At 29.6% G+C, this 137,688-nt stretch overlaps 1 protein-coding gene and 1 pseudogene across 1 annotated transcript; both read right to left on the bottom strand.

The window, feature by feature from the left end:
* Nucleotides 1-33,241: 33,241 nt before the first annotated feature.
* LOC142320812 (uncharacterized) lies at nucleotides 33,242-112,772 on the bottom strand (annotated as a pseudogene).
* LOC142321428 (putative RNA 3'-terminal phosphate cyclase-like protein) lies at nucleotides 112,681-135,246 on the bottom strand. The gene is made up of 5 exons (XM_075359499.1): nucleotides 134,950-135,246; nucleotides 133,766-134,001; nucleotides 125,495-125,665; nucleotides 119,615-119,789; nucleotides 112,681-112,790 (listed from the first exon to the last, which is right to left on the bottom strand). The coding sequence occupies exons 1-5, from the start codon at nucleotides 135,065-135,067 to the stop codon at nucleotides 112,780-112,782; spliced, it is 711 nt and encodes a 236-aa protein (XP_075215614.1). The 5' UTR covers nucleotides 135,068-135,246; the 3' UTR covers nucleotides 112,681-112,779.
* Nucleotides 135,247-137,688: the final 2,442 nt, after the last annotated feature.

Raw genomic sequence — 137,688 nt, 5'->3', positions numbered from 1 at the left:
AGAAGATGTGAAGGTGTGGTGTTTTTCATGAAAAGAGTCTACAAAAGATTCCTTTCAGGAAAACAACCACCAGTATTCTGCTAGTGACAAATATCCCTGCAGTTTCAGTGAAGATATTGGCGCTATTCAAGATAAATATCTACAACTTATATCTTTTTACAAATTCTGATATCAGTGAAGATGATATATCCAGTCTGTTTTCCAGATTTGTATACCCTCCCTAACAATTCGCGATTCCAATGCCAATCGTTATTCTTGGGGTATACCATTGTGTTCTTCCCAAGGCAGTATAGTTGATAGACTGAAGCAGAACTTAGATCTCTGCTTATTGAACGATGGAGTGTACACGTTTGTATCATCTTCATGCATCGATCTATTGTGTTCAACATCCCTACTTCCACATACTATCTGACGCGTTTCACTGTTCATATCGGTAATAGTGATTACCGATCACTATATTGTGTTATCTTGGTCGGTAATAGTGATTTACCTCAGAGTCAACAACAAAAACAACGGTGGTTGGGAAAACACTGGATTGGATATAAGGATTCCTTTGGCCAGTATGACAAGAGCAGTAGCGCGATTCACACTTTCCAAATTTACGCACCAAATTCTCAGTAGCACAAATTAATTCATCCCTTTAACATTTGTAAAGCCAAAGCAGCCTGCTGCTCTTCCTTGGTGGGATGAAGACTGCAGGCATCCATTAAGAGATTGGCGCAGGGCTTTACGTAATTTCAATTGAAGACCTACAACTGAATTGCTCTGCGCCTTCCACAATGCGAGGACCATTTGCTGTTGAGTGTTTTGGTGTTCTAAACAAAAATCTTGGCTGAATTATATAGATTCCATATTTCAGACAACACAATCGTCTATTATATGGAGAATGGTTCAGCCCATGTATGTATCAGTACAGTCACCACAGCCAATTGGACTGGAAAGCAGTGGTTCCTTGTTATCGCGACGATTGATTTAGTAAATATATCTGAAAGGTCGTTTAGGGCAGTTTTTCTCTTACATTATCTTACTGTCCTGAGTTTGTGAAATATAAGTTGCAGGTAGAAAATACTCCATTTGTGATTGGAGACACATTAAATGGATTAAACATGCCCTTTTCTTATAATGAGCTAAGGTATGCCTTGAATAATTCTCGTGACGTTTCACCCAGAAATGGTAATATCAGGCTCAGAATGTTATCACACCTTCCAGATACCGCACTATGACATGTTTTGTATAACTATAATAGAATATTCTCTGACCAGGTGTTTCCAGAATCTAGTCAGAAGTACTGGTGATTCCCGTACTGAAACCTGGTAAAGATAAATCATGCCCAACAAGTTACCATCCTACCTCCTTGACTAGTACCCTGTGCACGGTAATGAAAGGAATGGTAAACTGTCATCTAGTGTGGTACCTTGAGACAAACGCTTTAATTGCCCTAGAACAATGCTGTTTCCGCCAAGGTAAATGGTCTATTGATCACATAATTACCCTGGAAGCAAAACTTTTTTACTTCGCCAATGCCTGGTTGCTGTATTTTTCGATTTTCAAAAGGCATACGACACGGCGTGTATGAAAGGAATCCTTAATACACTTCATGAATGTTGTATACAAGGAGATTTCCTTGCATTTATCAGCAATTAACTCAGTAGTCGGTCCTTTCAAGTCGGAACGACAATATCCGAAACTTTCACACTAGAAAACTGATTATCACAGGGAGTGTACTAAGTGTTACTACTTCCTTACCGTAGCCATAAATAGTATAATAGTAGCGAGAGTAAATTATGGTTGGTTAGGTTTTGACCAACATTTCTTTTTCTGTTTCACATCCGGGAATCACCTTCAGGTATTACTTCAGAGGATGATATGTATGAGTCTAAGTGAATTGTATTCTTGTACAGTCTAGGTTGACAATTACTGATATGTGTGGTTTAATTGAAACCCAATCACCAAAGAACATGGTATCCACCTGAAATCTAGTATTCAAATCCGTATAAAAGTAACCTTTACTAAAATTTGAAGGTTGGAACACTTGACTTTGAAATAAACTGATTTGCAAAGATGCTTTCACTATTAGACCAACTCAGTGGGTCAGGTTATGATCCAACATAATCTAAACAAATATAATGAATCATATGTATATCAAATACATACAATTTGTCAGTACACAGAGTCATCATAAGCTAAACAAACAATCTATGCTCACCAACAGAGATACTTTTTGTTTAATACACTGTAATAATACATTGTTTTTTTGACAAAGAAGTTGCATAAAAAAAAGTGTGCAATAACAAACAAGTACCAAAAAAGAAACACAAATTAATTAACTACTACAGTTAATCATATTCAATACCAGTAATAATTGCACAGATTGTTTAAAAAAAAGTTGATTAATTCAAAAGAGATAATTTATTGTATAACAAAACATGGCAAATGCCACAGAAAAAAGGTATAACAGTGCCACATAAAACAACGCAAATAAACAGTTGTAACTGATGCTTGGAACTCATGTTACAAACTGACATGTATCGTTTCAGATTATACTAAAACATAATTTATATTATTATTATTTGTTTTATAGATATAAACACAATGATATAATTAATATTAAACATACCCTCCTGTTTATACATACTGTTGTTTTAAACTTTCTCATTATAATATAAATAAATAAACATTTGTAATAACTTTAAAAAAAAAAAACAATTATTTTCTTCAATGTCACTTTAAACATCTATTTTTTCACTTATCATTTGACAATGTTTTTCAAATACTGGTCATGGTAAGGGCTTGGTCAATACGTCAGCAATACTGTTGCTGACAGTATATATTGGTCAGTATCTCAATATGTGATATTGAGATATTAAAATACAGGTCTATTAGTAATTGATGTATCCAAACAATTTCTTTGACAGTTTCACTTGCTGCAGTATATTCAGCATCTGATATAGGGAAACTGTAGAGTGACGCTGATAACGCCATGTAAGCACATTTGATACTAGTTTTAACAAATATCCAGATGTTGATTTTCTAGTTTCAGCTTCAACAGGAAAATCAGCATTGTTAAATGCTCTTAAGCTTGAATTGTTAACTCTTTTTGAATTTTAAACTGTAATTCACAGTACCTTCAATGTACTTGAGTATTTTTTTTTACAGTGTTCCAATGTATTTTGGTGGGATTTTCCGTATAACGACTTGCTTTGTTGATGGCAAAAGTTATGTCTGGATGTGTACCAATTGATAGGTAAAGCCAAAAACCCCAAGTGCTTCTCTATGTGGCATGTTCTTTACTTTTTCTTGATTTAAATATACCTTAGCATTCATTTCATGATGTGATTTCGCAGGTATATACTGAATTGATATTATGCACATTAAATTTATCCAGAACTTTACTACCATACATTGCTTGATGGAGCGAGATAGTACCATCCTTTTCTTTTTGAATTTGTAATCACAGATATGTGCATGAATAGTCTTCAGTTACTTCAAATTCTTGGCATAATCTGTGTAAAAGTCTATCAGCATCCCTTTGGTTTTTGGCCTGTCTGTTCGACAATACAGGCTGTTAGTAAGGTAACTGGGCCTCATCTTAGAGGAGTGAGAGATGGAGAACATGTCTGACAGTATTCTTTTAGTTGTGAGGAATGGCTTCAGGACATTGCTATGGAACATGATAATGGCTTTGCTCAGTAACAATGGTATTAGCCCATATTTAAGAAGGCAGGTGAGAGAATATTTTAGTGAAAAGTGGGCGACTGCAGACATGGAGAGAGGTCTACTCTGCTTTCAAATATATGGTGGTGTGCCGCAGGACTAGGTCCTGGGCCTTTATTGTGGCTCATCGTTTACGATGATGTGCTGAGATTAAGGGTACTGAAACAATAGCTTTACAAACGATCTTGCAGTATGGTAGGAGGCTGAAATGAAGTGGAAGTTTCAGACCGAGAAACGAGGCGCTTGCACTGACTGGAGCGTGGATGGCTGAACATGGTTTACAACTATTGCCACATAAATGCCAATACATTGCCCTCACAGGAAAGAGAAGGTTCAGCCCCATCTCTGCTGCTTCAAGTAAGAGACATTGTGAAATTCTTGGATGTAAAACTTAACAAAGGGGGTAGATTCAGCGAACATGTGCTGGAACGTTGGGAGAGGGCGGAAAAAGCAAGTCATTAAACACTATACTGATGTCACGTACTGCATGCCGATTATCTAAGAAGAAATTAATAGCATCTGCGATAACATGAGCTTTACTTTATGCAGCCCCAGTTTGGTGCACAGGAAAAAGAAACGTCTTAAGACTGCAATGCCGCCTACAGACTTATTGGTGCAAGAACGGGCCAGTAGGTCAACGGCCTGAGTAAGCAAGAGCCTATACAAGTTACTCGAGCAGCCTGGAATATTAGATGGAGGTCAGGTGAAGTGTCAGAGTGGACCAGGAAACTGATCCCAGACTTAGAACCTTGATGTGAACTTTTGGCTTTGCAAATTTTTACTGACCATGGAAATTTTGTTTTCGGAATTGGAAGACAGGAGACTCAGACATGTATGTTCTGCACGTTGGAGGATACAGTCGAACGTATGCTTTTACACTGTCCAGAATGGGCATCTGAGACAGTCAAGTTGGTATTGAGGGCCCCAGGCCTAAGGACATAATTGCATATATGTTCTTTCTTTTTCCTGTTTAGCCTCCGGTAACTACCGTTTAGATAATTCTTCAGAGGATGAATGAGGATGATATGTATGAGTGTAAATGAAGTGTAGTCTTGTACATTCTCAGTTCGACAATTCCTGAGATGTGTGGTTAATTGAAACCCAACCACCAAAGAACACCGGTATCCACGATCTAGTATTCAAATCCGTGTAAAAATAACTGCCTTTACTAGGACTTGAACGCTGTAACTCTCGACTTCCAAATCAGCTGATTTGGGAAGACGCGTTATAATTGCATATATGTTGGAATCGAAGTTCAACTGGATAAGTTTGTATTCACAGTTATTGATGGGAAGGACATTAAGGGTAGAATAAGAGGTTATTAGATTAGGGTTTGGTGGACAGTCTCACCCGTGAAAGCCGGCATACTCAGGTGTGCCGATTTCAATGATCGGGTGGGAACTCTGAGGAAAAGTAGGAGAGGGAAATGAAAAGACCGAGATCCGGCCGTCTGGTGGAAGTTTGGGCACAACGTGGTCGGGCCTAGACCACTTCCCTGGCGGTTAGAGACTGGCAATGCAAAAGATCGAGACCCAATTCCTGGAGGGAGTCCCAGGAATGATGTAATCGGGCCCGGTTATCCTTTCTGGAGATTTGAGGCAGGCACAAAAGATGCAAGCGGGGTGGCCAGACTTACAGCTGGTGGGTGGAGAGCCTCCCTTTGAGTTTAAGGACACTCTCCTGCACCGAGTTTTACGTAGTTGTACATGCAGCCCAAGGGAGTAGGAGGAAAAAAATTTCAAAAGCTCACCTTCTTTATCCATAACTGCTGTTATTGGCAGAGAGATCAACTTTTAATATTTATTTGCACTAAGGCCTGGTTAATATGTAACCTCTTCACACTTAACAATTTTTACAAACTTTTGAGTAAACAACTTTTTATTTTTCATAATAACAAAAAATATTGTTATCAACACAATAATGGGTCCATAACCTATTAATAATTGCACAGATTGTTTAAAAAGAGTTGATTAATTCAAAAGGAAAATTTATTGTATAAGAAGATGTGCCAAAAGCCATAGGAAAATTCTGTTGTGGATACCACATGACTTCGTTATACGCCTATTAAATTACATATACATGTTTTTTTTTAATGAAAAGTACATAATAGTTTTATTTCATTAATAACTTTTGATATTTTTTCATAATCTTTTTTACAATCGGAGGTTAATAATTATTAATAAATCAATATATTTAAAATAAAAAAAAGAGATGAAGTCTGATTTGAACCGATATGCCTTCCCCTTATACGATCCAAGTATTTCATTAATTAAAATTTTATTTGGCTATAACTCTGGAACCAATGAAAATAAGTACCACTTATGATATGTTGTTGAAAAGCTCTCAATGAGGGCTTTTTAGTGCAGTTAAGATTAATATTAAAATCCAAATTGTTTTGGATTTTGGGCTTATTTGGACACTTTTGATTCTGTTGATTGCAATCAAAAGGGGAGGTGCAGAACTAGATGTTAGAACAGTCCAAAATCCAAAATTTCAACATTCTATGGCTTATCATTTTTGAGTTATGCAAGATACATTTGTACGTACAGATGTCACGCAGAAACTTGTCAAAATGGATATTTCCATGAAATTTGAAAACCGAAATTTTTAGTGATCACAATACTTCCTTTACTTCGGGCTAGGAGTAAAAAGATATATAACTATGCCACATAAAAAAAACAACTATAACAGATGGTTACAACACATACTTATAGTTAACTGACATCTATAGTTTCAGATTGTACTAAAACATAATTTTTAATATTTGTTTTTCGTATATAATATTATTATAAACACTGATATAATTAATATTCAGCAGTAATAATATCAAGATTGAAACAAATGATGGTTCAAACAATAAATATCTGCAATTCAAACAGTTAAATTTTAATGTTGACATTACCATTACCCGAATATATAACTTCAATATTTTTTTAATTTAAACTTACCTTCTGTTGTTCAAATTAAGTTATCTCATTTTTACATTTTAAAATCAAATTACCAATTTATATGAGTCATGTAAAATTTTAGCAGTTTGTCACAGAATTTTTTTCGGAATGATGATCATTTATTTTACTTTTCTCTTGTTTAAGATAAACTTACAAAATACTACTGATTATCCTTTTACAGCCGTAACCAAAATTAGTTGCATTTAATTCACTTCGCCTATTTTTCAGATAACAGAATACTTAATCATGAACTCTTGAGGGTAAAATATAACCATATCTTTAAAAATGAATTTTTAAATTTGTTGAATGCTAAAATTTGCCTGATTCAATGAGAAAACAAACTGATAGATTCCCAATATTTTTAAAACAGTACAATCTAAATGTATGCAGTATTTCATTAATGTAAACAAACGCAACCAAAAAAACATATTTCATTAATACTTTTGTTTAAATTTAGATTAAAATTTATGATTCTATAATGTACAATGTATACAATCATTCTGTGTATCTCTAAATCTTTAACTCTGTTCATTAAAGTGGAACAAATTTGCAACATAATTTATCATATAGTACATATAATGACAATTCAAAACATAGACTATAATAAAATTCAAATTAATGGAAAAGATATCAAACATTACACTTTACAACATGATGAACAGATTCCAGTCTATCAGTGAAGTAAAATAAATATACAATTTACGATATATTGTAAATTAAATATATATTTTATATATATATATAGAGAAAGAGATTAGCTTTTCCTTATTTATTCCTTAAAGTATAACATATTTTGAGCAAAATATTTTTGGTACAAAAATTTTTTTATTAGTACAATACATAAGAAACTTTTTTTATTTTCCATAAACATATACAAAAACACTGTACATTGTAGCAAATTTAAGATTTTTATCACCAACCCCATCAGAGTTATTTGAAGCTAAAATCTGAATTTTTAAAAAAAATTATTTTTCAAAAATTCACAAATTTAGGGATAAGTATATCACCATTAATATTAATTATGGTAAAACTACTAACATATACCTTCATACAAAAACATGATTAAACTGTGTATGCTATCCCTGCCTCTTGAAAAAAATTAACAAAGTGAAATTTCAACTTTTTCATGTTGAACTTTATTGGTAATTTTCTCATAGAAAGAAGAGAGATAGGTAAATAAACCACTGAACCAATCTTTTACTTTGAGAAAATATGATTAGATTGTTTTTGTTTTAAACTTCCAGGATCAATACTTTTTAGTTATGATTTTTTCTGTACACCATTAGAATCACAAAAATAGGTGTGCACACAGTAACAAAAATGGCCGCCACAGGTAAACTGCTTAAATAAAAAATTTAAACAAAATACTTTTAAGGTCCTGAAACATGTAGGAAACAAGTGGGTAAGTTTCAGTTTTTTTTGAATTGGTAAAGCATCCAGCTTATGTTTTTTAAGACACTTCAAATGGATTGACCGAAATTTAACATTACTGTCCATTGAAAATTAAATATGTGAAAGATTAGGCACTGATTTAATAAAAGATTTTGCCAAAATATAAGCCCAAAAAATACAATTTCATTAAATATTGTTTTTGATTTTGGTGAAAATTGTTGTTTGATACATTCATACTGATACAAAACCAGAATACTTACTTTCTCATGTTTTAACAACACAAGTGATACATCACAGAAAATGTGTACAGAACTACTTTTATACAATATTTTTATCAAATACCCTCATTTTACACCCACATCTTTATTCCGAATTGCTCATGAATATAGACAATTTTAACAAAAACTGATTTCTGCCACCATGTTTATTTTTTTTGGAAGCTATCATTTTAACTCGCAACCTAATTTTTTGTAAAATACATAATAAAAGTGAAAGTCCCTATATTTCACATAAATTTAAACTATATAATAGATTATAAATATTCACATATAAGAAACTTACACACTTAGATTTAAGACAATCTTCAGACATAACAAACATTTTGCTTCTTCTACTTCCTTCTGCTTGATTTCTATTTTAGTTTTAGTGCACAATGGATCTTCATCTACATGTGATTCACAAACTGGTACTTCCATTCTCTATAATGAAAACAAAAATTTAAATTCATTAAAAAATAAGACTAATAAAAAATTTAACATACCAAACAGTACTTGTGTATTTTTAACGGCGTCAAATTATAATCTAACTTTATACCAATGTACCAATAAAATTATAAATATAATTAACCAAATTTAACCTACGCTCTCTAACCTTGACTAGTGAGCAAAGGTTAAGTTTGGTAAATTATATTTATACTCTTATGACAACCTCCCAACAATGACGGTGCCGTTATAATACACACAAGTACCCATCAGACAATAATCCAATAACAATTGATAATATAGGGCTTGACCACACTATTTTACTTCATGTTAATAAATTTTGTATTTAAATTTTAATTAAAAAACTACAAAAAAATGAAATCACTATTTACCTTAACTGTAAATAAAAACTGAAAATGCATGGATTAACCATAATCCTGATATTTTCTGATACAGACTGTGTTCAGTTCATCTAATCTCAGGTATTTAGTTTATTTATGACAGCTTGTATTAACAGATAGATATTTTATTCAGACTGGTAAATAATTATGATTATACAGACAAAATTAAGAATATGTGCAAAACTCTATGAACAAAAAAGAAATAAAAAACCACAAAAATAAATAAATATATTTTAAATAAAAAGTCAAAAAGTAAAGGGAAATTTTTATTTGCCTCAACCACATGTTTTGCAACTCTGAAAGCTCAGCTTTCCACTTTAAAGTATAATGGCAATATCAAAGTGGTTAAACACATAGATGATTCACAATAATCCATGAAGTGAAGTTGATGCAATTGCAAAAAGTTAAACAAAAGGCATGCCACAACTTTTAAACAATTATGGATGATGTAAAATTCTGAGAATTTTTTTGTAAGTTTTAAACATCCATCATCATTGTTTAAGCAACTTCTTACAATTTTCAATCATTCATGATTCTATAAAATTTTGAAGAACATGTTTGCTGAGTATTACGTCACCTAACAGATCTCAAAGAGAATTGCTCGAAGAGAGGCTTTTGAAACATTATTTAGTTGAAAGATTCATTTCTGAAATGGATAATAACCAATGAGACATGGATCCATTACTTTGAACTCAAGAGTACGGCTGAGGTTACAACTTTATATTTTACATGACATCTTTCATCTTGTACGATGAAAAAATTCAAAACTCACATGACTAGAAAATCTGATAATATTCTGGGATATGAAGGTCCAGTTTCTTTCTATTCACTTCACTATCTAAAGGTTAAGTGTAAACAGAGGATAAATAGGGATGGTTGCAACCCCTGAATGCAAAAATCTAGCCCTAAAAGCCATAACTTTCACTCACTAAACAGTCCTAATCTGGCTCCACGTGATTTTTAACTTTCTGGCACAATGAAAGAAGGGTTGCAAGTTAAGGGATTATGAAAACGATTGAAAATTGACTAAGCACAGGAATGAAAGTTTCTTTCGAAGGAATTAAACAATTTGTTAAAAATGGAACAAGTACATAGAACGAGAAGATTACAATGCAAAATAAGTAATATTATTTATGTAAGTACAGATAAAACCACTATTGCTTTATTAAATTTTATTTTACTTTTTTATTCACCTGCGTATATAAAATATTTATTTAAATTTTCTTTTCAGTCAAAATACACTTAAAGAAGTATTTTGCATTAATCATGTTTTAACAATTAGTTCACACTTAACTTCAAAGGTTGAAAATAATACTTGACGAAACAAGAAGTCTAAAACAATCCCATAATTTCGTAAAATTATTAAAATACTGTGAACAGAACAAAAGTAAATAACCTTCTCAATGTTACCCAATGTCGATAAGAACAAAAAAATAGTAAGTCAAAATAAATAACTCCAAAGACATTTATAATAAAATAATTTAACATCTACAATGATAACATATAATCATTACCAAAACAAAACACAACATAAAATACGGACAATAACTTGTTAGAAAAGCCACTGATTTTCCAGTATCAATCGATCAATGATGCCAACATTATTGCCACCATAATTAGATCAATAAAAATTATAAATCTTTGTTACTACTGAAACTAGCACTTTTACTCTGCAGCAGCATCAGCACCTTCATTTCCATCAATGGTAATGTGTCTAGAAATTCATCCAATTACAAAATTTAATCCTTTATACTAAGATATAAGCATTGTGTAAGTAAAAGATACAGAAAATAAACAATTTAAAAATTGAGTTAAGTTATCTGCCCCATTGCTTTTTTAACTTGTACATAGAAGAAGCAATTCAGAAATTGAAAGACAGATTTGATTCGCCACTGATAATGTTGTGATAAAAACAAAAAAAATGAAATGGCATATATTTAGGAGGAAAGAAATTCTGCCTGAAAATAAATAACTTTTAAATAAAGGTTAACAAAACCTGACTGAAAGGAAGATAATGAAGTTAATTGATTCCACATAACTTCAAAAGTAGGGTTGTTAGATTTTAAAAAAATGCATATTGCTTTTACAACAATTTTTTAAAAAATATTATTAAAAAAAATAAATTAATATATACATTTTTAATATTAAATAAATTTGTTGTAAAGTGAATATGTTTTCTTTTATAATATGACAACCCTACTAATGAACAGTTATGAGGAATTAATTAAATTCTTTATAACTTCCCATAACATGTCTTATTATATGATAAAGAAAAAAAACATAAAAGTTTTTAATATTTTTCATTTACTGCTGCATTTTTCAAAATGTTTTATGCTTGTTCATTTTCAGTTTTTTAAAAAATTGCGAAACTGCTTGCATGGGAACCCTGTTCATAAGCTATGATGGGTTAATATAAATACCATTAGTTTTGCTATTTGGGTAGCAAAATTGCAAAGATTGTTTGAAATAAGGTAGAGATCAAAAGTATACTAATATAAAGCAAGGAAATTTTTTGTAGAAAGAAATCTGTTAGTATTTGATAAAGATTAATAATTAAAAAGATTGATTCTCAATAGAGTGGATTTCATTGCAAAAGATGGATGATAAAGAAAGGAGGAAATGATTAACATCTTTATAATTATAATTAGACTAATTTTTTTTTTCTTGATGCCCATTACTTATATCATTAAAAAAAAATAATAAAAAAATATGATTAACTTGCTGCTCTGATTGCTGGCATTCATTGATACTATTTTTTGTGAACAATCATTAATCAGATAAAAAAGTACAGTCACAAAACAAAATTTTCAGATATTACATATAAGTATATTTATTTCAGTATCCTACAAAGATATTATAAAATATACTGAAAAGTCAGTAGCCAGATTTGAACCGGAAACTTCAGGGTAATGACAATCTTTTATTTCAAAATGTGTATGTTGCAATCTGTTCAACTAGGGAACAATAAGCAAACCCCCCCCCCCCCCCTCAATGGCACATTGCGATGAGGATGAGGTCTAAATATGTAAAAAATCAGTTATGTTTATGAAATTAAATTGTTTCTAATAATAGTTGCTGACATCTGAATAATCTGTTTTTAAAGAAATCAGTATTTGTTTTTTTTACTTATGAAAAATGAATCTCTCAAATATAGCCAAAAAGATCTTATTTTTATTTTGCTCAATGAAAAGATTAATTTTTACTCTTCACTAAAATAAAGACCAGTAATAAAATAATTTTATCCCCGTTTGATTTTATTTACCCCATAGAGTTGTTTTTATGTAATCATACCTATTTCTTAATTTTTTTTCAAAAATAAAAATACCTGTGGTAACAATCTGCAGTGATAACAACTCCTGGATTATTGTTGTAGAGAGGAATTGTAAATTTAAGTATACTTGGAACTAATAGGGCAAGCCTGTCCTGAAATAATGAAAAAACTGTTAGAATTTTACAATAAAATTTAATTGTGTACTGAAACACACTTGAAATGTCATACTGAGAACATTTAGAAACATTAGTATGAAATGGCTGACTGGAAATGGAATATCTTTGAATTCAGTTATTAACTCGGATACTTCCTTTGAAATTATTTGCCCTGTCATTTAGCAACAAACCCCCACAATATACTATATTATTATTATTATACTATACTCTATAATATAGTATATTAGAGAATATAAGATAAAAAACTTGGTCTGTTAGATCTCATAAGCATAATTGTAGTAGGTTGGTGACCTGACAGGACTACAAAAACAGCATAGACAGTTATTTGCTACAATTTTTTTCTCAAGAATAAGAAACTTCCCATGTCTGGCTTACTAGGGAAAATTAATAGTTAAATGGTGTTTTCAACTGTCTTTTTTATTAGGATATCAGTAAATATATTGTTCCATACCAGCATGCCAAGCCAACATAATTTTTTTTGGAGTTATTAATCAATTGTTTGATGGTATTTTCTCTTTTGTTTTGTTCTTTGCTGATTTTAAAACTGTAACTTAACTATGTTGCTTCTTTAGAAAACTTAGCAAATTTCATCCTCAATTATCTGTTTTATACATTGCCGTCTGACTTCCTCTATGACCTTTATCTTCTACATTTCCCTGTATTGCTAAATTAACTAATAGGCCAACCAACCATCCTTGGTTGACTCTGCAAGACTTTCCTGTAAACTTCTCTCTTCTTTGATTCACTCTTCATAAATTCACCAAAATAAAGTGAATATTCAGCTCTTAACAGTCTGTTCACCAGTGGGAATGGTTGCACAATGGGTATCATTAATTCTCAAAGTAAGCAAATTATTATATCACTTTGTAACATTTTTTCTGTGAAACAATGCCTTGTACATACTATCACAACTCAGTGTGAGAAATAAAATAAATAAAAATCTCATGAAACAGAGTTCATTTGTAACTAAAATACAAATGTGAGCCAGAAGAATGAATATGTCATCACTTATAAAAAATTGATGGATTCAAATTATCACAACAAAACATGTACCAAAGTTCAAATACATTTCACTGTGTTAAATGATTGCAGAAACGAAGATATGCTTGAGATAAATCAGGTTCTCATTCCACTTATGACAGGTGTTCAAAAAATTGCCATTTGTACCGGATCTGTAGTCTCGAGGTAAAGGACACATTGCCACTTTTGTTGAAAATGGGTTTGAATGATTCGTATAGTACTTTTGGAACTCATTCCAGAGGTACACAACGCTATTCCCAGTTGATAATAATATATCAGATAGCTACTTTTAAAATGACTAAAAGTACAAATTTGACTGAGGTAAACACCAAGTGCAGATATCACTGTATACCTCTTACAACAATTAGTCTTAAGTACATCATGTATGTGCACATGGTGTTTTATAAACTTGAATCTATAATTTTTATGTGGCTGTTGTGAGATGAGTCACAAGATGACATATGATAGAAGAATGAACTACATAACACACAATATTACTTTTAAATATTTTGAAATCATATTAAAAAAGTAATTAATTTTAAGTCAAAATTAATTACTCATAGTGGTATTCATTTCATATTAGTGCCTATCTAAACTTTCTAACATTCACAATTCTAATAATTTTATAGAAGTTTTTTCTAAATAAACATTTCATCATTATTATTAATATTATAATTATTATTATTGTTATTTTTCTCCTCTTAGGTTTAGTCTTTAGTTAACATAAATGTTTCAATAGCTGTTCAAAGAAACTCTTAAATGTGCTAATTTTTCCTGATGTTCTTATTTAATCACTAGAATAATGTAAGTAATTTTCATGATATGTCAGAGTTCCAGTGGACTGCTCAACATTATGTTTTACATGCTAATTGCAATTGTATTTCGGCTTATACTCAAAGATTATGAAAATCTTAGTGCTACTTCCTTTAGGTCCCCTATTCCACCTTTGACTTGTTACAAGGCCAAAGTAATATGACTAATTGTTAGGCCAGTAATATGCAGCTTATCATGAAATTGATTGTTGAGTAATTGAAATTGAAAAATCAGCTTTTAAATATAAGATTAAATATATGGTCAGAATCATTAGTAAGTAAATAAAGTAATCAGGGAAATTTTTTTATAGAAATTACATTACCTATAAAATTCACATTATCCATGTTGTGGTCACAGCTGGTTATAATAATATATATTCGTGCTTTAATGTGGGTAATTTTATCCTGGCATTTGGGAAAATCTTACTGTAAATGCTTTGTATCGACCTTATGCTAATTATTCTTGTTTTTTGAAGGCTTTCAATATTTTGTATATTTCAAAATACAAAAAACGTGTTTGTTAATTTTAATTAACAAACACGTTAAAATATTCAATTTTTCGGCTAGCTGCACAATTATAAAGGTTTCGGTTTATTCAAACTGTAATTGTGTAAAAATAGGTAAAAAAATGTTGTTATAGAAAATTAATGTAAATGAACCATTACCTTCATTTTAAAATGAACAAGTTCATGAGGGAACCTCAGCTTTTCCCAATTGCTCTCAAAATGATCAAGTTACAGTCACATTTGTTAGAAAAGACATGTATTTGTGACTGAAAATACTTAAGAGGATGAAGATTATGTACCATCTTCAAATGTAAGATCTGATTCAGAGAATGAAATGCATAAACCTAAGAGAAGGTATTAATTAAAACAGTCATTGAACAGCAAGGTTGAAAATGACAGAGAAACATTGAACAGTAGACTTGTAATATTAGCAAACAGAAGTACTTAGCTGGTGAAAGCAATCAAATAAAAAGGGCAAAGAAGTGGCTGCAAAAGAAATTAAGCCTCTGTATATGTGTAAAATGAACTGTTATCAAAAAATTACTGAGTTACAATGCAATTAAATTTTTAAGGCTTACTGGGATTCAAGAAAGGGTCACGACTTAAAAACACAGATCATTGTATCCTATATTGAAGTAAGTTTATAAGAAAGATGTATAGGTATGGATGGTACAAAACCAAAAGAAAATTCTTGTTATTATAGTTTAACAAAGAGGATGGCATACACTTGCTATGAAAACACCAGAGGAAATAATTCAAAATGTTATTCAACACATAAATGTTATCCTGAAATATGAGAGTCATTGTTCATGCTTGAAAACTAAGAAACTGTTTCTAAGTCCTGATTTAAATTTAGAGAAGTTGTATTTAATTTAAAAATTATGTGCTGAAAATAAGGTAGGTAGAGAAAAAGTATCAAAAAACTGGCTTTACATAGTCATATACTGCGATACCTGTGATTTATACCTAGCAAAATTAAAGGGTGAATTAACTTCAGATGGTAAAAAATTGATTTAAAGTAATTATGAATTGCACCTTAAGGAATCATGGAAGTGTTATGACCAAACAGTAAAGATACTCAAGATGCAAAGAACAGTAAATGTGTTAACAGCTGATTTACAAAAATGTTTATCAAAACCACTGTTAACAAACATTAAAAGTTTCTACTGCAGGAAGTTGCAGACATTATTTTCACAATTTATGACATGGTGGCAATGAAATATCTTCTTGGATGCTAAGATAGCCTGAACAAAACATTGCCAAATAAAAAACTGAAGAAATAGTATTATGGTCATAAAATTGCTATGCCCAGTACAAAAATTTGGATATGTTTTATCTATACTTTACACTGAGGCTATATGTATATGGAAGCAGTAAATGTCCAAGCGCTGATAGAATGAAACAAGAAGAAATAATGAATTTTTACAGATGCTGACACATAGGGATTGACAGCAGCTGGTTCACCAATGTTCAAAAACGTATCTTTTCAAAATGGAATTACATGATTTCAAGAATTTTAAATCACTGTACAGTAATACATTTCCATTTATTTACACAAGTTTTTAAGAAGCAGCCAATAATCCTGACATAATTTGTTCACATTAAAGTTCAGCAAGAAAATATTGATGAATTATTTTATAAATATGAAGATATTGGCAAAGAATTTCTTTCAGTCAATTTATGAAAAAATTTGAGAAAGAATGACGCAAGTTTCTAGATGTACTTGTCATTAGGCGATCCAAAACTGATATCACAATTAAAATACAGAGACCTGTTAATCTACTTCAATATTTACCATCAGAGTGTCATCTGTTTTATCAAAACATAAGTAACTGCAGTGGAGCAAATGATTTCCCTGAAGAAGAAAGTGATGAAAACAACAAGGAGTAATTATTGTTAATGAAAAATTTAGTTTAGAATACTTTTCTACTATTTTATCATTTTTTATTATTAATTTTCAATGTTTTGTGAATTTTTATTGTACAGTAGATAATATTACTTCTGAGGAAATTATATTTTTTCATTCTTTGTAATTTTTGTTGAATGTCCTTAACAATAATGTTGTATTACACTTTTTTTGTATGAGCAATATAATTTTATAATAATAATAATTAGTCTTTTAAAATTACCTTTTTCTTTTCATTGCAACAGTGTTACAATATTTTACAATCTTTTTAGAATCAGACTTCATCTCCTTTTTTTTAACTTTTTTGTAATTTATTTTAACATTTTTTTAAAATTTAAATATATTGATTTAATAATTATTATTAACCTGTGATTGTAAAAAAAAAATTTACAATAAATTATAATAAAAAAGCAATGTAATTTAATACGCATTATTACTTATATCTTTATAATAATAGATTTGATGAAACATCTGATTATTTAATATTAATTGAAAATTATAATTTAGAATACTTTTTCTAATTTTCTTGTTTAATTTCTGTTTAATTATATCTACTTTAAAGTCAACTATAGAGAGACTGAAAAATACAAGAAAAACATATATACTGAAACATACATGCCCGAATTTTAATAAATTGCAAAAAATTCTTACCTTTTAGTTCATTACGCCTCTCATGTTATCGGACAATATTTTTCCTAAATTTGAGTTGATCATTTCATTTATTTGTCTTTGTTCCCAATCATTTAATCACTCTTTGGTTTGATATAATTCTTCTGATCTTAATATGTGGACAAGTTCTCTAGTTTTCAAACTTTCTCTCTTAAAATTTACTTCTATCATCCTCCCTTATTCTTTTTATTCTATCCTTGGTTTTAATGATTTCTTCCTCTTCATATTTATAATCTTCTCTTAATTTTTATTTTTTCCTTGTTTGCAACATTTTCTTCCTGTTTATTTTTTATTTTGGCTTTTAACAGTTTCATCCATTTTATTTTTTCTTTGGTTTTAACATTTTCTTCCTCTTTATATTTATCATCTTCTCTTAATTTTTTATTCTTCCCTTGTTTTTAACATTTTTTCCCCTTCATTTTCATCTTCTTGCAATTTTTTGAGATATTACTTCGTGCTGTCTTTCTTTCTCCTGTCTGATTGTTTCTTTTGCATTTTTAATTATTCACCAAATAAGCCAATATTAAAAAATGAATGTTTTACACTGTAAGGTTGAAATTAATATTTTTAACCAGTATACAGGAGTTCACTAAACGGAATAGTTTAATTATTATTAATGTTTATTAATACGACACACTAAATCTAAAACTTTTGTTAATTAGCAACTCATGAAGACACGAATAATACTGATCTAGTAATAAGAGTAATAAAGGAATTTTTACTCTATCCTAATACTTTATGTCCTAATACTTTATGTAAGATTGTTGAATTAATATTCAAAGTTAATAAACACTAATATTTCAGCAATTGTGTAACTGTCCACATTATAAAAAAATTGGAGGATCGTATCCCACTTTCAAATGAAATAAGTTTAAATGAAGTGCAGTACAGTAATTTAATAGGCATAACAGATTTTTTTTTTGTTTTTTATTTTATTTTTATAATTTTTGTTATTTTTAAAAGATTAGTGAAATAACTGATAAGTAAAATTTCTGTTGATGCGTGAAAATTAATAAAACAAAAATTTAAACGTATAAAAATCAGTATTAACTGTTGAAGGAAAAATTTAAATTATGACTAGAGATTCGAACTTTCCGTATGATAAAAACATTAATTTTTTTAAAATTCTTATCTGTTCATAAAACTGGAATATCTATCAACTTTTAATAAAATAATTTTTAAATTTCTAACTAGGTAGAAGGTTTATTCCTCTTTTAGTGATCAGTATTTTTTTATAACCTTCTGAGATACGTTGAAGTTTTAGGAAAGAATTTAAAACAAAATATGTTAAAACTATCCTTCTATGTGCAAAGTCCTTCTATGAGCAAAGAAACTCCACGCTCTTTGCATTATAAAAATGTATTGGCTAAACAGTTTTTTTTTATTTAGGCTTTATTTACTTTTAAAATTCAAGAGATAAGAATGATAAATATTTAATGATTACATAATTAAGAAAAATTTTTAAATGTTACTCCTCAATAATTAATTGAAGTAGGTAGTTAAAATAATTGTAACTTATTCAAAAACCACAGATGAAGAACATTTTAATTCATTAACAAAAATGAGTTTTTTATTATAATTTGGGATATAAATCGAAAATGAATTAAGTTTGATTATAAACACTTATGACAAAATAAATTTTTAACGGCACAATAAAGTGTGTAAATGATTTAAAAAAAATAAAATACCAACAGAAAGCATATAAAACAATTTAAAAGATTACATACATTACATATCTCTTTTTAAAAGAATGTGGGTCTATTTTTTCTACCTTGAAAAATTTTGGCATCTTTCTAGCACGGTCTCCAATTCCTCCTATACTAAAATCAAAAATTTCAAGGCTGATCAAGGTTGTTTAATGTTTCTGAGCTTCAAATGCTATTTTTCAGTGTAATCCAAGCTATTTTCTGTATTCTGCAATCTGATATATGTTGGCTAATCCAATTTTTCAATGTTTTTAACTACCTTGACCCATTCTGGTTGCTATATTGTATGACCATTATCATCCACTATATTGAACAGTGTGATTAGGACATAGGATTACAAGATGATTTTTTAGAACTGCTCAGATTGATACTCTATCCCATTCTGTAACAGAGGACCTACCAAAAGTTTCCATACTACACTCAGCTTATTTTTCATTAGGGTAACTCTACATTTGAATTCTGCTATCTGTATGGTGGAGTGTAAATTTACTCCCCCATAAAAAGGTGTTGAGTATGGTTAATCTGTTGTAAAGCTGCTTTGCCTATACTTTCCTGGCTAAATGATGTCCTCTGGCTGGAAATAATGCAAGCTTCCTTTTCCTCATGTCTGTGATGAAACCTTCTACTGATGGTTTGTGAAAAAACAATCATTTTCTTAGCGCTTTTTTAGTACAAGATTATTGTATTTGTATTTGTTTTTCTTAAAGCCAAACCAGAAGTAAATCAATCCTATTCTTGAACTGTTGCATCCAGATGGTTCCTGCTAAGCATAAAATTACCTGCATTAAAACTATTCTCATTGTTGTTTTTAAGCAATATATAAATGACTGATATTCTTATTGTTATTTTTAAGCAATATTTAAATGACTGTAAAAATATTACTCATGAGCCCTTAGTTGAACCCAAAAATTTTTTATCCCCTCTCCACATCAAGCTAGGACTAATACAAATTTTGTAAAAACAATGAAGGATAGTTCTGGGTTTTTGTACATCAGGCAGAAATTTCTGAATGTAAGTGAAGGAAAAATTAAAGAAGGAATATTTGTTGGTCCTCAAATATGAGAGTTGACCAAAGATGATGTGTTTAACTCAAAGTTAAATAATGTAGAAAGTGCAGCTTGGGCTTCATTTAAAGATGATTGTCAAAAATCTGACAATTACCATGATATTACTAATCAACTTCTTACTTCATACAGACCTATGGGATGTAATATGTCTTTGAAAATACATTTCCTCCACTCACATCTGGATTTTTCCCCGGATAACCTTGGAGATGTAAGTGACGAACATGGTGAACGTTTCCATCAAGCCATTTCAGTGATGGAAAGCCGCTATAAAGGGAAATGGAATACTAACATGCTAGCCCCGATTACTGTTTTACATTAATTTGGGATGTGTCTGAGGCTATTTATAAAAGAAAAGCATCAGCGAAATCATTCTAAACAGGTATGGCCATGCAAAATTATAAATTAAAATAATTTTAACTATATTTTTCCTTAATTGTTTTTGAAGTGTAATTAATTTAAAACTAAGGGTTATAGAAAAATTGTATTTACAGATCTGTAATGTACGCAAAAAAGCAATTCAAGAAATGGTATCATACTTAGAGAAACATTAAAAAAACTTTTTTTTGTCTATCAGTGTTATTAATCATCTGTAGTAAGTGTCAAATACAAAATAAATTAATTTACAAATTAAAACTTCTATAAATAAGATCAGACAAACAAATACAATACAGAAAATAAATTTGTACTCTTTAAAGTAGTACAGTATTTTAACATGCTGAAAGGTCTGTTACAAATTGATAGTTGGTCTTTGCTTTTTCTGAGATAGTCCCATTACTGGAACCTATTGTTTCAACTCTAATTTAGGATGATTACATAAATCTCAAAACCAGCTAGCTAAGATTTATTTGGATTTGTATCAAGGTACTTGCAACATGGCAAAACAGATGAAAACATTTATGAAACTAGAAGGCTGAATAAATATTAGTAAATACTAGATATCTGCATTGAAATTAGTTTGTTCTGAATCAGTCTAACCACATTTGACATGAATGGATTTTGATCCTGATTGTTTCAAAAAATCTTGATGGTTGTAGATTAAAAACGTTTTTAACGTACTTGCCATGATATCAAAATGATGTTTTACTCTATTGCAGTGTATAGTAAAGTATCACCTGAAAAAAGGGTCTGTTCAACTGTGCTGAGACCGGTAGTAATGTCAGTGGTTAAAACCACTGTAAATTGAAAATTGATAACAACAGATGAGAATATTAAGGTGTCCCTGTAGTAGTGATAACCAAAAAAATGGTGTTATTAGAAGTAATATAGTAGACTAGATAGTGGAATATTCTCAGAAAGAAAAGTGTAAGGTATGTTGATAAAGGTAAAATCGTAACAATGAAGCTGCTAGACTGTAAAAAAGATATGTTAATAATAGTGTAATAATATAAGAATAGTGTTAATAATATAAGAATTCATCTATATAAGACTAATGTAAGGTTATGGGTGTAGACCATGACAAATAGAAGAAGGAGAACATCTTCTCCTAGGATCTCACATAAGTGATAATTAATGTTGAATACACTTAGATAATTAAATAAAAAGTAATGACTAATTTAGAGAGTTATAATATGGAAAGAAGGCAAAATTTTTAGTTATCAGCAAATATGGCAACTGAATTAGAATGAGCATATCACAAGCAGTATAGCAAAATATTTTGAAAAACAATTTTCGTGTTAATTTTTTTGCGAGGAAAGAACAAGTGGTTTAACAAAGTATTGAAAAATCCAATATGAAGTGGGAAACTGAAATGTTATCTATGCAGAAAAGGACTAAATATTGTCGGTGGTAAAGGCAAAGTCAAAGAAGAGTATAATACAAGGAAAAAATTTCAGAATCAAATTATGGGCTGTAAAACGTAACCTGAAGTGGTCATGGAGTACACCAAAATTTACTTATTATGAAATATCTGTGTGATAGATTCAAATGTAATGAGCAAATTAGCTGGATATTTTGGGATTTTTCTTTCTCTGAGACAAAGTGAGTGCATTACGTCTTACTGACCATATGTTTTATAAGAACGAAATTATTAATTTAGAAATGACTTTTCAAATAAAAGTTATTAGGAAATCATTCTTAAAAACTAAAGTAGTACACTATAGATCTTAATTTACTTAAAACATGAAGTAACGTGGTAGCAAAATAAAAGTTAATTAAAAACCATGGATATAAAAGTATATGGGAATTGCTGGATGAATGAAATAATTATCTATCTGAAAGCAGAAGATCTCAAAGATAAACTATACACACTTACAAAATACAATAATTGCAGAGCAGCAAAGAAAAGACTAATTGCATGAAATAGTAATGAAATGTATTAAAAAATTACTACTTTTGTAGATGTAGTCTGTAAAAAAATAAAAATTATTTTTAATTTATCTAAATATATATATATATATATATACATCACCAGTACAGGCAAAAGAATATTGTGGAAAGACAAAAGATATGTTTGTCTTATCAAATTTTCACAATCCTGATGATGTTGAAACAGTCCCTAGATGGGACCGACATGGTATTGTTTCGGCAGTATCATGTCCAAAAATCATTAAAGATTATAATTTAAACATGAATTCGGTTGACAAGTTTGATCAGCTGAATTCAGTATATGAGCCGGTGAAAGGAAAAGTGGTTTAAGTCATACTTACATGGTTTTCAGATTTATAGTGCTTTATTAGAAACGATGCTGTAAATCAGACAATTATTTTGGAATATTGTTATTTATTTTAAATATTTCCAAAATAATGGTTTTCTTGTTAGTTTTTACATTTAAAAATTTTAATTTTCTTTAACATAAAACTGACTACACCACTTCTACACTTACAACACTGCACGAAAAAATAACTTATAAAATTTCAAGTTTCAGAATAATGTACTATAATCAAATTAAGATAACATAAACAAATATAAAATACTACAAATATATAATATAATATACAAATATAAACTTGGTATGAATGGTAAAAGGTCAATCATATCTCTTTTTTTTTGGGTTGCTGATGGGGCGATGTTCTAGGTACAGCTGTAAGGTTAAAATTACACCCTGAGTTGAGTGGTTTCTTTCTCTCCTTACTGGTGTAATATCTAGAACATTAAATCCAGTTCATTACTCAGTGATTCTTGTAAAGTATTTTAAATGGGTCATCTTTTACATACCTTAACCAATGGAATTTTGTCTAAGATACAGAATTTCCCATCTCATTAATTTCTTCTTGTAACTGATTTTTCAAGATCTCTAGTAGAAAAGAAGTCTTCCTGAGTCATGACTTCTACATGAAATGGTCTCTTTCGCTTTGACTGGGCAATAGATGAATACCAGACATTAGGAACATGCATGAGTTTTCCTGTAGAAAACTGCTCAACTCTACCAAAATCACAATCGTTAGGCAAGAAAGAATGGCCACTACCATAAACTTATGGTCAAGTATCTAATATTGTTCTCTTGCTGCATGTAATGCGTGCAAGTTAGCATAATCTTAATGTTCTGGTTTTGACCTCCGCAACAATTACTGAACATGACAACTTATTCTACACTGTTGGAGGGTCTTTGATGTAAATGTTTAAAAATTCAGGAACTTATTAACAGAGACCCTCTTAACTACTTGTTCATCTCAGACATATATGAAACCATTGCCTGTTGGAAGTCCATGGCATCCAAGATTATAAACATACATATTACGCTTGTAATATGCCACTGAGCACTGAAGCATGGGAAAAGGTAATGCCTTCTGCAAATCAAATGTAAAGGCGTATAAATTTGCTGAGCACGATCTGCTCTGTGAAGATGCAAATTGATTTCTGATTGATTGATGCTGATTTCAAGAGCCTCTTTTTTCTTCAATATTTTAGATTAATCAATTTTTATTTTAAAAATATTACATTTGACACATCTTGTGAAAATGTAAATTAAAATCTAGATTAAAATTTCAGCAATAGATAGCTTCAGACACAAATTTTACATTAATATTAGCATAGTGTTCTTTGTATAATTATGCATTAACTGAATGTTCAGATTTTCTGGCAAGTATTGTCTATGTGGATTATAGCTGTTGTATAGCGTGACTAATAACAAGGAAAAGAAACAATGTGATCACTTAAAATTCTCATCTCTTCATCATTTACTTTTATTTACAGGGGTTAGCTTCCCTCTCATATCATATCCTGGTACTATACCATCACAAACTTTTTTAAGTGCTCTAAAGGCTTGGTCATCAGATATTTGAAATGTATCTAAAAAAAATATTTTTTACCAACATTTATATTGTCATCTGCTAACTGGAAATAGCACTTGACACTAATCCCTTTAGTACCTCTTCTATCATCTCTTGGATGATGCATTTTTGGTATAGTTTGACGACAAAATCCAGTAATGTAACCATTTTGAGTTTGAATATTTCCCATTTTGTAAAATGCATTAAACAAAGAATTTCTCTGCTCTTCAGTAATTTTCTCACCACACTTTAATTTACATAGGCGTGGTGAATTACAAAATTTTTTCTCGCAAACTATTTTTCTTTTGTAAGTAAAATACTTTTTACCAGAATAACATGGTAAATAAATTACATTTATTTTATACATATATTTTAAATATGGAATAATAAATATATATATATATATATATATATATATATAATGCAAGGGTAACATCTTGAGGATGGTTGTTGAATCGATAAATTGTAGCTATCGATCAGTTAGCTGTTGAAGCGGATTTTAATATAACTAGTTTCGATTTACTTATAAAATTAATGTACGGTAATCATCTGATTTAGTTATAAATAATTGGTATCATTTTTAAAAATGAAAATTAGAATGAGAATTATCCAGGTCATAAAATTCGACATAAATATTTTTTTGTTTGCTAAAGAATTAAAACAAATAAAAACAGAAAATTTGCTCGTCAGTTTAAATATATTACAATTTTAAAAACTGCGTTAAAATTAACACTTTACAAACAGATTTTATAACTTAAGAAAATTAAATTTGGTTGCGGGGTTCTTTGGCACGAGTGGTAGCGTCTCTGTCTTTCATTTGCAGTTCCTGGGTTCGAATTCCGGTCAGGCATGATATTTTTTACACGTTGCAAAAATCACATTTCTTATTCATAACAGCTCAGTTTTGTAGATGAAACAAAAAGTGGAATACATTTCCCCGGTGTACTAGCAATCTCGTAAACCATATTTTTTTCATTTTACTTATATATGCTTTCGGCTTAAAATTTCTGGTTATCATAGTTACTATTATTCTATCTTTCATAAATTGGTTTCTTTTTCAAAGTTTCTATAAAGCCTGAAAAAAATATTTATTTTTTCTTGTGTTGAATTTTTTTCTGCTGTGTTATTTGCATGTGTTGTTTTATGCTTTTATTCTTAGGTAGATTGCTTCATTGCATTTGTTCAATCCAAAATCTGTGCTAATGATTTACATAATATACAATAAAATAATAGATTTTTTATTGATAGATTTTCTAAAAACTGATAAGAGTTTGTATTGTGTTATATCTGTTTGTACGACTTCATTAATAAGTTAGTGTAATTTCTATTGTTGAGAAAACATTATATGATGTACTTCACTTAGGCAACCGCACTACAGTTATCTTATAGTGTGAATGAAGAACTCTGCTAACTCAAACATGAGTCAAACTGTTTTACAGTACTGTGAAAAAATAATACAAATATTTTCATTGAAAAATAAATGAATATATTTCACTTTAAATATATTTTACAAAATAGAGGTTACATTGATGGGTATTATTCCATATAAATAAATATATATGCAGGGTCAGCAGTATTTTTGTCATTACTTTCATATTCTGTTTTACAAAATCTAGCTCCCACTTTAGATGACGCTACTGAAACAGAGTAGTTTACAGAGAATATGAATAACAACAATAAATTTTTTCACATTTTTATCATTTGTCTTTATTTTCTTAGGTGTTGTAATCACAAAAAAAAAACAAAAGTAATACATTATAACAGTATTTTACAAGATCGTGCAACACCTTCCATATAAGGAATATAATATTTATTAAAATTAATTTCTATTTTATTTGTTTATTAAAGGATTGCTTTTAATCATCAATATTCATGAAAATTATTTATTTTGTACACTAATAATGAATACTGCTGGTTAAAAATAATGGTTTGACAACATACCTTTGGCTTATGAAGTGATGAATCGTACGCTAAGTGTGCAACATGTTATTCTTACATTAGCCTACAAATAGTAACTTGGCAATTCTACTTTGTACTGTTTTTATGTTTTGATAAGGGTTTTCTTTGGCAATTACATTTTGATTTTACAATTTAAAAAAAAAATCATAATTTTATCAAATGTTCAGTTTCTATGACTATGTGTTCAGTCAATTTCATGTTTTAGTGAAGTAATGTTTACTTTTTGATACCCATGTAATATATTTAAATATGTTAATTTTGTTTAATGGAAGTGTAAGAATTTTTTAAAATGTGGAATTTTGAAAAACCATTGACACTTTAGTATGGAATTGAATTTTAGAACAAACAGCCAAACAGCAAAATTTTAACAAACAGCCATTGATGCAACTTATAATCCATTCATCAGTAAGTTTATGAATTTACTGATGAAGATATTGTTGAAAATTTGCTAACAGAGAAAAACTTGCATATTGAAAAAGGCTTGATGTTCAAAAACCCAGTTCCAGGGAGAAACCAATAAGAAACTGGCTTGTGACAGTCATTGTCAGAGAAGAGAGAATAGGCTTCTTAAGTGCCCATTGTGCAGAAATTGAATAGAGGTAGATTTAACATTTCATGAAAAAATAAATTTTGCAGTTGTTATAGTTAAGACAGTTGCACCAGTAACCACAATGGCATTTATCCATTCTCAAATATGAAAAGATACAGCCAAAAAGAAAAATGCACCATTATATTAGTCAGCCATTAATGATAACAGAATATGGTAAAACCAGTCAAACTGTATAATCACTGATACAGTGAAGAAATAAGAATACCATGCAGCATTGCTGAGATTGAAAAAAGTTAATTTTTCTGCACCACCAATGTGCAACCATAAAGAAACAATTTGCCAGAAGATGTTTCTTATGATCAAATAGGACATAAAACAAATTGGCGCACAAAAAAATTAACTTTAATTGTAATATAACAGAAACACAATGTAATATAATTATTTGATAATGTTGTTAACATAAATATTGGCGATGTTTAATTTATTGAATACATTGTATTCTCTGCACATCAGCAATAATAATATCCCGCAATGCATGAAGTGCAGTAGCAGAAGATAGCAAAACAGTGCCGCACTAAAGAGGGCAGCTTTGGTGATACTTTGTTTTATGACTTAGCTATGCGCAAGTTTAATTTACAAATTACATTCTTTACTTTACACAGTCAACTGTCACATGTCCAAAATGTTGTGATAGAACAGAAACCATTGGAATACTTGAATGACAAAAACAAGAATTTATCTCCAAAAGAAAAAATTTAAAGAAACTTTTATTCATGAAAAATTAGAAACTAAAAAATATCTATTTTTTATTCAAATAAAAGATTTGGAATGTTTAAATTTAATTAAATCAATGTTAACTGATGTTTGAACAATCAGATCTGATAAATTCCTCTTTCAAATGATATGATTAATCGTCAAATTGAAACTTTACCTGAAAATACCAGTTAATAATAAAACATATTAAAGAATCACCAATTTGCCATCCAGATTGATGAATTGTGATATTTCTAAAAAAGCTGTTTTGCTCTATATTTCTGGCTGCTAAGAGCTGGCAAAGTATTACTAATATGTCAGGAAGAGTGATTTCTTGAATAATCGCACAGACAGATATAATTTTTTCAGTTTAATATTGAATATACGAATTCAATGAATCAAAATTTTGGAACTGTTCGTGTGGGAATCCAAAACTTTGCAAAATAATTATTCTTTGATTTCTTCAGAAGAATAGTCAGTGTACTGTACATAGTAATGTACATTTTGCTCTGCTATGAAAACATTGTGGAGTAACAAAAATTATTCAAGAAATCGCTCCCCCTGACATATTAGTAACACATTGCATAATACGTTGCCAGCTCTTAGCAGCCAGAAATATATCTAAATTAAACAATGTTCTTCTAAAATCAACAAAAATAGTTTATTTTGTAAAGAAAAGCGACTGATTATAAAGAATATTTCATACAGTGCACTGTATGTAAATACCTTCTTGAGGAACAAAATTTTTCTGCATAACAATTTCTGAATCCTCTTCAATTTTGTCCAAAACCATCTAATTCAGGTGTGATAGAAGAACCACGCCTGAATTGGTTGGTTGGCTTACCATAATCAATGGGTCAATAGCTAGTCAATCATACAACTGCTAGTTTCAGCCACTTCACATCTATATATAAAAAATGTTAAATTCTGAGAAATTACTTTTTTTTTACTCAAGTAAAAAAAAAAGAACTAAATGCCAGAACGCAAGTTTTGACAGCGAGTGATTCCTTGTAAGGTCAAAGTCTGCACTGTGTTATCAGGGCTCCAATCAATCAGCAATAAAGTTTTGTGAGTTATGAACTGTTCAGATGCTAATTTGTTCTGTGGGAAGAGGTTAGAGTTAAAGAAAAATTAAGGTTAGAGATTTTTGAGCAAGCTCACACTAAAAGTTTCCAATATACCACAGCTGTAAGGAAGATTTAAAAAAGCTGTTATTTTGTTCTGTGTAAAATTTTAACTAATAATTAACATGCATATAAATTCAATGTACAAACGTAAAATAAAAATAAAATTATCAAAAATACTATTATAGATGTGGAGAATAATATAATTAAAATTGATAACAGATAATAAAAATAAATTAAGAAATCAGTTTGTTAATGTAATTTATAATATTAAAAATAATAAATATCTAAATCACAACAATTAAAAGATAATAAGGCATTTATTGTTAAATCCGATAAAACCAACATACCTGTTATTATCAATAACAATTTATATATTGAATAAGAATAAGAAACAAACTTAGGATAATAAAATTAAAAAAGAAATCATTTCTAACAAAAACTATGTTTTCAAAGATGAATACATGAAACAAAATTTTAAATTAACTGATACCAATGCCTCAGTATTGCGGGCACTAGCTAAGATTCGTAAAGCAGACATGCCATAAATTATATTAACTCACCCATTTATCAGTTAAGTAAATTCTATCAAATACGTTAAAAGAATACACTAAAATTGAAAACAAATATTATTTAAAAAATAGCTATGAATTATTAAATATAATTTATTATATAAACATAAGACAACTTGTAATACTTGACATAAAAGATATATATACAAATATTGACATTAATAAAACTATAAACATAATTAATAACTCTTTGAAAGTAAGTAATTAAAAGTAGATAACAGTATATTTTTATGAATGAATTAGAAAACACTATTCTACCCGATACAAATAACAAACACAAATTATAAAAAAGATATGTAGATGATATATTAATTATTTATAATCAGCAACTTAATAATTAAAAGGACACAATAATTAAAGAAATGAACTCTAGATAATATTAAATTTACTTTAAACCAGGAAAGTAACAATAGTATTAATTATTTGGATATAAAAATTTTAATAATATTAAATTTGTCAGATATATACAGAAAACAAGATATTATAATACATTTTAATTCCTTTATTTCATTGCTCTATAAATTAAAAACAAAATAGTACAGAACTAAATAACATTAAACATATTGCTATAACAAAAGGTTGTAATGTAAATTTAGTAAACAAATTAGCAAGGTGTATATATATATATATATATATATATATATATATACATAAAAGATAATATTAAACCAACAAATAATGTTAGTGGAAAAGATTATGTTAAAACTGAATATAATATAAATTGTAGAATATTTAATAAAATACTTAAATCATTTGAATTAAAAACAGCATGTACAACTAATAAGAAAATAAATTATATAAATAATAAAGACCCTTCTAAAGCAACAAAATGTAACCAATATAATTTAGATAAACAAGAAGTATATAGCTTAAAATGAGAAAATTGTGATTTAAAATATATTGGTATGATGAATAAATCATTTTCAGTTAGAATCAAACGACATATTAACTGTATAAATAAAGAAAATAAACACTGTTCTAACTTGTTGAATGGTCTTTATTTTGTTAAACAATAACAAACTGATGAACGAACAAATTAAATTTGATAATGACTTTTATTTAAACAAATTATAAACAATAATTAATGATTACTAGGTATGCCAAACAAACTGCTTTTATTTCTTATTACCATAACAATTAAGATTCTTTTTCTGACAGGACATGTTTTAACTTTTACTTATGACTGTTACTATACTTTTAGTACTAAAATTAATATACTTTTAATAATATGAAAATCAAGTGATATGCATATAAAATTTTATTTTAGCTCATTTTGGATGAATAGTTATATGTTATATTAAGTTTTTATAATAAATCAAGGGGATATTCCTGAGGATGGACGAAGGTCTGTCCAAAAGCACTTGATAGATTTAAACATTTTATAATTGTTGGTAAGCTGAACTATCACTTAATATTTTGTAATAATTACTTTTTGAGATTAGTATAGTGTGAGCAACTTAAAGAACAATTACACATAGTTGAACCATAAAATGTAATATTTTATGAATGAACTGAAGAAATAAAAACTTAAATTCAGTATTTAAATTAGCAAAAGTTTATATATTTTTACAAAAGATGTTTAGCGAGTGCCCTGCACAGCAATGCAGTCAGTCAACTTCTTGTTGAATGTTCACCTTCAGTTCATCATTAGTGGGAATTTGATTCGTAAACTCTATCCTATAAATAGCCCAAAGGAAAAAAATAGCAACTAGACTAATCTGAGGAATGTGGAGGCTATTGCCCTTGGCTGACAATTTGTTCTTCTGTAAAAGCTATATGAACACATGGTAGGGAATTGTTTGATGTGTAACATGTTCCTTCATCTTGTTTTTTCACTACCTGTTAACTGAAGAAAGAATTCTTAGGAAATTGTAAGGTACACTTCTGTATTACATTCAGTCAAAAAATACTGGTCCTGCTATACAATTACCTGAAACAGCACACCACACACTGATTTTTTTCACTATGAGGTGGACATTCAAACATCTAATCAGGTTTTTTAGTCGTCGATACCTGGGAATTTGCATACCAAGGTAAATGAAACCATGCCATTTCTGAGATAAAACACATCAACAGTGTTTTTGAGAACCAGTCACAATAATAAAGATGTTCTGGTTTATCTGTTTTCTTAAATCTTTGCACAGTTGTTACATAATAAGGTTCCAAATGTAAATCATGAAGAATTTAGCTCCAATATTTTTATTTTATACTACACTGTTGTGAAAGGGCTTGTATATAAATATTTTTGGAAGAAATTCTTCTCTTAATATCAGCTGTGGTCTCTGGTGTCTTAATGGAAGGTCACCTTTTTTGTTTTAAGTTTGAAACTGATCCTGTTGTATGGCATTTTTTAACCAAAATTACATTTTTCTGTATTCTTGAAAGATCTAAAATGCACATAATCTTCCACATCACACTTTCCTCCTAGAACAAGGCATTTTGGAAAAACAAAAATGCAAAGACAAACTATATTGCATTGAAACATGAACAGTTTACAAACAACAACAGGTGAGGATAGTAATATACAACATTTGTTCAGAAAATACCAAACTTTACTAATTTTACACATTGGTTCTTGTCTCCTTCAAAGTATTCTGCTCCTCTATTCACATACTTTTCCCAGTGATGTTTCCACTTCGTGAAGCAGTCCTGGATAGCTTCTTAAGGTCCATGACGAATTTGCTTTAATGTCATCAATAGTCCCAAAACGTTGTCATTTCATCACAGATTTATTTTTGTTGAAAAAAAGAAAAAATTTCAAGGAGCCAGGTCTCATGAGTAGAGAGGACCAATCATCTGATTTTTGGCACAAAACTGACGAATTGACAAAGCTGTGAGTGGGGACACATTGTTGTGGTGAAGGAACCATGAGTTGTCTTGTCACAAATCTGGTTTCTTTGACAAAACATTTTGTCAGCTTGGTCAAGAAGTTACCGACAAACGTCCACTCAATGTTCTTTCAGTTGTTCAGTGATCAAACAAGGAACGAACTTTGTTACAACTCTATGCATGTTCAATTTTTCAGTCAAAATGTCATGGCATGATCCAATTGAGATAGTCACCTCTTCTGCAAGTTTTTTGACAGTCAATGGGCAATTTGCATGCACAAGATTGTTGATTTTCTGAACGTGGGTGTCATCAGTTGATGTCGAAGGGCTTCCTGGTCGGGGGTCATCTTCAATTGACTTACGACCACTTTTTAATCATGAAAACCATTCGTAACATTTGGTATGATCCAGAGCATCATCTCCGTAAGCTTGTTTCAACAGTTAAAATGTTAAAGTTTTCCCCAGTCTCGTGCAAAATTTTATGTTGTATTTTTGCTCCTGAAAATCGCACATTACAAAAATTGCTACAAACACTTAAACATGTTGCAATGAGATATCAACAATCGAAGAAAATATGGCTACAGAAGAGTTATGTGGAACACAATTCTACCAACAACACGTCACTAAATATCACCATTGGCGTGTAATTATGTTCCATTATTTTCTGAACGGACCTTGAACACAACCAATAATTGGTGATACTAGTTGCATCGTAAAGATGGCTCAAATAACTAGGATTCAAGATTGAGGATATCTGTGATCTATCTAGAGATCATTTTCAATCTTGATTTTTAATTGTACATTATTATTAAAGCCTAATAATAATACTTATAAAGATTAAAACCTTCGCATCTGTTCAATGAGTGAAGTATCTATAACAAATTTATGAGAATATAAATTCAGTATAGCCAAAATAATTATTTAAATTTTCTCTTAATACTGAATAAACTAAAACAAATTTTCCTGTTCACAAACTATTTGAAGGTTTATCATTTTATTTAATTGTTCTGATCTAATATAACTTATTACAATTATTTTTTGCTGTCTTACATATTTTAAAATTATTTTACACAATTTTAACAATGGCAATATCCAGTGAAATATTACTGCTTGTATAAAGAGCAGTAACATTTCATTGGTTGCTGACAATGTTTAGTGTTTGCTGATCTACAAAATTTTATTTTATTTTCTTCTATTGATGATGCAATTTTAACACAGGCAATATCCAATGAAATGTTACCGCTTCATTGGAGCGGTAACATTTCATTGGATGCTGACAGTGTTTCATGTTGGCTGATCTATTACGTGCATTGGTAACTTGTTTTTCTGGTGATGTTGAAAATATTACCAGACATCCTGCAAACACAAAAAAAAAATTTTTAGAATTGACTTACTTCATCATGTTTTGGGAGATGATTGTAGAACTAAAACTTTAAAAAAAAGCATATGAACATAATAAGTCTGGACTAGAGTTATGGCTGCTAAAAGGTTTCATTCTGATTTTTGTTCTGCAGAATTAATACAATGCAATGCAGTACTAAAATTATTTAAAACTAATTATGGTAAAAGATTAGTATATTTATATTGTAACAAGCTCAGTAAAAAAAAGACCTGAGTAACGGATTCCTGCCAATTAAAGAGGAAAGTAGTAGAAAATATAATAATGGGAAGAATCCAGAAAGGGGCTAAAAGGAACCCTTTTAGTAAAGCTAACAGGTTTGTTTAACAATCAATCTTTGTAATACTGCCCGCTGACACACCTAAATGGAGTGGTTCTGTGAGAAGAGTAAAAATGCATGGGAAGATGAAAGGGCTTGGCCGATCATTCTCACGCTAAACTGGGGTCTGGTCCTGCAGGTCAACTCATCTTCTCCGAGTATTTATACTCCAGGGAGTTGAAACATTGTTCCGCAAGAGAGTGCTAAGCGAGGAGTTATTAAGCAAGTTTGAAGGGAGAGTATTATGCGAGTTTGAAGGGAGAGTATTATGCGAGTTTGAAGGGAGAGTATTATATGAGTTTGAAGGAAAAGTATTGTGCGAGGTCAGTGAAGGTGTGAATTTCTAGTGTGTACTAGTTCGTCACGATTAAGGTGATATCACATGTAATTGCAGTACATGAAAACAAGAAGTGGTTCGGTGAGTTACTGTTAAAATTAAGTTAAAGAGATAATGTAATCAATTCCATTCATAAATTGTTAGGTTAGTTTTATTTGAGAACAGTGAGGGTATTTGCAATAAAAGAACGTTATAATGTCTTATTTATTGTACTATTGTTGTTAATATAAGCCTTACATTGTTAAGGTTGTTAATATAGCCTTATATTAACAACAAGCTAGTTGATAGAAGTGTTAAGATTAGCAGTCATGCTAAAATGTCTTTTGTCAATGGGACTGAATTCTGGTTTTCAACCTGTAAATAAATCCTGGTGATTACTTTAAATTCCGTTTTGAATGTAATCACTATTTTTATTATTTGTTTATTATTTTTTTGTTTTGTTTTACTTATGTTTTAGAACTAGTAAATTATAATTATATAAACATTTTCAATTGTCAATCTGTCAGTATCCTGATCGAGTTGCGAAAATATTTTATCTAAATTGATTCTCAGAACTATATTTCCAAAACATTTTGAGAAAAGTCATGTAAAATTAAAAAATTTTAGAAAAATATGAGATTTTTAAATTAACAAAGTTAAATTGTCAATTTAAAACTTAAATAAAACTTTGCAGAAAATTTTTAATTAAATCAATAAAAGCCAAATGTTAGTTTGACAAACATGATTTAAATTTTTTAAAAATGTGACAAAAATTTGTATGTAAAATAATAAAACAAAAATTAAAGTTATCAATATTGAAGATAGTAAAAATTTAATTGATCTGCCTTGAAGATGCTGATGAAAAGAAAATAACTAAATTTCATTAGCTTTTAATGAATGTTTCAAAATTTCACCATTAAGATCCACTTCCCTAACTCAAACCTGAAGATCTTCTCTTGATTGTTAAAAAAACCTTCAAAGCTCTTTATGAGTAAGCAGTATTTAATATTTAATATTCAAGCAATTAGTTCATCTTCCTTATTTTTCTATGAGCACATAACCTTACTTATTATGTAATCCCCTATTAACCAGTAATCTAGTGTGAAGTAAAAAAAACTAACAATAGTTATGAAAGTATGCATCAATTCACAAAATTGCAGTAGCACAGCACAAATTTTATATGAAAGTCAGCAAAACTATTACTGAAACACTGAAGCTATGTGGAAGTGGCAGGTATTACTTTACGGATGCTCTGAAAAAAATGTCAAGAGCCTAATGAATACAATTAAGTTTTAAAGATGAGTAATACGTAAATAATGATCCAAGTTGTAAAAAAAATAAGAGCAGATTGCACGATCTGGTATGATGTGATAGATGATTTAAGCGTGCGATAATGGTTGATGAAAAGTTTCTGTTTAAAAAAAAAGATCTAATAATTACGAGCTCTCATCACAAAAATGCATCAAGTCATGAGAGTTTCAGGTAAAAATTACCAAATTGTCATAACTGAACTTTATTCACACTATGATGTTCTCTATGATTTCTGGCTGTAACTCAAACATTAAAACAAATATTTTCTGATAAACTCATAAAGGAGATCAAGATTATTTTAGAAAAAAAATTCCCAAGACTTTTTAAAGCCTTAATTATGATATAGATGATTCAAGAATCTATACAGATGACTTAAGACAATCAGGATACATATGACCTCAAGGGGAGTACTTTGAATACAACAGTAACCACAAATTCCAAATGTGTATTTATGCAAAAACTTAATGACCTGCAAGTTTGAAGCTTCTGGTTGAGGAAGCATGATATTCATGCAATTTAAATAAGCTTAGAGCTAAAATGAAAATGTAATATAATAAAGTAAGCGCAAAAATATAGCTTCAGCTCCAGAAAGAAACAACACAAAAAATTACTTATTTTTTATACATGGAAATAAACCGTGGAAACAAATTTCAAATGGGAATCAGGCGGCAGAAAGTACATCAAGCATTTTTAATTATCTTAAGCAAATTCTTAATGAATCTAAAAACATAACTTGAAAATATCATTATTAATTTTTTAAAGGTCAAGTAGCTGGTAAATTTTAACTGTATTTATGAACTTAGAATACAGTAGGACAAGAAAATCAGTAGTAATGAAAATGAGTTTTTAATTTCAATTCTTACTGGTTATAACATCATTCCAAGAAAACTAATGAAAAAAATCATCTTTTTGTTCAGTATTTTGGTCATTAGAAACAATTAGGCTTGTACATGAGTAATATAAAATAAGAATACAGTTTTATAATAAAACATTTTAGCATTTACATAAATTATATGTTAAATTAGGTCCTTTCCACTAAGGTTTAGAACCAATGTAAATGCTCTACAAGTTTATTGATTGGGAGTATCTTGACTGATGTGTTTCTATAAAATGCTTAGTGCAACACATCCCAATAGTATAAGAAGCAAATTTAACTCAGACATCATTTATAATACAATTAAGTAATTTTAATACATAAATATTCCTATTAAATTAACAATAATTTGTTTATCTTTACTAATTATTTCCTTGTATGAAGTAAAGAAAGTATTGCGATAGAATATAATGGACAGAAATATCCATTTTTACTAGTTTCGGCGTGATGCCTGTACGTACATATGTATCTCCGCATTAACTAAAAATCTATAAGCTGTAGGATGTTGAAATTTTGGATTTAGGGCTGTTGTAACATCTTTGTGCACCTCTCCTTTTGATTGCAATAAACTAGACCAAAAGTGTCTAAAAAAAATCCCAAAATCCCCCCAAAATTTGATTTTGGACTCTTTCTTAACTGCAGTAATAAGCACTCATTGAGAGTTTTTTAACGATTATAAGTGGTACTTATTTTCTTTGGTTCCAGAGTTAATAGCCAAATAAAATTTTAATTAATGAAATATTTGGATCTTACATGGGGAAGGCACATCGGTTCAAAATCATACAATCTCCTTTTTTTTTTAATTTAAATATATTGATTTATAAATAATTATTAACCTCTGATTGTAACATTTTTTTATGATAAATAATAATTCAATAATAACAATAAAAAAATATGAAAAAATTTCAAAGTTATTACTGAAATAAAAATTTTGTATTTTCATTTTTAAAAAGAATGTGGTAAATGTAATAGGCATACAAGGAAGTCATTGTGGTGTCCACATCTCATGATTTTTGCTTCTCATGTCTTATTACATCAGGTGATGGACTGCAGACAGTCTGTTACCTCAATAGAATTGTTTTGCAAACTCAAGCTTGCACTGGAACAGTTTGGTTTCATTACAGTGTTTATAAAAACAAATTTAAAAAAATTGAGTATGGTTCCCCCACATTGAAATGAAGAAAAACTTTATATCAACTATGTGAACGCTAGTCATGCATCAAAAATCTTAACTAGAATTCTATACAGGAGAATTGGGAGGAGAGTGGAAGTAGGAGAAGACCAATTTGGTTTCAGGAAAAGTATAGGGACTTTTTTTTTTTTTTGTCTTCAGTCATTTGACTGGTTTGATGCAGCTCTCCAATATTCCCTATCTAGTGCTAGTCGTTTCATTTCAGTATACCCTCTACATCCTACATCCCTAACAATTTGTTTTACATATTCCAAACGTGGCCTGCCTACACAGTTTTTCCCTTCTACCTGTCCTTCCAAAATTAAAGCGACTATTCCAGGATGCCTTAGTATGTGGCCGATAAGTCTGTCTCTTCTTTTAACTATATTTTTCCAAATGCTTCTTTCTTCATCTATTTGCCGCAATACCTCCTCATTTGTCACTTTATCCACCCATCTGATTTTTAACATTCTCCTATAGCACCACATTTCAAAAGCTTCTAACCTTTTCTTCTCAGATACTCCGATTGTCCAAGTTTCACTTCCATATAAAGCGACACTCCAAACATACACTTTCAAAAATCTTTTCCTGACATTTAAATTAATTTTTGATGTAAACAACTTATATTTCTTACTGAAGGCTCGTTTAGCTTGTGCTATTCGGCATTTTATATCGCTCCTGCTTCGTCCATCTTTAGTAATTCTACTTCCCAAATAACAAAATTCTTCTACCTCCATAATCTTTTCTCCTCCTATTTTCACATTCAGTGGTCCATCTTTGTTATTTCTACTACATTTCATTACTTTTGTTTTGTTCTTGTTTATTTTCATGCGATAGTTCTTGCGTAGGACTTCATCTATGCCGTTCATTGTTTCTTCTAAATCCTTTTTATTCTCGGCTAGAATTACTATATCATCAGCAAATCGTAGCATCTTTATCTTTTCACCTTGTACTGTTACTCCGAATCTAAATTGTTCTTTAACATCATTAACTGCTAGTTCCATGTAAAGATTAAAAAGTAACGGAGATAGAGAACATCCTTGTCGGACTCCCTTTCTTATTATGGCTTCTTTCTTATGTTCTTCAATTGCTACTGTTGCTGTTTGGTTCCTGTACATGTTAGCAATTGTTCTTCTATCTCTGTATTTGAACCCTAATTTTTTTAAAATGCTGAACATTTTATTCCAGTCTACGTTATCGAATGCCTTTTCTAGGTCTATAAACGCCAAGTATGTTGGTTTGTTTTTCTTTAATCTTCCTTCTACTATTAATCTGAGGCCTAAAATTGCTTCCCTTGTCCCTATACTTTTCCTGAAACCAAATTGGTCTTCTCCTAACACTTCCTCTACTCTCCTCTCAATTCTTCTGTATAGAATTCTAGTTAAGATTTTTGATGCATGACTAGTTAAACTAATTGTTCTGTATTCTTCACATTTATCTGCCCCTGATTTCTTTGGTATCATTACTATAACACTTTTTTTGAAGTCTGACGGAAATTCCCCTTTTTCATAAATATTACACACCAGTTTGTATAATCTATCAATCGCCTCCTCCCCTGCACTGCGCAGTAATTCTACTGGTATTCCGTCTATTCCAGGAGCCTTTCTGCCATTTAAATCTTTTAATGCTCTCTTAAATTCAGATCTCAGTATTGTTTCTCCCATTTCATCCTCCTCAACTTCCTCTTCTTCCTCTATAAAACCATTTTCTAGTTCATTTCCTCCATATAACTCTTCAATATATTCCACCCATCTATCGACTTTACCTTTCGTATTATATATTGGTGTACCATCTTTGTTTAACACATTATTAGATTTTAATTTATGTACCCCAAAATTTTCCTTAACTTTCCTGTATGCTCCGTCTATTTTACCAATGTTCATTTCTCTTTCCACTTCTGAACACTTTTCTTTAATCCACTCTTCTTTCGCCAGTTTGCACTTCCTGTTTATAGCATTTCTTAATTGCCGATAGTTCCTTTTACTTTCTTCATCACTAGCATTCTTATATTTTCTACGTTCATCCATCAGCTGCAATATATCGTCTGAAACCCAAGGTTTTCTACCAGTTCTCTTTATTCCGCCTAAGTTCGCTTCTGCTGATTTAAGAATTTCCTTTTTAACATTCTCCCATTCTTCTTCTACATTTTCTATCTTATCTTTTTTACTCAGACCTCTAGCGATGTCCTCCTCAAAAATCTTCTTTACCTCCTCTTCCTCAAGCTTCTCTAAATTCCACCGATTCATCTGACACCTTTTCTTCAGGTTTTTAAACCCCAATCTACATTTCATTATCACCAAATTATGGTCGCTATCAATGTCTGCTCCAGGGTAAGTTTTGCAGTCCACGAGTTGATTTCTAAATCTTTGCTTAACCATGATATAATCTATCTGATACCTTGCAGTATCGCCTGGCTTTTTCCAAGTGTATATTCTTCTATTATGATTTTTAAATTGGGTGTTGGCAATTACTAAATTATACTTCGTGCAAAACTCTATAAGTCGGTCCCCTCTTTCATTCCTTTTGCCCAGCCCGTATTCACCCACTATATTTCCTTCCTTGCCTTTTCCAATGCTTGCATTCCAATCTCCAACTATTATTAAATTTTCATCTCCTTTTACGTGTTTAATTGCTTCATCAATCTCTTCGTATACACATTCTACCTCATCATCATCATGGGCGCTTGTAGGCATATAGACATTAACAATCGTTGTCGGTTTAGGTTTTGAATTTATCCTTATTACAATGACTCTATCGCTATGCGTCTTGAAATACTCCACTCTCCTCCCTATTTTCTTGTTCATCACGAAACCTACTCCTGCCTGCCCATTATTTGACGCTGAGTTAATTACTCTAAAGTCACCCGACCAAAAGTCGCCTTCCTCTTCCCACCGAACCTCACTAATTCCTACTATATCCACGTTTACCCTATCCATTTCCCTTTTTAAATTCTCTAGCCTACCAACCTTTTTTAAGCTTCTAACATTCCACGCTCCGACTCGTAGAATGTTATTTTTTACTTTTCTGGTGACCCCTTCCTTAGTAGAGCTGCTGCCCTCTTTCAGGAATCATTCCTTAGTCTGGCTCTCAACAGATACCTCTCCGATATGGTTGCACCTTCGGTCCAGCTACTCTGTATCCCTGAGCACTCAAGCCCCCTCACCAACGGCAAGGTCTCATGATTCATAGAGGAGGGTATAGGGACAAGGGAAGCAATTTTAGCGCTCAGATTAATATTAGAAGGAAGATTAAAGAAAAACAAACCAACATACTTGGCATTTATAGACCTAGAAAAGGCATTCGATATCGTAGACTGGAATAAAATGTTCAGCATTTAAAAAAATTAGGGTTCAAATAAAGAGATAGAAGAACAATTTCTAACATTTACAGGAACCATACAGCAACAGTAATAATTGAAGAACATAAGAAAGAAGCCGTAATAAGAAAGGGAGTCTGACAAGGATGTTCCCTATCCCCGTTACTTTTTAATCTTTACATGGAACTAGCAGTTAATGATGTTAAAGAACAATTTAGATTCGGAATAACAGTACAAGGTGAAAAGATAAAGATGCTACGATTTGCTGATGATATAGTAATTCTAGCCGAGAGTAAAAAGGATTTAGAAGAAACAATGAATGGCATAGATGAAGTCCTACGCAAGAACTATCGCATGAAAATAAACAAGTGCAAAACAAAAGTAATGAAATGTATTAGAAATAACAAAGATGGACCACTGAATGTGAAAATAGAAGAAAAGATTATGGAGGTAGAACAATTTTATTTGGGAAGTAGAATTACTAAAGATGGACGAAGCAGGAGCGATATAAAATGCCGAATAGCACAAGCAAAACGAGCCTTCCGTCAGAAATATAATTTGTTTACATGAAAAATTAATTTAAATGTCAGGAAAAGACTTTTGAAAGTATATGTTTGGAGTGTCGCTTTATATGGTAGTGAAACTTGGACATTCAGAGTATCTGAGAAGAAAAGATTAGAAGCTTTTGAAATGTGGTGGTATAGGAGAATGTTAAAAATCAGATGGGTGGATGAAGTGACAAATGAAGAGGAATTGCGGCAAACAGATGAAGAAAGAAGCATTTGAAAAAATATAGTTAAAAGAAGAGACAGACTTACAGGCCACATACTAAGACATCCTGGAATAGTCGCTTTAATATTGGAAGGTCAGGTAGAAGGAAAAAATTGTGTAGGCAGCAAATGAAAATTACTAATCAATAAGTCATTTAACACATTTAGTGCGGCCTACTAGTATTTGAATAGTTGTCTGCCGCTAGGAGCATATTACTCCTTTACAAGTACCATTATTGTTATAGTTTAGTTTGAGCTTAGCTCTTAGCAGAAGTGGATCGATGTTGTGCACATTGTAAGTTGATATTGTTCATGTAGTTTATGTATCTGATTTTTTGCCAATTTTACTTTTACATAGAATTTGAAGCGTCAGTTATTTTTATCATCTAATTTATTATTTACAATGGCTACCTGTTGTACAGTTGTGCAACACCTCAGTGATGACACTTATAGATTCGTAAGGTAGTATCTTGATAAAAACTTCACATCAGAGGAGTCATCCGAAAGTAAGTTGGATGATAATGAAATAAATCCCATTTGGGCAAATAATACTCTAGGATTAAGGAAAATTCCTTTCAGGCCTGTAAGAGGTAGTGGATTATTGAGACAGATTCCAGGGGAGATCAGATCAATAGGCTGGTTTCTTTTACTTAATTACTTGCTTTATTATTATTTACTTTAATTTTCTTGCAGAAATACAAATGAATACACTTTTAAACTGTTCTGTAGTCCTTCTACTTCTGAAAAATCTAATATGACTTTGTGGAAAGACCTCACAGTACCAGAATTAAAAGTTTTCCCTGGTTTGTTGCTACACACAGGAAACATTACTCAATAGACTTCAGGATTACTGGAAAACCCAGACTATAAACTTACCCGCTTTTAGACAGTACATGAGCTGTGATCGCTTTATTAATTCTTAGATGTCTGTACTTTTCAAACGCCAATGCTCCTTAACTGCTTGTCCACAGAACTGACCAGCCATTGCCTAATATTGATCACCTGTTCAAACTAAGACCCCTAATAGATCATTTTAATACAACAATGATGTTGGTATATTATCCTTCAAGAGAATTATGTATCGAGAAGCAATGATATACTTTGGAGATGCTGAATTATACTCAAGTCAGTATGTAAAAAGCAAGCACCATAAGTATGGTCTAAAATTATACTGTCTAAACAGTATAATGAACCTGAACCTGAAGGGCTCAATTTTTAAGTTAGCTGTTTATGGCGGAGGCAATGACTTTTTTCAGTGAAAGGTCACTGTGAAGAAGTCGTACTGTATATCATGAATGAGTTATTAAATCATGGGCACTAATTACTCATGGATAACTATTGTAAGTTTTATCCTCACTTCCAAACATCTAGCAAAATATACATATTGTACTGGTATTCTACAAATTGATCAGAAGCATTCCCCAGATTTAGTTAAAAGTACAATTTTGAAAAAAAAGTGAACTATTGCCCAATATGCAGATGGGATTATGATTGGAATGGAAGGATAAAAGACCTACCATTTCTTCTCAGTTTGACAACAAAATGTGCACAATAAAGAAAACAGGAATGAGAGAAATTAATACCGATTTAACACATATGAAAGGTGTAAACAGAATGGGCCAGATGATTGCTTATTATCCTCGTGAGAGGAAAACAATTTGGTGGTGCAAGAAAATATTCACCCATATTTTACAAATGCTTATTATGGTCAATGCACACCACTTATACAACATGCACAAAGAAAACTTTCATCCTACGACTTCCATCTAAAGGTCATAGAGTAACTTTAGCTGCCTAAAGAGGAGAAGCCGCAACGAGGACGCCATATCCTGCACAAAATGTAGATGAAGAAGGTGGAAAACTTTGCAGTTTGAAACAAGAATGGAAAGAGAAAGCAAACATTAGTTTGTGAAGTTTGCCCAAAGAAGCCGGGTTTGTGCATAGTTGAGTGCTTTGTAACATTCCATATAAACAAATAGGTGGATTGTAGAACAATTCACCTATTTGTATATGTGAGTTTGGTTGTAAATAGATTCATAAAACATATAAATTAGTATTATTGTAATTAGGGGTAGTAATGTATAATATATTACATTTGTCTCATATAATATTAATATATGAGACAAAAAACAGAAAGGGAACACAGCATGGCTGTCTCGGAATCTATTCATTTGCGGTTCGCACTACTCGAATACGAGTACCAATCCATGACGTGACAAATTACAAACAAAACCCCTAAAAAAATGTTGGCTACATTCCACACTTTAATACAATATTTGCTAAGTATTTATTGCAAAATATTTTAAAGCATACTAGGTATCTTATTCATTATATACTATAGCATTGAACATGTTCCCTGGATCGATTACCATTACTTTTCGCTAATTCTAGGTTATGTTCTCATATTTTTGTAAGATAATGATTAAAAGTGGATAAGCTTAATCATCAATTAAAACTTAGAACTACTCAAGGGCCTACGAAAAATATTCAAACTTACCTGAGAATCAAATAAATAAAAAATACAACTCGAGATATAACCAATTTTAAGATATTAAAGCGACTTAAAACTTAAAGATATTAAAAGCACTTAAAACCTTATATCCTGAAAATAAAACAATCATCTTAATGAAAATTAAATTTTAAACAATGTAATAAGTTCTCATTCTAGAATTTCAATAAAAATGACTACACAAATATCGCTAACTCAAACACTATTCCTCGCGATAATATCACCAGTTCTTCTTCGTTGGTCTAGTTTTAAATCACCCGGCCAACTACATTTCTTCGTTTCTCAGTCAAGCTGAAGAACAATTTAACTGATTTGCTGTACAAGCATAAAGTAATCAAACACAAGATATTATATCTTCTGCAATTTACGTTTGTTGCTGTATCAACATAAATTACATAATATATCATGTGGAATTTCTGCTTGTGCACGCTGCACAAACAGAAATTCCAGCGACAAAAACGCTTTTTGTCGCTGCACAAACAAATCTTGTGTGCATTTGATATGTAGACGAATACGAATAGACGACACTAATGAAAATTAATTATATCTATTAATAGTAGTGGTTATAGTTAGTACTAGTAACAATTAATTTTATTATGTGTGTATACAGTATACGTATTAAAAATGTCATACCTTTATAATGAAAAAATAGGATTCACTATTAGCAGTACTGATCGTGCTGGGCTGTTTGTGATAGCGGTTTTATTAACAAAAAAAAAATTATACTTTTTTTCGGGATAATGAGTACTTTTCAAGATGACCGCAGCCGATTTGTAGTTAGTTATTATTGTAGTTAATTTTATTAGATGGCGCCACTGACCCACCGGGCTGATCTAGTGGTTAATTCGTTATGGCAAATCAATTGATTTCAAAGTCGAGTGTTCCAAGGTTCAAATTCTAGTAAAGGCGGTTATTTTAATACGGATTTGAATACTTGTATTATTTGGTGGTAGGGTTTCAATTAACCACACATCTCATAAATGGTTGACCTGAGAATGTACAAGATTACACTACATACATATCACCCTTTGAAGTAATACCTTACGGTGATTTCGGAAGATTAACAGAAAAAGAAAGAGAGAGGGAAGTCCACTAAAATAAGTTATGCCTTATTACTCAAAATAGAGGACTGCAAATATAATTTTTTTCTTATTAAAAAAAGTCTATATCCAATGCAATTTCTTTTTAAACCATCGTATTTAGATCAACTGACAAAAAATAGCACTCTAGTTTAAGAACATGCGGACAAGTAGAGAATAAAATAAGAAAAAAAAATTATATAATTTATATATATATTTTACATAGCCTATATTTTGCCAATAGATTGAAGGTAGACCGTTTTCTGCATAAAAGATCAGAAATTAATTCTGTAATAAGATTAGGTATTGAATCAGGTAAGAGAATCGATTTTTTTCATTGGCTCTTGTAACTATTTAAAAGAAAATTACAGTTCTGCACAACTGTGGAAAGCTTAAGGGTAGTAAAATTTGTATCTCTACATTTTATAACAAAAAGTGAATCAATCTAAAAACTTTATTTGAAAGAGGAAGTATTTACAGAAAGCATACTATACCCTGAATCCCAGAATAAACGAATCTTTATAGATGAAAAATTCTATCATTACAATGAACTCTGCAATGATTTCTTCAATAAAAATGTTATTTAGGAAATTGGAATATGGAAAAAAAATTTAGGAAAAGTAAAAGAATTTCTGCTAAAACAGGTGGCCGGTCATGAAAATTATCAACTTTTTTTCATTCTGAAGTAGATCAGTATCTTCTAGTAAATCAGTCTAGAATTAATGATAAACCTAACACTGAAAGTATCAATGAATAGAAGTACATTTATATTAATTATCTTTTTTAATTTACCCGGTATTTTAGTTAAACTACAGAAATTCTTTTAGTTAACCACAAATCTGTTTATAATTTGAAAATTTTATTTATGACGAAAGACATTTCAAAGTTAAAAAATAAATTTTCAACCTATGAAGTAATTCAGTATTCTGCTGTTAAACTTCTTCATTCAGGCAGGCAAGTGGAGGCACTAATTACAGAATCATAAAAGGAAATAAATATGATAAAGTATTTAGATTTTGCTGATAATGATATCATAGAATTGAATTTGGATTCTCAAGCAATATATTTAATTAAGTGTGAAAAGTAGAACTTCTTGATAATGGGGAATTTTAATAAAAACTCTGTGATACAACACGTTATCCTAGAGAATATTATTTTTAATATTCATCACTTGGAAAGAGTTAATAGAAACTCTTTACAGATAGAGTTAAATAATGAGGAAACTTTGTTGTTCTTTTTTTATGACTTTAATCTAGTTTTATTGAATGGTCAAATAGCAGGTGATGATGAAAATGTGTACAGCTTTATGCAGTAAGTTTTTTGATCCTATTGTAAGAATGACAATGTTTGTACTTTTTGTAACAGTGTATTTGTTTTGGAAAAGGAAATAAAGATTGATTTTAAACCACTGAGAAACAAGAAAGTTGTAAACAACTAGTTGTCATGTTTTCAAAGAAAGACCAAGTAAGAAACAAAATGAAAACTGGTACAGATTTTAAGTCGCCAAAAGAAATTTCTATTGCTCATTGAAAAAAAATTAAGAAAAGAAGGTTAAAAGAGCCATATATTTAATTTTTTGTAATTTGTTCTAATGAAATTCATGATCCTAAATCTAAGCATGGACCTTTTGATTTTATAGTGTATAAAAAACTGATTCTCTCATTAATACTTACTAAAAATTATTTTCATATTTAACTAAACTTCCATATTTAGCAAACTATTCATGATTTTATCCATTCGAAAGTGAATAACCTTAGCTTATATTGTCATTTTTACTGTGCTAATTGTAAATTTATTATTATACAAAGGGTTTCGTTTAATTTAGTTTTCTTGTAATTTAATCATGTTAATGTTTCATTACAATCTATCAATAACTGAAATTGTCGCAATTTTATTGAAATTAAGAAATCAAGAAATTCATGGTTAGAATTAGGTAACTAATGATTCTGTACAATATCAACATAACCTAACGCTCATTAAGGTCTAATTTAACCTCATTAAATATTAAATTTGGCAATTTAAAATGTAAAAACAAGAGAATACTGATACAAATTCAAACATTACTCTCGCCGAATATGTATTTTTTGATAATCATTTTAAAGTCTTTATACATTAAAAACTACAATAAGGCAATAATTTCTTTTGTATATTTGCAATCAATGTGGAGCAAAACAACAATTTATGTCACGATTATTGACTTTTGAATACGTGTCATCTTTCTTAATAATTACAAAAATATTCTTGCGAATTTTATACTTAATATTCTCTGGTAATTTCTTACTGCTTGTAAAACAAACAAAATATTACTATCGCAGATATGATAATATTAATTCCAATAAAGTGTGAATTTTATATACACTTTAAGAAGGTGAGAGACCCAAAAATTTACATAGGTCTTTATTAGAAAATTCTGTGAGAATAATTTACTCTCTCCAAAAGGAAAAAATATTCCAAATGCAAAAGTATATTATTAATAATATAAGCAGAATTATATTTTATGCCTAATAAAAAAAAAAAAGCTAAAGAAATAATAGATTTATTTAATTCAAATTGAGTAATTATAACAAAAATCAACTTGTTAATGCTATGATTAATAGGATATTTTTGTGAAAATTATTTTGTTCAATGAAGTTAAAAAAAGAACAGTGTACTTGTAATGCCCCAAGTAGTTTTTTTAAAGATTTTTGAACCTTAGTGGAAGATAATTTAACATTCCCTGATTTACAGGTAATGTCACTTTAAAACGTAATAGATATAACAACAGCAATAATAAAAAAAGAAATAACAAATAATAACACATGGATTTAGATTTGATAACTTGTGTTACTGAAGACATTGAGAGAGTTAAGTACGATAGTGATAATCAAAATAACAAATCTACATACATCATACATTTTTTCTTTATAAAATAATAATAATAATTTTACTAGCCATTATTTTACATAAATATTTTAAACACAAAGACATTTTTTAAACTTTATTATGCAAGCTAGTTTATTTATTCAGTAAATGTTAAAAAAATTTAAACTGTATTTTCTATTTATTTGAAATATTATGGAAGTTTGTCAACAAATTATTTTAGTAATGTTTATAGTTACTATATTTTTTAATTACACTTATTAGTACATTACATCAATTTTGAGAAGCTGAGATTTTTAATATTTCCAAATACGTGATCAAAATTCTTCTTCCCTTATTATTAGAGAAATTTTTTTGTACTCTTATGTGGTATTTTATTATTTTAGTAGTCAAATCTTTTTTTTAAGATAATAAACAACATTAACAATTTTTTTATGTCTATTTAAATTAATTAACTAAAAGACAAGTGTTTTGAATAAATATTTTTTAACTTTTTTTTTATTTAGTGATCTATAAACTTTTAAAAGTCTAAACTAATTAAATTAAAATTCAAACTAACTAAATATTATTCTTTTTGTTAGAAGTTTTATTTAGTTCAATATATATAATTTTTACTTTTTTCACATAAAATCTCATTAAATTATGTTTTAATATTTAAATTAATCTGTTCAACCAAATAAACAAAAAAATGTATAATGTATTTTATCAAAAACGTTTTATGGTTTATTACAGTGACATAAAACTATTCTCAGAAAACAAAATACAGAATAACAGTTACTTATTACTATATTACATAAAATCACCTTGAATAGCTTTTTCCATCTGTCTTTGCTGGTATTTTAGTGCTGATTGAAGGTGACGACATCTTAATTCCTGATGATGTAATCTTGCAGCCAAGTTCTGCATAATTTCTCTTTCACACTAAAACAAAAATTATTTTTATTAAATAGTACATCTATTTAATAATGAGATAAATAAATTCTGATGCCTATAATAATCTCAGTGTAGTAAACATCATACATCTGCGAAAGTATACGCATTCTTTGAATAGCATTAGGTGGATAAGAAATGACACGATAACTAATATATGTATTATGATATATTAAAAACACAGAAACCATATATTTTATCTGTAACTTGTTATTGTTGTATTAATAAATACATCAAACTATTCATGAGGAAACTTTAATCTCAACAACTTAACCTCGTATTTTAATGATATTACACCCAGGTGCATGCACACATGCGTGTACAAACACAAACACACACACAAGTGTGTGATAATATAACTAAAGGTATTTACAAAGAAAACAGTTTAAGTTTATTATAAAATAGAAAAAACCCTCTTTTCTTAATTTCATTAGAAGGCCAATGGATGACTCATGTATGAAACAAATAAAAATCATTTTGGCAAACGATCAGCTTATGTTCAGAATCAATTATATATATATATATATATATATATATATATTAGGTAAACATTATCAATGTGCTTTCAAAAATAAAATCTGACAAAAAGGTTACGTAACTTTCTGGACAGATTTTATTTCAAATATGTCAAAGTTCTTAAATATAAATTACTTAATTACGCAGTATTTAAAGTACAATTACAAAAAAGTCAAAATATTTAATAATAAAAAAAAAAAATTGGGTCTGATTTGACCACCTTGATCAAATGATGCTCGAACATTAAAAATTATGCCGTATTAAGTCTAATTGTGGAGAAACAATAAAAATTAAGTAAAAAATGTTGGGTCCTAGTTGATTCCCTTGACCAACTGAGTATTTTTATCATAAAAATTGATGTATTTAAAGCATTGATAAAAAAAAACTTTAGTAAAAAAATTTGGGTCTCATTTGATCCCCTTGTTTTATTGCTACTTCCATAAAACAGTTTGTAATTTACAAATATCAGTCATAACTTTAAACAGATAAAGCACTGAATCAGATATAAAAAAATGTTCAAGTTGGGTCTTATGGGACCTGCTTTTTCAAAACGTTTTCATGTCAACTTTTCTTGTAAACAAGTTATCAAAATGAGAAAAAATTATTTAGAAACAACAACATTGAATATTTCTCCATCCCTAAATCCCAATGATTTAAAATTCTGGAATTGTAAATTACTTAAGTACTTTTATCATATTAAAACTCAAATTTCTAAAACTACACCAAAAAATAAAAAATAGTGAAAAATAACCTTTTTTTCTATTTTTGTCCAGAATTTAATGCCATCAGTACCCCATAAACAGTAATCTTTTGAGCTGTTCCTGAAGAATTTAAGTTGAGCCATTCTTGAGATATTAATTAAATACAGGCCTACTACACCTCAGAGATATATTAATTAACTACAGGCATAGGTATATGTAATATGTAAATGCATACATCTTTTATAAATTTCTATAGCTTTTTGTTCTTTTTTGAATTACAGGGGTCTTAAAACATCCAATTGACAAAAACCCCAAAACCAACAAAATTTGGCCAATCATACTTATTTATAATAAAATAAAGTAAGGATCTAGTATTTTAATAAAATGTAATATTTCAGTTTAAATAAAACTAGATGAAAAACTAAAAAAGTAATTTTTACATAAATAACTTATTTGAATATTATTTTTAAAAAAATACTTTATTTAAAGACCAGTGGTTACTGTATAAGTTGCCAATTTAAAAAGTATTAAAGTATTTAAAAGTATAACTCTTTTAACTCAAAATATTTGATACTAATATTTACATACCGCTGCAGGATACCTAGGTTGTAAATTTGATATATTTTTCAGTAATAAATCACGTTTACGTGTCAGTAATTTACACTCAGACTGCATCCGCGATCTTAATTGTTGAACTCTGTTTAATTCATCAGACAATCCTTGATGACAACTGCAACAACAATGTGGTCCTTCCTCAATATTATCATTCTCAAGTTCTATTTGCTGGCTATCATCTTGCCATTCCTGTAAGTAAAAAAAAATTATCTAAAATAACAATCTACAGTAAGATCTTAAGTTATAATATACAAAATGGACATAATTTATTTTTATAATTTTTACAGTTAAAATGCTTTAACAATGTACAGTAAAAATTTGGAAGAAAATAATGCAGTTATTTATTTTTTTTAATAAAAAAATGTACAAATAAGTCATACATGATGAGTGCAACATGCTGGCTGATTCAGTTTCTAGCCTTTATTTATACTCACATTTACAAGACATTACATACAAAATAGGTGTGGTATTGACTTTAACAATTTAATATTTGCTTGTGGGAGAGAGAGAAATCGTACTTGTCAGGATCTTTTCTGCAGTATGTTTTGTGGGAGAGAGAATCTTTTCTTTATTTTCTCTTTGTCATCTAGTTTTTGATAACACATATTGCTCTAAAATAAAACTGACACAAATAACTGTTTTATATATATATATATATGAAGATGGAAAAACATCTTGCTGAACTTTAGTGACAATTGCAATGTCTCATTTTGGTTGTCCTTCCATCAATATTAATTTTTGAAAGTTGTTTTCTAATCTGATTTTATTTCAATAATATTTTAACCAAAAAAAATATATATTTTTTTTCAAAATAATACTTAGTTCACATAGCTCAACCACAGCTCAGCAATAACACCAGCCAACATACCTTATCCAGTTCAATCTACAAAATTTGTAATGGCAGGATAAATTTTTTTTTTAATGTACAGAGTGGTGCTGAGAAATGGAAAAATTTTAAATAATTAGAAAAAATGAAGTAAAGTTATTAACTTTTATTTGATGTGGAAAATATGTTCTACAAGAAGGGAAATTACAATTTACATCATATTTTAAAAATGACTTCACTTAAGTGCTGTCCATTTTTGCGTACTCATTCAGTAAGTCGATTCTGAAAATTTTGCATACCACGGCGCATTGTGTTCTCCGGGATGTTGATGATTTCCACTTCAATCTGTTTTTGAGCTGGGCAAAGTTTCCTGGTCTAGTGTGGTACATAATTCTCTTCTGATGTTCACATAAAAAGAAGTTGCAGATTGAAAGTTTTGGAGACTAGGGTGGCCAAGCGATGTTAGCAGTCCTTGAAATAATGTGATCCCAAAAAAAAAGTCTCATTGCTGCCATAGACTGTCGGGCTGTCGGGCAGTGTGTGAGGTGGCTCCGTTCTTTTGAAACTAGGTTTGTGTTGTTTAAGATTTGGAAGAGATGGAGCCTAGGAGCAAAAAATGTCTAGCATGTTGACGTTAACATTGAGACGTCAGAATGACAGCAGAGCCCCCTTCATCTTCAAAGAAATAAGGGCCAAAAACAAGACACAAAATTGCACACCATACAGTAGAGTAATAAGTCTGCCACTGTGTAATGGATGCTGGTGAAGCTGAGCAGGGTTTGTTTGTAATGTAATTAATTAAAGTTTAATTAAAGTAATTATCATTAATTAAAGTAATGGAAGTTCTGTTTATTCATGTATCCACTTAAGTGAAAATGGGCTTCATCTGACGTCCAAACGTTTTCGATTAAGTTACCATTCTCATTTAATTTGGGCAACAGTTTTTCACAAAACTGCAGATGCAATACACAATCGTTAGGTTTTAGTTCTTGGGCAATTTGAATCTTGTAACGAAGAAATTTCAGGTTATGGAGTATTCTTTGCATGCTCTGACATCTGAGCTCCAATGAAAAGGCAATTTTCTGTATCAAATGACAAGGATTCCATACCACTACAGCTTTCATGGCATCAATGTTTTCTGGTGTACGTACAGACAATACACACCCACTAGATTTTTTTTTCAAAGCCAAACCAGTCTTCTTCCAAGTTTTGAGTATGTGTGAAGAAGGAACAAGGTGTAATCTCATAATGTCACTGAAACGCTCTTTGTGCAGCTGTCACCATGTTGGTAAAACGCCTTTATGGCAATCGCCTGCTCTAAACGATTCCACTGCTCTATCATAACAAATGTTCATTACTGCTCTGCAGTTTAAGTCTTTCTCCCACTTATAGTACACCTGCAGGGCTGCAAACATCAAATTCAAAATTTCCCATTTCTCTGCGCCACCCTGTACATTACAATTTTCAAGAATATATTTTTACGATAATTATTATTTTTTTAAGCGTGAAATGAGTGGACCCAACCCCAAGTTACCTGTTTTATTTTGGTTTACATATTTATTTGTTTAAGTGATATTTTTTATATGGTAAATAAATTTTTTTTTTAGAAATATAACTATAATTGTAAAAAATTCACTATTTCTTTAAAACAAATTAAATATAAATTATATGTATAATTTTTATTCTATTTTTGGAGCTTTTCTTCTTACAATATTTTCTCAAGAGGATGAATCTCTTAGATATTTTAAAAATTAATATAATAATTAAAAAAAAAAATATATATATATACTACTAAAAAAAAATCTTCAAAATATTTTTTTCTTTTTTATTGGAACAAAGAGGATATTACATAATTCATACTTGCTGTTCTTTGAGTTAAATTTTAATGTGCAACATTAGTGCACAAGTTTTTTTTTTAACTACATTAAGTTGTAATTTTTTTGGTAAAATCTCTCAATAAAAAAAAAAAAAAAAAATAAATAGACATTCAGTAATTACTCGTATTATTAGAAGTTTGTTTTATTAAATTATTTTAAGTTTTAATCTTGAATATTGATAAAACATTCAAAAACATTAAAAACAAAAGGCACAATTTTTTTTCTGAATAAAAGATAGTAGTGAGGAAGCTACCCACACTATAATTCTTTAATGAAGTCTTATCAGGACTACTAAATTAAATATATAAATAGTAGAACTAGCCAGGTAAATAGGACACTAAATAATTTTTTTTAATTTGAATATAAAATAGGTTAAATAAGACGAGTAAAAAAAGTTAAAACTAAGAAACAATTCTTTTTCATTTTTTCTGTATATAGACTTTTACAAGTTATTTCTGACTTTCTAACCATTTATTTTCTGCTGACTTCAAAATGATAAAACTGAAATAACTGAGAGTATTACTGTTCTTTTCTATCACTTAGTATTGTTTTCAAATTTGTTTTATTTTTTTTTCAGAGCTTATTTCATTAAACATTTAATTTAATTTTCATTATTCTTTAATTTAATTTTTGTCTAAATTTGGGTTAGCTTAACAAGCAAGAAAAACTACTAACAGACAAAAAAAAGGGCCTTGATGAATATCAATTAAAGGAATTATCAGAAATTATAATAAAGAGACTGTTCTCAAGTGGTGAATAAGATGGATGGTCTAACACTGGGATGTTATACTTGGTTAGAAACGTCTTCACAGACAATGCAGTGTGAGCCAGTGTATTGTCCTGATGAAGAACCCATGACTTGTTCTTCCACAATTCGGGTCATTTTCTTCTTATTTTTCATGGAGTTGAGCAAGGACCTCAAGGCAGTAATGTTGATTAATAGTCTGATCTTCAGGAACCCAGTGAAGGAACACAATCCCATGAATATAAAAAAAAAAAAAACAATCATCCATCACTTTGAATTTTGATTTGCTCAGTCGAGCTTTTTTAGCTCTTGGTGAAGTTGGGACCTTCCAATGCATGGACTGATACTTAGTTTCTGAATCATAAATGAAAAACCAAGATTCATCACTCTTTTTTTTTTTAAGATGTTATCACTCTTTCCACGAAGTTTGGGTCATTTTCAATGGCATTCAAAGTGTCAGAATAAACAGTTTCACGAGCTTCTTTTTGTTAGATTGTGAGAATTGTAGGCATAATTTTCACACACACTTTTTGCATGTTAAAATTGTTACATAAAATTTGCCTTACACACTCTTTATCAATTTGTACAGTTTCAGCAATCGCACAAATAGTTAACAGATAGTCAGATCAGATCAGATTACCAATTTTTTCAATATATTTATCCATTTTTGATGTGGAAGGGAGACCCAGGTGAATATCACCTTCAACGTCTTCTTGGAAACACTTAAACCACTCAAAAACCCGTGTATGTAATAAACATTCATTGTCATATACTTTTTTTAATAAAATGTAAGTTTCAGTAGTGGTATTTCCAAGTCTCATATGAAATTTCATGCCGATTCTTTGCTCTCATAAAACAGTTATAATTTTTTTGGCAAAACAAAAAACAAGATGTTATCCAAACTAAGGCCATGGCCAGACTAATATGTTTACAGAAACTAGAGTGGCAACAATCGAAAGAAAAGGCTTCATGCTACACAGCCGTGGAAGGTATTTCCACGGAATTAGTAAGGAAAAGTTTTTAAAAATGCGGAATATCTAATAAACTTGATGGTAGTGAAGACTACCTTTGGCAGAGCGATGTGGAGACTACCGGTAACTCTTCTACAGACATTGACAGTGATAGTGATTAATTAAAAATAAAATTCCATATTAAAAAGTGTATTGAAATGATCCTTTTCAACATGATACTTTCTTTTCGTTTTACTGGCCTATTGATTCTGAACTAAATTTAGTACTTACGGTAATTAATTATTAATGTAATATTAATATTGTAATTTAAATGAACTAATTATATGCTTGATTTTCTGAATATTTTCGTTTTACGTATTTTTTCATCATATCTATTGCACTTTAAAATATACTAGATTTTTTTTTTCAATCTGGAAAATTGAGGTTTGGGGCTTATTTGGTGAGTGGGAGGTACTCGAATAAATATGGTATTCATAAAGTTATAAATAATAATGCCAGTGCATACATTACAGATTCACTTTTACATAGGTTGCAGTCAAGTAGATATATTTTTTTTTATTCACTAAAGAAAAAGAATAAGGATAAGGATAAGGATAAGCTTTACCTATTGGGTACTTCAGCTACTAGCCTTATTATGAAATCGCCAGCTTAAGAAGGGTTCCCAAGTCAGTCCACACGTAGTTTCAAATATGAGAGATGGAGGATGACGTGATGGAGAGATGACGGATCAAATCTGCATTTACAAAACTGATAATGCAGAATGGATCACTGACAAAGCAAAGTATGAGTACTGAAAATTGATATGTTACTGTCTTGCCCTGGACCAATGGTAATAAAAGTTTATGAGACATCTGGTACAGCTTTATTTGTTTGAGCTGTACCAGTTTATAAAGTAAATGATCTATATGGGTTTACCACCTTTGATTACAGTACTTTAACAGCAATTTTATAAAACAGGGATCTAGTTATTTATGGATTCCGACTGAATTAAGATGCTCCAGTTACATAATAGATTTTTTACATTATAATAAAACTTGTTCATTCACTAAGGTAAACTCAGAAAATACATCCATATTTTGTGTAAAAACACAAAATAAAAGTACAAATATCTCTTTCTCAGGAAATAAAGAAATAAAAATAATCAAAGTATATTGAACAAATTACTACTGGATTTAACAAAAATAAATAAAAAATAAGACTAATCAAAATAAAAAAAATATTAATTACATACAAGAAAATGTGAACTAGTGACTTTTAGAATGTATTTTAAAATTACATACACAATAGCTAACTATGCATTTCTTAACACCAATGTAATACATAAAAAATCTGTACATGTAACTAAGACCTAAACACAAATTCAATAACATAATAAATTTAGAAAAGTTTAATTTATTTTTTAACACATTTTAAGACTAAAATAACATAGTAATTATATCTAGAATATTTTAAATAAATGAAAACTAAAACTATGACAATCTGTAATTTTATTCTTTATTTACAAGATGTAGAAACTAAATAATATACCTGTCTTTCAAGACTATCTTTTTCTTCAATAGTCGGAAGTCGTCCATCACATGTTTTCTCTGAATCACCACCAAACATTTCAGCATACTCTCTAATCTGACGCTCTAACTCAATAAATTTACTATCACTTAACTTTTGCTCCTTAAAGAAAAAAAAAAAATTAAATAAAATTAAACAATGTTATAGATACATAAAATATATTAAATAAGTACAGCCACATTAAGAAAATCAAGGAGCAAAATTTTGTTACAAAATTCATGACTCTCTCTTTCTTTTTTTGTTTAGCCTCTGGAACCACTGTCACCAGAGGATAATATGTATGAGTGTAAATGAAGTGTAGTCTTGTACAGACTCAGGTAGACCATTTCTGAGATATGGGATTAATTGAAACCCAACCATCAAAGAACACCGTCCATGATCTAGTGTTCAAATCTGTATAAAAATAACTGCTTTTACTAGGATTTGAACCTTAAAATTCTCTACTTCAATATCAGCTGATTTGCGAAATTGTGTTTATCACTAGACCAACCTGATGGGTTTTATAATAAGGTCTGGCCAAGAATTTCATCATAAGAACATAATGTGGAAGTAGGAATAAATAAATTTGGTTTCAAAAAGTGCAAGGGTACAACAAAGGGGTCATTCTGTCCCTGATACTAAACTTGGAAGATAGGAAGAGAGTAAAGCCACCTTTGTGGCATTTTTGATTTGGAAACATATTTGATAATGTAGAATGGATTAAAATTTTTAAAAATTTCAAGGATAATCTGGACTGAAATATAGAAAAAAGTTATTTATAATCTGTTTAAAAATGTATTCCATTTCTTTTGCTTTTTTAATTTATTATATAAGCCATACAATTATTAAAGACAAACATGTCCTTCAATTATTTTATAGCTGTAGGCTGAATAATGTCTAGGATAATCTCTGTAGGTTTGGCATGACACATGCAAAAGGGCAAATTTTGTGTGTTCTTTTTGTAATAATTGTGTTCAAATTCCAATCCATGAAAACAAGGAGAAACCATTTCTTTTTTCTGATGTGCTTATCTTAGGATGACTATGCTTCTTTTAGGAATGATTTGTCTCATGTCAGACAGACTGTCTGGAATCTTTTAGTGAATATGGTACTGACAGATAGGAAGATCAATCTCATATTTTAGGAACGGAATGGAACGCAAAAGTGGCGGGAGTATCACAATTCTCCCTTCGAATTGCAGAGCCTGGACAGTGTCCCTTGCTGCTGTATGATTCTGTAATCGGGCGTGTTTCAAGGGTTAATTTTTAGTGTTGGTTATAAGTTTTAAGTTTTGTTATATTTATGGATGGATTTGTGATTAGCGTTCCATATCCGTTTTGGACCCGCATTCTCAACCCATTACTGGCTCCGACCGCAGGAGACTAGGCTTTTAAAACCTGTGCTCCCGACGTAATTCCCCTTCAGACCATCCGCTGAAGTCCTTTTGGTGCTAGTGCTTCATAGGCTAGCCGGAATACGCCACAATGGGGCCCTAGTTGTTTGGAGGGAGCAATGCGCCCCCTTCTCTGGAGGGAGTTGCAATTGCTGATTTAATTAATTGTAAGTATTAAACATTTTTACTGTGTGGATAAATATTTTAGGGAATGATAGTGATAAGTGGCTTGGCATAATAAAAACCTGTCGTGATGCTGGATTATTTTAGATGTACAGTGTACTCTTGAGTTCTTAATAACTTGAACAAGATTTAAACTTTATCTAATGAGATACAAAAGATGAAAAAATTATCAATTCAAGCACAGATCAATTCCTGGATCATTTGTTGGTCACATTGTAATTACAGAAGTACGCAAATTCCTTGGTTGCACAAGAAAAATTTGTATGGAATGACAAGGACAGGATACGGTTGTACTGGTAAACCCTGATCAGAGACAGTTCCTTAGTGGTTTGATTTTTCCTTTCCTCTTTTCACCTCTTTCTTCATCCTTTATTCTACGAGTTTATAACATAGAAGCTGGATCAGTGAGTGGCCTTCAATGTTCCAGCTATGGTGCTATGTTACCTTCTGTTAGCTAGCAGAGCAGCCACTTGTTTACTAAGTTTCTTTAACAGAAACTTGTTGAGGTAGAGACCCCATATCCTGTGAAACTGTCCAAGGACAATGTTAACTATCTGAGGGGTGGCACAAAATCCAAACTGTTGGCTGAAGTGTGTAATAAGTAAAACTAAAACGACTTTCTATTAATATTCCTAATCAATACACAAAGTACTATGTATTGGTGTAGTAGGCATATGATGAACACTTTAATACAGTCTAAAAAAAACTGCCTCAAAGCTTCCAGTGAGTTACACCTGCTTGTGCACTACATCAGATAAAAAAATATTTTTAAATGACACAGTTTATTAGAAAGAGATAGATCAATTCACTATTTTCTTTTAATCATATAAAACTTTTCTTAAAAAATCAGTAAATTATATAAAAATACTTAAATACATGGAAGTAATGAAATGTAATGAGATAAAAAATTTCTTTGACTTACCTGATCATATATACATCGTTCTTCATCCAGTTTGTTCTGCCAATAATCTTCACATTTTTCATATTCAACTCTCATCATTTCTAAGCATGATTCAAGATTATTAAATTTTTCTTTAAGATCTTTATTTTCATTCATTAAACTATATAAATTTTGATCACCTTTGCTAGTCTGGTCATTCTCTTCTTTTACATCATCATCATTATCATTACAAGCACCAACCATATCACTTTGCTCATCAGATCTAAGGCACAATGGTGACAATGATTTAGTTTCTAAAACGGATAAATCTTTATGATCCAAATCTGAATCATTTAAATTATTTGTTATTTCAAAAGCAAACTGTGAAAGACTACTAAAATTAAGTTTATTATCTTTCATATCATCATCTTTGGTATTATTACAATCAGTCTGTTTAAATAATAAATAATTATTAGTGCTTGGTCCAGATACGGTTGAATTGCAACTGGATTGTTCATCACTACTTTTAGTGATTGTACTAACTTCAACTACTGGGATGGAACAATTATAATTATTTTTTATTTCATTACGTTCTTTATTCATAATAGTTTTTTCAGTCTGTTGTACTGAATGCGAACTCTCCCAAGAAATATTGTCATTAAAATTAATAGGACTTTTATTACAAAAACTATTAGTTAACATCTTAATTTTCTCTTTTAAAGTAGAATTTTCTTCATCGCATGATTTTTTATCATTAATTATTTCTAAAATTTTAATCTGTACTTCACTTAATTTTGATTGCAACTCTTGGCAATGTTTTTCTAATTTATCAACTTCTCTAGGATCTTCTATTGATGTTTGAATCTCCATTTCCATCATTCCATCATTTGGCTCTTTGGCCAAATTTAAAATCAGTAGTTTCACAAGACGTTTCTTTATCAATCAATTTTTTATCACATGTTTCTTTATTTGTAGTTATTTGTCTCTGAAACATAAAAAAGAAATAACCTAGATAAGCATAACCACATTGTAACGCATAATATAGGTGGGCAGAAAACCTATCAATTGTTTATTGGTTATTGTGCGCTTGTGGGGCTTATAGGAGGGTGGGATAGTGAGCACTCCACTCTCACTAGCTGCCATTTTAGTTATCATGCAACTGTGGGACGCTACGCATCAAGATCACTGCAGAAATATTTTTTTTCAACAACAATGATTCTGTCACAAAGAGAAGATTCCTTCAACATTTCAGTGTTGGAAGCCATGGTATTATGTCTTCTCGTACCACTATCATGTTACGGGTGAAAAATTCCATTAGGCAGTGTTGGCATCAAAAAGAAAACCATCAGGTAGGCTGAAATCCATCTGATTGCTTAGGAACATTGAACAGCTAACAAGGCATAAGACAAGCAGTTGAAGATAGTTCATTCTTGGCGTTTGGCATTTTGACATACCTATCAGAACATATCCCAACTGGATTGTCTGAACAATACTATATTCTGACTTACATTTCCACCCCCTGATTAATGTTCAATAACTAATCCCTTGTGATTGGGACAAGCGCCAAGATGTTGATGGAAATGATGACAGAAAAAAGAATCTTCATGAGTGACAAAGCCCATTTCCATCTGTCAGGTTGTGTTAATAAACAAAATTTCTGATACAAATTCAAGTTAGCTTCAAGAGCACCCACTTCATTCACAAGGGTCCCAATTGTGATGAGGGATGGCAACGGTTAAGGTAATCAGCTTCTATTTCTTTGAAGAAGGCAATCAGATTCACAATCAATGCATAACAGTACACTTCAATCTGAAGAACTTCACACAAGGCTCATAAACTGAGCCAATCTGTGGTTCCAACAGGATGGGGCAATTACCCAAGTGGCTAGGGTTTTCATGATAGTATTAAGAAGGGTGGGTGTAATGGAACATTTAGTTTCCCTATATGGACATATCATCTGGGCATCACATTTACCCATCTCTTGGAATGTGATTTCATCCTACTGGGTTATTTAAAATACAAAGTGTACATTAGAAAGAAAACCATGTTCAATACCTCAACTAAAGGCAGCAATTCAACACAAGGTGGCTGCCATACCGAATGCTATGAAATGTAACAAGAAATTTCAGCTCTGTGGGGACTAAAGTGGACAAGGTTTGCAAAATGTTATTTTCCACACTTAATATTGGTGTAAATCAAAAAATTGATTTTTCAACAATAATAACACACATGTCTAGCATATGAATAAAAACAAGCTCTTTAAGATTACTTACTGTTAATTACTCTAAAAATTATCAGCTTTTCCCCATCATGTGGCAAAAACATTGACACATATTATGATTGAAAAAAAGAAAAACGATTATTAATACACCTTTTTCTTTAATACATTTAAATAGTACATAAACTAATGTATTACATTTCTTACTTGAAAATACAAGAGCCTTCCAAGGCCACCAACTGACCCTTATTACCATTACTCTTATAAAGAAAAATTTTTAGAACATAATCAACAAACAAAACTCTTATGATATTTTTCTGATAAGTGTCTGTCGGCCTCACTCACTCAATTCATCAGTCTTAAAGCTTCTGAATTACAGAAACCAGTATTGATACTAACTACTTCATAGTAAATGATGTATCAATGCAATATAAACTTTCCTTAGCAAAGGGTAGGAACGTATATACAAATATACTTATACAATATTTATCTATTTTTCCACGATAAACTTTTATTGAGTACTAATCCAAAATCCTTAACACAATTACTCTTCTGTCTAGTTCATTTCATAAATGGTTTTTCACAATTGTGATTATCATTTAAGATCTTTATAAGTAAATCCCTCCTCTATGAATCATAAGACCTTGCCGTTGGTGAGGGGGCTTGAGTGCTCAGGGATACAGAGTAACTGGACCGAAGGTGCAACCATATCGGAGAGGTATCTGTTGAGAGCCAGACTAAGGAATGATTCCTGAAAGAGGGCAGCAGCTCTTTCAGTAGTTGTTAGGGGCGTGAGTCACAATGACTTAAACGGCCATATCAACATCACTCAGTCCTCTGAGTACTGCGCAGCTGAAAGCAATGGAAAACTACAGCTGCTTTTTTTCCAAGAAAATGTGGCTCTCTGCTTTTTCATATAGCAATAATGGAGGCGCCTTCCTTGGTAAAATATTCCGGAGGTAAACTAGTCCCCCGTTCGGATCTCCGGGTGGGGACTACTAAGGAAGGGGTCACCAGAAAATTAAAAAATAACATTCTACGAGTCGGAGCGTGGAATGTTAGAAGCTTAAAAAAGGTTGATAGGCTAGAAAATTTAAAAAGGGAAATGGATAGGATAAATGTGGATGCAGTAGGAATTAGTGAGGTTCAGTGGGAAGAGGAAGGCGACTTTTTCAGGTGATTTTAGAGTAATTAACTCAGCTTCAAATAATGGGCAGGCAGGTTTCATAATGAACAAGAAGATAGGGAAGAGAGTAGAGTATTTCAAAACGCATAGCGATAGAATCACTGTAATAAGGATAAAATAAAACCTAAACCGACAATGATTGTTAACGTCTATATGCCTACAAGCGCCCATGATGATGATGAGGTAGAGTGTGTATACGAAGAGATTGATGAAGCAATTAAAACACGTAAAAGGAGATGAAAATTTAATAATAGTTGGAGATTGGAATGCAAGCATTGGAAAAGGTAAGGAAGGAAATATAGTGGGTGAATACGGGCTGGGCAAAAGGAATGAAAGAGGGGACCGACTTATAGAGTTTTGCACGAAGTATAATTTAGTAATTGCCAACACCCAATTTAAAAATCAAAAATCAAAATAGAAGAATATACACTTGGAAAAAGCCAGGCGATACTGCAAGGTATCAGATAGATTATATCATGGTTAAGCAAAGATTTAGAAATCAACTCGTTGACTGCAAAACTTACCCTGGAGCAGACATTGATAGCGACCATAATTTGGTGATAATGAAATGTAGATTGGGGTTTAAAAACCTGAATAAAAGGTGTCAGATGAATCGGTGGAATTTAGAGAAGCTTGAGGAAGAGGAGGTAAAGAAGATTTTTGAGGAGGACATCGCAAGAGGTCTGAGTAAAAAAGATAAGGTAGAAAATGTAGAAGAAGAATGGGAGAATGTTAAAAAGGAAATTCTTAAATCAGCAGAAGCAAACTTAGGCGGAATAAAGAGAACTGGTAGAAAATCTTGGGTTTCAGACGATATATTGCAGCTGATGGATGAACGTAGAAAATATAAGAATGCTAGTGATGAAGAAAGTAAAAGGAACTATCGGCAATTAAGAAATGCTATAAACAGGAAGTGCAAATTGGCAAAAGAAGAGTGGATTAAAGAAGTGTTCAGAAGTGGAAAGAGAAATGAACATTGGTAAAATAGACGGAGCATACAGGAAAGTTAAGGAAAATTTTGGGGTACATAAATTAAAATCTAATAATGTGTTAAACAAAGCTGGTACACCAATATATAATACGAAAGGTAAAGCCGATAGATGGGTGGAATATATTGAAGAGTTATACGGAGGAAATGAATTAGAAAATGGTGTTATAGAGGAAGAAGAGGAAGTTGAGGAGGATTAAATGGGAGAAACAATACTGAGATCTGAATTTAAGAGAGCATTAAAAGATTTAAATGGCAGAAAGGCTCCTGGAATAGATGGAATACCTGTCGAATTACTGCGCAGTGCAGGTGAGGAAGCAATTGATAGATTATACAAACTGGTGTGTAATATTTATGAAAAAGGGGAATTTCTGTCTTCAGACTTTGACTTCTGATTTCAGACTTCAAAAAAAGTGTTATAGTCATGATACCAAAGAAAGCAGGGGCAGATAAATGTGAAGAATACAGAACAATTAGTTTAACTAGTCATGCATCAAAAATCTTAACTAGAATTCTATACAGAAGAATTGAGAGGAAAGTGGAAGAAGTGTTAGGAGAAGACCAATTTGGTTTCAGGAAAAGTATATGGATAAGGGAAGCAATTTTAGGCCTCAGATAATAGTAGAAGGAAGATTAAAGAAAAACAAACCGACATACTTGGCGTTTATAGACCTAGAAAAGGCATTCCATAACGTAGACTGGAATAAAATGATCAGCATTTTAAAAAAATTAGGGTTCAAATACAGAGATAGAAGAACAATCGCTAACATGTACAGGAACCAAACAGCAACAGTAACAATTGAAGAACATAAGAAAGAAGCCGTAATAAGAAAGGGAGTCCGACAAGGATGTTCCCTATCTCCGTTACTTTTTAATCTTTACATGGAATTAGCAGTTAATGATGTTAAAGAACAATTTAGATTTGGAGTAACAGTACAAGGTAAAAAGATTAAGATGCTATGATTTGCTGATGATATAGTAATTCTAGCCGAGAGTAAAAAGGATTTAGAAGAAACAATGAACGGCATAGATGAAATCCTACGCAAGAACTATCGCATGAAAATAAACAAGAACAAAACAAAAGTAATGAAATGTAGTAGAAATAACAAAGATGGACCACTGAATGTGAAAATAGGAGGAAAAAAGATATGGAGTTAGAAGAATTTTGTTATTTGGGAAGTAGAATTACTAAAGATGGATGAAGCAGGAGCGATATAAAATGCCAAATAGCACAAGCTAAACGAGCCTTCAGTAAGAAATATAATTTGTTTACATCAAAAATGAATTTAAATGTCAGGAAAAGATTTTTGAAAGTGTCGCTTTATATGGAAGTGAAACTTGGACGATCGGAGTATCTGAGAAGAAAAGATTAGAAGCTTTTGAAATGTGGTGCTATAGGAGAATGTTAAAAATCAGATGGGGGGATAAAGTGACAAATGAAGAGGTATTGCGGCAAATAGATGAAGAAAGAAGCATTTGGAAAAATATAGTTAAAAGAAGAGACAAGACTTATAGGCCACATACTAAGGCATCCTGGAATAGTCGCTTTAATATTGGAAGGACAGGTAGAAGGAAAAAATTGTGTAGGCAGGCCACATTTGGAATATGTAAAACAAATTGTTAGGGATGTAGGATGTAGAGGGTATACTGAAATGAAACGACTAGCACTAGATAGGGAATCTTGGAGAGCTGCATCAAACCAGTCAAATGACTGAAGACAAAAAAAAAAATATGTAAATCAAAATTATAACAAAGCAAAAAGTTACATAAACACTTATATCATTACCAAAAGAAACGATATAACCAGAAAAAAGTGTAGAAATAAAATTCTTCAATTCAGTTGGACCACGGATGGATCTTGTGGGACACTTCCTAACATTGCTGATTTTAACTACTTGATTATATTTGATGTATAAGATTTATGACACTTAAAAAATAGTACTCAGAATTCAGTTTACAAGATTGTTTATTAACAAGCTATGCCTTAATTGTTTACTAACAAGTGTCAAATAGAATATCCAAAAACAGAGCTACGGTTTTGCTTCTTGAAATTTCATTTAAACCGTGTTAAATGAAAGTTAATAGAAAGGAGACTTTGTAATAATAACCATTTATAACAATGTGATCTGCTCATACAGTCATCTCCTAATGGATGCTAAAGCATTTTAAATACCTTTGTGAACGTTTCTAGTTAGAAGCAAAATTTTACACTACCATGTTCTTCATATCTTTCATTTTTACTTTGTTAAGGATCTGATGAGAGGTTAGTACATGTTTATTCCAACTGTTGTAGCTTGCAACCTATCAATGGTAGTATGACACATCAAATGGAGTGTTTCTGAAAACTGCCACGAGTCAGTGCCAGCCCACAGAACAGCTGTTGTAACATGCTCTGTGCACTGATTGGCATACTATAACATAAGTTCAATCTTTTTTTAAATAAACATAGTAGATTGCTTATGGCACAAAATCCTTCTAATTACCATTACATTAAGTAAATAAGTAATCAGATTAAAAATTATTTAAAAAAAAAAAAATTATGGTTTCCTTGAATTAAAATATTTACTGGATCCACGTAAAAACAAAAAAATTATAACTAAATAAAGTAATAGTAAATGAATCTTACATTATTCAAAACAGTTTGAATTTCTGGTGTATAATTTAAAACTATATCTGAATCTTCATCAGATGCTTCAGGTCCAAATTCGTAAACCTAAAAGAAAAAACAAACTAATGTAACTTATTTTTTATAATAATTATATTTAAATTTAAAAATTAATAATAAATGACTAAAATTTTAACAATTAGCTATTCAATAGGGATACTATAGAAAAAAAAACTGAAGGGGATTGCCAATAAAAACCAATTTGAAAAACAGGAGAAAGATTACAACCACTACTATCACACTACCAAACCAACTTCTCTCATGTGCCAAAAATATCTTTAGATGCTACTGTACTTTTAACAAATATATTTTGGTTGTAGATGCATTAAAAATAAAATATGTATACTACTTAAAAAAATCAGTGAAGCATATTTAGGACCTGCCAACAATTAGTTTCTATCAAATTAAGAAAAACTATCAACACAATATTCATACACATAATGTAAAAGTAATATAATGAAATTGTGAAGTATTTATAAAAAAAGTTCTTAATATTAAAAAAAAAATTAAATGATATTATTTATAAATAAAAATGCAAAAAGAAGGAATGACCAATTCTGTTTAAAAAATTTATTTACAATTCATTCATACAAACACATTACACTATAAATAATTTTTCTTTTTTGTACACAAAACTGATATAATTCTCAACATCTATCTTAATATTCATTCCAACATATATTTTTTTGTTGAATAACATTTAAAATAAAAATAAAATAACATATTTCTAATATTCTGTTTATGCTATTCTATTATTATGGACTTTGTACATTTGGTTCATGTTAAGTCATAAAAATGCAGAAAAGTATAACTATGAATTAATTATTCATTGTTGTGTTATTTGACTATAAGAAAGGGTTTATTATATGTACATTTCATATTATAATGACAAAATTTAGCTAACGATGTTATAATTAAAGGATTTTTTTATTTTTAAACTTTTACTATTATTTTTCTTAAAATTATGGGATTATGTTCAAGGGCATAAAGAAATGGAATCTAATCATTACAAATGAATAAAATCTAATTTCTTAAGTATCACTGACAAAAAAAAATTTCTTCATAAATAATGTGTCACTAAAAAATAGTTTTCACTCATCTTAATGCTGCAGGGAATTATAAAAGCAAAATTGCTGCAACCCTTGAATTGACTGATTAATTCAGACTTTCTTCATAATTATATAAAAATTCAATAGTGTATCTTTTTTTAACATCTCATTAAATTTTTTTTAGATTTGCAGTGTTTAATGCCATTTATTCTATGATTATATTTGACAAGAATGATCTTTTCCGAGTCTCAGAAAATTGTGGCTGTAAGTTTCTGACAAAGGATTTTGTTTCAACTTCTTAAGAAAATTTAAACAGCCATTGTATTTTCTGTTACTTCATCTCTATGAATATAATAGCCAATTTTCATTTCCAGCAATGATCTGGGAATGCAATTAATTTTTATTCTGAGTTGCTGCTGAGATTTACCAGCTAAAGAATTATAAACTTTTCAGCAGTACCATTTACTACACAAGCTTTTAGCTCAGCTTTTCATACTTTTAGCTCAGTCAAATTAACATACATGATAGACCATTAATAATTTGGAAGGCAATTAAAAACCAATAGTGATAGTTTGCATTATTTTTTTCACAATATAACCTACTATTACTGTAAAACGATAATGTCACTCCTTAACATGAATATTTATTTATTCTTAACAGAAACATTACTGTAAAAATATATTGCACCTGCCCATGAATTTCTTTTTTCCTATCAAGAATCAGATTACAGATTGAACTGCAGTTGTGGGACTATTTATTTTAACATTGATTATAAATTTACCTAGTAGAACAGATAATATTTTAATAAGAAAACTTACCACTTGTATGGAGAATTATGTTATTATACAGTATCTTGATTTCAAGAATAAATAGCTTGAAAATTTAAAACATCTTCTTTAAAACACATTTCTTTACGTGTATCTAATCAAGACCATAATGGATAAAAGTAAAGAAGGTTTTCATGTTTTGAAGCAGACAAAAGGCATTTGCAAAAAAACTTACATAAAAGGCTGGTTACGGGAAAAAGTCTTAAGTTTCTAATGTTTAAGAAAATTATACTGAACTGGAATGCTGAAGATAGACGAGTCATAATGTAAACTCGCATAACTGTTACAACAATTACAATAACCTTTGAGGTCAGGTTAAATTATACATACTTGTTAACCTATGTTAACCTCTCAGAAGATAGATCCAAAATTAAATGAAAACAGACTCATTTTTCAGAAATTACGATACAAAGACTAATTTTTGAAATTATGATAACTCTATTTCAATGGGAGACTGTAGCAAAATTTATAAAAACAATTATATACATTCAGTTAGAAATACTGGGAGTGAATAAACATTCAGAGAAGAAAACTGTGCTTTTCTAATCAAATATGCGAGTTATTAAATAATTAGGCATAATCAAGTCTATTAAAAAAGAATTACAAGATAAATTTCACTTATCTTGTAACCTTTTCTTTTTAATTTTTTACGTAGGCAGCTCTGATTCACAAATGCTTTGTGAAATAACTGACAAAACACAGTACGCGTTCTATATCTAGCTTACAGTCTGGATTTAATACTATTTGAATTTCATCTATTTGGCGCACTAAAGAAGCCAAAGATTTTGGCAGCAGTAATAACCCATTGTGTATATTTCTTTGAATCATATTGTATCTTTTGATAAGTGACAATACTTTTCTTTTACAAATCACTGGTCTCGCACAAACTTTACTGTCTTTTTTTCAAGCAAGTTATTTGATGGTTTTAATTCATCTTTTTACAACAGAGGGATTTTTTACAAACCTTGAACTTGAATTCTTAATTAATGATAATTCTCATTAAGTCCTACTCTAGAAATCCTTTTTTCTTAACACAAATATAACCACTTCCAAATGGCATGGTTAACTTTCTTTTTATTATTAGATATTGTTCAATACTTCAACCAATTTTTAAGTTTGACTAGTCACAGTTTATTCCATCTTTACTGTATATTTTTTGTTGTAATATTTTATTATTTCATTTTGAGTTTTATACTTCCAAGCATTTTATTGAAAATTAAAAATCAAATTAAGGATGGGCTAATAGAATTAAATTAATCAAACCTGAAAGAGAATAATTATTTAAATGGGAAAAAATTATACATTTATAAGCAATTAAGTGTTTGTATAAGTTTACTAAGTCACACACTACACTGCACAGGGTGTCTGTGTACACTGCTGCTCAGGAAACTAATCTTCAACATCTTTTGTAAGATTTTGTTTGCAAGAAACATATAAAATAGAAAATTATAAAATGCAGACTAAAGCTACTTATCAGATCTTTTGATGTTAATAAGCTATATATGTTCTTATTTGATTTCTTAAATCTAGCAGCCTCAACCAAAAATAATCACCTGACTGCAAAACTACTTTTTGATAAAATGCACTTATGGCTGAGATTTATCCTTGACAATGTCAAGGATAAATTTAATATTCTGCAGAACTGTCCAAGATTTGACAACAGCGATAGTACAAAAGAAAGACAAACAATGAATAGATTTTTTACTATCTCAAAATCAGGGAAAATTATAAAACCAATTACAAACCTTTGGTATATTTAATTAGCGGCATTCAAAAGCCACTGTTCATTCAGAATTTATCTTCTAAAGTGGATCATTATAGAATTAAAATAATTCTCAGCGATAATGCGATGAATTACAAGATTGATGTGAAATCACATTTGATAAAGGGAGTGTACTTTCAATGAACCTAACGATGGATAATTGGTTTCATGAACTTTCTCTTAACAAAATCTTTTTTTTTATAATAAGGCAAACTCAGTGTGATAGGAAGTATTAAAAAAAATAAATATGAATTGCTTTCAAAATCTATTTATCCAAAATCTAATCAAAGGAAATTAATTTGTTTATTTTTGTTCCAAAAAATGATGTCTCATTTACATCATGGTGAAACATCAGAATGTTTGAAGTTTCATCTGCTTATGAGGTTGTGTCGATAAATAATTGGTAAAAAAAAAATGCAGTTAGTTCGTAATTATTAAAACAATAAAAGAGGGATCAATGATTTCGATTTGCCACAGTAGTAACTCTGGAAGAAGAACCAGAAAATGTACAATGGCCTATATTTTCAATTTGTTAAATATCGCACATATACATGCCCTTGTTTTAACTCGCACTTTTTTGTCAGAAATAATAGAAAATGTTTTTCTAGATCAGAATTTTTGCTTTCGTTAAACAAACAGATATGTTAACCATTAGAAAGAGTACTTACTTGTCTTTTACAATTAGGAAAATTGTGGAAAAGCAAAAATTAAGCCCGACAATATGCAGGATTAGGTTGCAGATACTTCATAAAAAGTTAAAAATATTTACAAGAAATACTGTGCGTAGCAAGACTATAATAATTAATAAAAAAGTTGTTTTAATAGTAATTATTGTGTTAATCCATTACTATAAAAGAAATACTTTTTTTTTTAATTTTAGATAAGAAAATACTAATAGTAAAGATCAGACTTTTTAAAATGAAATCGAAGTCTATCCTTTCAATTATGTTTTAGGTTAATATAAAAATAATTACGATAAAGAATGAAAAATAAATGCCAAAGAAAAAGAAATATAAAATAAAGATTTGTCAGTAAATTTTGCCTGATGGTATGTGAGTAAACTTCATACATCTTTAATAATAATGGATAATTTGAAAAGTTTGTAATTAAGGATTAAAGCCTACCATAAAAGTGGCTGTGAGAGATGGACTGGCTTTAAGTTGCTCATTTGCAAGTCAAAAGTTACAGATATAATAATCTAATGTTTGTTGTAGAACATCAAACTTTAATAAAATCAAGAGAAAAAAATAAAAACCTCCAATGAGGCTTATAATAAGTTTTCTTTGTTCTCTTTAATGTTTCATGATAAACTGGTTCCATAAAATATACCCTTCAAATAATCATGGGATAATATATACAGACTACACTAAAATATATAAACATGTGTAAACAGCATCTTAGGCAGTGTTAATTTTCTGGGTAAGGTTAAGCTCGAAATGTTAGGATAAGTTTACGGCAATAATATGAGCAGTGAGGATGGAGTTAAGTTTATGTTAGTATTATTTTAAAACAAAACAAAAATACTGTGTGGTTATGACTGCTTTGAGAAAGGTGTCTACCACTCATACTGTATCATGTACAATTATTTCTCATGAAATATAATACAAATCTATTGTTTAATCAGTTAATGAATTTTTTTATCATATAAACTGATTACTACTGCAAGTAATAAAGGTTTAAGATTTATAAGAATGCAAGGTACTTTTAAGTTTTTTTAAATTCTTCCTGTGCTGCACTACTTCAAGTTTCTAAAACTTTCTTAGGATCATTTCAATTCGATTACATTGAAATTTAAGGATTTTTTTTGGTAAATCATACGACTGAATCCTAGTAAGGTTTAAATCCTAATAAAGGTACATTACTTTTATAAGGATTTGAACACTAGAAGTGGATACCAGTGAACATTGGTGGTTGAAATTCAATTAATCAAACACCTAAGGAATGGTCGGCCTGAGTCTGTAGAAGACTACACCTCATTTCATTATGCATTATGACAGGTTAGTTTATTGTTCACAAGTTGTAAAGATTAATGTGCATATTAGGAACAGAAAATAAAATTAATAAGAACTAATCTAAGATAAAAATAGGTGTAAACCTACATTTTCAACTGGTTTACTCTTTGTATAGGCATGATTAAACAAAGAAAATACAATGCCTGATTAAGTGGTGAACTAGTTACGAGGAAGTTATATCAATAGTGTTTTTGGTTTTTCTCAGTGATCATCTGATGTTTTTCCTATATTTCAGTTTTTTATCATTTTAATGTAAATATTTGTAAAGGTAATTACAATGCAAGTACCTTTTTCCTAGTGACAAAACAATTACAGCATGAATAAACAAGAAATTCAATAGTTCTTGCCCAGTGATATGTTGAGTAGCAAAACATGTACTTTATAAGTCACTGGATGGACGTCTTTATAGACTGATATAGGCTTTTGTTATATGGTGGAGGGTTGGGTCATAGCAAAACCCAATATTATATCATAAAATTAATCTAACTATCTGAAAATTATATAATATTATGCAAAAGTATTTGTATAGAAGAAAATAAAGGAGATAAAAAACTCTTGCACAGTTCTGTGCAAGAAGACTGACTTTTTGTTTCTGACGCTCTTACTATTTTGCAATTCAACTCACTGATTTTAGAGTACAATGGACTATTTACATTTGATTAACAAGTACACCCTACACACAAACACCAAGTTTAAACTCACTTGCCACTATGACTTACTGCTTAAGCGCATATGAAAAATGCACCAATATAAAGTTGTTGACATTAAATTGAGTGTAACTCAAGAACGACATAACCAATCTTCATCAAATTTTCACATGCACAACTTCAGATACACTAGTACAGCACAACTAAATTTCAATGAAATTTATCCAGTAGTTTTGAAGATTTTAGAGCCACAAATTTTATACATAGGCATAATTATATAACTACTAAGTTACTAAACAAATATACAATATAAGAAAATTATAATTAATGTGAATGGTATTTTCATACATCTCATGCTTCAAAACATAAAGGAAGTTCAATTTCACTACCCAATCCCACCATATGACCAAAACTAATACTGTAGTTTTCTTCAAAAAATCGGTAAAAATATTAATTTATCTTAGTAATAAATAAAGAAATTTGTTCCATAAATTACTCACATTAAGATTAATAAAAAAAAACATGATCAGTAATAACATGCTTTTTACAAAACCTTTCCAATGATCTTGTGACAAAGTTCAGAGTTTATACATCGATTCTACAGTATTTTATTAACAATTAAATTTTATTTATAATTATACTGTTATTTCTTAAATTTTAGTTTCCACACCTGAAAAAAATGTGAAGTCTCATTTACAGTGGGTGGACTACTGCTTTATACTTTTAATTTACAAAACTAAGCTGTAATGTAGATATACAGCTTATCCTAATACCTCTTCCTTCATTGCTATTCAGATAACCTGAAGCTCGAATCATCAAACATTGTATAACATGGTGATTAATTAGGACAGCTGAGAGAACAGTAAGATAGTAATGACAATGAAAGGGCAATCCTAGACTTGCCTTCACCAATAACTAAGTGCAAACTTAAAAAAAAATACAAGTAGTACTATAATCACAAAAAAATCTTCATTGTAGACTTTCTAATCACTGCAAGTATTATGTATAAAATTTTTTTCTATTTAGTGTTTTAAAGAGCACATGGTGTCGTAAGAACAAAAAAAAAACTTAGCACACTATTAATAAATGCTAATATAAATATTTCTAATCAAAATATTACAGGGGAAGTAATACTTTCCTTTTAATATCAACATTAAATAGAGATTATTCACTTTTATAAAGTTTTCAATAACCATTAATAAATACATTAAGTTAGTTTTAAACTGGTTTTAGGGTCATGGCAAACACCTTTACAAAATATCAGTATCTAATAATCACATAGCCAAAGTAAAAAAAGTTAAACAAGCAATAATTCAAAATAAATAAAAAATTACCATAAAAGGAAAATGAAAAAAAATAACAGAATAAAAATCAATAAATTTTATTAAAAAGCAAAAAACAAATACAAAATGCAACTCGCATGCACTTAAAATTAATATAAAATTTGAAATAAAAAATAACACTAAGAGAAAATAAATAAAAAACGTAATACTGATAAATATCTATGGTTTAAAACCTCAATAAAAGTAAAAACTAATCATTAAAAACATAATTACATTAAAAAAAAAACAAACAAACAATAAAGTAATAAAACAAAACAGTTTTATAATTTGAAACTGGCTTATCAAGATTAATATAACATAATATTCTACAGAAAATGAATAAGATGATTAGAGTAGACTAAAGTAATCCAACCATCTTAAGATAACAAATTTAAAAAATCTTGAATGAAAAAAAAATCACTGTCAATCAACAAATAGATTTTTTAATTATATCAGGAATCAGTGACCTGACATTAGAAACCTGAAGATGGCATACGATTCTTGTACTTTACAGCCTAAGTATATCTAACTGAACACATACCAGAAAAAAATGAAGTTTTTTTGGAACTATCTTCACTAAATTGAATATATTATTGAAAATTGTAATATTAAATCCACAGAAACAGTCGACAAACAAACTTACAAATGATGTTTATCTCTGCAATGGAAATTAATTATACAATGAAAGAACATTATTTACTTTTAAGGGAAAACACAATCCTGATGTGATTTTTGAATATCAAAGTTTAACTACACTTTTTATTCTTGCTGATTTCTGTTTATTTATATCTTTTTATTCGAGAGAAATTCTTGTAGTTGAATAGAATTAATTTATAGTATTACTATTTTTTAAGCTGAAATTGGATGTTTTACTAAAACCTGAAACAATTGAAATTTTTGTGTTTTTAAGCGTGTTACTTAAGTCAATTCAAAAAAAAATTAGGAACTGCCGTTTGGAATTAAAATTTGCAAGTTAAATAAATAAAAAATTGTTCTTATGAATAAAAATGTCAAGACTATTAGTCTTGACATTTTGAATGCAATTAATACAACTTAAAAAGGGCTAAATTTAAAACTGAAGTTAAATCTATGAAATTTAAAAAAAATTAATTAATTTTTTTTTTAGTTAAAACATAATTAGCACCATTTTAGAAATATTTACCACAGTTACTTCATTTTAATGGAAAATCCAGTAAAACACCCATTCAAAAGTAAAGATAATTTTTCAAACAGCATTATATACATTTTAAAAGTGTACGTATCCTTTTTACAAAAAGATGTACATACTTGCATGCACACTTTATAGTTTGCATTTTTGTAAAACTTTCTTTTGGTGATCCCAAAACAACTAACCTTCTACTTCAGATATATATAGGCATGCTTGTGCACAGTTTTTCTTAATATTAACAATTTTGTTTTAATCAGGTTAGATTTCTGAGTTTACTGTAATTAAATATTATTTACTTACTAATAAATTAATTGACAAATAATGTCACATGCTTAATCATTTATGGTGCATTAATATAACATAAAACATGTATTCACAAATATTATAAATAATATTACATAATGAACAATAAACCTGAAATCTGGTATGACTTCTAATAAATAAAATTGTTATATAAAATCTGAAAATCTAACAAAAATAAATATGTTACAAAATATAACATTTAATTATTATTGGAAGAATAATGATTAACAAAGTCTCAAATTAACTTCATATTAACTTAAGTATTGCTTTATATAATTTAAATTCACTAAAACTATACACATACCAAGTGGAAAAAAACAATGTCAGCACTTTTATCTTAAATATAAAAATACTAAAAGCCACTACTACAAATTGGATTATTGAATAATGGTACAAAAACCTTATGAAAACCATGAAAAAATCTTGGGAAATTTATTATTTAAATAATTTTGGTTACGCTACCTTTACAAGCCTAATTATGGTTTAGCAGTTGTTCTTAGGCCGAACACGTATGAATCAATGCAGTTAATTAAAGCAAGAAAAAACTGATGACTACCAAAGTTAGTAAAGACATTTTGTCGGCAGACTTTTTGAAGCTGGATATGACAATAGCTGTAGACATTTATTATAAAACATTAAAAAAAACTTAGAATGATAAGGAATAAATGGCAAGGGATGCTACCAAAAGTAATCTTTTTTTGCATGAAAATGTATGAGGCGCATGAAGGATTTACAAAAAAAAGTTTAAGTAGCAGATTTTTTACAATCTCCCTTACAGCCCTGAATTGGCAGTTTGATTTTCATCTGTTCACAGAATTTTAGAACTGGTTGGTATTCATCAATACTTCAAGGCACATGGATGGCTGGAGTCAACCAACAGAATAATAAATGGACATAGCTGATGGGGATTTTGTTGACAATTAATACAAGTATGGATGTAACTTTGTATATAGAAAATATAACAAATTTTTTTTGTTTATTTTTATTATTTGATTCAAGTTTAATTCTAAACAGTCCTTGTACATTACATAGTAATTAGAATTACTCTAGTCACAGTAAAAAAAAAGATAATAAATTACTTGAAACATGTAACAAAAAAATTGTATGAAGAAAACTAAGGAAAAGTTTTTAAATGGAATAGTTGATTTTAAGATAACTTTGGTTTTCTATGAAAATCAGTTTAATTAAAACACGACTAACATAAATAAGTTAAGAAAAAACCCAGTAAATCCCGTGTAAAACAGAGAATGAATAAATTTCTGGCTGAAACCTTAATGTGTAAATCTGTTTATTTTTTATCACTGTGAACATAAAAAGCTAAAAATTAAAATTACATTTTAAAATGTTTTCTAATAGAATAGTTGTAATTAATTTTTAACATCTCTACTATACTACAATTAAAAAATAAAATATATATTTTTAAATATTCTATTATCATCATCAATCCCCTGCAAACATAGATAATAAACAAGTTTTAGTGTTCACTATCAGAAAAATTAAAAAATTTCATAGCTAACAGACATTTTAAATATACATTTGGATTTTGACAATGAAAAAATTCTGAATTTTGACAGAAACAATTCATGTTATTTTGTCATTAATAAAATGTGCAATTATACTGGCACTGTGCATCCTTATTGAATTTACAAACAATATGAATGTATAAGAAAATAATTTAATCTGCTTATAAAAAAGAAATTAATAAAAAAGAACAGCTCTTCTAAATAAGCTGCTCTCTTGCACAGACTTATAACCTGGCCCTATTTATAGAAAAATAAGGTGAGTAGGAAAAAATAGGCTGAATTTATATTTTAAAATAAAAAAAAATAAAAAACATTTAAAAACTACATCTAAATAAATAAAAAACAATATAAATAAATAATGCAAAATATGTATTCTATATACATAGCCAAGAGAAAATAAAAATGTAATTAGTCCAAAAAAATTTCAATTTATTTTTAAAACTGTTCAACTATTATATTGTTTGAAGTAGAATTCTATTGTATATTGAGATAATGTATTGAAAATATAAGGGCAGAGAGACAGCCTTGCTACGCTTCATTCAAATCAGAACATGGAGAAAAAAGTAAAGAAATTACCTAACTGGTACTCAACGTAAATAAATATGTAATGTCATTATCTCCCTCTAACAACTGGGTAATCAATATACAGCTGATCTTTCATCTCCTTTCAAACACCTTTTTGAATGATTGACAATACTAGATTGTTAAAGGCAATTTTCAACAACTTTTAAAGGCTTACAATAATATCTGAGGTGAAATGAGCACTTCATTAAATAAAATTTCAATAGTAATCCTCTTTAAAAGTTTAACATGTACATTTTATTCATACAAATTAAATATACAGAGAGGAAAACTGCTCCCCTGATTTATGAGAAGTTGAGACAAGCAAGTGCTTAACAAAGTCACATCTAGCATGCTCACATTAATATCAAAACAAGGTATGTAATTTAAGTATAATTTAAATAATGAATTTTAATTGTTTAGCTAAAAAGGTTGTTATTTATGTATTATAAATATTGTTGCATTTCTATGTTTGGATATGGTTTAGAAAAATAACTTTTCTTTTAATTATCACTACCAAGTATCCTGGGTTGAAAGATGGATTCGCAGATCTACAGCATCTAATCAAAATTTAATTCCATCTTGAAACATAAGCTTCATTATTATTTATTATCATAAGAAATTAAAATGTATTATGAAAATTATTGCATCAAATAAAATTTATAAATAACTATACGCATAGTACTTTATAATGCCTACAGTATTAATATAACATTTGTAGTAGCATCTCTTATTATAACAGAGAAAGAAATCACAGAAGAAAAACAATTAATTTCTAATAATCATTGCAACAATACTAAAATGAAAGATTAACTTTCTAACTTAAAAAATAATACATATTTTGTATATACTAATAATAAATAATATTATTATTATAATAAAATTATTATTATTTATAACAATAAAAACTTATACTTAATTTATTATTTTATATGAATAATTTGTTCTTATTCTTTTATAATTAATCGATATGGATAAGGTAATTACTTAAACTTCTGGAAAAGTAACAAATGTAGATCATAGATGTAGACCAATAAATCAGTGAAAGTTAAATTCATTAATTCAACACAAAGTGTAGGCCTGAATGAAAGTGTGAATTCTGTTCACGTAATTAATGAAAGGAAAGGCAAAGGATTATAATTCTATACAGTTAATTAAGAATTAATTTAATTGGTTAATTAATTGACTATTGTTAACTTCTTGGGAGCAGTTTATATGCCTTTATTCCAGAACATATCATGTGCACATCAGAACTTCAGAATTCTAAAAATATTAAATCTCTATATAATACAAAATTTTCACCCTCTTTTTATCGAGAAAGTTTCATTTTGAATAAAATCTAATGCTCCTTTTAGAATGATTTACAAGAGCGACAAGTAAATATGTATGTCAATATTTTCATTACAATTTTGGGTATATATAACACACGTATGTCTACATTTTGTTTTAAGTGAAGCTACAAATAATATTGTTTACATATTTGATCAAGAATGCAGTATTTTAATCTAAAAAAATAATAAATTATATTGCCACATAAGACAGATTAAAGATTTCTCCTTATAGGCATAAAACACATTGTCCAATTTTTGCAATAAAAAAAATAAAGGTAAACATAAAAACTAAATTAATGTAAAGGTTATTCAAAATAATATACTTTAAAGCAGAAATCTTAATAAAGTAAGTTTAATGAAGAATACTGTTGAGAAAAAAATAAAAAGAGACCTCAGCCCTCTCCAAAACTTTACTGCTGTGATGTGGTGTCTATTGCTTCTAAAGTACACATACTAGAATTTCCTGATTTGCACTAATATATTAATATACATATTATATGTATGCAATATGACATGTAACTTCTGCATAACATTGTGATAATATTAATAAAAAACAAGTTTTCATTAAATTTTTAGAAGAATCTTACTATTAGTACACTATTTTTAGATAGTGTTTGAACAAACAAAACCATTATTGAATTAAAAGGGCAATAAAAAAAATCCAAATTTCAAAATAATTATACAAAAGGAGACTAGATGAAGTTTCCATTATTTTTTCTCACTCTTACCAAATCGTGAAGTGCTAACTGTCCATGTGCTAAAACATGCATAATAATGTGCGGTTAAAAATCTGAACCACAACTACATAAGTGATCCCAGACATTTTATAAAATGTACAAGACTATATCAAACTAAAACAAAATTAAAAAAAGAAAATATAATAATATAACATACAAAACAAATAAATTACAAGCACACAATATTATTATCAGTAATACACAGAATTAAATCAATACAAATAGAATGCTAAAAATAAAACTAGGAAATTAAATTTTCTTTCCCTATGATCAATAACTACAAATAGAACTTTCATGCTAAAATTAATATTATACATGAATGCATAATACATTTAAGAAATAATACCTGTAATAAATCTTTTCCCCCTTTTTTTAATTAAAACTTTAAATAAAAATAATTTATATAAGCAGCAATATAATTCTATTAAAATTGAAAACATCTTTGTCTTTTAAATTACACAAATTTTACCATTATTGTCATCACTAGTTCCACGTTAAAATACAAAATATCAATTTTACCTAACATAAAACTATTAAAATTATAAACAAAACGTATCTAAGAGAAAACAACAGTAAGAAAAAAGAAACAGCAAATACAGAAAGTAAATAAGGCTAAACTAACATAATGAAACTGTCTAAGAGACCATATTATGATGATAAATCTAACTAAAAGAAAAACATACAATAATGGATTAAAGCAGAAATGAGATCATTTAAAAAGTAAGCTACTGCTGAAACAAAGTAATACTTGATCACGAGTACATAAAAAAGAAATTAAATTTGCTACTACTAATAATAATAAAAAATAAAGCTAATAAAAATTGTACAAATTATGGTAATGTGTAATGATGATGGATCATTTATTAAAGAATTGTTTAGAGAATTACTTACACAGCAATTTAATAAGCTAAAAATCATACTATATTAATAAGATTACATAGGGTCACAAAGTACTGCATAGAGATCAAGTAAATATTACTAACTCTAAGTGTAAATGCATTTCAATAGTTTGGTAAACTGTATTCTTGAATGATACTGTTTACACTTTTATTGTTAAACATCTCTAGCCCTTTAATTTTATTACAGTTGGGTTTCAAACTTTTAATATTTTTCTTGGCATTGGTATTGATTATTAGCCTTTTCTTATTTTGAATCATTAGGAAACAATTTTATAAATCAATGTCAAATATTTATCAGATAATTCTTGGACTCTGTTTCTTTCAATTGTTTATTATAAAACAGTAATAAATCTATTTTATAAACAGTAATAAATCTAGTTTTCTTAACTAAATGCGGCTACTGCTACAGATAACAAAATTAAAAATTACATTTATGTTGATTTAACTGTTCCAAACTCTTTCCAGTGAACCAATGTGGGGTAACTAGTCACATAATCTATATTCAAGAATACATAAACTCAATCTTGCGTCGTGATCCGACCTAGACTCCTAGTCTGTATCAACAACACTGAGATGGAAGCTGCCATGTATTTAACAAAATATATTTAAATGTATCTTAAATGTAGCTGCCATGTATTTAGCAAGGAGATTATTTAAATAATCTCCTTGTGGAAAACTGTAAAATTAGTTTTTATGTATTCTACATACGTTAAATATCAGTATCCAGCAGATGCTTAGAAGGTATTTAATATTCTAAGGATAAATAATTTTGCCATTTATTACTTAATTGGTGAGTAAAGATAAGATCCTACTAAATGTTAAAACACTTGTTATATTTGGGAATGAGTCAATGAGTCATTTGGGAATCTAACCTTGCTTAGAAAAAAAAATTGTCTTCCATTATAACTTTTTCTTACTCCATCTGACCCTTACACTATAGACTGCTTGATGTTTGTAATGCTAATTCATCACATTAAAATAAACATGGAAGTACTTTTAAATAAAAAGCATGAAATGAAATACATTCATATGAGAATGATTTTGGTCAAATAATGCAATATACTAAACTGTATTATTAAGAAAATATATAAGTAAAATCCGGAAACCCATATGGCCACTATGTAACAAAGAAAGTACCTGATCAGGTGGACTTTGGTAAGGTTTACGTGAAAATGATTTTACATCCCTTTGAGCAGTGTAAAAAAAAGCTTTTGTATAAGTATAAGAACAGAAATAAATGAAATGGTACGAACCACCTAGAAATTTTAATTAAGCAAGGATAATAATTAATTAAATAAGGTCTTATCCACACTTCATAATATATGGATAATGTAGTAAACATGATTTACATCATCATGCAACAACACAAAGTTATATATAATTGACCCTGAATGCGCCTGTTACTCATTAGTAACCATTATATAGTTATTAGTGAGTAATACAGAGAATAGTTATAAAAGTTACACATAGAACTTTTTTTTCACTATCAAGAGTCAGAAGATAAACTTATGTATCTTCTATATGTAGACTTATGTATCAGTTAAATTTAATTTAAATAAATAACCTTCAAAACTCCAGAGAAATCAGTAATACGACCATTATTGACAACTAAGTGTTTCAATTACTTGGTATGCTTTCATAAGGTATGCATTTATGACAATGTAAAAAAGAGTGAGTACATTTCAGGTAATATGTAAAGATACAGAAAGGATTTAGGGAACATGCCAGAACAAAAACTGTAATAATATTTTTAAATAATATAATAAACTCTTTCCTAAGGAAATTAAGCATGCATGAATTATTATGAGAAATTTGGAAAAGTAACATTCAGGCTGCTGAGATAAGATTCTTTTTCATCGATAAGATTTAGGGTAAAAATATACGAGCAGAGTTGAATACTTATAGAAAGATCATCTAAGCAGAACATACAATAATAGAATACAAGATATATGTAATCTTGAAATTTTAGTAATGTTAACAACCAGCAATTTTAAAACAACTATAATATCGAAGACAACCAGAGAAACATATCTCCAAAAATGAGTTTTTCGGTTTTATACTGATATATGTTATTCTTTACATACTATTTAGTAACAGAACGACATATCTCCACCATAATTATAAAGAAAGTTTTTGGAATTATGTTTTATATAAAATTTTCTTGCTTTTAGACCTATAAACATAGTTCTTTGTTTATTTAACCTTGATCAGTGTGGAATATTTTAACATTTACAGGAACGTATGTGATGATATGTTTCTCCAGTGCTGAGGAAATGCAGAGTTAAGTTTATGTTTTGTTCAGAACCATATAAAATCAAGTAACAGTAGGTTTATCTGGCACTAGCAAAACTATTACTTCAAGTTATTTTATTGTGATATATATTAAATCTGTACAAGATAATATCAGTAGTAAATAATATCTATAATCTGTTGGAAATAATATACTACAGTGTATACACATGTATAAATGTATTAATATAAAATCAACTATTAAGCATTCAATTTGTTTGCTTTGAAAATTTGTACACTAAAATTTATTTTCTATAAAAATGCTTTGTAGAATATCAACTTAAATCATCAGTGTAGAAATTCTTTTTCTTTAATATATTTAATATATTAAATATAATAATATTTTAAAATATAATGAAATTTAATATTTTAAATATAATGAAGTTAGCCTCATACGAAAAAGTTGATTTCTTTAATTCATCTTTGAGACAGTTCATTATATTACAGTGTTTGGCATATATATATATATATTACAACACAAATCTTTTGCTTTCAGATTAAGACCTTAAAGCATTCATTAATATTATCAGTTACAAGTGATACAGATCACTGGAAAAGATATACAAAAGTGCTTTAAATTTTTATGTGCTAGTATAATGTTTTGTGGCTACTTGGCTGCAGATATTCAATGGAGCTTCATGCGAAATACATTTTCAATGATGTAACGCAAAATCTGCATTTTCAATAACATATTTTTGTTAAAATAAATGGCTTGTTCTGTATTTTGTTTAATAAATAGATGGATTATGTTACAAATAAATGCGTTATTTATTTGTTTTTTCTCTCTTCAGGATGTGACTGATCATCAACATTTAAAATTTATGAGAATGAAACTGATTGCAGTTCATCTTTAAACCAAGAACAAATGGAGGTTGTTGAACGAGTACAAAAGCAAATGAACTTAGTGATTCTTTGGATGACTACCATCCTCTGAAAATTCTCCTGCTTCTTCAACATTTGATGATAATTTGAAGCTTAATCCTAGGAGGCACACCAGTGTTGTAGCACCCCAATAGTGTTTTGAATTCCCACCAGGGGTGCTGTATACGCTCTGGTGCCATGATGTTCTGTGTATTCTCAGTTGATGTGGTTATGTTTACATATGCTTTTCTAATTTTAGAATTATTTCTGAGATTATTGTGGTATTTTTGTGATTTGGTGTGCTGTAGAAGAACCCCTTGTGTGCTTTACAGAGTGTTGGATGAAAGATTCAAGATATTTGTTTCTTTTATTGTATTAGTGCAATTAATTAAATTTCATGATGGATAAATGTAATTCTTCTTCCAGTAGGTTTAATGTCTTCATCCAGTGTAATTTAAGACATCAAAGAAGAGTTCAGTAGTGAAGAAAATATTAGCGAGTGTGAAGACGTCACTGAAGAACACAATTACATCAGCGATGAAATTGCTTATTTAGATTTAAGTGAAGATGAAGTTGGCAGTGATGAGGATGTTAGAGGAGCATTTATACAGGGAGAAACGGTTATAGATAGAGCAGTGATCCACCAGCTTGGGTTGTACTGCAAGTAGAAATATTGTGGTGCAAATACCAGGAAATAGAGGCAAGGCTAGAAATATTGTCAGTGAACTTGATGCTTGGTAGTAGTTATTTAAGAAATCATTGATATGATTGTAAATTTTACAAATATTGAAATAAATATTCAGAAAATAAATTATTATTTAAATAAATTAAATAAAAAATATACTTATAATTGAGTGAATCATCTGATTCACACAATTTAGGTAACAAATAGTGATGAAATTCATGTCTTTTTGGTTTATTGTAAGCTACAGGCGTTTTGAAAGCAGGACATTTGAGCACAGAAGAAATGTGGAGTTCTACATATGGTATTCCCCTTTATAAGTTTTGTGACATAACAGTCACAAAATAGATTCAAATTCTTACTAAATTGTTTACGATTTGATGATCGATTGACACGAGATGACAATGATAAATTTACACCAATTTGAGCTTTTTGGAATATTTTTATAGTAAACTGTAAAGAAATCTATACTCCTCATTCATATTGCACTGTAGATGAACAGCTACTTGGGTTCTAGGGTAAATGCCTCTTTAGAGAATATATACCTTCAAAGCCAGAAATATATGGCATAAAAATAGTTTGTCTTTGTGATACCAGAATGTACTTCATGGTAAATGCAATACCCTACATTGGTAAAGTGGGTCGCCAGTGACAGCCACAAGCACTGAATCTTGTGACAAATATAACAGAAGCAACAAATAATACTGAACATAATATTAAGATAGATAATTGGTTTACCTCTATTCCTCTAGCTGATACAATGCTAAAATATAAGCAGACACTTGTAGGGACTTACAGAGAAATAAGAAAGAAATTCCTCCTTCATTTTTTCCTTCAAAAAGCTGTGAGATACTCTCATCAAAATTTTGCTTTCATCAAGAAAAAACACTTGTAAGTTTCTGTCTAAAGAAAAACAAAACTGTCATACTCGTATCAAACATGTATAATGACAGAGCTGTAAATCAGACAACAGAAAAGCCAGAGATGATTCATTTTTATAATAAAACAAAAGGAGGGTTCGACATATTCAACCAGCTCAACCATTCATTCAGTGTTTCAAGAAAAACTCGAAGATGGCCTCTTCGTTATTTATATGGTATGTTGGACCAGGCAAGTGTTAATGTACTCGTGTTGTTTAGGAATAAACACAACAGTGAACTTGCAAAATGAAAGAACTTTCTCAAAATTCTTGGCTTACAACTTGCTGCTAAACCTTACATATTGGACAGGCTCAAGACACTGAATTCAAAAGAACTCTGAAGGCATACAAAAAAGTCTTTGTGCTCAACCACAACCTCAGCGTGATCCAAAAAAGAGACGTCCAAAACAAGCAAGATGTGCTGTATGTCCAAGAAACAGGGATAGGAAGACCTACATCTAGTGTAAGAAACCAATATTCTCAGAACACAAGAGAGAGGTTTGCAAATTTTGTGTTGATTAAAACATGAACAGTTTGTAATCATATACCTTTTATTACATTTGGAAATGTGTTTGATGTTTTTTTAATGATATGTAACAATAAAATATTTTTTATAAAAAATATTATCAATTATTTACCTTGGGGTGCTGAGGTACCCAACGTGTGCTTTAATAGACTACAGATTTGTGTGTGCATTCAAAAATTAAAATCAACAAACATAGGAAAATAAAGAAAGATAATCTACCTCTCTAAAAAAAAATTAAAGGAAGTTGTGCATTAATACAGTTTTTATTATTAGTTATAAGATTCCGAAATATAATACCAGCAACAATACTTTGTACAGATCTTTAAAAAAATGAATTCAGGACAAATGTAGAAAGGTGTGTCTTATGTAGAAAATGCTGGACGTTGTTGAGGGTAGCTGATGAAAGGCAGTTGATTAAAAACATGGAGAGCAATGTTACTTTCTAATGAACTTAACAGTTACTGTAGTCACAACACTGGGAAAGAAAGTACAAAGTCCAGATGATGTAGTTGCTGCAAGTAAAGGCTTTTATTTATTTACAGTAGCTAATACAACAGATGCTTCCATCAAGGACACAAGAGGGGAATTGTTTGCAGAACAAGTTGTAAATACAAGAGATAAAAAAAGTACGAAAAGTTGTAGAAACTCTCTTACATGGAAAAAAAAATCTGGGAAAATTGTGTCAATCAGGAAAGGCATATGTTTCCATCTTCAGTAATAGTTTCAGAACAGAAATTTGTTAATAAGGACTGTTCAAAATATTCAAGAAAGTGTAATCTCAGCTTTTAACTGAAGATGAGAATAGACTGATTTTTGAAAAATTCTGGGCTGTGAAAGATATCAATAAACAAACAGTATTTTGCTTCAGTGATGAAGGAAGTTCGTAAGGAAAGAATTTGTGCAACTTTTGTAGATTTTCAAAAAGTAATAAAAAATCATCATTTTTTCAAAATTAACAAAGTACTACAAGTATGTTTGACATTTTTTCTTAGCATTCTTGATGTCAAAAACATTTCCCAGAAATATAATAAAGAAATGAGATATAAATAATACAACGTAAGTCATGTCCAAGTGTAAAGAGACCTGAAGAATGTAGGGAAAATAGTAAAGAACATGTAAATTCATTTCCCTCAATTCAATTGCATTATTGCCATGTTGACAGCTTCAAGAAGTAGTTGGCTGGTGATTTAAACATCAATATTATGTACGAGCTGTAAACACAGCAATGTAAAGAACGCAGTGTGAGTGCAGAAAAATTATGGTTACACAGAGAAATCTTTAATACTAAATTTAATTTTTCATTCCACAAAGCAAGAAAAGACGAAAGTTATCAATGTTTTTGCTACAGAAATTTACTCATTGATCAGCAAACACAAGAAAAACATTTTATGAAGACAAATAAACAAAAACATTTGCTTGTCACTTAAAAACAAATATAAGGAAGAAATCTGTAAGAAAATGACATTTATTTGATCTCAAAGAAGTCTGGTACTGTTGTTCAATTTCTTAAAAAATTTTTACAAACACAGATTGGCTGTTTACAACCTTATTGTATATAATGTGGTTACAAAACATAATACAAATTACATCTATAATGATGGGATGGCTACATGAGGTTTTATTGAAGTATCATATATATATATATATATATAAAACTGCAATATGTTGCTGATAGATGTCCAATTAATCTGTTCTCCGACAGTTGCAGGGGACAAAATCACAATATCATTATGCTTTTTCATGTTGTACAATCTTTAAAAATTCAATCTACTGATCAGTGTTATTTTGAACTGGATCATTCACAAATGGAATGTGAAATATTCAAAGAATGTAGATATTTATGATCCATCAGGATAGTTTCACTCTTGTAAGAATGGCTTCTAAAAATAGAAAACATGATGTAATAGAAATGGAACAAAAAGAATTTTTAGATTTCAAGTCAATGCAGAAAGAAAGTCCTAATAAAAAAGAAAAAAAATGATATTGATTGTAATCAAATTCACTAGTTTCAGATAGTACACTTCAAATTTAAAAAAAAAGATTTGCAATACACAGTATAAAAATAAGGAAGAATTTAGGAAAATCTGTATTCACAGAAAATGTTGCTCGTCCTCGTTAGTGTTTTAGCTGCAGCCTGATTATCATGAACCACTACAGAATCATAATGATAAAATAAATGGTTTGATGGTTTTATGCCAGTCAGATTTGATTAAAGAACATCATAGTTTTTATAAATGTCTGAATGAAGGCTGTGAAAATGATAATTTGATTCCTCTGATGAAGACGATGACTAAAAAGCTTTTTGCTATTTTTAATTTTTAGTATAGTATTATATATTCAAAGAGATTATGTTAATGAATATAAACTAATTTTTGTAATAATGATTGTGTTTTTAAATAATTAACAATCATGGTGTTTTTATCATGATATTTGTATTTTATATCAATAAAAAAATCTGATAGTACTGACATGACTCACAACTTTGCCTCTTTTAAAAAGTGATGATGTTAATACTGTTGAATTTGTGTTAAACAAACTCGAAGTAAAAGAATAGAAAAAATATTTTTCATAACAATAATAAGTATTTTTAACTAATAAAAATTGTATTTTGTCATATAGCATTGTATTTTTTTTTTGGGGGGGGGTTATGATCAGAAACTTTTTCTTTCTTTAATAAAATAATACTGTCATTGTATGTAATTAATGTTACTCTTAAATAAATCTAATTTTAATACAACTAGATTATCCTAGTTGTTATATTTTCTTACATTTTATTATATTTCTTTCTTTTTATTATATTTTCATTTATTTTATTATATTTCTTTCTTATAACATTTTTTGACTTGGTTCTGTTTAGAAATTTTGTTTTTCTTTATTAAAATAATAAAAATCATTATACTTTTTCATAACATTGTACATAACTGTTATGTTTTAAATAAATTTTACTGTAATGCAACTACATTATTCTTTTAATATTTATATATCTTATGACTTGTTTCTATTTACAATAATTTTGTGTTGTCATATTAAAGGGAATTCAAGGAATAATTTAAAGAATAAGCAATTAACAGAAATAAATTGTTTAGTGAAATTCTTTCAGTTACACTATAACTCTAGCATTATCTGCTATGTATGGCATAAATATTTAGAGCCAGACAAACGTAACTCCAAATGTAACAATAAAAATTAATTAAAATTATTGATTAAATAAAATTTTTTAAATCTTTATCATCTAGTAAGCAATAAAAATAGATAATAAGTCAACAGCTGCTCTTTGAACATCAAAAAATGTTAAGCAGCACAGTTATTTCTCCTCTCCTGACAAGTAGCCAGAATGGAGTTACAGTTACAAAAGTGTAATATATCTATATCCATATATCAAAGCCATAATATATCTATAATATAATAATAGATAACAAAAAAATGATAAGAACCATCTTTCTAACTGAAGAACTGAACGTTTTGGTTTTTATTTTTGAAATGGATGAAAAATGTGAGATTTTCTCATGACTAGCAATTCTAAAACAGTTTTCACAAATAAATGGATAAAAGAGTATTTTATTGTTTTATTAGAAGTAAAAGGATAAAAACGTTTTAAGATAAGTTAGACTATAACAAAGTCATGTTGTATAAATGATAAACATTAGATCATAACAATGGTTTATAATATGCTAGGTAATATGAGATTATCATGAAATGGTCAGCAGTGGAAGAATATCCTTGCTAATCGCTACCACTTATTTTTATTAAAAGATTGAATTACTATTCTAAAATCATTCATGGAAGAAAAGTGTAGAAAAGAACCAACAAATGAATTAAAATTGTGCAATTATCATCGGATCTAAGCACTATAAAACATCTGCTCAGTATGATATACATTTATACAACAGCAATGAAAATTCAAAATTATTTAATCTATCATTATTGAAATATTACAACTAGCTATAAAGCTGTAATAAACAAGTTAAATAAATAATAAAAAGAAACTTACATACACAACATGCATCAATATTCAGTTAAAGTAAGAACAATTTTTTAATACAGTATTAAAAATTAATAAGTAATTTAAGCTTGTAATTTTCAGAAATTAAAAATTTTCAGATATTTATCCTTAATTCGACAGTTGTAAAGGTGTTGGCCATGATAAATGTAAAAACCACTTTTTTTTTTAATTAGTAGTTAAAATAATTTTAAAAGTAAGATATCAATTAATAAAACTTTGGTTCATCATTTCTTTTTTTGTTAAATTGTTAAAAAAATTATATACTATATATGATCAAAACAAATTATTATCATTTATATAATGAAAAGTTCTATGTATATAAATATAATTTAGAAAACAGAATATAAATATTTATAGAAATAACATGTCATTAAAGTGTATGATAAAATTTTACTAGCTTACAATGCTGTCAATATATAAAATATAACACTATAAAATATCAATACATAATAAATACTATAAAATTAAATTATTAGATATCATTACTATTAGTTACCGCTAATTTTAGTCGATATTGTTCTACCATATGTTCTAGTTCAATAATATGTGCCTGAAGTTTTCCAACATCTGCATCCTTGCTTGCATCACTTCCAACTTTAAAACTTATCTGAAATTAAGAAAGAAAAAAATGTTATATTTAATGAAAAGTTCTTTAAAAATTATATAAATAAATAAAGATTATCCAAAGATAAATAATAACCCATTAAAACATAAATTATCATCGTTTAAATGGTACCATTATCATGGTACATATAAAAATGAATAACAAAGTGAGATAATTATGAACAACTGATCTTAGTCATCATATTTCCAATGAGGTTTACATTACAAAGCATTAACTTTACAGATTTTTAATAAACTAAAAATCATTTTTGTGAAATGAAATTGAGACATTATAATCTGGATAATGCATAAATTTGATATTTCAACACCCAAAAGAAAAACAACAAAAATGAGACAACATGCTATTCTCAATTTCTTTCTGTTTTAAGCTAATTATATTACTTCAATATATTTACTACATCCTTATTGCTTGTTTAATAAAATCACTTCCTCTTCCATTTTTCTGTAATGAAATGATTTTCTTCCAATTTTCTATAGTTATTGCTTTCTAAACATCCTATCATTAAGTTAATTAAATTTGAATATCTTAACACACAGTCCACCAACAGTTCATCTTTTTACAAATTTCTCACCTTTCATAGTTATCGAAGTCATTTTCATTTCAAATTTTATTAACTACCTTAATTTTCAATATTCTTCATAACTCAATATTTCAAAGGTTCCTGTTCTTTTCTTTTCAGTTTATCATAATTGTCCACGTTTCACTATCATGAAGTATTAAACCCCATAAAAATATTTTCAAGAATTTTTTCTAAATATTCTTATACTTTATACATCGGTAATAATTAGATATCTATATTTGTTACTGAAAGTTTCTTCTCTGCAAGGAAGCTTTCTGTCGCTTGTGCCAATCTGTTTTTGACACCTGTATTACATTATACATTCTTTGAGATTTTAGTATATAAATAGTAGATTTATCCCATGGATAAATATGTAGCAATTTTTTTCATTATAAAAAAGGTATAACCTTCGATTTTTTTCCATATATGTTGGGATATAAATGAACTTGGATTAGAAAAAGTAGAAGTTCAAATTTTTAACACTAACATATGTCACCAATTAAATATAAAACTTTGTAAAAAATATCTTTTTTAATCAATGAACACAACTTAATAAAAACTGTATTCTTTTCAAGTGCGTACAATGAAAATAAAAGCTTGTACTGGAAAAGATTAATACGTAATTATTACTGAACCTAGAAACATTTACACCCATCTAATAGGATAACAATAATAATTGTACTTTTACTTATGCATGTTCAATTTATTACAGTTTTCATGTTTTATTAGTTATATTATTATATAATTAGTATTAATAATTCAATAAATAGATAGAAAAAACAAGAATTTTAATTTAAGTGTATTTTTAAATTTAAAAAAATCTTAACTAGTGCTTGAATGTGTATCTGTAAATGGACCAAATTAGATGTATAATTATTATTATTATTACTATTGTACAATTCTTTTTTTTTATAATATTTAGAATTTTCAATTTTTTTTTGTATGGTTGGTTGTTTTCATTTCATTGTTGACTGTAATATTATTATTATCAACACTTACTTGAAGTTTGCATTATATGTCCATGTCATTATATGTCCAGTTCCTCTGCAATTTCATAATCTTCTCTGTCTTCATCAGAATAGTCACTTTCATCACTACTATCTAGATGTGGTAAATTTATCCATCATTTTATCAATTAGTAGTTCCATCTTCCTAAATTCAGTTTCAGCTTTTTTTTTACATGTTTACTGTTTGATATCCAATCATCCTTATTTATTTTATTGAATTTTTCCTAAGCTAATTTTTAAATGTGATAATATTATCACATTTATGTTTTCAGAACTGATCATAATATCTTGATCAGATTTAAATCGGCATGATAAAATGAAAGTTGCAGAACCTAATGCCTGTGTTTTTTTAACAGTTCATAAAAATAGTACATAATTTTTTAATTATGTCACACAGTTGCGGTTTTAACATTGCTTTATTAAATGGAATATTGTTCTTTTCTAACCAATTAATCATGCCACTTTTCTTATTATCTGAATTCGGAGGCTTCTCTAGAAGTGAACTGTGGTATGGCGCATAACCAAAAAGAACCACTGACTGGGGAGAAAGACCAGGAATTAATTTTTCAGATGCCTTAATTTTTCAAATGTTAATGCTGTCGTGATAGTTACCACTTTTTGAACTCATTTTCCCAGTTAACATTGCATTCAGAATGAATCCCACTTCTCCTACAGTGTGAATTAATATAGATCACCTTTATTAATCAGCACTTTTACTCTCTAGCACTATCATTCGATCAAATAAAAAAATCAAAGAATTTCCTTTTCTGCAATAAAGTCATTTTACTTTTATGGATTGAGGGATATTCTATCCTCTTCCATCAGATGTCTTCTTTTTCAATTAAAAGTTTCCCATTATTATCATCAATTTTACATCACTTAAGCCCTAACTCTTTCAGGATAGCTGCTAGTGTAGTTCTAGAACCTTTAAATTGAATACTCTTTTGAAGTTCTTCACGTAATTTATTTAATTTAGGCAGTCAATCAAAGTTGTCTAATCCACTAACTGGTTTTGAATATTGTTTAGACTTTTTTTGGCTGCAATTTAGATTTAAGAACATTCCTCTTTTCTTTTCACAGTTTTACAACTTATGATATTGAATTTCCACAAGCTACAGCAGTTCTTTCTACACATTTTTGTTTGTCTTTCAACTTTATAAAATCATATTTGTTATTAACTATTTCATGAACTTGACTACAAACTTTTTATACTTAATTATGGATTTAAATTCTGCCATTCTAAAAAAAAATTTACTAACACAGATGTGCAAAAAACATACTAATTCATTAATGCATACAAAACATTAACTAGCACGTCACATATTATAGAAGGAAACAACTGTACATTCGTACAAGGACACGTCAAGAACTGAACTAAATCATTTTATTAAAAATGAAAAGTAACATTAGTATTGAATATTAGTAAACAATGCAAAAAAAAACTTGCTTAGCTGTTCTATGAATACATATAAAATGACTAAGCTATTGTTAAATTATTATAAGTTGTAAGGTGATGTTCATTACTATAACACTTCAGTTTCAGGAACATTTCAGTTTTATGTGGTATAAAAAATGATCCACCGTACCATGTTTATGTAAGAATTTATATAGGTAGTACACTATCTGTACCACTATTCAACATTTGGAAAAATTAGTGGTAGAAAATTTGTACCACTATCCTTGAGGGTTATTTGAGCATACTACATTAGAATTAACATATAATTCAGGATCTTGCAAAATTGAAAACCCCTTCATTCCATAGTGAGTTTATTTTCTTAAATTTTCGACAACAGTGTAGTGTATTATCATTAGAAGTTCTGACCAAAGAGGAGAATGTCTGTCTTCCCTGGAAGTATTAGTGTGCACAAATCATGTCTTGATCAGATACTAAATATAATATAAAGTGTACTATTTCTTTTACAGCATTTTGATACACCATATTTGATAATGAATATAATAAACAGTCTGATGTTATAACTTTTATATAAAAAAAAAATTCATAAGTAACAATTATACATATATGTGTAAAAAAAAAAAATTACTTACCGTATTGTCACTACAGTTAGAAAGTGTTAAAGAATCATCCAAAGTATCAAGATCAGCACCCAAACCACTTTCACTGTGACGCAGTGGTTGACAGATAGCAAGACCTGCCAATAAATAAACACTGATGTGTTTCTAAGACATATATAAACATATATATATATATATATATATATTAAATTCTATTTACATTAATTAACATGTACATATTAATCTTTTTTATTACTGATAAAAGATCAATAAATATACTATTAACAGGGAGATATTAATAAAAAAATACTGATTAGCAGAAAATAAACAACTATGTGCAGATGCAATACATTTGCAATCTAATTTTGTAATAAGAATAAAAGAAATTTAAACTCATTTAAGCAAGTTAGATAACACATTTTCTATATTTAGTTTATGATAAAAAAAATATAAGCTCATAAAAATGACTAACATGTACACTAGTTCTGCCACAGCATATAGGACTGTTATATCACTATGTATAACAATGAAGTAATAGCAAATTTTATGACAAATGTGCTATTAAGTTTAATAGTTCTTACATAGACTGTATGGAATGATCATAAAAAGTTTCCATTAATTATTTATAACTCTTCAATGTATTGTTTATCAGAGTGATTTTTTTTTGTTGTGTTTACTTGGACGTACAAATTTTGAAGATTTTTTTTTTTAATCAGTCATTAAATATATTTCACTTATAAATATTAGAAATTAGATTTTAAAGTTTACTGCTTTATTGTTTATTGTTACTTATTGCACGTGGATAAACAATAATTATAAATTAATGCAAGGTAAACTACAAAAGTTTAAGGTAATTTTTCCAAATAAGCATGATATTTTTGACTTCCACAAAACATAAATTTTACTGATTATTTATCAGCCACATATTTATACATTTTTATAATAACCTCATTTTGGAGTACAATAAATATCAGTCATAAGTAAACAAATGTTTACTCAACACATAGTGGTAAGTTTAAAATTACCAGTTGCAGTTCTGCCTACATAAAAGGGTGATCAAAAAATAATGACAACTTTTTAATTTAAGACAATGTGCATTATGTCTTTTCGACTAAATTTGTCTTTGTGTCATGACAGCAGCATTGTCTTATATGCATATCAATGTTTTTAGCTCATTTGGACACTTCAAATATGTCAAGTGAGTAATTAGGATATTTTTATTACGAGTGGTGATTTATTTTGTTTGAAAATGACAGGAAAAACCTACTAGATCTGCATTAAGTTTTGCATTAAAAATGGGATAGAGTGCAGTAAAATAGTGAGGATGTTACGTCAACACTAAGGGTTTTGAGTGGTAAAAGTGGTTTCAAGGCCATGGAAAATAAAAGGGTAGAATATCTGAACAGATCAATAACTGAAGAAAATATTAGAAAATAAACATCATTGTAACCAATAATAAATCACTATTTGACAAATTGCTGAAAAGATGGGAATATCTTATGGCCCATGTGAAACAATTTTGACTGACATTTTGAGTATGAAATGAGTAGCAGCAAATTTTATTGCAGACTTTTCAACAAGGGCAACATTGCAGAACAATTGTTTGCTGACATAGTTGATAACTCAGAATTATTCAAACGTGTCTTAACATATGACAAAAGGTGGGTGTACAGTTATGACATTGAAACAAAGATTCAATCATCCCAATGAAAGTTTCCAACAGAAATGAGACTTTACAAAACATGTAGAGTTTGATCAAATGTTTAGATTCTCTTCCCATTTTTTTCGACTGCAATAGTATTGTCCATTTCGAATTGCTACTACGTAAAGTATCAACTAAACAGCATTACTTAGTCATTTGACAGTAAGTTTACATGAGACAATCTGAAAGAAAACTATCACAAATGTGCGCAAATTATTCTTGGAATTTGCACCAGAACAATGATCCTGTTTACACTTCACTACTAATTTGCTATTAATTTAGCTAAAACATACATCACACTGATACTACAGCCTCCACATTCTCCCGACATGGGACTCTGCAACTTTTTTTTTTATCCCCACTAATTAAGAGAACACTGAAAGGATTATTTTCTATGATAGATGGAAAAAAAATCATTGCTTGGTGAACTTAAAAGCCCATACCGAAAAATGCTTTCCACAACTGTATTGAAGATCACAAAACACTCTGGGCATAAACATGTAGCAACTCTGGGGGATTGAAGGGAAAAATGTCAATGAGAATAAATAAAGTTTTTTTGATAAAATTAAAACTTCCATTATTTTTTGATTACACCTCATTCTTTACAGACAAAAAAGCATAGAATCTTCATATAGGAATACAGAATTCTACATTGTAAATATGCTTATTCAGAGTTAATATGTAATAAATATATATAATATTTTTAATACCACTTCAATATACTTAAAATAATTCTACTTATATACAAATGTAATCATCACTGTTTTTTTTTCTTTTAAATCTTTATAAAGAGCAATGATAATTTTATCTTTTATTTACTTTAATAATACAGAAAATCTTGTGCATAATTTATCACCTGCATTGCAAGTGATAAGATAATTTAGACAAACTTATTACAAACAATAACATTTATAAGTAAATAAATAATGCACTAAACAGTTTAGAAATAATGATAGATTATATTTTTATCAATATGAACAAATTTATTTAATTATAACAAGTTCAAATTCTACATGTAGTTCCATTAGGAAGATAAGATGAAAGAGATAACCAGTGAAAAAAATTCCAGATGTACCTTTTCTAATATAAAATTTCGTTTATGTCAACTAAAAAATGCTCAATAATAATTGGTTTTTAAACTCTTTTCTTACAATATGACAAATCAGATATATAACTTTCTTAAATTGCTAAAATAGAGTTAGTAGTAACTTAAGGTCCTGTGGTGGCCCATCATCTTTGGAGGCATAATTTCTAAATGAACATTAAAAATATAAGAGAATGTTTACATTTGGCCAGAAAATTCAAACTGTACATTATGGTTCAAAGCAGTTGATTATTTTTATTAATAGAGATGGTAACATAAATCTTAATTAAATATTTTTTAACTGATATTCATTTAAATTTAAATAACCATATAAGGTCAATAATTTAGAAAATTTACTTATGCATAGTTAACTGGAGGCATTATAAAGAAATATTTTTATTAAACCAGTTAATAATGGGAGTCCTTTTAAGCAATATTTTATCTTAAGTATCCAAACATCTGGAAATGATGTCTAATACAATCATATGTCATATTAAACACATTATTTTGTTAAATAGATTAAATTTATTAAAAAATAAAATCTTTTATTAAAAATTAAATCACTACAAAAATGGAAAATGATAAAATAACCTTACAGCAACTGATACAATAAAAAAAAGAATAATTAACAAGAAAAATCATCCCATCTACACTCACATAAAATGGTAGGACATTTTAATATTATGTATGAGCATTATATAACATGTGTTTGCAACAAATTAAATTAGGACATAAAAACATGCAATTAAACAAATGGTTACAATAGTAAAGAGACTAATAAAAATAAAGCTAAATTTAGAATAAATTTACAGCATAAGATAAAATAAAACACTTTAGAGCCTAGACAATAAAAAAATAAAGTTTATTTCACAAACATAAAAAAAAAAATTAACAATACAGACTCATGAAATAATATATAAAGTGTCCGGGAGGATTCTGCTTCAAAGGTGTATTTCTCTCATTAAAAAAATGGGCCTAAGAACTGTATCACCATTATTTTATATGAAACAGGGTGTAACAAACAAAAAAATTAAGTTGAAAAACACATTTTTTTAGCTTTGATGTAAAATAGCTTTGTTAAATTGTAACTAAACAAATAAAACTTATTGGTTAAACTGATAGAGAATTTAATTCTGAGAAAATTGATGTAAATTATCTACCAACACATTTCACAACAGCAATTTAGTCGTACTTCCATGAGAAACAATAACAGAAAAAATACATTAATAGTGTAACACGAACTGAGTAACGAATTCCTACCAATTAAGAAGAAAGTAGTAGAAAATATAATAACGGGAGAAATCCGGAAAGGAGCTAAAAGAGACCCTTTTACTAAAGGTTTGTTTAACAATCGTCTTTTATAATACTGCCCACTGACATACCTAAACAGATGTTGCTCCATAAGATGGGTTATCAGGGTAGGAATTTCATGGGATATGTAAATCGTATGTAATACGATTCTGTTTTGTATGTAATCACTGTCTGTTATTATTATTGTTGTGATTACTAAAAATTATTATTTCATTTATTATTGACATTTATTATTATTATTGTTTGTTGTTGCAATTATTGTTATTCTAATTATTATTGTCGCTTATTATTATTATTGATTTGTCTTGACTGAAGGGGAATCATGCTGGGAGCATGAAGCTCATCTGCGAATAGTCTCCCACAATCTGCCACAGTCAATTACTTCTCCTAGTCTACAGGACCAGAATGAAAAACACCAACTCCATCCATAAATAAAACACAAAAATATCTATAATCGCCACTAAATAAATAATGACCTGTCAGACAAACGAAAGACACAGCAGCAATAGACATTTGTCCAGGTTCTGCAATTAGTAAAGAGATAATTAAAAACTCCCGCTACCCTTGGATTCAGTTCCGAATCCACCAAAAATGCATAGCTATACTATTATTAACAATTCTATAGGTATGTAATAGTTTTTCATTTCCAGTTTTATGAAGACAAAGTATTTACAAAGCACAAAACTACTATTATGGACCTGCCTTAAGGTAGAATACTTTATAGGTGTTAAGTTTAAAAGAAATTCATTTCAGTAAATTAAAAAGTCTCAGATTGATAACTTTATAAGTCCATGTACACATTAGAGCAGAATTAAAACTGAAAGAATAAGTATATATATATATATATATATATATTTCTTTTGTGCATGTGTATGTCACTGAACTTCTCCTAAACGGCTGGACTGATTTTGATGAAATTTTGTGTGTGTGATTAAGTTGATTTGAGAATAGTTTAGATTCACAATTTGATCCGATAGAAAATGTTTTTTTTAATTAATTTATTTATTTATGTGTTGTTGCTGATCTTGCAATGGTTAAGGTTCACAATTAAATCTGGTAGGCAGCGCTGCGATCGCGTTTTAGAATTTTTTTTTAATTTTTGGCATATCAGTCAGAACCAGTAGTTGGTGGTGCGATCGGATTCTAGGAAATTTTTTTATTTTGTTGCTTTTTCGCATATCAGTTACTTGCGTCATAGCTTAATGTTGTTATTACATTAAAATTCGTATTCTTAACAGTGTATTGTGTTTAGAGAGTAGTTTGAATTAAATCCGACAGGTAGTGCTGTTCTGACAATTGGATTTACATTCTGACTTTTATAAATTGAAAGGTTAAATTTTATGAAGTTCCGTAATGTTTTGTAAGTTTCTTAATGTTGAGTATTAATTGTAATGATTTTGCAGCCACAACCCTTTTCGTTAAAAAATTATTTTCCACCAAATACTGTGATTAGAGAGTGGTGTGAATTAAATCCGATAGGTACTGCTGTTGTTTTGCCATTTGGATTTATTTACCTTCTGACTTTTATAAAGTGAAAGGTTAAATTTTGTGAAGTTCCTAATGTTCATTGTTTTTAAGGTTTTATGAAATTTTCAATTGTGTTCATTTAATTTGTATGTATACTCAAATCTAGCAATAGCGAAACATTGCCGAGTCTGCTAGAATTGCATGCTTATTGAGAATATTATTTATTTAAATAACGTTTTAAAGTGTAATAAAAAAATATACATTGTGCAAATTTGTAAGATGCAGTATTGAAGTGAGTATTTTACATGATTTTTCATGAATTTTAATCATGTATACACCTGCATTCAATAACAATCAACTTAACCTACAAATTTAAATTGTCAGTTCTCACTTGATTCTATGCAACTCTATGCAACTTATGAAGTATTGAACGGGCTCTTTGAAAATAAAAATGTCAGTTTGTAAAATAAATTATAACATTTATAAAATTAAAATATAATTTACATATAATAATTATAGTTTAAAGTATATTTAAAAAATTGAAGTTATAATTTTTGTAGCTGATTAATTTTATAAAAAATTTTCTAAAATTGTTTTTAATTTGCAATTATCTAAAATTTGGTAAAATAGATGTTAAAATAAAGAATGAGAAAAATTTCTACTAAAATTTTAACAACGTTGCTTTTTTCACAGTGCTTTAATTTTTTATTAATTGATTAATTAAGCTATCACATGGTTATGAAACTTTAAAATTATTAAATTAAAAAAAAATGCAGGAGGTACTTTTTTAATATGATCTTAAGTGAAAATTAGAAGTAACGTGGATGAAAATTTAGGCACTTACGTATTAACGCCACCACAGCTACAACTTTATTTTTAAAAAAGTAGTCAATCAGATTTTGGTGGAAAATGAACAGTCTCTTTATTAATTTTAATAAATGATTATTTATATTTATTTATTTTATAAATATAATTTAACCACACTTAACCTACGCTCGCTATCCTTGATTAATTAATACCGTAATTTTTTGAGTATTTATTTAATAAATTCAGTAATTATTGCAATTATTTATTATTTAAATAATCAAAACACTCCTGTTAATTAGTCAAGGTTAGCGAGCGTAGGCTAAGTTTGGTTAAATTATATTTATAAAATAAATAAATATAAATAACCATTATTAAAATTAACAAAGAGACTGTTTTGAATCTATGTTAAACTCTATATCGGCCTATTTTACACCGAAATCCGATTGACTACTTTGTTTTTAAATAAAGCTGTAGCTGCGGTGGCGTTAATAAGTAAGTACCAAAATTTATTAATTACACTAATTATTAATTTTACGTTGTTTCGATTTTCATCAGATATCTCAATATTTAGTGAAAATAAATATTAACCATACTACACATAATTAATCAATATACCCATTACAATAATGCAACAATCACAAACTGATAATAGTCATATTAATGAAATTTCATCCACATTCCTGCTAATTTTAACTTAAATAAGTTACTTATATTTATGTGTTGTGCATTTATTACAGAACAATGCCACGTCAGGACAATGTCTGTCGGGTCCGCTAGTATATATATATATATAGCATTAAAAACCTTTAATGAGATATTAGTTATAACTTTTTAAATAAAAATAAAAAAATCAGAAAGATGGAAATACCTTCCATTCGAACATTATCCAGGGACAGATCATTTTCTGTACAACATCGTCTAACTTTACCCTGACGAGGACTGGGAGACACAGAGCACCAACTGCCAGAATCCAACAACGTACCAGGTGGAGAATGACCTCTGCGCTTTGTACCACCCCCTCCTCCTTCCAATGATACACAGCTTCCTTGTCTGTAAAATGAATAACAGAAAAGGTTATTACTAACAAATTACGAATAAAAATAAAGAACTTAAGCTTATACATGTCACATACTGAAAAAAAAGGTGCATATTTCTAATTTATAGATGCTCAAAACTCTGCAGTCAATTGGATCAGTAATATCATCTATTCTTCTAAACAGAAATGGGAGATTGTATTCTTGATGATCTAACAAGGTTACTAGGAAGACCAAGCTACAGAATTTCTAAGCGAAAATACAGCGCATGTTCCCCACAATGTTTGGTGGAGACTTGCATTAGCTTTTGCAAAATGGATAATTCTAGACAATGGGGAATAAATATTACTAGTAATGGAATTAATTAGAAGATTAAGAGAAAAGTACAATTATTATAGTATCCAGAAATTACATTTAAAACTAATACCAAAAAGTAGGATTTTGAATGAAGTAGTAGTGATATTTTTTTAAAATCTTATGCCTCCAAACTTAGTAATCTTTTTTTGTGTAAATAATAAACTAGCACACCTCAGTTATAAGGATAAAATAGTTAACTGCTATGCAAAAGGTTAAGTCAATAATTAATAAAATGTTTCTGAAGAATTTTTTAATCCAATGCAAAAAGAGTATTTCATATTTTAATGAAAGAATTAAATGAATGTATATGAACATGCATGAAACCATGCATTTTGTTTATACAACATATTTGTAATTTTATTTATATAACAAAATCATCTATTTTTACTTTTATTTCAATTTGGTTGAAACAATGAAAAAAATGTTCACATTCTTATGAACATTATATTCCATTATAAATAAAACACATCTTTTTACACTAAAAAGTGTGTGTAAAAAGAAGAATGTTAGTGTCTGTTTGTCTTTTATAGAAATCTACAGTTTTATTCACATTGTGATGAAATTTTGCACGCAACAGATCCAAACTGAGAAAAATTGTAATCTACATTTTATTTTGAAAAAAAACTATCCTCACCCCTGTTTTACACCCCTTTAAACAAAATTTTAAAGTCTAACTTTTCATATAGTACTCATGCGAAGTGGGAGATAGCCTCCAGTAATAAATATAACACATCATATATGGGCCTCCAAATAGTGATAAAAACCTTTTTCTTCTAAATAATGGGCAATTTTAGATTCTAGTGAAATAATAAATCAAAAAGCAGATAAGAGATTTCTATTTATGAACAAATGTATGGAATAAGGTCAGATTGGATCCATTTTTTATTATTATTATTAAGATATAAAACAAATTATGTCTTTATGATATACTATAAGTATAAGTAAAAAAAAAACTCATGCCCCAAAATTATGCTAAAAGCTAAAACTTCTCTCATTGTATTGACAAATAAGAATTCATTTCATAATGATCATGCTTTTAAGATTCATTACAGTGAATGTAATGACTGGCAAATTACATGGTGGTCATGAAATTTATTAAAATTGCTAAATAAATCAAAAAAATTAAATCTTTTAATGTTTCTTTATTAATTTGTTGGACCCAAAAGGTATGATGAATTAGAAGTACATTATTAGACTATATACAAATCAAATAAATCATTTGTATAACTACATAATAAATTAACAAAGGGAATTTGTTTGGAATAAATAAATAAAAATAATTTTGTTTATCGAACTGATGTTAATAAGTGAAATATGTAAATGTTACAAATAATGTAAATCCATTTCTTTTCTATTGCTGCAGGTATTTGCATTAAAATATTATTTTAAAATAAAAAGTAAGTTATCTAAAAAATTAATATAAGCAAAAAGTATTTTGATTATATTAAATAGAAATTAAACTGTAATATATTAATTTATAACTTAAACGAGCTAGGAGATTGTAAATGTAAATAAAAATCAAATTTAAGAAATAGAAAACAGCTTTTTATCTGATAAAAAAACTTATTTTCCCAGTTTATAACCTCGACATACAGCTTTCCTATTTAATAATAATCTAAAAATTTTTTTTCTTTATCACTCACTGCTGAATATTCCCAGAATATCAATCATTATTAGTATTTTCAGGGCATTTAATAACTGTTTTTGTATCATTTTGTTTTAAATCATTGGTTCTTTAACCTCAATCCCTTAAACACTAGGGAAAATCTTGACATCCAGTGCAAAGGCAAGGTTTCAGTCAACCATTACACTTTTGAGATCCAATACCTGTTACAAAACAGAATGGTATGTAATCAAGGATTGTCATGTCAGAGAATCCAGTTGTTGATAAACAGATTGTTTGTCTATTCCCTCCTCAATTTACTGTACCTGCTTTATAATGCAGTATGCAAGGCTGCATGCACACCTTCTTAATTTCTCAAAGATAATCATTCAAAACAAAGTGACATTTAAAAACATTTAGTGAAGCATAAGAAAAATATTAACTAACATATTAAAAATACATCATATTTAAAATGTATGAACTGTTCCATTAAGCACAACACATCGTCAATATGTAAGCAAGTACGATTGTAGTGGTTAACAATGGATTTATAAAATGCTAGATAGTGATACTGACAATCAGTACTTATTACTGTAACAGGTGTTTCTGTTAAAATAAGCTTTTACAAACATATTTGAATAGTGCTTTTATAGTAAAAAAAATTTCACACCATTTCATAGGAAATTTGAATATCTCTTTTTTTTAGGGACTATTTTTGTAGTAAAATGAGGTAACTCTGAGGCACAAAGCAGAAATTAACAAAATAAGATAAAATAAAGATGGAACACCCAAACTTGCTTTCAAATACATAGTTATTACTATTGACAATTTAATAAATATTATTAAAAAAAATATTAATATAATTTTGGGAAAAAGTAGTCCACTAAAGGATAAGTTTTTACATAATTTAAGTTTTTTATAAAAGAAAATTTTTTTCTCATTTTTCAATGAAATTGAATTATTTATTTTTTTAAACAATTCTACAACATTAAGAACAGGATCAGCAATATAAATATTAGAAAGATGGATTTTATTTTGTTTGTTGTTGTCAATTGGGTTTAACTGTAAGAGAAAGTTGGAAGTGAACTGATGAATCAATTTTATAAAACCGCAAAAAAAATATTAGATGAAGAATATCTAAACATTAGAAAACAGTACTAGTGAAAAAAATTTGATCTGGGTTTTCTTCCATATAAGGAAACATAAAATGCTTTTGAGTTACTCAGTAGAAATAGAAACAAGTAACCCTGTTTGTTTATTTGCACTTTTTCTGATTTATTACATGGTTTTCAAAAATGGTGAATTATATAAATTGCTATACGGTAATGCAGTATAAGACTGCTGTTTGCTAATAATAACAAACTGACAGTTTTTTGTTAGTGAAATGCTGGCGAAGGAAAAAGTAAAGATAAATTAGGATATGAATGCTTCTAGGCATGCTTTTATAAAGGTTAAATCTACATACCATTAGAAACTTTCCCGCACCTTCATGTGGAAATAAGTAAGAGTTAACCTTTACAAAAGTATGGTGTGGGACAGTTTCTAATGATAATGATTTTTTTCTCTTAGTTTATTATTCTATGTGAGGTCTGTGAAGTAAAAAAATATAAAAATACTTCTAAAGAACAGTCTGAGGAAGTCATGGTTGAATGCTTAAGACTATGCAGTAGCACAACTCATTGTTCATAGTTTTATGTAAATGACAAGGAAGCAATGCTACTTACTGCCATAAATAGGCAACACTGCAATGAATTTTGACAAACCAAATACTATACAACCATTGCAAAAAATGAGTCGTCAACCATAAACATGGAAGAGTATGTTCTGTCTAATTTTAACTGTGATGGTAATGTGAAAAATTACCAGCTTACATAATTTTCACAGAGATGATGTTCAAGATTCTTACACAGCTATAGTAAATTCTTATTTGAACACATAGGGATGGTTCCAAAAAATGATCAACCAAGTCAAATCAGTCTGGAATAACAAGAACTAAAAGTTTAGTAGTTCTGGTAATCAACATATTCTAATGTCATGCTACTTAAGAATTAAAATAACTTTTATGGCGGAAAAACAACCAAATAATCATTCCTGGTAGGCTTTCATTCATTCATTTTTCAGCCTCAATGTGTGTGTTCAAACACATCAATCAAAGACAATTTAAATCATCTTTAAATGAACTGGCTGACAAATGCTGAACATCAACTGACAGAGTGTGGTAAAGATAGAACTCTTGCTTGATAATAAAAAGGTAGGATGACTATAAAAAGGGGACAGTGGCTTAAAAAAAGGAATTTCAAAATGTGAATGACTCAATCCATTGCTATCACAACTGGACGGCAGCAATAAAGGCGAGAGAATTTTCTGATGTGGACAACTAACTGTGATAAAGTCTGCATAAGAAAATAATAATGTTCAACTTCTTGTTTTCTTGAAACCAAAACAATGTATTTTCATAATTCATTTTATTCACATTACAAAAAAATTCTGAAAGACTATTTCAGAAACATTATAATTTTTTACAATTAAAAATATATACATCATTAAGTAAAATGTACTGATAGATATTTTATTTTACTTTAAATAAATGGGTTGGTTTTCCTACTAAAAAAATTGTTTTTCTTCTATAAAACTTCAATTTTTAGACTACAAAACATGACATTTAATTTAGTAGGTACATATTATCAACAATTTTTGAGTACAAAAAGTATGAACATTATGCTGAAAAATAAACTAATGCTTAGTTTTATGCTGACATATTTTTCAGGTTACCAAATGTTACACTCTCTACCATTGTGTACAAATCTGCATATTTCCTGTGATTTAAATTCAAAGTAGGATGATTCAGAGTTGAATTTGCATGTAGTTCAGGCAATGGGAAACAGCTTCACTATTTTCTAATAAGCCTGGTAGTTTCACATTACTTGTGAAAGACCTGTGTTTTCATCAAACTGCCTAAAATTGGCTATTGGGAAGATTTACCCATTCTCAATGAATAGTTAAAATATTTAAAAACCTATATCTTATATAATATGATTTACATATGTAATCAGTAAGTATTACAGAGTAATGGAAGTTTGTAAGTATTCGTATACTCACTTTACTTGAATTTGTGTAGAACGTTCCATTCGAGCATGTCTGTCATCAACTTCCTGTGCAAGAAGTGTAGCTCTGTGGTTAGCTTCTGCTAGATCATTACGTAATTTGTCTCTCTCACCAGTCATTTGTTCAACTGAAGTTCTGAATATACAAAAAAAAAAATTAAACTTTCTTCAAATTCTTTAATCAATAAATGAACGCATGTATGCATACATGCACACACATACTTGGTACAGCATATAAATAAAATGTACAAAAGTTATTTTTTAAGTAAGAAATACTAATAAATCCTGCCCCTTTAAATGATCTGATGGTACAGCAATTAGTTCATCCCTCTATGATGAACTAATGAGTTCATTATATAATTTTTTTGAATAGTTGTAACTGTATTAAAGTAGAAAATATTTAGTTATTTTGAAAGGTAATCTGGAATCCAGTCAATTGTGAATTTAAGTAAATATTCTGTTTGCACTGCCAAAATCTGTTATCATGTTGAGTGTTATTTGGAATTTTTAAGAGGATTATGCATAAATAATATTTTTTGTTTATTACGTAAAGGATATATGTTCATGTTTTTATATAAAAATAGAGTACCCGCTTACCAACAATTGTGAGTATTGACTATCCAAGCGCTTTCGGATTATTCCTCCATCATCACGGATTACTGATTAATTATCAATTTTATAGTTGTACACTTAAATTTTTATAAATGGGAATTAAAATGAAAATAAAATTTAAGATTATTATGTTCATAACAGTTAACTGTCAATAGTTAAATTAAGTCAATGTTACATGAAAAACAATGTCAGCAAGACATTTACAACTGTTATGCAATATAAATTGAATCAGTTACCCAACCTAATAATTATTGTATAATTTGCTTGAATAAAATATCATTATCAAATCTGATCTGTTCATTTATAAGTTTATTATTATTATTCATATATATAAAGGGTTATTCACGGGAACCAGATGTTTTTGAAGTGGGTTGTACTCGGGCGTTCGTGGTGGAGGGGCACGTGGCTGGTGTCTGACGTTTCCTGTGTTCATAGCATTTACATTTTAGTCGATGAGATGGAGCCGTGGATGCTAGACCAACGCCTGTACGTGTATGACGAATCTGTTGTTCAGCGAGATTTCCGCTGTCAGTTTAATAACCATCGTAATGCAAGTGTCCCTTCTCGTAACACAATATTGCGATGGGTAAACAACCTTCAAACAAGTGGTTCAATATTGAAGAAAAAACCACCGGGTCCCTGACGAACTGCTAGCACTCCGGAGAACATCCAATGTGTAAGGGAAGCCATTGTCAGAAGCCCATGCCGCTCTATTCAGAGGCATTCAGCAGCACTTCAAATGAGCTCAAGTACGGTAAGACGAATTCTGCATACAGACCTGCATTTCCATCCTTACAAGATAGCCGTTATGTAGCAGTTAGAGCAAGATTTCATGCAGCGATTACAATTTTGTCAACAAATGCTTACCATTTTTGAAGAAAATGAAAATTTGTTATTGTTAATGACTGACGAAGTCCATTTTCATTTGAATGGCTTCATCAAACAAACAGAATTGCTGGTATTGGGCAGAAAGAAACCCACATCAGCTTCACGAGAGACCACTTCATAGCCCAAAGGTGACTGTCTGGTGTGCAATAGGAAAGGTCGGTGTTATTGGACCATATTTTTTTGAAGAAAATGACGCTGCCGTAACTGTAACAGCTGATCGTTACATTACGATGTTGAATACGTTTTTCATCCCTGAGTTACGAAATCGGGGAATCGATTTTCAAAATGTGTTATTCCAGCAGGATGGAGCTACAGCGCACACAGCGAGGGCAATGATGGCTGTTCTCTGTAACTTCTTTCTGGGACGGATCGTTACCAGATTCAGCAACATTCCTTGGCCCCCTCGGTCCCCCGATTTGAGTAGTTGTGATTTTTTTCTGCGGGGGTTTCTGAAATCGCGTGTGTATGGCAATAAACCGCGTACATTGGAGGACCTGAAGATCGCAATTCGTCATCACGTCACCCAGATTGATGTAGACATGCTGCAAAGAATCGAGGCCAGTTACCGTGAAAGGCTACAACAATGTATTGCCCAAAATGGACATCACTTGCCGGACATAATTTTTCGTTCATGAGTAAGTAACAAATGCTTTGATTTAACAAGTGTTTCAGTACCAATAAAACTTTTTTAAAGTAAATATTCAATTTTTTATGATTATTTTAAAAACACCCGGTTCCCGTGAATGACCCTGTAAACATGTCAATGTTTCATATATATATGAATAAATTTCATATATATATGAAATTTCTTCAATATACTTGTTTTATGAATTTTATTAGTGTATTCCAATATTTCAAAAAATGCATTTGGATTGTATTTGGCTAACTGACTGAATTTATACTGCACAACAGTTTATATATGGCAAATGTGTACTGCAAAAAAGTTTTTACATGACAAGTGGAAGGAAACAAGTAGCAAAAATGTAACATACTGGTGGGCCAAAAGTCACTAACCCTTGACGATTATTATTTGAATACAAAACAAAAACAAACTGAATTCATAACTAACACTTTATTGAATCTACATGATTATTTATTACATTGTTTCTTGAATTGTTTTCCATCTTTGTCTATACATTTCTCCAGATGACTTGGCAAACTTATGCATACTTGTTTGCACAGTTGTGTGTTGCAATCTATTTCTTCAAAAGCATTTTGAATAGCATATTTCAAGACCCCAATAGTTTGTGGTTTTGTAGCATAGGCTTTTATCTTTAACAATCCTCTAAAAGAGAAAATCCATGGATGAAAGATCTGAAGATCTGGGTGGCATATTTATTGTCCCTCGTCATCCAATAACTTTCCTGGCAAATAAATTACCAATGTAGTTCTGCACAGCTGTTGGATAATGGGATGGGTCTACATCATGTATAAATTAAAGTAGGTGGAAGTACCAGAATTCATTTTTGGCCTGGGAATGGCATAGGTTGCCAACATTTCGAGGTACTTCTCTCCAGTTACTATTCCATCAAAAAAGCAAGGCTCAATTACTCCACAACATGAGTTACACCCCAAATGGTAACACCAGGTTGATTTAACTCCCTCTCAAAAACAATTCTATGGTTCTTTGAACCAATAGGTACAGTTTGTGTTGATGTGGCCTTTTAATTTGAAAGTTGCTTCATCAATCCAAATTATCTTAGAAAACAACTCATTATCATCTTCTCTTACTTCATTTAAATTATCTCGCAAACTTGAAGCCTACCATCAGGATCAACTTCTAATAGGCCATATATGAGATGAGGTATACAATATCTGAATTTAGCTTGATGTAAAATTCTTCGAACAGAGGTTCTAGAAATATTCTGTTTGAGAAATAGCCTATGATTAGACAGGGCTCTGGATAACCGCTTGAAAAATTTTAACCTTACTTTCAGCCTACCTGACCTGAGGCAGTCCACTGCAGATGCATTTCTCCCAAAACATTTTCGTAAACTGTAAACAGCCTTCTGTGTCGGTGGAACAGTGTTGAAATGATTATTCCAGTCATTTATTATGAAATTATAACCACCTTTGTACTAGGTTTTTAAGGCTCTTCAAACTTCTTCAACTTCAAACTAACTCTTCATTAACAAACATCTTCAAAAGTTACAATCAAAAATGTCCAATGAACATAATAACAGCTGTATACAGCAGATGTCTGATTGAACAGCAGTGCACTAAGGTGTTTTTGTCAATAACTATCTGATGAAAACAAAAGGAGGTAATTTAAAATCGATGGGAAGATCATGTTTATCTTAACGTTTACAGTAGGAAGCGACTTCTGGCCCACCCGGTATATTAAATTGATGGCTAATGGCAGTGTTATTTAAAATGTAGAATAACAACCTCACAAAGCATTTAAAAAATGCTTCAACCAAAATGTTTTATATAGAAAAATGAATATTAAGCTGTAAATATCTCACTAACCTACTTTAAATTTTCTGTTTATAAAACCTTTTTTACTGAAAATGACCTAACTGTTATATTTTATATAAGTATTACAATTTTAGCTGTTTATGGACAACAGTATTTTTGTACTTAACAGTAGTAGTTTGCTTTGAAATAATTGCGTGTAAAACTCTAATTTTGCTAAGAGTTTAAAAGTTTGCTTATCTTTTTTAACTTTATAATTTGAATAAGAAAGGTTGTTATGAATCTCTAAATAAGAAATCAGAATCAATAAGATTACGATGTAATACTAACCTTAACTGCTTAATTTGGACATGAGATAAACTTAATGCAGCACTAAGATATGTGACTAGAGGACTAACAGATAATTTAGCGATATCAGTCCATAGATTTCTAAGTTCTTCATCCAGTATACCACTCAATAATGATAAACTAACTTCATGGGCTCCAGATAGACCTATTTCTTGCAATAATGTATTAGCACCAGGTACTCCAGACAGTTCCCATAACTCAACAATGCTGTCAGCTGACACATACCTGCAAAAAACAAAACACGATGAAATTAATATAAACTTTTTTACCTAAAATTAACAAAACTAAATTTACACAGTATATAAATGATTATCATTATTTAGAAATTACTTTAAACCTGAATAAGACCATACGTAATACAATGTATAATTATCATTGGAATTGCTTTACCAAGAGATTTTTTTTCCATCTGAGTACAGAAGACTTTACAATAATTTGAACTGAATTACCTTGTTCAGCTACTAAAAATACTTCAAAAATAAACCACAAAAAATGCTACAACAAAAATTATTCAGAAAATAACTGAACATCGGTATGTTCAATCAAAAAAACTTTTTTAGCAAGAATGTTTAGGTTCATTTTCATTTCCTAAGAAATAAAATAAACATCTAAACTATCCAAGAAGTAAATGAACAATTAAACGAATTAACTATAATTACTTTAAATAGAGTGACATTCCATTAGAACATGCATCGCAAATAAAAATGTAGTTTAAAGAGTTATTTCTTATGAACATATATCAATTTTCTTGAATAAAATGTTAAGTATCATTCTTTTCTTCACTACTCTTCTTGAGTTTCATCTGAACTGAAGAAAACCTTTCAGAATTATAACAGATAGATACATATAAAATACATACATATATACATACAAAAAAAAAAAAAAAAAAAAAAAAAAAACAGGAAATGTTTGCAACAGCATAACAGGTTTGTCCTCAATTGCAACATTTCATAATATTATTAACATATATAAAGAAAATTTTCTTTTTATAAGCAGCTAAAGAAAAAAAAATTTTATCAAGAGATAATAAAACAATTTATTTTTAAATAGCAGCCATATTAAAAAAAATATAGGACAAATTTTAAAATATAAAATAAGACATGGAACTTCTTCAATGTGCTATATTTTTTTAAATCTATTAATAAAGTATGGAATGTCAAAATTGTACTACCACAAAAACAGGCAAGAAATTGTATACTTTTTATGTGCAATTTTCCACAATTTCTACAGGTTTTCTTCAAACTGAAAAAATAGTACAAAAAACTAAGATTTAATATGGTTTATAACTTTATTTTTTCCATCAAGTTTATAATTTATAATTCTTCAAAGATTATTTTTTAGTATCCAAAATTTCAAATAAATATTTACAGAATTGAAAAAATTTCAGTTCAATAACTGGTTTTCAATTCAGCTACATTTACTAAGCGATTTATTTGTAATTTTCTAACTTTAATCCTGTAATGTAATTAAGTTTATTTAAACCTCTGGTTTTATTTTATAATGAGTTTTATAGTAACTTAACGATTAACTGCTCAGTATATTTATTAATTTACATTTAAAAAAACAGATTGATGCCAGATTACATTTACTATAATTTTATTTTCAAGACAAGAAAAGGGTTTTTGAGGAGATGAAAAATTACAAGCCTTCTCAGAATTTAAACCCACAACCTTCCACATCAAAGGCAGGAACTATTGCTTCAACATAGTTAAGTAAAAAGGAAGCCTTACCGATTTGTAAATTAAATAACAATTTAAAAAATTTATTACTAAAAAAATATAAGTTATAATTACCCAGAAGAGCTGACATCAAGACTAGTTAAATGGTGGGGATGAAATGGTGGTGGTGAAGATGAAGATGGTAACGGATTATTACGCTGCGGTGAAGGAGGTGTGGTTGCTACACCACCACGAAACAGCTGGAAACTCATTAAAACTTATTCTACCATCTCTATCACAATCTAGTTTGGAAAATACTTCATTCACAATCTGTAAAATAGTTTTTTTTATAAATTTTTACAAGCAAAATTATTTATTTTTATGAAGAGATAATCTTTAAAATACAGATTATCTTTTTTCTGAGTTTATTAAACAATAAGTGCCACAATGAAAAAAAAAAAAAACATATCTTCTTAACATTAATATCAGTAAATGATGCTAACAATAACAATTATAATTTATTACATTAACAAATTAGATTCTTCTACACAGATACAAAATCTTATAAAAAAAAATTACTGAAGAACATAACTAAAGTTTTTAAATCCTTATAAAAAGATTACGAAAAATATATAAGTAAATATCAATTGCATACCAATTTATAGTTTACATTCTATAAAACTATGTGGAATACTAAATCGGATTTTATACTTATATAATCTATCTTTTATTCTTTGTATTTCACTTGGAAAAAAGCTTTATTCAAGGTAATTTTTGTTTGATAATCTAATAATATATGGTCAGCAATCAAGAAGATTGGGCGGATTAAACTTAACGAGACAACTAAAACATATTATAGTAAAATCACTCTATAAATGATATTTTATGAACCAGGAAAACTCATCATTATAAAGGATTTATTCTTATAATGGGATTGGATTCTAATTTTAATGGGGTTTGATTTGATAATTATTCCATGTTGCAATGTTTATATTGTAGTTTTAAATTTCAATAAAGTAAAATTAAAAGCATTTTGAAACACTACTTATGTGGAAAACAACTTATAGTCAGATAATTATTATTATGGTACTTCTTTATCTATAACTAAGCAACAGCAATAAAAAAAAATATCCTAACTGTTATATTGTTTATTATGGAGAGGATAAAGTGCTAAAACTATTGCATAACATTCACAGCAAGCTTCTCATAAGACAATTTGCCGGCTTCTTGGAAGAGATACCATATATCACCTGAACTAGTGTGAAATCACATCTTATTTAAACATATAAATTCTCTGCAATGTAATAATGACTATTTTTAAAATAATATACTTTTTTCTATGAATTTTATGAAAATCAACATATCAGTTCTAAAAGAAAAATCAGAATTGAAATAACTAAACTATTACTTATAAAATATTTGATAATTTGTAAAACCACTTGTAAAAAAAAAATTTCAAGAGATATTGCTTAGATTTTATGCAGTTAACAGAGCATTATTTTTTTGTTAGATCATTTAAGCAAAGTTAACAAGAAGAAAAAGATTTTTAAAGAAAAAATTCAGCAACAAAATTAAATTTCAGAGGTTACCAGACAACTGACTACCAGTAATTTTTTACAGGCAGAAGTTACCAACAGTAAATTTTTTTAAAATAACATACTGTAAGGAAGATTGTATGATCATAAGATGAATCCATCAATATTATTTTTCCTTCCTAAACCATATTTCATAGAATCTCCAGAATCTAAATAACTAAACAATAAAATATTGTTAATTTATATTTAATCTAAACAACACATTTATTCTTTGACATTTTATTCCTTTATGTTAATCTACTACTTAATAAAATTTAATATGAACATATCATAACATTTAACCTGCAAGTAGTTTTTTTTTTTAACTTTGTTAAGGTGAAGGTTATAAATAATTGGCACTACATGGCTTCATAACATTTTTTAAGTACGGAAAAGTTCAGTTGTCACTTTTAATCTTAATTTAATAAATACTTAAATGCTACTTTAATACTTTATAAATAAATATATTTTATACACAAAATAAATATATTATGAGTCATTATATTTAATTCTATTATATTTGTAATTTTTCACAAGAAGCCCTTTGTACACAGATAATCGACACGTGAAATTTGAAGTGCATAAAAAATCCTAAGATATTGGAATTCTAAGAGACTGAACCTAGAACCTTCCAGGTGAAAGATAATGCATATAAAATCACTTTTTACTTTGCAAATATAATGATGAATACATATTTAAATAACAGTTAAAAAAAGAATTCAATATTTGTTATTCAAACATCAAGAAAGCTAAGTTTTGTTTTAACCACATGTCTCAGGAATGGTCAACCTAAGTCTGTACAAGACTGCACCTCAATTATATGCAGCAAATATCATTCTCATCTCACTGGGTCATAGAAGGGTTTGCTAATTGTTCACAATTGAACAGATTGCAAAGTATACATTAAGAAAAACAACAAATTTTGCTTTTGGCATAAATCTTTTGTTAATTTTATTAAAGTGCTTATTTTGATGAACTGTTCGGTACTTACGTATTAACGCCACCGCAGCTATAGCTTTACTTAAAAACAAAGTAGTCAATCGGATTTCAATGGAAAACAGAATATAAATGATTATTTATATTTATTTATTTTATAAATATAATTTAACCAAACTTAACCTACGCTTGCTAACCTTGACTAATTAACACCGTAAGTTTTTTGAGTATTTATTTAATAAATTCAGTAATTACAATTATTTATTATTTAAATAATCAAATTGCAATAATTAATGAATTTATTATATAAATACTCAAAAAATTATGGTGTTAATTAGTTAAGGTTTAGCGAGCGTAGGTTAAGTTTGGTTAAATTATATTTATAAAATAACTATTTATTTATTTATGTTAAACTCTATATCGGCCCATTTTCCACCAAAATCCGATTGACTACTTTGTTTTTAAATAAAGCTGTAGCTGCGTTGGCGTTACTACGTAAGTACCGACTGTTTTTTTTATTTAACTGGCAAATTGAATTTAAATAGCACTGTTGTGATTGTGGAAATAGAGAAGGTTTAATTTAATACTTTTTATTTAAACCTCTGTAAAATACAATTTTATTACATGACACTGTCCAAGCTTTGAATTATCATTAGACAGTCTGCCCTCTTAAAAACATATTCAAAGAATTATCTTAAAATAACATAGACAAACATGCATCTTCAGCCATGTAAGAAAAAAGTGAATTCTTAGCCAATTGATTATTCTATTTCTAGTGTAACCTATTATTTTGTCTATAAATTACTGTTTATATTTAAATTACGTCTTGATAATTGTGAACTGAATGAATAATAAAATTAAATTTGTTACATAGTTTTTCCAAGCTAACTTTCATTTCCAAATTTTAACAGCTCATTAATTACACTATAATTTAAAATATGTTTTTCTTTAAGTGCTAGATTAAGGTATTTCTTTTGTTCAAAATATTTTTAAAATTAGAATATGAAGCACGGTTCAAAAGTAAGGCTGATTATTTTCAGAAAAAAAATTATATTGGTTTGAAATACTTACATATTTACTTTATTTTTCTACACAATCACCATTTTGTTCCAAACACACTAATATAATACACTGTCATTCACTCGTGCCATGGAGGCTGGCTCTCCCACTTCTTTGTAATTCTTCATCTCACCCAGTGCTGGGTAGACTTCTTTTATTGTGGGAGGGTTGATGTATTCTAGTGGTGTTGTTATTGGGGTGTAGGTGTTGAAGTTTAACCCTCCGGGTTGGTCTAGTGGTAAATGCATCTTCGCAAATCAGCTAATTTCCAAGTCAAGAGTTCTAATGTTCAAATCCTAGTAAAAGGCAGTTACTTTTATAGGGTTTTGAATACAAGATTGTGGATAACGTTGTTCTTTGGTTGTTGGGTTTCAATTACACAAATCTTCGACCTATAAGAGATATGGTATGACCTATAAGAGGTATGATAGGTTGGTCGACCTATAAGACTGTACTTCACTTATACTCATATATATCATCCTCTGAAGTAATAACTGATGGCGATTCCGAAAGGCTAAACAGGAAAAAAAAGGTGTTGAAGTTTGTCCCAGATTCGAATCCCTGTCAGGCATGGAATTTTTACATGCTACTTGTCATTAATTTCAGCCTCTGAAGCAATACCTAACGGTGGTGCCGGAAAAAAAGATGTTTTGAAGTTTAGGAGTTCTGTCGGTTCTTTGCAATTTAGGAGTTTGTTGAAATATTTAGCTAGTTTTTCCTAGCTAAATATTTAATACTTTTATTACTATTTCAACATGGATTTCCGTGTTGTCTTTATTGTTATGGGCCAGTTCACAGTTTTCATTCTTTATTATAATATTGGGGGTTTGTATTTTTAGAGCTGATTTTTAAAGGTTTTGTAGTATCTCAACTATGTTTTACTGAATTCTTCTTCTATTGACTTCAGTGTGTCTTTATGGTATTGTCTTTTTATTCTCCTTAGGGTTTGGGTGGTCTCTTTTCTTTGTTTTACTAGATTTAGAAAGGATATTTCTGATTTTTGGGATTGGTGAAATAGCCATGCTTGATGTCTTTTTTCCACTTTTTCATCATACTTGCTGTCCAACATTGATGTTTTTTATGGGATTTTATTGGGGCGAATTCTTCTGCGATTTGTTTAAGGTTGTTGACTAGATCTTCAAGTTTATCTGTGATTGCTATTTTTTCAGTTGCTTTTTGGTAATTTTCATTCTTGATTAGTTGGGTAGGGGTTCATTTTTCTTTTAGTTTTAGGGGCTTGGTTTTGTTGCTTTCTTTTAATTAATCTCTTGAATTTTATATAGGCATTTTAGGAAACAAATAAGACAATACTTTTCTCTAAAATGTCTATGAAGAAAATCAAAATTGGCTTTTTATATCACCCTTAATGAATTTAAAAAAAATTAATATAGTCAATGCCTTATATACATAAATATTTTACCTAAAAATAAGAAAATTGGTCAGTCAATCCTGAGATATGAGGCCAAAAGCAGTGCAACACACATATGTTTTTTTTTTTATTTTTTTTTTTTTATTTAGTTAAGATGAACTAGTTTATGCAAAAAACTCTATACTCTATTTTTGACATGATAACCATAACTATTCTAGCTATATTAACTGGGAAAGCAATACAATTTAATAACAAATTGCTATATTTAACAAAACATGATTAATATATTATTACACTACACATTATATTTTATGGTGTAAAAAATACTCGACGAAAGAAATAGAAAAACATTTTAAAGTATACATATAATACAGACATAATTCTATTATAGTACACTAATTTTCTATTTTAAAATATTTTGTTTAAAAACGTTCTTTTGAATGCAATTCAATTTTAGAAACAAGCAAGCTGTTATGGGCTGTTTGTATGCTTTTTATACTTATTATAATGGGAAATTATCTTATATGTTGCAATATATAGGCTGCATCAGTGCAAACACACACACAACAAAATAAATATATATATATAAGCAAAATAAAAAAAACTTCTGCCATAAAAAAACACATCTAAGGCAAAAATGTGGTTAATATATTGTTGTCAATACAATAATAGGGGTTGCGCTTCAATCATTCCAGATGCCTGACCAGGATAGGTCCCGGGTTCAAATCCTGGTCAGGCATGGCATTTTTATACACGCTACAAATCATTCATCTCATCTGAAGTAATACCTAACAATAACCTAATAATAAACTGGAAGTTAAAAAAAAAAGAAAAAAAAGAAGATGCAGATAAACAATATCTTGTTATAATACTTTGTTTTATTAAAATAAGTATGTAAATATGTATACGTATTACAGGATTATCTAAATAAAAAAAAACTACACATGTATAATAACAGCGTAACAGCAAATATGTTAATTAAGCGGTTTTCAGAAGATTAGGAGAGTTGTAACCTTCCTAAACATGTTACTGATGCGATATCTATTTAGAAGACACAAATACTAGAGGATGGGCCTAATATAAATAGTTTTCTTGTAAAGGGGTTTACAAGAAAAATATCTATCACAGTTAATTTTTCATAGTCAATTGAAATCACTAGAAATGCTTTGTGGAACAAATTTAATAGAAACAATTTAATAGTGATTAGGAATAGTAAAAAAAAAAGAAATGTGAAGTATACATACTTCATTGGCAGCTCGTTCCATCCCAACAGATCCCAACCATCCCAACTGACGATATTCATCGTCAGTTGACAGAGGTATATAGCGACAAGTGTATGTCTGTTCAACCAAGCAGTGGCGTCACTCAGGGTCCCCAGTTGCAAACAAGTTCAAACAAACTCCTTCTCCTGGCAAAGTCATGGCCAGTGTTTTTTGGGCTCTTAAGGGTATACTGCTGATCGATTTCATGGAACCTGGGACAACAATCAACTCAGTTATTGTGGAACACTAGGAAAACTCAGGCAAGCTATCCAGAACCGCCGGCGAGGATGACTGACAGCTGGTGTAACACTAATTCACGACAACATCCGACCTCACATCTCCTATTAAACCCAGGAACTTTTAACATACTTTGGGTGGACTGACATGCCCCACCCACCTTACAGTCCGGACCTTGTGCCTAGTGATTATCACTTGTTCTCAAAGTTAAAGGAACACTTGAGTGGCCAATGCTTCCGGAGTGACGATGAAGTCAAAGAAGAGGTGAAACGCTTCCTCAATGGGTTGGTGGTGGAGTTCTATAACATTGGAATACAGAAATTGGAGCATCATCTACAAAAATGCGTAGAAAAAGATGGCGATTATGTAGAAAAATAGAGCAAAGTTTCTTCTTTCCAATGATGTAAATTTCTATTAGAATAAACAATGTTGTCTATTTGTAACATTGATGGGAACCTTATTTCTGGATCTACCCTCATATTTTTAACGACAACATTTCTATTTCTGTAATTCTATCATTTCCCATTTCTGACTGCTTCTTTGAAGTTCTGTAATACTTTAATTCCCAAGTATCTACTGATGATAACTGTTTGGCAATGAAAATGAACATCCAATTTTACATTTTATTGTTTTGTTAATAGTTTTTGAGTTTTCTATTTATGAATTTAATATACCTATATTAAGTAACTCTTATAAATATGAGATAATTAAATTTACCTGGAGATTTTCCAGCACACTGGCCCTTAAGATGGTCAACCGTAAAGAAAACATCTGGTATAAACTGCAAGAAAACTCCTTTTGCTGCTTCAACCATACGATTAGAAAGTGCTGGTGAAACTCGTAATGCAAACATTGTTCCTCGCACACGTTTTATTTTTCCCCAATCCTTTAACTAAAATATATAAATAAAAAATAATTAATAAACATTATAATATAAATATAATTTGGCTGTGATATTACAAATTCTTTCCCTGCATAGATTAAATGAATAAAACATCTTACATTGGTAATTAAATTATTATGAAAAATTATAGGAAGTAAAAATTAACAATTCAATTATCGTTAACTTGAAATGAAAATAATCTTTTAACACAAAGAATATGAACATACTTATCTAAGAGTTAAATATATTTTTTGTATTTTCAATTAATGTAAACTATACTACAGCAATTCAAACATTTTGAATATATGAAAGAAAATTTAGAGAGTAAAAATCTTTCAATTGTCACAATTTAATTATGTACTTAAATCAATAAACTTAAGAAATGAAGACGACTACTTTTTGATATACAACTACAAAACATTTTGAAGTTGACAAAAAATTTATATTTAACTTTAATTATAAAATGGTTAAGATTAAAAAAAAAAATGTAAATTATAAATCTGTTTGAAGAAAGGCTGTAATTTTTTGTTATAATTCTTATTCAACTGATACAAATCTAAAACTATTTAACTATTTAAAAAAAATTATAAAATGTGGTTGAAAAACTAACAACCAACAATTACATCAGATATATTTTTTATTTTATACAACAATTAACTAAAACCAAAAGCAGATTTACAAAGTAAGATCAGAATTCATTTCATATTTCATGAAAATCATTTAAAAAGTAATAAAGAAACAGCTGTAGAGAGACTAACATGGTTTATTTCTGTTATTTTATGATCTTAAGAATCTAAAGGAGAATTTGTGATTGTTTGTTTGTTTGTTGCAAAGTCAAAAAAATTACAGAAACCTTTGAAAGTAGTGCATAAGAAAACTCAAAAAATACTCACAGATCACATAAAAGTAATTTATAAAGTAATTCTATAATGAAGATTTACAACTATTTTATCTTTAAAATATTACAATGTTATTGTATTATAAAATAAAAAACTATATGTATATAACTGCTACATAATATCGAATTAGCCATTAAAAATATCACTTTCGTGATTATGGAACGCAAGAATGGCAGGAGTTTAATTATTTCTCCCTACAGATCACAGAGACTGGACTATGTCCCTTGCTGCTTTATCTTTCTACTATCAGGCGGGTTATTGGGTGTTATTTAGAGGCGGTTGTAAATTTTAAGTTATATTTACGGACCAGCATGAAAATAATTTACTGGGTCTAACTGTGGGAGACTGGCTTTTGAGCCTCGTACTCCCCTTCAAGGCATGACTGAAAGAGTGATTCCCCTTCAGTACGTTCGCTGAAGTCCTTTTGGTGCTAAAGCTTTCGGGCTAGCAGGAATACACCTACCGGGACCCTAGTTATTTTGGAGGAAGCAATGCGCTCCCTTCTCTGGAGGGAGTCACATGGCTGACTGATTTTGTAATTAACAGATAGTTTTGTATTTTAATTTGAACTACAGAAGAATATTAAAATACATTTCATAAAAAAAACGCACTAAGAAAAACCTATTACAGCTGATTAACCAAAGTATTAATGGCAAAGTAACGATCTACTGTAACAACATACCAAACGACGATTTATTAGTAAAAAAAAATTAATATTTGTTGACCAAAATCCACATTTTAAGTAAATGAAAAACAATTATTAAAAGATCAACAGTTTCAGGTGGTGGTCAGAATTCTATTATCAAAATAAGAAAATTTTATTCATTTATAAATAAAGACTAAAAATTACTACACTAACACTGATTCTTGTCATACACATGCAAATTAACAGTCCAAACATAAGCATACAAAATAAACAAAAAGTAAGAGCTATGCTGAACAGCTCTAGAATAAATAAAATGCTGAAAAACAGGTTATAAAAAAAAATCAGAATCTAAAATTTTCATTTTAGAATAAAAGTTAGAAATATTTCTAGATTTTTATTAGTTCTTTATAAAAATGTATTCTGGATATCTTCAATTCATAAATTTATAGAAAATATACCTTTCACATAAAACAGAAATGGATGAAAGAAAATCAACAATGTTATATAATAAATTAAGCACATACCTGATTACAACAAACCTTAAAGGGTTCGGAATGGAATGGAATGGAATGGAATGGAATGCAAAGTTGGCAGGAGTCTATTACTCCCTACTTTATCGCAGAGCCTGGACAGAGTCCCTTGGTGCTGGATCTTTCTAATCGGGCTTGTTTTTTTAAAAGGTTATTTTTAATCTCGGATCTAATTTTTCAATTTTTGTCTATTATTATTTTAGTGAATTTAAGACGGATTTAATTGCATTCCAATAAAGGGTTCATGATGACTTCTGTCTGTTTAAATCTTCTATCTGTATCTGTCTCCTTTTCAATCTCCCACTGATCACAGTCACTGTATTTCTAGTATTCTCTCACTTCTTACTTTTATCAGATTGCATACCCATCTCATTTTTTTATCCTTAAAATATAAATCTAATCATACCTTTGTAATATAGAATCCAATGTAACTGTAGAGCTTATATTTCCTGTTCTTTTTTATTTTCTGTAAAATGGAAATATCATCCCTCCCAGTTTCATATTCACAGAATTTATTAATTTTCTCTCATTCCCTTTTATTAGTACTCATCAAGAAATTATCACTGGATATTTTTTCCACTTTACTACATTTTATTACATTTGCTTTACACATTCTTCCACTTCAGTAAGTAACTAAGATTATTACATAGCAAAACCCTTTTCATTTGTGCATTCATTTTCATATGTTCCTCAAAAATAATTTCCCTAAATAATTAATATCCTTAACTTTCCTATTAACTTTTCCTCAGTGATACAGAGTAGCTGGACCAAAGGTGCAACCATATCGGAGCGGTATCTGTTGAGAGCCAGACTAAGGAATGATTCCTGAAAGAGGGCAGCAGCTCTTACAGTAGTTGTTACGGGCATAGGTCAGGATGACTTAAACGGCCATATCAACATCACTCAGTCCTCTGAGTACTGTGCAGCTGAGAGCAATGGAAAACTACAGCAGCTTTTTTTCCAAGAAAATGTAGCTCTGGACAGGCAGGAGTCGGTTTCATAATGAACAAGAAGATAGGGAAGAGAGTAGAGTATTTGAAATTGCATAACGATAGAATCATTGTAATAAGGATAAAATTGAAACCTAAACCGACAACGATTGTTAACATCTATATGCCTACAAGCGCCCATGATGATTATGAGATTGACCGTGTATACAAAGAAATTGACGAAGCAATTAAACGATGAAAATTGAATAATAGTTGGAGACTGGAATGCAAGCATTGGAAAAGGCAAAGAAGGAAATATAGTGGGTGAATACGGGCTGGGCAAAAGGAATGAAAGAGGGGACCGACTTACAGAGTTTTGCATGGAATATAATTTAGTAATTGCCAACACCCAGTTTAAAAATCATAATAGAAGAATATACACATGGAAAAAGCCAGGTGATACTGTAAGGTATCAGATAGATTATATCATGGCTAAGCAAAGATTTAGAAATCAACGCGTCGACTGCAAAACTTACCCTGGAGCATATATTATAGCGATCATAATCTAGTGATAATGAAATGTAGATTGGGGTTTAAAAACCTGAAGAAAAGGTGTCAGATGAATCGGTGGAATTTAGAGATGCTTGATGAAGAGGAGGTAAGAAGATTTTTGAGGAGGAAAATGGTGTTATAGAGGAAGAAGAGTGTCGAAGAGGATGAAAGGGGGAGATACAATACTAGATCTGAATTTAAGAGAGCATTAAAAGATTTGAATGGCAGAAAGGCTTCTGGAATAGATGGAATACCTGTAGAATTACTGCGCAGTGCAGGTGAGGAAGCGATTGATAGATTATATAAACTGTGTGTAATATTTATGAAAAAGGGGAAGTTCCGTCAGACTTCAAAAAGATTGTTATAGTCATGATACCAAAGAAAGCAGGAGCAGATAAATGTGAAGAATACAGACCAATTAGCGTAACTAGCCATGCATAAAAAATATACATGCGACATAATGCCGAAAAGTACAGGAGAAACAAGCTTTGAGTCAGAAATATACTTTGTTTACATCAAAAATTAATTTAAATGCCAGGAAAAGATTTTTGAAAGTATATGTTTGGAGCATCGCTTTATATGGAAGTGAAACTTCGACGATTGGAGTATCTGAGAAGAAAAGAAGCTTTTGAAATGGGGTGCTATAGGAGAACGTTAAAAAATCAGATGGGTGGATAAAGTGACAAATGAAGAGGTGTTGCGGCAAATCGATGACAAAAGAAGCAATTGGAAAAATATAGTTAAAAGAATACAGATTTTTTAGGCAACATATTGAGGCATCCTGGAATAGTCACTTTAATATTAGAGAGTCAGGTAGAAGGAATAAATTGTGCAGGAAGGCAACGATTGGAATATGTAAAATAAATTGTTAGGGATGTAGGATGTAGGGGATATACGGAAATGTAACGACTAGCACTAGATAGGGAATCTTGAGAGCTGCATCAAACCAGTCAAATGACTGAGGCAAAAAAAATTTCCTATACCCTCTCTCTTTCCCTGTTAGAATATTGTTTCCATATTTACTTCCAACTGTATATGCAGTTTTGTTTATATTTATTCCCAACCACTTTTCAGTTACTGGATTTCTCTTATGAAGATCGATCACTTTATCTTGTTAATCTTTAACTACATATATCATAAGTAGAAATATATAGTCTTATTTTCTTATATCTGAGTCTTCCTTACTGCCTCTATTACGATTCTCTTTATGTTAGCCTCCGGAACCATTATAAGGTATTACTTCAGAGGATGAATGAGAATGATATATATGACTGTAAATGAAGTGCAATCTTGTAAGTCTCGGGTTGATCATTCCTGAGATGTGTGATTAACTGAAACCCAACCACCGAAGAACACCAATATCCACGATCTAGTACTCAAATCTGTATAAAAGTAACTTCTTTTACTAGAATTTGAACCTTAGAACTCTCAACTTCGAAAGCTGATTTACAATGAAGAATTTACCACTAGACCAAGCTGGAGTTGATCTACATTAGGGCTAGTGTTGTATATCAGGATATACAAAGGATTAACACTTGACTTTCTAAATAGAAGGTTGATGTTGAGATCAAGCTAGAGCACTTGTGTTTTAAATTTTAATTCTATTAGCACCTTGATGCTGTCTATTGACAAAGGCCTTGATGCCTTCACTCTATTGACAAATTTGTTTATGTGATTGTAATAATATTCTAGTAACATAAAATCTGATACTTTATTTACAAGCTAGGTGTTGTATAAGCAGAACACTAAAACATAATCATACGCTAAGATCTTTTTGTAAAATTTATTTTGAGATATTTTTTAAATATTATATGAATATTATGGGTTTTGATTTTCTTATTTTCATTATTATTTCTCTTGTTGAAATGCAATATAACTTGTCAACTACAAAAAGCTGGCTTCAAACACAAGTCTTGTTTGAATCAATAATATTGCTAGATGACAACATGTTGTGTCATGTCAAGAGAATAATAATGAAAATTATAAAAAACATCAGCCTGATAAATAATGTTAGTCAAACTAAAAATTTTAAATAGCTATAAATCAGAATGGCTAAATGTAAGAGATTTATAAAATAACTATGTTTTTTCTTTATGATATTGAAGTAAAAACGTACAATTAAGTAAACATAAACTGATTATGATTATGAAACCCATACCATAATTGGTTTCAACTGTTTGATGTTAGGACAATTTAAGGTGACTTCTCCACCACCCTGAGGTTCCATTCCTCTCTTTTTGATAATCAATTCAAGACCTGGATCAACAACCATAAACCTTCGTAAAACTGCTAAAGCTCCATTTTTAAATGCATCTACTGAAGGGTCTTTCTATATAAAACAGAAACAACATTATCAATTATGTGTGTATGTGTGTATATATATATATATATATATATAAATACACACTGGATGAGCAACTTAAAACCACACAAAATTGGTTCAAACTGCAGTAATTTGAGTGTCATCTAAAACGCTGCTAGCGTAGCTGCTATTACTACTGCCACTACTGATTAAGAATGTTACTTCTCTTGTCTACTATTATCAATTGTTAACTACTCATGCTTCAGTGCAGTGGAGTTTCTTCTGCAGTTGTATTCTTCTAAAAGCTTATTCAATGATTATTATAGTGGAAGCTTATGTACACTCTGGATCTTTTTAAGAAATGTGTCAAATATTCATAAAATAACTTCCAAATGCCAGTATCCCAGCAGAGTAGCATACATAATTTGGTTAACAAATATTACACAATGGGTCGGTTTAGAATGCAAAACAAAATAGGGCAGCTTCCATTAGGGGTCCAGAGGCTATAGCCAATATTCAAAGAGAATTTCTGTTGGTTCAAAAAAAATCTATTATGCAAGTTCTCAAAACAAAGAGATGTAAAATACACATCTTGTCGTAAAATTCAAAAACATTGACAATGAATATATACCGATACTCTATTTACGCCTGATGAGACATGGTTTCATTTATTTGGGCAAGTAAATTTGCACACCAGTACTGGATGACTGAAAATCCTTACCAGATGTTTGAACCAAAACATCATTAAGTAAAATTTCATTTCAAGATGAGAAAATCTGTGTCTGTTGAAGTGCTGTATCTGGAAATCATATAGTGGGGTGTCAATATTTTTTAACCAGATTGTCATCCCAACCCTATAGGGAGCTAACTGATTACATCACAAAGTCATTGGTCAGAACGCACCAATGTAAATGCATCAGCAGATATTTGCATCAGTAAAATACAAATCGGATTTCGCCTTCACATAGGCCTCAAACGGACATCTTCACATCCAACCTAACATGATTCCCTCAAACTAACCGACGAAACTGTGGAAGCGCAAACCCCTTGCCTAATCAAAATCTGACAGCACCATTCGTGACTGTGAATGCTTCAGAAAATGAACGAGGAGTTTAAAGTTAAATCAGTGCTACACTTATACCAATCAAAATTATGTCTTACGCAACATAGACATTCAGACCTAAACCCAATTAAGTCGACCAATTTAGGTCACCTAACAAGGGGAATGCAACCCCATTCTGGTCCACGCAGGGGCCAGGGAAAAACCCCGCACCCCCACCCGGTCGCATTATGGTGTCTCGTGTGGCATTACCAAGTCATGATCACAACCGCCATTGGTGGAGGGAAGCCACGCCCCCGGCCGTACGGGTTAACATACCCCAGCAGCGCAGTCACCCCCACAAGCAGAAGTCCCAAACCAGACTGTCAATACATAATTGTCCAATACAATTTTCAAAGAATTCTATGCACAGTTAACAAATCATGAAAAAGAGGCTTCTCCCAGAAGATGGAGCAACATCTCAAATATCAAATGATTCATGTAGCTCTTGCAGAAGAACAATCTGTCTGCAGAGAGTGGTAGCCTTCACAATTCCCAATTCGTCTAGTTATGATTTTTTCTTTCCGGACTGTTTGAAGGATAAAATTTATGAATCAAATCCCCATAATACTGATGAACTCAAGGCAAATTTTCAACAAGAAATCGATGGTACTAACAAAAATGTTTTATATGATCACTAGAGCACAAAAGTGAATTGCTGCTGCACAGGGCTCATTTCGATTATCTTTTGTAAAAATATGGTAAGTATGTAAACTTTTGTAATGCAAATACAAAATTTATGTTGCAACAGTGTTTAACTGTATCGGTTTGGTTTTAAAAAAAAATCATACGTGTACAATTTGAGTATCTAGTAATTAAAATGCCCTCCTTTATTCTTCATCACTTCATAAACATATTTTGTCATCTATTTAATACTGTACTACACACTTGTTTGATTTCTTCATCACGAAACCATACTGATAATATTGCTTTAATGAGATCATTTTTGGGGTAAAATTCTTTAGTCATTTTTTAACTATTGCTCAAATATTTTCAACTGGGTTTATGTTATCAGTCCATGGGAGCACTTTAATGTTTCATTCTTCAAAATATTTTTCCACTTTTTCAGCAGTATCGTATGGCACCAGATCTTGTTGGAGCACTTCATTGCCTAGTAGAAATTTGTTTTGAAGTTGTGTCACAACCCACATCTGAGGGTATTCAGTTGTGAAACAACTCCAAAAATTTTTTTCTGGGGATGTTTAACTGATTGTTGGATATGAGCCAGTATATGTATTTTCATCTGATGCTTTTCTACAATAATGGTATGGAACCCTTTGCCCCTGTAATAAAAATATGACTCATCAGAAAACACAACATCTTTCCAGTCTTCTTTGATTCAGTTAGCATGTGCTTTAGCTCACAAGAGCCTTTATTTGCACTTTGTAGTGTTAAAAGCAATTTTTAGCTGGCTGACAAGCTTTCTGTCCAGCTGCAGAACGTTGGCATCAAGCAGCTGTCACATGTAAATCTGTTTCACTGGCTGCTAGTTCTTGATTTAAGTCCACAGTAGACAATTTTGAATTAAGTTTACTTTTTCTCACTAATAACTTATCCGTCTTGGTGTAGTTTTCCTTTTACAGCCTCATTCGCCTTCCCTTTGAGGTGAAAAGGAACCAGTTTCTTTAAATTATTTAAAAATACCATTCACTGTCCCTAGTCCAAAATCACATTCAGAAGCTATTTGTCATGCCATACTGGTATACGCAGAAAGAGAAACAACTTTTGAATGCTTTCTAGGAGTTATGTCTGTTATTATATATTCAAGATAACAGAACAAAAAATACGATTGTGTAATAAAAAAACTGATGTGGGCACCACATGACTTCCTTGTATGCCTATTAAATTACATATACACATTTTTTGCTGTACTTCATTTAAATTTATTTCATTTGAAAGCGAGATATGATCTTCCAACTCTTTAATAATGTAGACAGTTACACAATTGCATTTTGATGGATATCACACTGCATCAAATTTTTTTGTGGTGTCTGTATCAGCATTTTATATTAGTTTATAAATTAATTTTGTTTTACATTGCTCTAGTAGTTATGTGGTGTAAGTGAGAACATGTCAGAACCGTAACCATGCACACATCAGTTCCAATCCAACTTCATATACACATATTATTTTTTAACTTTTTTTTTAATTTAAATAAATTGATTTATTAACCTCTGTAAAAATTTTTGAATTAAAATGAGAAGAACATAAAATTTTATTTCTCTAACAACTTCTGATTTTTTTCATTTTTTTTTTTTTTTTTATTGTTACTATTGAATTATTATTTATTGCAAAACTTTTTTTACAATCAAAGATCAATAATTATTAATAAATTAATATATTTAAATTTAAAAAAAAGGTTAAAAAAGGAGATGAAATTTGATGTGAACCGATGTGCCTTCCCCATGTAAGGTCCAAATATTTCATTAATTAAAATTTTATTTGGCTATAACTCTGGAATCAATGAAAATAAGTACCACTTATGTATGATATATTTTTGAAAAGCTTTCAATGATGGCTTATTACTGGTGTTAAAAAAAGTCCAAAATCTAAATTTTTTGGATTTTGGGTTTTTTTTAGACACTTTTGTTCCAGTAACTCAATCAAAGTGGGAGATGCACAACTAGATGTTTCAACTGCAGTCCTAAATCCAAAATTTCAACAACTTATGGCTAATTGATTTTGAGTTATGCGAGATACATAATGTATGTATGTACGTACGACGTCAGACCGAAACTAGATATATCCATTGAGATCTGGACACCGAAATTTTTCAAGATGACAATACTTCCTCCTTTACTTCTTAGAAGGAAGTAAAAATGAAATTAACTTCTACAAAAGACTATCTATAAAATGAAAACTGCTAAATAAACAAAGAACAATAATGTCAAATTACACAGACAATTAAAGAATGTGTGTGTGTGGGGTCAAGTAGTGACCACACTTTTTGATATAAACAAAAAATTCATTGTGTTCAGATTAATTTGCATGCTACTATATATATATATATATATATATATATATATATATATATATATAAGATAGACAAATATGATATTAATGTAATAATCTACTTTAATGAAAGTTTTATTTATATAATACAGGTTGTAAAAATGAAATATTTTGAATTGTAAATTTGGCAGAATTTTTAGCTGATACTGGCAGGCTTATAATGGTGGCAGTTAGATTTCCTAAATAAGCCATTTAGTACTTACAGAACAGTAGCAGGAGAAACAGATGCCTTTCCTATTAAACAATTTTACAAAAACGGTATGATTTTTATATAAATTAAAACTTATATGATTTGAAGCTTATGAAATGTTATTTCCAGAATTTTTTACTAAATAATTTTGGGGCAAATGCAGGAGTTACAGTATAGGATGTGTAAACAGAGTTAAGAATGCAGGAGTTACAGTATAGGATGTATAGAGTTAAGAATTAAGTTTACATCTGGTTGAAGTTGGACATGCTTAGTTTCCTCAATGAAGTTTTGTGTTTTTCAGTGAAATATAAGTGACTTTTTAAGTTCATTTTGTATTAAAGTGTATGCTCGCTCATCTGTTTCTTTATCATCCGTGTTTTTGTAAAGCAATTTAAGCCAGTAAGTAGTATTTTATTTAACAAAATGAATATATTTAGGTTAGTTATGAAAAAAAAATTACATGCTATACATGTCGTACACCGGAATAAATTGGCTACAGGCCAGTTGGGCTGTATTACCATGACGTACATGAAATAGGGCTGTTTACTGTTATCATTGTTTACTTTCCTACTTTTTTTATGATAAACTGCCTAACTATTTGGCATATATCGCAAGTACCTTTATTCTTATTGAATTTCACTCTTTGTTCATTTAATGTTGAAGAAACATTTTCATCATTAAATTATTTAATTTACTTTAATGCCCAATTATACTATTTTGTTTGATTTGTTGAAAATGTCAGTGAACCTCAACAGTTATCATTATTATTGGAAAAATTAAAAGTGGAAATCAAAACAGAAAACACTACTTTAAGTAATTATTGTCTACTCCAAGAACAAAACAAAAGGCTAGTTGATTTGAACATGGAAAATTAAAAAATTCCAGTTAGAATTATAAAAAAAAAAAAATTAAATTCATTCATTAAATTGATTCGATGAAGAGGGAGACAATACAATATTTTACAGAATTGCAAAAATGTGGATAATTGTGAAAAGTAAAAAGGAAAAAAATTAGATTTATGTAATAAGTTTATGATAGTCTGCATAAAAGATCAGAAATTAATTCTGTAATAAGATTGAATCAGGTAAGAGAATCAATTTTTTTCATTGGCTCTTGTAACTATTTAAAAGAAAATTACAGTTCTGCACAACTGTGGAAAGCTTAAGGGTAGTAAAATTTGTATCTCTACATTTTATAACAAAAAGTGAATCAATCTAAAAACTTTATTTGAAAGAGGAAGTATTTACAGAAAGCATACTATACCCTGAATCCCAGAATAAACGAATCTTTATAGATGAAAAATTCTATCATTACAATGAACTCTGCAATGATTTCTTCAATAAAAATGTTATTTAGGAAATTGGAATATGGAAAAAAATTTAGGAAAAGTAAAAGAATTTCTGCTAAAACAGATGGCCGGTCATGAAAATTATCAACTTTTTTTCATTCTGAAGTAGATCAGTATCTTCTAGTAAATCAGTCTAGAATTAATGATAAACCTAACACTGAAAGTATCAATGAATAGAAGTACATTTATATTAATTATCTTTTTTAATTTACCGGGTATTTTAGTTAAACTACAGAAATTCTTTTAGTTAACCACAAATCTGTTTATAATTTGAAAATTTTATTTATGACGAAAGACATTTCAAAGTTAAAAAATAAATTTTCAACCTATGAAGTAATTCAGTATTCTGCTGTTAAACTTCTTCATTCAGGCAGGCAAGTGGAGGCACTAATTACAGAATCATAAAAGGAAATAAATATGATAAAGTATTTAGATTTTGCTGATAATGATATCATAGAATTGAATTTGGATTCTCAAGCAATATATTTAATTAAGTGTGAAAAGTAGAACTTCTTGATAATGGGGAATTTTAATAAAAACTCTGTGATACAACACGTTATCCTAGAGAATATTATTTTTAATATTCATCACTTGGAAAGAGTTAATAGAAACTCTTTACAGATAGAGTTAAATAATGAGGAAACTTTGTTGTTCTTTTTTTATGACTTTAATCTAGTTTTATTGAATGGTCAAATAGCAGGTGATGATGAAAATGTGTACAGCTTTATGCAGTAAGTTTTTTGATCCTATTGTAAGAATGACAATGTTTGTACTTTTTGTAACAGTGTATTTGTTTTGGAAAAGGAAATAAAGATTGATTTTAAACCACTGAGAAACAAGAAAGTTGTAAACAACTAGTTGTCATGTTTTCAAAGAAAGACCAAGTAAGAAACAAAATGAAAACTGGTACAGATTTTAAGTCGCCAAAAGAAATTTCTATTGCTCATTGAAAAAAAATTAAGAAAAGAAGGTTAAAAGAGCCATATATTTAATTTTTTGTAATTTGTTCTAATGAAATTCATGATCCTAAATCTAAGCATGGACCTTTTGATTTTATAGTGTATAAAAAACTGATTCTCTCATTAATACTTACTAAAAATTATTTTCATATTTAACTAAACTTCCATATTTAGCAAACTATTCATGATTTTATCCATTCGAAAGTGAATAACCTTAGCTTATATTGTCATTTTTACTGTGCTAATTGTAAATTTATTATTATACAAAGGGTTTCGTTTAATTTAGTTTTCTTGTAATTTAATCATGTTAATGTTTCATTACAATCTATCAATAACTGAAATTGTCGCAATTTTATTGAAATTAAGAAATCAAGAAATTCATGGTTAGAATTAGGTAACTAATGATTCTGTACAATATCAACATAACCTAACGCTCATTAAGGTCTAATTTAACCTCATTAAATATTAAATTTGGCAATTTAAAATGTAAAAACAAGAGAATACTGATACAAATTCAAACATTACTCTCGCCGAATATGTATTTTTTGATAATCATTTTAAAGTCTTTATACATTAAAAACTACAATAAGGCAATAATTTCTTTTGTATATTTGCAATCAATGTGGAGCAAAACAACAATTTATGTCACGATTATTGACTTTTGAATACGTGTCATCTTTCTTAATAATTACAAAAATATTCTTGCGAATTTTATACTTAATATTCTCTGGTAATTTCTTACTGCTTGTAAAACAAACAAAATATTACTATCGCAGATATGATAATATTAATTCCAATAAAGTGTGAATTTTATATACACTTTAAGAAGGTGAGAGACCCAAAAATTTACATAGGTCTTTATTAGAAAATTCTGTGAGAATAATTTACTCTCTCCAAAAGGGAAAAATATTCCAAATGCAAAAGAAAAAACTGTAATCCCTTCAGATCAAGAACTTCAAGAAGGAGAAAAGCTCCATTAAATTCTCAACTGAATTGAGGTTGAATTGAAAAAAAAAGAATAAACATAAATTGCGATGACTGTTTTTAAAAATTTTGCAATTGATGGTTGGTTATCACAAAGATTATAGTCGATCAAGCAAACAGTAAATTCTGGCTTAAATTTACACTAAAATGCTGTAAAAAATACACAATTAGCAGTTATTTAGGGGAGCACCACACAAAAAAATTGTGTTTAACATGGATGTAACACAATAGTTCATATGATTATCCTAATAACAAATATATAAGAACATACGTTTTGGGAAGTGTTACAATACGTATGTTTGACAATACTTATGTAATTTTAATACTTTAAATACATAATAATATTATCTATATTTACATTCTATTAAATAAACCACCTAGTACAGAATATTGAGATAAGACATATCTTTTATTTAATAGAATTTAAATATAATTTAACAGTACAGAGAAATAACATAAATGTTAAAAAAGATTAATTTCAGTAAAGCAATATATATACATAAATATATAGAAATATCTTAAAAAATAAACTTACTTGATTATTAGTAACCCCTCTAAGTGTAATATTGAGAGATTTTTTACAAAAAGGTGCTAATGCTAAAATTACTTCTAAATAATAACCTATACCACGTAGTCGACAACATTCATGAATAAGAGAACCACCAATCAAAGATCCTGGTGTAAAAGAAAATGCTGTACCAGTCTCATTAACTTCTAGCCACGTTCCATTTGACATTTTATCTAAGAGTCGCAGTAAATTTACTTCATATTCTGAAAGAAGATCATTAAAAAAATTCAATAGTATTTACAAAAGATAAAAGTTTAAAGAATTTAAATACAGAAAGCACTGTCCAGTGATAAGATGCACAAACTTCCATCAACACTGATATTATACCAAGTGAACAACTGAAAACTGAACTAAGCCAGCTCAAACTGCAGTTATTTGAGTATCACCTTTAATCCTGCTACTACTATTGGTTGTTTGTTACTACTTTTTTCTAATGTTGTCAGCATAAACTGTTCATGATTAAATATAGTAGTTCTGTTCTTTGCAGTTGTGTATATCTAAAATACCTTATTCAATCGAGGAAACGGTTGTTACAGTGAAAGCTTACAGCAGAATATGGTTAAAAATGGTGTACAGCCATAGCCAATATTCAAAGAAAAATTTCTACCAATCTGAAAAAACCTATACATAAGTTATTACAGCAAAGTGATGTAAATATAGTTCTTGCCTTAAGATTCTTCATGATTTTGAAACCATATCGTATAACAACTTCAACCGTGTGACAAGACCTAAGAGACACAGACAGAACAAATGTTTTTTTCATTTTCTTATTAATTTTCTAATAAATCTTTGTATATTTTTTTAAAAATCCTGTATATTTGACATATAAGCTTCAATAAATTATAATTTAAGTAATAGCATATAATAAATAAGTCATTTAATAAATACAACCCCGATCTGTGCGGTAGAAAGACTAACTTCATCTGGGCTTGAATATATATACATACATGCCAGACTTAGTATTATACACAAGGGTAGATTTTTACACTGTATTCTTACCTCACAAGTTTTGACCTTACGAAGTAAATTAAATCAGTTGACAAAAAAGGTAATTAAAGCTCGACTTTCTTGACGAAAGTTAAGCATTTTTAGTCTTAATACTACCTTTAGAAAATATTCGAATTTTATACTTAAAGCTACTCAAATCTTACCTTTTAAACCAGGTTCATCATCCCGAGTTCTTATCGGTAATTCTAATAGCCTTACCACTGACAACCGATAATAAGAGTCGCTGTCGCATGTAATTGCTGCCCTTAAAGCACAGAACATTTGAATTATCCGCTGCTATAGTTAAATAATCACTTCTGTAAAAACAGCAAAAATCTGGAAAGATCCACAGAATTATCTACTAATTAAACAGTAATCAAAATACAGAACTGCAAGTTAATCCATCTCAATAAATGTCATAACTTGATAAAATATACACATTGAATTCACGTGTAATGGTACACATAACCTTTATTTGATAATTCGTACACGAATGAACGGTATAAAGGATGGCAATCTTAGTGAATGGTAACAATTTGTTGGTTCGTTCACTCACTCTACTCAATCTATATTTTTCTTGGCACTTATTTCTACTTAAATTATTTGTATCTCAAAATACTATTAGTAAGGCCTCCAAATCTCTTCTAAAATACAAAATAAGTTGTAGTTCATCGTTCAAGCTTCCGGATCAGCTGATTTCTTTCCTTGCAAGGTTCACAATAATTTCATCTATATCGTCTTCGTTAAAATAAATATGTAGCACGTCGATGTCCGAATTACGGTCAGGCATGGCATGGCATGACATTTTCACGCGCTACTAATTGTTATTTCTATTACGGTCATAGCTCAATTGTTTTTAAACTGGGCCAGTAGAAAGAAATAAAGATGGTAACAATAGTCAGACAAACATAATTTTTACACTATAGGTGCTAAACCTATATTTTAGTCTTTAAGCTTTCTTGAGATTGTTGGCTTCATAAACAGTTTTTACGATTTATTTGACTGTATTGTTTATACTACCAAGGGAGTGTTTGTTGGTGTTATAAACAAACATGTTGGACTGCCTTAAGGAGTGGCCAACGCTGGCGAGAGCAATCTCCGCCATTATAAGAGGGCGCCTGTCAGCCAAAAGTACCAGGCTCTTTGTAAGGCTGCAGCTAAGCAGCGAAGGCGACTTCAGAGAAGTGTAGAGTTTTCTGAATTCCAAGGGAGTCGCCATTTACTCCTTCCAGCTCCCAAAAGATAGCGAGCTCAAAGTGGTTATCCGGGGCATCCCGAAGAAGTAAAAGAGGAGCTGACCTCGCTCAGTTACGAGACAATTTCAGTTAAAAAGCTAACGACAAGGAACGGAAGGGAAACGGTTAGGCAAACTCTCAGACTGCTACAGTGGAACGCCAATTCAGTAGTAGGCAAGACGGCAGAACTTTGCCGTCTGGCTGAGAATCTACTAATCGACGTGATTGTCTGAGACGTGTCTGAACGCGAACAAACAACTGACCATTCGGAATTACTTTACGTACAGAACGGATAGGCCAATACGACCCGGACGTCCTGCCAGCGGCGGAACCACAACTTTAGTCCACAGACGCCATATACACACGCGGGTCGACCTCCACACTAACGTGATGGAGCAGACTTGTGTACATGTGGAGCATCTAAGCACGGTGTATCGGCTGATTTCGGCTTATAATAAACCAAACTCAGCGGTACCCGACGCAGATCTAGATGCCGTGCTAGAAAATTGGGATGGGCCCATGATACTCATGGGTGACTTCAACGCTAAGCACGAGTCTTGGAATAGCAATCTGAGAATTGCAAATGGCAGGTTGCTATACTGACGAGCACACCGGTTAGTCGTCATAGGCCCCGAGGTGCCCACCTTCGTTCATCGAACGGGCAGATCGAGACCTCATGTATTCGACATCGCAATTATGAAGGCGGTAACAACTCCGGTCATGATTGAAACGATAGAAGACCTCAGCTTGGACCACTCTCCTGTCTTATTGGAGTTGGACCAAGCAGGGGGCGGCCGAGACCTCCCGACTATACTCCGAAGGTCAATGAATTGGAAAAGGTTCTATGAAACTCTCCTACGGAATTACAGGCCAGCGCATCCTGAACTCCTGACCACACCGAAGGAAATCGACAACACGGTCGAACGCGTCATATCGTCAATGACCGAGACTCTGTCCAACAGCTCTACGGAAAAGACCACGAGGCCTATCCGTAATAATCTCACACCTCACGTCTATGATGCTATAGCAGAAAAGCGCCGACTGAGGAGGAGATACCGAATCACTCTGTCCCCCGATGATAAAAGGGCTTTTTATATTCAAACGGACAGAGTGAAACAGCTGCTGGTACAACATCGAGAGGATTCGCGGAATGAATACCTCGCCTCGGTCTCAGACGACCACTCCTCGGTGTTCAGGCTAAACAAAAAACTACGAGAAGGAAAGAAGTCCCACCACCCGTTTGTGAGGCAACAAATCCTTCTGGCATATTCGGAGACGGATAGGGCGGAGGTTTTCGCCGACATCCTGGAGAACCAATTTACTCCAAACCCCACTCCCGCCTCGAAGGACGACCACACAACCGAGGTAGAGTCCTTCCTCATAGATTATTTAGCACAGGTGGAGGACCCCCCACTAGAAATAGACCAGGTCACTGAGGCGGAGGTTTCCGCTACAATCAAAGCCACAAGCCCCGACAAGGCTCCAGATGTTGATGGGATCGGTGCCCGCACATTCCGGAATGTTTCACCCGCTCTTATAGCGACCATAACCACAATATTCACGTCAATTTTGTACGTTGGATATTTTCCGAATTGCTGAAAAACTGCAAAGGTTGTATGCCTACCCAAACCTGGGAAAAGTCTGCTCTTTCCCTAGAATTACAGGCCG

The sequence above is a fragment of the Lycorma delicatula genome, chromosome 3 (genome assembly GCF_047948215.1).
Source record: "Lycorma delicatula isolate Av1 chromosome 3, ASM4794821v1, whole genome shotgun sequence".
Taxonomy (NCBI): Eukaryota; Metazoa; Arthropoda; class Insecta; order Hemiptera; family Fulgoridae; genus Lycorma; species Lycorma delicatula.
Note: the sequence above shows the minus strand (reverse complement) of the source record. Positions and strands in the feature narration are given on the sequence as shown.

Excerpts from the sequence above, each read along its gene's own strand:
- LOC142321428 (XM_075359499.1), bottom strand. The coding sequence starts at position 135,067 with ATGTTCTGTGCTTTAAGGGCAGCAATTACATGCGACAGCGACTCTTAT. Across the intron at positions 125,666-133,765 it reads GAGGGGTTACTAATAATCAA|AAAGACCCTTCAGTAGATGC; the intron begins GTAAGTTTATTT and ends TGTTTTATATAG. Across the intron at positions 119,790-125,494 it reads AACAGTTGAAACCAATTATG|TTAAAGGATTGGGGAAAAAT; the intron begins GTATGGGTTTCA and ends TATATATTTTAG.